At 44.7% G+C, this 140,734-nt stretch overlaps 7 protein-coding genes across 9 annotated transcripts; 2 read left to right on the forward strand and 5 right to left on the reverse strand.

Moving 5' to 3' along the window:
- The first annotated feature begins 1,155 nt into the window (after nt 1–1,155).
- LOC109257192 (olfactory receptor 10Z1) lies at nt 1,156–2,115 on the forward strand. The gene has a single exon (XM_019433155.2). The coding sequence runs from the start codon at nt 1,156–1,158 to the stop codon at nt 2,113–2,115; it is 960 nt and encodes a 319-aa protein (XP_019288700.2).
- A 4,993-nt stretch (nt 2,116–7,108) lies between these two features.
- Nucleotides 7,109–77,772, reverse strand: SPTA1 (spectrin alpha, erythrocytic 1). Of its 3 annotated transcripts, XM_019433326.2 has the most exons (52): nt 77,465–77,770; nt 76,239–76,478; nt 74,559–74,684; nt 72,516–72,656; nt 71,642–71,788; nt 69,457–69,590; nt 68,757–68,901; nt 66,449–66,603; nt 65,348–65,483; nt 65,146–65,247; nt 63,564–63,701; nt 62,861–62,971; nt 61,314–61,391; nt 61,011–61,166; nt 59,429–59,633; nt 57,784–57,965; nt 55,921–56,164; nt 54,561–54,683; nt 51,497–51,714; nt 50,628–50,720; nt 48,365–48,502; nt 47,448–47,599; nt 47,144–47,330; nt 45,481–45,582; nt 44,414–44,505; nt 43,488–43,632; nt 42,543–42,724; nt 40,453–40,552; nt 40,141–40,338; nt 39,203–39,346; nt 32,295–32,398; nt 31,526–31,688; nt 31,133–31,264; nt 30,495–30,632; nt 30,223–30,327; nt 28,718–28,926; nt 27,223–27,343; nt 26,597–26,718; nt 25,700–25,832; nt 22,471–22,569; nt 21,377–21,539; nt 20,678–20,754; nt 17,327–17,536; nt 14,560–14,856; nt 13,406–13,518; nt 12,217–12,234; nt 11,677–11,728; nt 10,497–10,684; nt 9,527–9,580; nt 8,996–9,142; nt 8,239–8,383; nt 7,111–7,719 (listed from the first exon to the last, which is right to left on the reverse strand). In XM_019433326.2, exons 2-52 carry the CDS (start codon nt 76,473–76,475, stop codon nt 7,594–7,596), a joined length of 7,227 nt encoding a protein of 2,408 aa, XP_019288871.2. In that variant the 5' UTR covers nt 76,476–76,478; nt 77,465–77,770; the 3' UTR covers nt 7,111–7,593. The 3 variants fall into 3 exon arrangements, with proteins under 3 accessions (XP_019288872.2, XP_019288871.2, XP_053764867.1); XM_019433327.2 differs by lacking the exon at nt 14,560–14,856 and having other exon boundaries at nt 7,109–7,719; nt 77,465–77,771; XM_053908892.1 differs by lacking the exons at nt 7,111–7,719; nt 8,239–8,383; nt 8,996–9,142; ... (4 more) ...; nt 13,406–13,518; nt 14,560–14,856 and adding an exon at nt 14,913–15,201 and having other exon boundaries at nt 77,465–77,772.
- A 10,307-nt stretch (nt 77,773–88,079) lies between these two features.
- On the reverse strand, nt 88,080–89,042 carry LOC109257228 (olfactory receptor 6K2). The gene has a single exon (XM_019433193.2). The coding sequence runs from the start codon at nt 89,040–89,042 to the stop codon at nt 88,080–88,082; it is 963 nt and encodes a 320-aa protein (XP_019288738.2).
- A 10,398-nt stretch (nt 89,043–99,440) lies between these two features.
- Nucleotides 99,441–100,388, reverse strand: LOC109257193 (olfactory receptor 6K3-like). The gene has a single exon (XM_019433156.2). It carries the CDS (start codon nt 100,386–100,388, stop codon nt 99,441–99,443), a length of 948 nt encoding a protein of 315 aa, XP_019288701.2.
- Nucleotides 100,389–103,787: 3,399 nt separating this feature from the next.
- LOC109257195 (olfactory receptor 6K3-like) lies at nt 103,788–107,546 on the reverse strand. Its single transcript, XM_053909516.1, has 2 exons — nt 106,568–107,546; nt 103,788–103,807 (listed from the first exon to the last, which is right to left on the reverse strand). Exons 1-2 carry the CDS (start codon nt 107,499–107,501, stop codon nt 103,788–103,790), a joined length of 954 nt encoding a protein of 317 aa, XP_053765491.1. The 5' UTR covers nt 107,502–107,546.
- Nucleotides 107,547–111,590: 4,044 nt separating this feature from the next.
- LOC109257196 (olfactory receptor 6K3-like) lies at nt 111,591–112,541 on the reverse strand. Its single transcript, XM_019433158.2, has one exon. It carries the CDS (start codon nt 112,539–112,541, stop codon nt 111,591–111,593), a length of 951 nt encoding a protein of 316 aa, XP_019288703.2.
- A 23,683-nt stretch (nt 112,542–136,224) lies between these two features.
- Nucleotides 136,225–137,223, forward strand: LOC109257213 (olfactory receptor 6K6). Its single transcript, XM_019433174.2, has one exon. The coding sequence runs from the start codon at nt 136,225–136,227 to the stop codon at nt 137,221–137,223; it is 999 nt and encodes a 332-aa protein (XP_019288719.2).
- The last annotated feature ends 3,511 nt before the right edge of the window (nt 137,224–140,734 follow it).

A 140,734-nucleotide genomic window follows, 5' to 3' on the forward strand; every position in this document is an offset into this window, starting at 1 on the left:
TGTTTGTTCACGGTTCCTCTTATGGTTTCCCCAAAAGAATACTCACAGCTAATGGCAAACGCCATTAGAGGTGCTTCCTGACACTACACCCATGGGGACAGGGGACCCTCAGAGAGAGAAGCTGTTTCCGTGGAAGCAGAGATGACTCACCTCCTGGGTCCACAGGTGTGGAAGCTGTCCTGGTATAACCTGGGAACATCGCCTTTTGCCCACGGCAGGAGTTTCTGAGATGGATCTCAGGTCTCTTCTCCTGCAGGCAGGGTGGCGGGGCGGCGCGTAGAGCACGGTCGCTGAGAAGGAGGGCTTGCCTCCCCATGAGCCTCTTCGGGTGAGGGTGAGTAGAGAGCCCCCCCTGCCCAGTCTCCCAGCGGCAGCCCCTGGCAGCTGATCGGTGTGCTGGGGACCCGCCCCTTCCCTGAGTTCTGATGCTTCCTCCAGTGCTAGGCGTGGACTCATATGGAAAAGACTTTGGGAGAGCGACACAGACAAGGGATTCTTGCTGAGCTCCGTGTTCATGGGAGTGCATGTCCCACGGTGTCTGAGAAGAGTCGTCACTAGGGGAAGGAATGTTAGATTAGGACGCACTTTTCCTCGAGTCTCGGTTCTGCTGCCTGACTCATAAAACAATGTCCATTAAGCCACCCCCCATCGCGTTCTAACAGGCGACGCGTATGTGTCCACGTGAATATTCTTATGCGGGTGTATATATGATGTCGGTATGAATATATGTGTGGTGCACACATCTGCTTATTTATGTGCTGTCTCAATAGGTGTGCATTTATAGCATGCCTGACGTATTTGTGATTTGTGGATATGGTCATTAATGGCGAACGTGCGGTGTACTGAGGAGATATGCATGATTATGTGTGAGGGCTTTGCACCTGGTGTGCATGTACACGTGTGTGTCTTTGTGTGTGCACATGTGTGCACATTGTGTGCCTTTGTGCATGCCTGTGCATGTCTATACATGCATGTGAAATGGATCCACATATCTGTGCCTCTAATGGGATAAATACCTTTCTGAGGTTTGATGGCTGTCTAAATTACGGCCATCTTTTTGAGTTCCAACAGACACAAAGGAATGAGAACCCACCTCATCCTGCCTTGTAAAGAAGCGGGGCATCTACAGACAAGGGGGAAGGGATCCACACATCTATGAGGGTACCACCGAGGATGGGGCAGACCAATGCAACCACCTGGAGGGGCTTTGTCTTCCTGGGCTTCTCCGGCTTCGGGGAGCTTCAGCTCCTGCTCTTTGCACTCTTCTTCTCTCTGTATCTGGTCACCCTGACCAGCAATGTCTTCATTATTGTGGTCATCAGGCTGGACAGCCATCTGCACACCCCCATGTACCTCCTCCTTTCCTTCCTGTCTTTCTCTGAGACCTGCTACACCTTGGGCATCATCCCTAAGATGCTCTCCAGCCTGGTCATGGGGCGCCAGGCCATCTCCTATGAGGGCTGTGCTGCCCAGATGTTCTTCTCTGCCTCGTGGGCCTGTACCAACTGCTTCCTCCTGGCCGCCATGGGCTTTGACAGGTATGTGGCCTTCTGTGCCCCATTGCACTATGCCAGCCGCATGGATCCTCCTTTCTGCGCCCGGCTGGTTGGCACCTCCTTCCTGAGTGGGTACCTCTTTGGGCTGGGAATGACACTGGTCATTTTCCACCTCCCATTCTGCGGCTCCCACGAGATCCAGCACTTTTTCTGTGACACGCCGCCAGTGCTGAGCCTGGCCTGTGGGGACACAGGCCCGAGTGAGCTGGGCATCCTCATCCTTAGCCTGCTGGTCCTCCTGGTCTCTTTCTCCTTCATCACCATCTCCTACGTCTACATTCTGGCAGCTATCCTGAGGATCCCCTCCACTGAGGGGCGGAAGAAGGCCTTCTCCACCTGTGCCTCACATCTCACAGTGGTCACCATCCACTATGGCTGTGCCTCCTTCATGTACTTGAGGCCCAAAGCCAGTTACTCTCTTGAGCGGGATCAGCTGATTGCGGTCACCTATACTGTGGTGACCCCTCTCCTCAACCCTATTGTTTATAGTCTGAGGAATCGGGCTGTGCAAACAGCCCTGAGAAGTGCCTTCCGAGGGAGGTTGTTGGGCGCAGGATGAAGGCTCTCCCGTGGCTCAGCCTCCTTTGCGTAGGCTGGACTGAGAACAGGAACCCAGGCCAACCGGCCACATACTCTGCGTCTCAGGTCAAAGCTGTCCCATCCCCAACCCTCTGGGAGAGCCCAATCCTGCAGCCTACAGTCCCGGGGTGGGGGGGGGGGGGGGGGGCGGGGAGGGCTGCTGGGGGAGCGGAGCAGGGCTTCCTGCTCTGTCCATGGTGCTTAACTCCCACTGAGCTCAGAATCTGAATTTCCACTTTCGGCCTAAGAGACGCCACCACGGAAACCCCATTCGTTAAGAATTTTCCAGCTCGGCTGAACAGAGAGCAGCTTGGCACTTCAAGTTCAAAGCAGGGCTGGCTGGGGCCCTATCAGGGATACAGTAGATATTCGTAAAATCACTGCATAATTAGACTATCCTACCTATAATGCTCTTCCAAGATCGAAATTCATTGAGAATCTATTTGACAGATTCGTTTGAATGCTCTGTTAAATGAAAAGGTAGGTTTTTTTTTCTCTCCCCCAGAGGGTGCCTTTCATCTTTTTTTATATTATTGTCCCATCTATCTCTGGCTCATTGTTTCTTTGTGCCCTGTGTTGGCCTCATGATCTCTGGTGTTAAGGACCTCCTTGCTTGGCTCACTCCCTGGCACGGACACTGTCCTGTAGAAACTGTGGAGGATACACTGTCCTGTGTATTACACTTTCCACCTGTAATATCTCGTGCACAGACATTCTTAGGGGTAAGTAAAGGTATCATGAATTCACACGGTTGTCAGGTAGGAGTTTGAATGCAGGCCCTGTAACTAACTGTGTGATGCTGGGTAAGTTACATTACCTTTCTCAGCCTCAACGTCCTCATCTGTAAAATGGTTGTAACTTGGTGGTTTTGCATGGCTTACTAAACGGAACCATGCATGTAAAGAATTTAGCACATTACTTGGATCATAGTCATCTTCCCATAAATGTCGGTTGCTATTATTGATAACGAGCTAAACAAAGTAATATCAGCTTTTAGTTTGGGGAGAGGTTAATTTCTGTGGAGAATCAGAGACTTCAAGGTTAACATCAGTGGATTTCAGAGGTTTTGTGTCTAAGGTGATACTTGAACTTGTTCTTCACAGGTAGGTAAGTTTTAATGCAGTCAGTGGGAAGGAAGAATCTGCTAAAAGGGAAAATAGGGTAACTAAAGTCTCAATGGCAAGGCAATCTAGGCCTGTGTCAGAGTTTGGCGAATTGTCCCGAGACGCTGAAATTGCGTCACCAGTGGGGCTGAGAAGTTGGTTTGGGTGAAGGCATTTTTTCGCGGAGAGCAGCTTCAATACCTTGCTTCAGGCTTGATGCCTTCGGCAGTGGGAGAGAGGACACCGTAAAACCTCTGAGCAGAGAGCTGAGTGGCGTCTGGAAACTGATTCAGGAAGATTAATCCAGCAGCAGAGAGGCTGACAGATCTCAGCAGAGAGAAAAAAGAGGCAAAGAGATCAGTAAGAAATCCATCATTATCATCATAAAGAAAGGCATGGAGACCAGAACATGGATAGTGGGGCTGGAAGCTGAAGAAAATTATGAAACATAAGAGGTTTTGAAAATGCCGAATTCACATAATTCAGCAATGAATGAGCAGTGGGGGGCAAGAGTTGAGAGAAACTCATATTGGGGGGATTTTTTTTCAAATGAGAATTCATACTTTTCTATGTTCTCAGGGAAGAAACACAGATGCCAGTTAGAACTTTGTGGAAATTAAATTTGGGAAGAAGGGAGCCAGATCCCAGAGAAGAGAACAGGTTGGGGAGAGGTAAGAGAGTTAGTCAGATGGCAGAAAGGGCCTGGGTCATTGGAGAGAAGTTGGGTACTCTCGCATCCTTTTCACTCCGGGCTGGGAGTAATCTCCCCATTGCACTGAGGCTGCCTGAGCAAATTCATTTCCCAAATCGATTCAGTCCATCTAGCACAACATTCCCTAAATGCACACCAAGCAGTGGTGGGTAAAGACGTTCCAAGAATTAGTAAGTAATACTCAAAGGTCCTACTGACTTCCAAATGTAGTAGTCTTAAGTTTGGAAGGACGTAAAAATCACATGGGGGTGGAACGATTGTTCAGAATAGGTGTTCCTGGGAGCCATCCCTACAGACAGAGCCTACAACTGACCTGGGGTGGAGCCAGCCAGAAAGAGTTTATGAAATCACTCTAGGTGATTCAAATTCCCTCCTTTGGTTAAATAAGTGACCATGTGCTTCTTACAAAGAATAAATCATCCTTCCAGGCACATCCACGCCCACACACACACACACACACACACACACACACAGCAAAACAGAGGCCCCTCCAATGTGAACACGACCACATGTGCCCAACTCATGGTCCTTAAGGAGCCCATTAAGCCACGAGGGTCTGGAATCTGACTTCCTGAGGTTAAAGCCCTGATCTGCCACATTTTGCACACGTGACCTCGGGCAAGCTTCTTCGCCTTTCTGTGCCTCCGTTTCCCAGCCATAGAATGGGATGATAGTAGGATCTGCTTTCTTTTTCTTAAATGTTTATTTATTTTTGACAGAGAGAGAGAGAGAGAGAGTGCAGGGGAGGGGCAGAGAGAGAAGGAGACACAGAATCTGAAACAGGCTCCAGGCTCCAAGCTGTCAGCACAGAGCCCGACACGGGGCTCAAACTCACAAACCATGAGACCATGACATGGACCGAAATCGACTGCTTCACCCACGGAGCCACCCAGCACTCCTAGTGGCATCTGATTTCTAGGGCTCTTTTGGAGAAGATTGTTATAAAGTTTTCAGAACAGAGCCTGCCACGCACAGAGCACTCCTTACAGCCATCTGTTATTGTTTGGAGCTTCCAGACAGCATCACTTGAGGCCGCCTGTTCATGTTGGTGGAAGCTGGGACCAGCAGTGCCCTGCATCTTGCATTCCATGATTTAACTGGACAAGCAGGAGTACAGGGCTGTTGCCTGGCACAGCATCTGACTGGAGAAAGCAGGAATCCGGACCCTGGGCCTTGAGAGGATTGCAGATTGGGAAACCGGCCTGGATACAGGAAACAGAAATCTGACAGCTTCCAGGTAAATGCCTGGTGTCAGAGAGGTGCATTAAAAGTAAAGGGGAGCATTCTTTTAGGAGTGGAAGAGTTATAGAGACACAACTGAGCAGTAGGGATCACGAAAACACCCACGGATGTAGCTGTAAGGCTGGGGCTCGGAAACAGGCTTCATTCTATATGTTGTAAAGAAAAGAATTAATAGGACTAAGTCAAGGGCTCCAGTTTAAAGTAAGTGAACAGAAAGCTAAGAAAAGATGACTATTGGGGCGCCTGGGTGGCTCGGTTGGTTAAGCATCCGACTTCGGCTCAGGTCATGATCTTGCAGTTTGTGAGGTCGAGGCCCGCATCAGGCTCTGTGCTGACAGCTCTGTCTCTCTCTCTCCCTCCCCAAAATAAATAAAATGTTAAAAAAATTGAAAAAAAAAGTAGAGTATCAGTTAGGTGAAACTTAAACCCAAATCACGAGGGACATTTGATGTGAGTTCTAATTGTTAAAAGTTGAATACTTACAGACCCAACAAAATTATGTATGCTGCTCCCTGCGTTTCCATTTTTACTTGTGTGCCTAGGTGGTCAGAATCTGACTTCAGAGGGAGCTATACGTGACTCTGACATCATCTTCTTGTGGTCTTTTGTTGATTCATCAGATACATATTATCTCCTCTGGCCTCACTATGATCCAATATCTTTCATGAAATGCTAATAGTCCTTTGCCTTAAAGAGCATTTCTTGACCCATCGTGCCTAATAATCTGATTTCGGCCTTGCAGATACTTGGGGGAGGGGGAGGCTTGGGCCGAGAATGGAGCCATACTTACCTTTGTCTTTGTTCGTTACAAGCACGTGTTTGTTAGAGTCTCCCTACTTCTTGGTAAGTGTGATATTAATGATACTATTTGTGATGGTCCATTGGGCTAGCTTCATGTCAATGGCAACCATTCTTGGTAACTCATAATCAAGTGGTTTTTTTCTTCAAATCCTTTTTGATTTTCATGTTCAGTAGTCTCCAAATGTTTAAGCAAAACTTAGTAAAAAGCTTTATACATTATTAGCAGCAAAGATAGCTTTTTGGTCTTAACCAAAGGTTCACTTAAGTGGCTCCAGGGACAGAATTTGTCCCTGGCTGAGGAAGGACTGACTTTGGTGTGAAGGATGAGTTGGGACAAGGCGATAATCAGGTAGCAATATCCAGGGGCTGGCCGCGGACACCGTGCAGGATGCTAGCACAAGGTACAAGGCCGACTGACTTAAGAATTCTCTCCAGCGAACGACACCGTCGGCTTTTACAAGTGTGGACAGAACGTCAGCTTTGGCCCGAACACCTTTTGGAGACAGCACCCCCCTCTTCCTGTTTTTCTCCCTTAATTCTTCATTTTGGAAACAGTTCTACTACTTCTTACTAATTCTCTTCTTAGAGAATTAGAATTCTCTAATGGGAGGCAGAAGGAAATCAAAACCAATAATCTCGTCATCACATTAAAATGTAAGGGCAAACAGAGTACAAAAGGAAGCCCTGTTTGGCCAGAATCTCACCATTCTGAGACTAATGACATCCTCTCTCATGGAGAAGTATGGAAAAGGGACGGATCAAGAGGAAAACAGGTGCTGGTATTTTTCTTCTTCTATAGACACAAGTATTGGGGTTCTCCAGGATGTCAAATATCTTCATTTCCAAATGTAGGAGTTTTATTTATTTATTTATTTTGAGAAAGACAGAGACGGAGTGAGCGGAGGAGGGGCAGAGAGAATCCCAAGCAGGCTCCGTGCTGTCACTGCACAGCCCGACTCCAGGCTCGAACTCACGAAACCGCGAGATCGTGACCTGAGCTGAAACCAAGAGTCGGACGCTTAACGGACGGAGCCACCCGGGCACCCCTCAAAGGTAAGAATTTAGACATGTTCCAAAACTCAAGAGAAGCTCTTTGTAACTCGTCTTGGACTTTATCCGTTCCACCCTGGCCCTTGTTCGCAGTGTAATTACCTGCCCATGTTTAGATGGCTGTGTGATTCTCAGAAATACAGAAGCTCACGTGTGTAACACGTTACTTCATATTGCCCTATTAAAAAGAAATACTTAAATATGAGGGTTTTTTTTTTTTTTACAAAAGGAAATATTTTATTCCGTAATCAGAACAAAACAAAGTAACAAAGAATGTGTAGACTCCAACAAGAAAAAATAAAGAACTTGACCCCTGAGTAGTCACCAGTTGCATAAGAAATAAGCCCGTGATGCTTCCTCTCCTCCAACTCTGTTAATGCCTTATATCCTCCAGCTTGAGATTTTTCCAGGTCCTCTAATAAGTGTAACACACACACACACACACACACACACAACTATCTCCCTCCCCCCATACTTGCCTGTCTCCTTCCCCCCCCCCCAGTACTTCCCACCACACCAAGATTTTCTACGACCCCGGGAAAGCTGTTTATCAGTTGCCAAAGTAGGAACTGGTGAAGCCCACGTAGTCATAACCAGCAAGGTGTCTTTGGCCTCGCGGGTCGACGTATTCTTGCATATGCGATGTACAGAACTGCACTTGTTCTGGGGTTAGGGCCTGAAACAAAACAGAGATACAGTCCCAGGGATGAAAAACAGCTGACTCCTTGGAGCTGGCGATAGGCCTTGGACCTTAGGGACCGCAGAGACTTAGAAGCAGCAGCCGGCCCTGTTCCCACCGCACACCTTCTCCGAAATCTGTAATGTCCCAGGAGTAAGACCAGCCCATCTTTTCAACCAGCCCCGACCCAGAGGCTCCCCTCTCACTTTGACCACACACACTTTACCCCATTCCATAAACTTTGGGATAGGAAACAGTTTTCCAAATTGAGTTTCAGGTTTGGAATGGACTGCTACAGTCATTAGAGGATGACTCTACATTTTTAGGCCGGGACAGGACAAAATGAAAGGTGAGTAAAGCAAATGACAAGTTGTGCAGTAGAGTGTCTGAGCCAAGAGGACAAAAGGTGGGTGGGGGAGGAGGGTAGCTGCGAATGGGAGGCTGCCCCGGCCCCAAGTAAGCAAGCTCTGGAATATGATGGGAGCACGGCGACCATGGACACAACTGGAATCTGACCTGCTTCATGTCGTCTTTGGTAATATAGGCCTTGCCCTCTGCCAGAGCCTGGAAGCCATTCTCTATTTCATCGCTGGACTTGATGTTCTCTGACTCCTTGTCGATCAGGAATGAGGTGTAGTCCTCCAGAGTGATGTAGCCCTTCCTGGGGGATAAATGGGCTCAGCTCTCTGAGAACATGGGCTGCGATCTCTGTTTTGGCCCTGCTTCCCACACCCTTGCAGCTAAGCCAATGCAGCTTCCACGGCCCCAGCCTCTGCTCCCGGGGGAGCCCTCTGGCCGGATGCCCCTCACAGTCTGCAAGTCTCCACCAGCCCCAGTCCCCAGGCACTTCAAGCTTTACAAATTGAATCGAAGGCCTCAATTTTTGGTCTTGTGGCATCCTTGGCATTGGAAAGAGCTAGCACCTTCATGACTGTCTCCACCCCACCCCCACCCCCCATGCACACAACCCCACCCCCGCCAGTTGGGTATCTTAGGACCTTACAGGGAAAGATGCTTCTCTCAAGAACCAGTTGAAATTCATAGATCAAAAGTGAGAAGCAGGAATGGAGCAAATTGCAGGGGCTGTGCCTGAGCTGGAATCAGTGCCATGCACTTCGGAGCCGATCCTACCGAGGCAGAAAAGGCTGCCCAACTCATGTCTATACAGTCTGTGTCTTCCTATTCCCGAGATGAGTTAACAGAGTCATGTTTTATGGATCATTTCACTCTCTGCGCTGGTCTCCAAGCCCCATTCCCTCAGTCTCCTTCCTACCTCCCTGGATCGACGACATCCAGGAACTTCTCAAACTTGGGCTCAGGTTCATCGTCCTCCACCATGGGCAGGTAGTAGTTGAGTCCTCTGAGGCAGGACCGGAAATCTTTGTGACTCAAGCGCCCCGTCAGATTCTCATCAAAATGTCTGAAGAACAAAACCATTTTATCAAGTTCCATGGAGAACCAGATAAGAACAGAAATGAACAGTTCTTGTGGGACTGGCTGAGGCTTTAACATGCCACAGGTCATCAGAGGGCTGAGTAGAGAGCTTGCCTGTGTTTCTGCACTATTTTTAACCTGGTGGATGGAGTAAAGACAGTCAAATGGGGAGCATGAGAGAAATGCATTTTCTCAAGTCCAGGAATTCTCATAGACACATTCAAAGCCGTGACTTGAGGCTCATTAACACGTCTAGATCTTCATTTAAGATCTTACCAAGCCACACTGAGGGGACAAATTTAGTTATTTGGAGATTCATTCTGAATGTGTTGGAAAGCAAAGAACGGGTCAACTATGAAGATCTACTCACTTATAGGTTGTGCTGAACTCCTTCAATGTCTCCTCACTCACACCTATGGTGTCTCTGAAAGGAAAAGCATGAATTGGCCCATGAAATGAAACAGAAAAACATCAGAAGGCTTGCCACGTGGAAGAGAGAGGGATGTCGGTGGATAATATGCTATTCAGATCATCTAGTTCAGGGCTTGGCAAACTATGACCCGTGGGCCAAATCTAGCCTGCCACTTGCTTTTGCACAGTTTAATGGGCTATGGAGGGTTTTTACCTCTTTACGTGGTTGGAAATAATTAAAAGAAGAAGTGTTTCATTCAACATTAAAGTTGCACGAAATTCAAGTTTCAGTGTCCATAAATAGAATCTTATTGAAACACGTACACGCTCATGAATTTGTGGGTTATTAATAGCCCTTTGTCTCTACAACAGCAGAGTGAGTAGTTGCAAACAGAAACGACATGGCTCTCCAAGGCTGACGCATTTACGATTGGTCTGTTTACAGGGAAAGTTTGCCAATCCCTTGTCTAGATAATAATGCTGTCATTGTTATCGACACCTAAAGCTGCTTTGACGTAATTAATTTATTTGGAAAAACAAGCGAATTTTGCTCTTCTGGCTCTCCACCTTGACTATTTCTTGCATTCTAGACATCTGAGACAGGCTTTTACAAAAGGGACTGCTTCCTGAAGAGATCGCATAAGATCAAGGGACTCTGAGAACTGAATGACGAATAGCTTCAGGGGGATGGGGCGCTGTCTCCTGTCTCAAAATAGATTCCCATATAAAAAGAAATCGTCATTCTGTGGGGCAGTGCAGAGAGAGGGAGAGAAAGAGAATATTGATTAGTCTGGAGATGGTGTGCGTACTACCTCCGAAGCAGCTCTTTTATAAACAGTACCCCAAACTCTAGCCCTTGGGGCTCACTAAGTTCCTGACACCCAGTACCGCCCACACCCTGCCCAGCCCTGGTCACGGGTCCACAGTACTTGGCTTGGATCTGTTGTTCCAGGTTGTGCTGCATCCGCGTTCCCAGCTGGTGGAGCTGGTCCCACTGCTGGGCCAGCCCGATGGTGCTGTACTTGATGTCCAGGACCAGAGCCTCTTCTAAGTTGTCTCCCAGATCCTCAGTCTTGGTCAGCTGGCGCTTCATGGCCTGAATCTCCTTCTGTTTCCGCTAGAGAAGACCGACAAAAGGAAAGAGCGGTCACACAGGGTAGCTCCGAACCAGGCGATGGTGGAGAAGATTAAGAAGCTGATGGGTTTGGGTTTCCCCTGCCTGCTCCTGAATTATTTTCAGGCATCTTCCTGTCCTCTGTGAAAAATGAACTGCTCAAGAGGTCCACTTCTGTATTCCTCATTTATGCGATGGTGGGAAGGTTAAGTGATGGGACGTCTGTCATTCTGGACATCTGCCATATAGAAGTCTAAGAGTTAGCAGTTACGTGCTGCAGGAGAGAGGAGTAGCACCTCCAGGATGCCTCGAGAGATCCTCTACATTCAATCGTATTATTTTCCCACGTCAAATGACAACAGAAATTGGGGAATGCTCCAGATCGTAGGCCCGGAGCTTCTGTATTTGTTCTCATTTTTTTTTAAGTTTATTTTAAGTTTATATCTCTCTCAAAAATAAAGAGAGAGAGAGGAAAAAGAAAGACAAAGAACATGCATGTGCACAGGCACCGGGGAGGAGCAGAGAAGATCTGAAAGATCTGATGGGGACAGAGGATCCGAGACGGGCTCCATGCCGAGAGCAGACAGCCCCACACAGGGCTCAGACCCACGAACCCTGAACCTTGAGATCATGACCTGAGCTGAAGTCACACGCTTAACTGACTGAGCCATCCGGGCACCCCAGCTCTCATTCTTAATCATCATCTTAATCATAATGATGTAGGCATTATGAGCTCCATTGTACAGATACAAAAACTCAGGTTCAGACATTGAAGTGAACCGATGTCCTTGTCCGTGAAGTGTCAGTCAATGGTTAGAATGCAAATGGCGGGCAGGGTTGGGACTAGAACCTTAAGCTCTTGACCTTCAGGCCAGGAAATTTACCTAAAAGTACTACCAGGGTTGCCTTTGGGTTCACGTAAAAGCTCTCCCAGTTTTCCTGGCACTCCTTGTAATTGTGGCAACATCCTCAGCTGATGCTCAAGCATTACTTACTTTATTTGCTTCCAACTGGGATTCCAGGGTTCCCGTCTCTTTGAGCAAAGACCTAGTTAAGAAGCAGACGAAAATGTTACTCATAAAATCAGAGGTCAAGATTTCACCCAGACGGACTGATTCTGACAGCCTACGTTTCTCCACCTCTGTATCTTATTATAATGGCCTCTTCAGAATGAATTTTCACACCAGATTTCCATGAAACCAAACCCTTCTGTCAGCTAGCAAGTTGCTGGGCAGATGAGAAGGGAAGGAAGGTCTGTCCTCATTCTTCTGTGCCTGTGAGAAGGCTGCCATAGTCCCCCTGATTCTTACTCTGGGACATACCCTTAACCTAACAAGGGCAAGTCTCCCCCTCGGGGGGTACAGGGCAGGATGATATACCCTGTACTTCTCTTTCCACCCCATGCTTCCACTTAGGTGCCATCTCAATCTGATGGTGACAATGGCAAAGATGCCCCATGCTGAGTCCTCTGTTTGGTTCCAGAATATAACAGACACATTTGTGACAAAACAAACACGGTAACACAAATTACTGACCCATCCAGAAAATAAGCCCTGGGCGTGGAGGTCGGGAGCAGCGATCAGAAGAGAGAAAAGAGAAACCACGTGTTAACATGGATGACTTCAATGATCTTCTTTCCTCAGATCTAAGAAATATTCTAAATCTTCTGTAACCAGAGAAGAGGAACCTGTTTTGCACTGTCCCCAGAGTCTCGCCCCCTCAGAGGAGCCTCTGTGCGGCTCCTCCTGTCCTGGGATGGAGAAGAGCTCAGGTGTCAGGTGACCATGTGAGGTGTCAGGCACACACTGCTGGGGGTGGGGGTGGGGGTGGGTGGGAGGGACCACACCAGAGGCAGAGGATGATGCACTTTGCTTTCTCTGCCCTCTGTCACATGAGTTTCGGCCATGACACAGGATTGCTTTCTGCTCATTGTCTGGTTTTTCCTTGCTGGGTTTGTGGGAGCAGTCGGTATATATCACGGACTGTCAAAACCACCACTCTGACCACATTTCTGACCCACCTGCTGGAGACGGCCTACAAACCTTGACATTTATGCTAATGTATTACACCTTCCGAGTCTCTTCTTTTCCAGATCATTTGCCCCGGAAGATGTGACAAATGTTATCGTCAGGTATAGGACATTCTGCATTTAATAAAAGCAGCCCACACCTATTATCTCACTGATTTTCACCACGGCTTCTTTTTAGCGATGGGGCAGCCTGAGAGCTTCATAGCAGGTGTTCACAGTAGGCTCCGCCTTTGGTCGTGCCCATAAATACACACGTGACCTGGAGCAAGTCAACTCGTCTACTGATCTTCTTCCCACACTTGGGGACAGAGGTAATCGAATCGGCTCTGTGCACATTTCAAGGTCTCTCTGAGAGTGAAGGGAGGTGACGGGTATAGAAGCACTTTGTAAAGTGCCAACATAAGGGACTGCTATGGTTTTTAGACTTTAATCACAGGCAACGGGGGAAAATGAGAGCATCAAGGAGAGAATATGGAAGGCAACACGACGGGCAGTGGCACGAGATTCTCGTTTCTTGCTTTTGCACAGACTGACTTAGAAAACCATCAATTCCAGATGAAAAACACAGACAGGATCTGGTGATTTTAGAACACCATAAATCCTGTAGGACCCCCCCCCCCCACTCTCCTCAGACACGCATTTCACCCCCGTGGTGACACAGGGATCATGGGTTTGGGGACAGCACCACCACGCACCTGGTCTCCAAGATCCACTGAAGGAAGGCACTGGCATTCTGCTCAAACTCCTGGCACATCTCAAAGTTCTTGACTTGCCTCTCCTCCTCATTTTGTAGCTCCTGCTCCCGTTCCTAAACCCGGAATCACAGAGAGAAGAGTGAACGCTGAAGACCTTTCTTTGTAGTAAAATAGCTGCTTTGTGGCTATTCTCAGCTGCACATCTTCCCCTGATCTAACCTGTCTTCCGGAAGCATGTAGTATGTGCTCCTATGTCATCCCGCCCTCTCCTCGCCCCCGAAGGAGAAGGAAGCTCCCATCACGCATCTGTAAGACCAAGCCCAGTGACAAATAAGCTAGTAATAAAGGCAAATCATCTTTCTTCTCACTTGTTTTCTGGGTGAAATTTTCATTTAAATGAACATAAAAGGAGCCTTTTAAGGGAAAGCAGCCTTCCTTTAGGGAAAGGTAGTAACAAGAGTTGCCATCTAAAATTGGTGATATTTTCATGAAATTTTTCTGCTAAGCTTTTTAATATTTTCTCCAGTCTCTATGATAAATGTCATTATCGACAAACACAAACACATAAAAAAAAGGCACTTTGGAGGTATGTATAAAATGCGTGCCTTGGATGGGGGAATTCTAGAGACTGTGGACATATATACGAACCTCGTGAACTTTCCATAGCCCATTTTTTTTAAACGTTTTTATTTATTTTTGAGACAGAGAGAGACAGAACATGAGCAGGGGAGGGGCAGAGAGAGAGGGAGACACAGAATCTGAAGCAGGCTCCAGGCTCTGAGTTGTCTGCACAGAGCCCGATGCGGGGCTCGAACTCACGGACTGTGAGCCCTGAGCTGAAGTCAGATGCTTAACCGACAGAGTCACCCAGGCGCCCCTCCATGGCCCATTTTTACAGCCACCTCCTGGAACTTGTGTTCACCTCCCTGAATCACTGCTCACCACCCGGAGGCATGAGAGTGTCTGAGCTCTGGGGCATAGGGCTATACCTTACTGTGGACATACTTCCAACATTTTCTTAGATAGATTCCGTTGCTGTCCCAACGTGGTTATTAATAGCGTCCTTTCCTTCTCAAAAGGCCCCCCAACTTGTATACTAAATTAGGTGGTCACGCTCGCCACAGCGAAAGAATGTCTCTGCCGTGTGCCGTTACCTTGGTGATGTCATGTAGGTGCTTCCAGACCTTCTCCAGCACCTCCATCGTCAACCAGGTGTAAGGGCTGGAAGGCACGTCTAAGGCCTTAATCTGCTGGTCCAGCTCCAGCAAATAGTTGAAGTCCGACTGGGCCCCCACCAAGGAGGCCAGGAAGGCCTCCTGGTCCTTCTGCAGTTTCCGTATCTCGTTCAGGGAAACGCAGTGCACAGGCTCTGACAGGTCCTCCTTGGCGTTCTCACACCAGTGGTTGAAAGCGGAAGCCTTGTGTGCAAATTCCATGAACAGCTCCTCAGCCTGCAGAAGAAAAAGTCACCTCCATCTTGCCCGATAAAACCCCTCAGCAAAAGAGAAGACTGAGGATGTAAAAAAGAAGAATGCCCATCTTCAAATATTAGGCGGGTCAGCAACTGTGGGAGGGCAGAACGGAAACCACCGAGCACCATGTGCTCAGCAGGCGGGCAGGCGAGTTCGAGGCCTGGCGCCCTGGTTGAGAGTAGCCGAGGCCTCCACCATCTGCACGTAAGGAGGCGGAAGGACTCTTAGCATTGTTTTAACTCCGAGAGTCCAAAAGAAGCGAGGGCCATTTTCAGCCATACGATTTCACAATTTGTTATTCTGAAGTCTGTGCTCCCGTTCTACCTGTCACACAGGGAACGTGCAAACATCAGTGTTACATGAATGCATGGATGAACGTTTGAATAAGCAAATCATTCATGGGCTAGGCCAGTCTATCCACCTCTCTCTGATGTCTCTTTGTCTGTACTGAGTTCTTTTCCTGCCTTCCTTCTAGAACTTGTTCAGGGCTCAGCTCGTGCTTGAAGCCCCTGCTTAAACCCAGCTCCCACCCTCTGGTCTGTACCCTTACTCCTACGTTACTGTCTGGCGTTCTCCATATGCTCTCAATGACTGAATTCTCTGAATTTCTGAACAACAGAAATAGCATGGATTGTTCCAAACACTGGTGATCAAAACCAGTTTTGGATTTAAAATGTATCACAGATTTGGGGCACCTGGGTGGCTCATTCAGTTGGCCATCCGACCCTTGATTTCGGCTCAGATCATGATCTCGCATTATGGGATCAAGCCCCATGTCCAGCTCTGTGCTGACAGAGTGGAGCCCGCTTGGGATTTTCTCTCACTCCCTCTGCCCCTCCCGCATGCTCTCTCTCTCTCTCCTTCCCTCTAAAATACCCACATACATACATACGTACTCAGAAGTTTATACTTCCCAAGAGATTTATTTTAAGCAAATATGAAAATGAGTTTTCATCCCCAAATATGGAGGTTAAAGAGGAAAACATTGGCCTAAATGGAAGGGAGATTACGAACCATTACACCATTACATCTTACCCTATACTCATTTGGGCAATGTATATGCTAAAAATAGACCAGTACAGAGAAATTGACTTGGCTCCTATACAGGAAATAAAAAAAAAAACCTATAAAGTATTTCGTATTATTTTTGTAATATTCTGGATCACCTGAGTATTTTACAAAGATTTTAAAATCAGAAAATAAAATAGCAAATCTCTTTGCAGTTCAAAAATTAAGCTAAATAGAATCAGAAGGTAAAGCATCTTTCTATCTAGAATGCATATATGTGTGTAAAGTTGCCCCCAAATTGATTTAATTTTTCACTTAAGATTTATTTCTGTAGGTTCCATACCAACAGAGTAGTTAGCTAAGCATCCAGACTGACTGATTTTTGTCCGTGCGTCTGTTTCCTAATTCCCCTGCCTGTCTTAACTTGCTGCCCGGTATAATACTTATGGCCTAGGAGTGCTCAGTAATGTCACTGACCATCCTGACTTCCTTTTATTATTGGTATTTTTTATGATCAACATCCAATACCCTAGCGGCCACCACTAGAAAGAACATTTTCATCACTTATACCTACATAGAACTTAGTGGTTTGCGCTGCATTTTCAGATCCATTATCTCTTAATAGTCATAACAGACCAGCAGGAAACAGTCGTAATATGATCCAATTTCATAGATGGCGGAATCAAGGCTCAGAGATGTTAAGGGACATATACAAGGTCTCCCAGCCAAGAAAGATCAACACAAGGTGGGAACTCAGGTTTTACTGGTTGAGTGCTCCTTGTGTCTGGGCTAGAGAAAAGCCCAAGGACAGCCTTACCTCCCACCTGTCAGTTTAGTTCTTTCAAACACTAGGACCTTTCACCCTTTGACCCACCTACTTCTTCTACTACATGTGCCTGGCTTCTCTCTCAAGTCAGCTGGACAACTGACAAGTCAGTCTTAAAAGAAACAAACAAACAAAAAACACAACCTATCAATCTAAAAAAAACCCCAGTAACTTCTTATTCAGTAAGAATGCCAGGGCGCCCAGGTGGCTCAGTCGGTTAAGTGTCCGACTTCAGCTCAGGTCATGATCTCATGGCTGGTGGGTTCGAGCCCTGCATCGGGCTCTGTGCTGATGGCTCGGAGCCTGGAGCCTGCTTTGGATTCTGTATCTCCCTCTCTCTCTCTCTCTCTCTGTCCCTTCCCTGCTCATACTCTGTCTCTCCGTCTCTTAAATAAACATTAAAAAAACTAACAAAAAATTAAAAAAATAAGAATGCCTTCCTGATACTTTCCACGCACTCACTCCAATGTCTCTAGATTACCCAAACAGGGTTTCCAGTATCTATTTCTGGATTCCATGGCTAATAGAATATACAGATAGTGGACGACTGATTATGGCTCATCTCTCTCTCTCTCTCTCTCTCTCTCTCTCTCTCTCTCTCTCTCTTTTTTTTACCTTCTTTAGGGGAAGCTGCTTTTCCAGCAAGTTCTGTCTGTGGGCTGCAGAGGCTTCCAGCAGCTCCCCCCAGCGCCTCAGCAGGGCAGCATGGCGCTCCTCAATGGCTTTGGTCTGGCTGTGCTGAGCGGCCACCAGCTGGTCCTTCAGGTCAGTTATCTCCGACAGCCTGTCTTGCTGGAAGCTCTGTAGGCTGGCGTCCAGCGTGTCCTGGGAAAGACCCAGACAGGAGCTGTGAGCGGAGATACAACCCAGATTCCCGGGGCCAGTCACACCTGGGTTCTACCAGATCTTTTATCATGGACAAGACAAGGTCTAGGAAAGGATTAGAGTGATGACCAAGCAGAAGGAGACGTAACTTCGAGACTTAAGTGAATGTCTGTGGTTGGAAGTATGGCTGAGTTTGAGTGGATGTGTGTTTTATAACCAGACCTTAGGGTAGGTGTAATATTAATATTAAGGGAATACGGGAGCATGGGACGATCTTCCGCATTTTTTGAGTCAAAACTAAATGCTTCCTCCAGCTCGCATCCTTTCTAAGACTCTTTTGCATCCTCTGTTAGGTTTTGTGTTCTGATTGGTAGCAGACAGCTCACTATCAGAGATCTTGGAGGTATACACACCGACAACAGACCTCTTGCGGGGCTCAGTTGGATCACGATTCATGGTGTGTGTGTGTGTGCGTGCGGTGTTGAAATCAACATCACAAAGTTCTGGATACTGAACTTCCAGATTTAATAGGGTGGCTTGCATATGATTAATTCTCCCTTTGAGAATAACTACAACTGCTGGATAAAAGCACAAAGCATCAGCTGTTTGAAAGAGAGCAGAATGCAACTCAGGTAACGACACCTCAAAGGATCAAAATTCTAGAGACGAGGAAACAGTATTAAGGTCAGAGTAATATTCTCTGTCACCTTTCCCTATGACGTGCAGGCTGCACAGGCCAAGAGGTTGAGGGCAACGCAGCTGCTCCGAGCTCTTGATAATCTCAGGAGGCTAAAGAGACAGTTTCTGGGGAATTGGGCAGCCAGGGTGGAAAACGAACTGCAGAAAAATAGGTTCGATATTCTGTCTGTTTTCTCCTCCAGGCGTCTACAGATTCCTAAACTGCACAGGCCAGGAGTCCTAGAAGCCCAGCAGAAACAGTAGCAAAAAGTCAAAGATGCTAAGTAGGCTCCTTGCTAATCTCACAGCGCTGAGTTGAAAACACAAAGAGGGGAAGCCCCCCTGAAAGGCGTTTACTTAAACCCTTGAAAGGCCTGAGTAAGAGCCAATGAAAAAAAGGCAAGTCCCCACCCCAAAAAATGAAATTATGTCTCATATCATTTCAGTCCCTGACCAAAAAGTAGGGGTTGGATGGGGGATGGAAGTGTTAAATCATAAACATAAGTAAATATTCATCAGTTACATTACTTTAAATGTATATAGACTCGGGGTGCCTGGGTGGCTCAGTCAGTTGGGCGTCTGATTTCGGCTCAGGTCATGATCTCATGGCTCGTGGACTCGAGCCCCGCATCAGGCCCTGTGCTGACAGCTCGGCGCCCGGAGCCTGCTTCGGATCCTGTGTCTCCCTCTCTCTCTTCCCCTCCCTCGCTCACGCTCGGTCTCTGTCTCTTTCTCAAAAATAAATAAACATGACAAAAATTTCAAGTGTAAATAGACTCACCCCTTCCAATAAAATGATCAAATTAGATAAATAAAGCAATCCTCACTGTGAAATTTATAGCAGACACATCTAAAATACAAAGATACTCTGCACTTCCATGTTTATTGCAAAATTGTTTGCATTCGCCAAGATACAGAAACAACCTGAATGTCCATCAACAAATAAACAAAGAAGATGTGATGTGATGTGATGTGTGTATAAAATGGAATATTATTCAGCCGCCAGATGGAAGGGAATCCCGCCACTTGTGACAATTTGGATGAAACTTGAGAGCGTACGTTAAGTGAAATAAGCTAGACAGAGAAAGACAAACGCCACTTGATATCACTCACAAGTGGGATACAGAAGAGCTGCACTTAGAGAAACAGAGCAGACTGGTAGTTGCCATGGGCTGGAGGGTGGGGAAGATGGGAGATACTGGTCATAGGATACAAACTTCCAACTAAATGATTGACTAGTTCTGGGCATCTCACGTAGAACACGATGATCACAGCTAATACTCCTGTGTTATACACCTAAAACTTGTTAAGAGAGTAGATCTGAAATGTTCTCAGAAGAGGCAATTATGTGATGGGAGGCAGGTGTCAGCTACAAGGGTAATCATTTTGCATTCTATACATGTATCAAATAAACAACAAAAATTATAAATATAAAGACATAAATGTAAAAAAGAAAACAACCAAAGGATAGAAATATGGACGGCAAACACTAAACAAACAAACAAACAAACAAACAAAACACTGGTACTCTAGATTGTGAAAAAGTAGACTTTAAATCAAGAAATGTTATTAGAAAGAACATTTCATAATAAAAAGGATTCAGTTCATCAAGATGACTCATAATTCTAAATGTCAACACAACCTTTAACTTAGCTTCAGAATGTATAGAAATAATGGAGCATTTAAGCAACATGATTAACAACCAAAACCTGACAGGTAACAAAAAACACTGGAAAGTACACATGCTTTTCAACTGGACATAGACTATTCACCAAAACAGACTATTTTCCGGATGTAAACGAAGCTTCTAAAATAATAGAGGGTGTGTTTTTAAAACAAAGTAGAATTAGACAAGATATAAATGTCAAAAAAGATAGTAAGAACATTTCCAAGTGTTGGGAAATTCAGCTAAATACAATAGGAGATAACCAATGGGTCAAATAAGAAATTAGACAGAAGCATTTTAACTGAGTGAAAATAACAAAAGTAACATATGAAATTGTGAGGTGCTGCTAAAACTTTACTTACAGGGAAATTCATATCCTTATATCAAAATATTAGAAAAGGAGTGGCTAAATATTTGGTAATCTAAATAAATATCCACCTTGAGAATTTTTTAAGAAAGAAGTTAATCCCAAGGAAAGAAAAAGAAAATGAGAAAGATATAAAAAGGTATGAGTGGGGTAATATCCAAAGATATAACAGAGAACAATAAAAAAAAACCCTAAAGCTGGTTCTCTGATAAAAATGATGCACACCCAGCAGCAGCAAGACTGAGGTGAGGGAGAGAAAGAAAAAAACTAGCAAGTTATGCATATGGGGAAGAAAAAGAGGAACAATATTGCAGGTCCTACAGACAGTAAAACCACAGAATTTGGGAATGGAATAATCCTAGTGTTCAGCTTCCGTGCACGTGGGCTGTGGTCACCATGGGCACCTGCCCACGAGCAGCCCTGTCCTTACCTGCTTTGCCAGGAGAGCAAGTGATGCAGCGAGGTCTGTATCATTGCCATTGGTCTTCAGACTTGCTTCCTTGTCAGCTAGAGAGCAAAGACGATTAATTAGAGGGGAAACACGGTTGCTCCTGAATCAGCTTTGGTAAGGAGAAAAGGAATATTCCCTACAAGCCATTAGACAACCTCCTGACTCCCGGAGTGAGTCATTTATTGGAATATGGGAGCAGTGGGGGGCTGATGGGTGGTCTCTCTGGACTTACGCAGTGCAGCCCTGACTGAAGCTGAGCTGGGACCAACACTTCTGGGTGGTTTGGAAAACAAAGGAAAATTGCAGATCAGGCATGAGTTAAAAACAATCAAACACGCTATTTTTTTTTAGAATGTTCTGCTATAGCTCTGCCCTTCTGAATAGCACATGCGAAATCACCAATTCCCCAAAAATGTGTTTTATGGAATTCTGGTCCTCAGTCACCCCTCAGCATGTTTGTGTGTGTGTGTGGGGGGGGGGGGGGATGAATGTGTGTGTGTGTGTGTGTGTGTGTGTGTGTATGCACATGTGAGTGTAACTATGTCCAGAAAGGGTAGGAGTGAGTGATGAGGGAGCATCTCTTTTCTCACCAGAAGCGAGAAAACCGCAGAATCTTTCTACCGATGGAATTTACCAGCATTTCTCACACCCAAGGACCTTGGCCTTCACATGCCATACCTATCCAGGCCTCCACCACATCAGCCTTCCAGCTGAACTGCTGAAAGTCATAATCATCTTCCAATTGCAACTTCCAAGCAGCCATCGCCTTAGCCAGAGAAGGGATCTTTTCGGTCAGAGTCTGTATCTTGGTGGCTACCTTCTCCGTGCGCTGACTTTTCTCCTGAGACACCAAGATGGAGAAGAGAAGGAACAGATACACATTGGTGGGTGTCCATGGCTAGAAGTTGAATTCTTCAGTCTGATAAAAAGGTGGCATCTCTCTCATTACAAATACGTAACTATTCTCCTCTGGGTCGACTGCAGTTATCGTGTTATTGTATTTTTCATCCGTGCCGGGATGGTTACTTCCACTCTAGCATTTAGGAGATCTTCTCGTGTGGGGCCACATGAGTGTGACTTTCTTAGCCGGAGTCCCCTCTGTTTAAGGATGTTTGTATAGTACTTAGATCAGTGAGAGTTTATAAAAACAAGCATTTGTACCAAAGAATGATTCTCAAATTACAAAGGGCTTTCAGTGTGGTCCTCTTCCCTAAAGGCGCACAAAGAACTTCTTTATGTTTTTACAATACTCTATAACCAAAGCACGCGATAAGATGTTTATAAATGTCTTACAGTGAGTAAGAGGGTCAACAGAGGATTTAAGGAAATCTGAGAGATATGCCTGTAAGAACTAGAAAAAAAGAATTTCCAAAAAACAGTGACTGAACAGATAATTATGTGCTCAGAACAAAAATAAGATAGCTACGAAGAGATTATTAAAATTCAATGTGTGGGGGTGCCTGGGTGGCTCAGTCGGTTGGGCGTCCGACTTGGGCTCAGGTCATGATCTCATCGTTTGGGAGTTTGAGCCCCACATCGGGCTCTGTGCTGACAGCTCGGAGCCTGGAGCCTGCTTTGGATTCTGTGTCTCCCTCTCTCTCTGTCCCTCCCCGACTTGTGCTCTGTCTCTCTCTATCAAAAATAAATAAACGTAAAAATATTAAAAAAATAAAATAAAATTCAGTGTATGGTTTTAGCACTGCTCATGATTCTGTATTTGGACCAATCCCTTTTGGAAAATGATCTTGGCCTGGAATCCCTGAAGTACTCACCTTATTTAAAATATCTTCTCCTTGAGCACACACATCTTGCAGTCGGGTCTCATGGACAGCAAAGTCATTTTCCAATGCTTCGTGCTTCTTTAGCAAGCTCTGTGGAAATGAGTCCGTGAGAATCGACAAATCCAAGCCTGGACAGTCTAACCCAACCATATTCTGACTCCCGTTGATGCAACTCACAGGAACGATTTGGCTACACTAGGGGGGCGTCCACTTTTTCCTACACAGTGCCACTAAATGCCTCCCCTAAAGCTCTCCACTTGCCATAAAGGGCAATCCTACCAGAAAAGAAAGAAGTAAAAGAAGACAGTGACACTGTTTCTAACTTACTAGGGTGAACGTAGGTTTTTCTGGACTTTGGAATGAGAGTGTTGGTCAAGGTAATACACGCGGATTCCTCCATTTTGAAATGTACATAATTCCATGAAATGTTGTATCTCACAGAAAAAGAATAAGTGTCATCCTATACTAAGAGTGGACATAAAGGCAGGTAAAGAAGGCCCTGAGCTGTTTTGAATCTCAGTCTTGAACTTCTCTGGGTCTAACTGCTGCTGGTAGGATGGGGAAAGGAGTGTGGACAAAGCCCAGAAGCAGTGAGTCTCCTCCTTCTTTGTATTCTCCCGAGTGTTTTCCAGACAAGGCAGCCCTGCCCACCACCACCCTCCATCCACGAGGGCCTGGGCTGGCTCGGCTGCCTCCTCCTGGTCCTGTCCCCAAAGCACCTGCCCACTTTTCCTTCTATACCACATACTAGGCTGGGCCAACAGGAAGAAATGGATTTTGTGTGACTAACACGCTTTTTAACTGCCACATTTTGCAAACAAAAGGTGTTCTTAGGCACGGTTATTTCTTTAAATACAAGATGCACTGCATGATATTGGATGACTGTATATTTCATCTTTATGCAGAAACTGTACATGGAGATTGGATACGGATCCACAATATAAGATAGACTGATTTAGCCGTGTTTTATGTACACACAATATATGAAATAAAGTCTCTTTAACCCCATCTCCTTCTGTTTCCAATCTCTTTTCTGTGTTTCCCCTTGGACACTCTGGACAGCTCAGGTGCCTCACATCTAATTCATGCTTCCTTTAAATAAAGTCTAGGTGTCCCTCCTTCAAATACATTCCTAAGTCCTAAGTAGCCTCCTCAATGTTGTGTTAAAAGTCGATAAGGCCAAAGCTTAAAACTTAACTTTAAATATATCTTTTATGGTTCTTGTAGTTGTAAGAAGTTGATCAGAAATATCTTCTCTTCTCCTCACATGTTAAACAAAGAGAGAATATGAGATTGGGGGCAGGAAATCTAAATCCAACGACAGGTAGGCAACTCTCTTTTCTTACATTTGCCAATCTATACGGGTCCAAGAACCCCCAAACTCAGAGGACCAATTGTTTTCTTGATAAAAGATGACACAGAAAGGCTAGGTGGATAGGCATCTTAAGGTAATGGTGAAGATTATTAGCAATAAATCCGCATAAAAATCTATTCCTGGAATTTGTATGTTACTGCAAAGACTTTTCATTAAAACGAGTCTTTGAATGTGATGGTCTAAGTGTACTTATCGAAAGATCAAGATTGGCTGAATGGCTTTAAAAATGTGACCCAGCTATATGTGGTCTACAAAAGCCGCACTTCAAATAGAACAGCATGAGTGGGCGTGAAAGTGACAGGCTGGCCGGGAGGGACACCTGCGGAACAAAGAGCCACTGGACAGTCACAGGCACAAAGATGAACCGCGCCCGATGCCTCATCTCAGACGACAGTGAACTCAAAACAGCTAATGGACCTAAGATGAACACGTAAATCTCTAAAGTTCTAGAAAAAGACATAGCGGCTTTTCATGATCTTGGGCGAGGCCAAACGTTTGCATTTTTGACACAGAAGCACAGAAGGTCAACAGTTAAAGCAAACAAACATTACGCTGAAGAAAATAAGGCAGCAAATAAGCACACAAAAAACTAGCCATCAGGGAAATGAATATTGAAACCACAAGGAGATACACCACACTCCTATCAGATTGTGTAAAATAAAAATGGTGACGGTACCAAATCTTGGCAAGAATGTGCTGGAAGGCGCCATCACTCACGCGCTGCCAGCGAGTGGGTAAGACGGTACGGCCGCTCTGGAAACAGTTGAACACTTTTATAGTTTTATGCATATATACTTTTTTTTACAGAACCAAATATGCAGTGATCCTACAGCAATTCGATTCCTGGACATTTATGCCCAAGGAAGGAAGACTCACGTTTACATGGAAGCCTCTGCATGGATATCGATAGCAGCTTTACTCGTAACAGCTCCAAAGTGGAAACGACCCAGACACCCTTCAACAGGTGACATCCACGCCATGACATGCCACCCGGCAATAGCACTGAATGAACTGTTGTCACACACAAGCTGAGCGAGTCACCAGGGAACGACGCTGTGCGAGAGGCCAACTGCCCAAAGTTACGGACTGTATGAGTTCATCTATGCAACATTCTTCATACGTCCAAAATTACAGAGGCGTAGAGTAGATTAGGGGTTGCCTGGGGTTAAGGGGGGGCAGAGGGAGGAGGGTGTTCTGCAAGATGGTGACGGTGACGTGCTGCCTCTTGACTCTGTCAGTGTCGAAGTGCCGGCAGGTGTTACCACGGGAGGAAACTGAGTAAAGTGCCCATAGGACCTCTCTGTATTACTTCTTACAACTGCACGGGTACCTACAGTTCCCCAAACGTAAGGTTTGATTTTAAAAAGCAAAGCCTTGGGAATGTTTGATACGAAAGCTTAAACCACTCATACATGTGCAGTGTGTGCACATGTCCCAGAAGACGTTTCAAACGAGAGGAGTTAGTGGTGGGGATTTCATGCCACGTGCAGGTTTTAAGTTTTCCATCGCCAGTGTGAGCCTTCCCTTATGTCATCACGTAAGAGTGAATGAATCTCCACAGAGACTTCTCGGTAAATCCCTAAGTTTTAAGGCTACTAGGCGGAGACCTCAAGGTCCCAAGAATATCATTATCTTATGATCACCTTCTCAAAAGCTCTAAAACTCCATCTTAACTCAAGATCACATGGACCACTTGGTCATTTCTTGATTGGAAAACTCAATAGTGTATTCACAAGGGTGTCTCTAAATTATAGAACTAGTCTACCTGCCAGGTCGCCCTTCTAAAATTTGATTTTCTGGAAATTGCAACCAGTGGCCAGGCATGAGAATGTTTCCACTACTCACCTGAGTAGTGGCCAGTGTGTCCCCAGAACCCCCTCGGGCAACCATAGCTTCCTTTTCACTGATCCAAGCTTCTTCCTCCTCAGCATTCTCCATGAACTTCAGGTATTCTAGGGATTCTTCCAGTCGGAGCCCTCTGCAACAGGGCAGTGAACCCCAGTGAGGATGGGGAGAAGTCAGCACGCGGGGGACTATACTGAGCAGCACAGCCGCACGAGGCAGACGCACAGGACAATCTGATCTGAGCTCCTGTGAACAGGGGGAGGCCCTGACCCCAGAGGTCCTGTTCTGTGGCATCTCCTGCTCCCTGGGAGTCTTTGCTGCTGGGAGGGAGCTTCGTCCAAACACGAGTGCCCAGCTGGAGAACAGCGCCAGTGAGCTAAGGTCTCTTTCTATTCTGTGTGCTGCCTCTTATATAGTGAAGACACCTCAAAAAGCTAGATGTTTCCTTCTACTCCCCAGCAAGACACATCTTCTTACCGCCAACAGGTATGGAATTATAGGCAGAAGTTATTTGCTTTGGCCATCTGGCTACAAGGGAGGAAATCTACCCCTCGTTCTTTGCTTCCTAGGGGCTGCACAAAGCGCCAAGCCTGGGAGCGGGGTGGGTCATACAAAGTAAAACAGACCCGGGGGCCACGGCCCGGTGAGAAGGATGGCTGGCATGTGGGGACAACCACGATAGCCGTGAGCGCAGGAGCCGGCGGGTGGCGAGGCCGTGGCGGTGGCAGCCGCCTGGCCTCTTCCCCGGGGCAAAAGGGGGCAAGCTGAGTGGAACACTGACATCTGGACAGGGACTTTGAAGATCAATAGAGACGGGGGGCTGGGGAGAGCAGCCAATGCTAAGCCCAATACCAACAATCCAGGAAGACAACGGCCTCCGTCCGATCCCCAACTCACCGAGTGCTGGCCAACTCTTTGAGCTTCTCCCATTGTTGAAAAAGATGAGTCAGGCGCTCCTGGATCTCCTCTCGCCCCACAGCAGCCTTGTCTCCCAGCCTCTCTGCCGCATCCAGAATATTCTGAAGGACACACCCCCATGTCACACTACTCCACGATCTCTCTCTCCCTCTGTCTCCATTTAGTCATCGTTCCCCCCAACAAGGTACCCAGCCCTTCCGACCCTCCACATCATTTACAATCTCCAGTGCTCGCACCAGGCTACACTCCATGACCCGCTTTCTGGATTATTCACGGTCGCAGGGTGACCCTGCTGCCGAGCCAGACACAGACTTGTCTCCTTCCCTTATGGCTCGGCTCAAGTACAGTTTTCCCAGAGGTCCCAGCCTGCATCCTAACACCAGCAACAGTGCCTGGGGTGTTGAAAGTGCCCCTTCCAGGGGAAAACATGGGTCTCCGCACAGACCCCTTCTGTCCCTAGGGGGCAACAGGCAGAGGAGGGAAGAACACCTGTGAACTCCATGCCCAGCTCTCTGTGTGCCCGCAGGCCACCTCCACGTGAGGCAGCCTCACCCCGCTTGTCTGCGGCACGAGGGAGGGCTTGAGATCGCCTCCACTCTTCCTACCTGGATGGTGGGTTCGTGTGCCTGCAGCTCCCCTGCCAGGCGCTTGTGCTTCCTCAGCAGGTTCTGAACGCCCTGCAGGTCCCTGCCGTAGTCCTGGGAGCTCACTTGTAACAGCTTCTCCCTGGGACCAAGGAAGGAAACCCCAAATGCAGTTTAGACGTGTGAGGCCATCCGAGAGCGAGGGTTTTCTAAGAGTGGGTGTGTGGCTGGGGGGTGAGGAGGTGGTAAATTCCGGTAACCACAAAGGTATTTGGTGCCAGAGGCTTTCTGCCAAGCTCCCGACTTAATCCAAACACCAAGGAAAGTAACATACTGGGGGCACCTGGGGGGCTCGGTTGGTTAAGTGTCTGACTCTCTTGATTTCGGCTCAGGTCATGATCTCATGGTTCGTGAGATCAAGCATCTGACTCTGTGCTGACAGGGCAGAGTCTGCTTGGGATCCTCTCTCTCTCTCTCTCTCTCTCTCTCTCTCTCTCTCTCTTCCCTCTCCCCGCTTGTGTGCTGTCTCTCAAAACAAGTAAATAAACATTAAAAAAATAACATACTGATCCCCACTGTACCCACAGCTGTAAGAGCCTTCCCTTTCATTCCCTTGCCTGCCTACTGGCACACCTTTTCTTCTTTGCTCAAGAACATACGCTAATGATTGGTTTTCAAAAACATTAATACACACATATCAATGAAGCCATGCACATACATGACTTTCATGGCTTTATTATTTTTGTCTACTAATATCAATAGTGAACTTAGGTAGAATGGGTGTAAAAAGTTGATACCATAGGAGTCATGGCAGTCGGGTTGCTTCCAAGTGAACAATGTTTGAACATCGCCACAAAGCACAAGACAGGGCTACGTAGACAAGATCATATTATCTCATTGCTTCTAAAGCTTTCTAAGATGTCCTCCATGCTGCCCTATATACAACACTTCCCTCTAAGTCATTGATTACTAGTGAGAATCAACAGGTTTGTACGAGAGGAGCACGAGGAGGCAGGTTAAATGGGAAGTCGGGAAAATAATTTGATTTACTAAGATTTCCCCAAGTGTACTTTTTACAACGAAAGCAGAATTAGTAACGAACCCATGGCAGGTCCTGTGTCCAGTTCAGTGGCACCTTTGAGTCACAGGATAAACGGGGAATAAGGACAAGGATGTCGCCAGCTGAGTAAGCTGTAAAGGCCCAGCTGTCTCATTCTGACATCGCACACGCTGTGAACCCTCTAGAACAAACACACAAGGTTTCTTAATTTTGTTCCCAGAGTGTACGTGAATTGCTCCCTACTTCTCCAAGCCTGCCTCCTTCTGCCTGCATCCAGTGAGGGAATTTGAGAAAAAGAAAACCAGTGTTAAATTTAGGCTAAGGCAGACACGATTAAGAAGTGCTATCAACTTTGAGAAACAATGACGCGTTTCATTTCAGCAGCAAATGGGAACCTGTTTAACAGATCATCTATTCTCCTGGATCATTCACACAGTGTGAGTTGGTAGTACATACTCTATCCACGATTCCTCATCGTCTAGATCCTGGAAGAACTGGAACAAGGCATAGGCCTCTTTCAGCGTCTCGTGGTGTGCAGCCGCTAAGTTCCGGACATTCAGGAAGCGTTCATTGACATTATCCCTTTGCTCCACAATCTGGTCAACATTGAAAGTCCCACCGGAGAGCAGACGAGTTGCTGATTCATTCAGGTCCTTGAGAGCATCCTAGAAAGTGCAGGGGTGCTCAGTGAACGGAACCCCACAGGCTTTGAGTACATTCTGGATTTCAACTACCACTGGTTCGTGTTCGAGGACTGGGTGGAACAGATTGCTTTCGAAGATAATTTGATGATACGCCCTTTTAACTCAGATGGGATAAGGGTAAAGACAGTAACAAGACTATGTTCCTTAAACCGTACGTTTTGCCTGCTGGTGTTCTGCTTTGCATTTTCCTCCTCTCCCCAACTGGAAAATGAGTGTGAGTAAGTGTGTCTCCAAAGAGGACTGTCCTCTTCACGGTAGTCCTGGATTTGGCAGATGGATCCATAGGAGTATTCAAGAACAGCTACGCGACCATAAAGTCCCTAGGCTGGCCACATTGGGAACACACCCAGCCTGTTCTGCCTGTTTTTCTGCCCTTCTAGCGATGTCGATGTCGTGGGGGAATATCATCGAGTCCTAAAGATCTGAACTTAGAAAGCATTTGACTACTTGCCCTTCCTGTGCATATCTCTGCCGCGAAATAAAATCGATAATATAAAATTCTTCAGTATGAGCAGTGTCCTGGTGGCTCAGTCGGCCAAGCTTCCGACATCGGCTCAGGTCCTGATCTCACAGTCCGTGGGTTTGAGCCCCACGTTGGGGTCTGTGCTGACAACTCAGAGCCTGAAGCCCCTTTTGGATTCAATCTCTCTCTCTCTCTCTCTCTCTCTCTCTGCCCCTCCCCCTCCACGCCCTGTCTCTCTCTCCTTCAAAAATAAATAAACATTAACAAAATTTTTTTAAATTCTTCAGTATGAAATTAATACCTGCCAACCTGTTTATCGTTGCTCCCAAGACACATATCTGCTTGATACTGGAATGCACTGGAATTCTCCATGGAAATTCCAGAGTGCATATTTAATTCAACTTCATTGCACCTGATGTCCCCTTCTCATCTTTTTGCCCTCTGTATTTATGTAAAATAAACTTGCAGTTTCTTTCCAAGACAGATCGAATATGAGCTTTGGAAGATAGTGAGTTTATATGCGTGCATCATTCAAAGGTAGACACGATAACTTTAGGCCCCTCTTTCTGGAGCCTTAGAATCTACAGTTTCATGATAATTGGTTAGCAGTGATCATTGCCACAGCTCTGCAGCTCATGAATTTGACCTGACGGTAACGACTGCTGGCTGAGGACACTAGTCAGTTTTGGTCAGGTTTGCCAAGAAAGCGTTCCCCAACGGCCTCCTGAGACGAGGGAAGAAAGCCAGAAGCATTTGCATTCAGCCAACAGGACTGAGATTCCAACACCACCTACCTCTCGGGCCGACATCTCCGTTTCCAACAGCTGATGTTTCTTGAGCAAGTTTCCGGCCGAAGCCAAATCCCTGGCCTGATCTTTCATGGCCAGCAGTGTCTCTGCCTGGAAATAAAGGGATATGCAGCAAAGCTTCCAGATGAAGCCTGTCCTTAGGGAGAACAACATTAGCAACCATGTCCCCCAACTTTCCCCAAGAGAGTCAAGTTAAATCCATTTAACTGGCAACATTTACTAAGCTCCCGTGCCCCCGCCCTTCCAGGTGCAATTACCTCTGAGAGCCAGAACTTAAAGTCCTGGATGCTTGTGTTGAACCTCTGTTGGCGACTCGCCTCATCGAGCTTCTGTCCTTTGTCAGCTGTTTTCTCAAGCAGGTAGTCCCACTGTCTCTGCACTTCCTGAAGTTGTTTCTGACCCAAAGAAATCTGGGGGTTACTATGGTCTTTAGGATCCTGAGTCCTGTGACAATGTGGAAGGCTTCGGTAGGGGGCTAGGAGTTAGGGCTTAGCCAAAGTCGGCCGGCACTGGAGGGCCATTTTAAGCCAGTCGTGCTCAATCTGGGTAAAGAACAGCAGGTGCTGGGAGGAAGTCTGAAGAAAGGGCCCTGGGTTGCTCCCACAGACTGATGCCTAAGTGGCAAAACCCTCGGCAGGAAGGATAGAAGACGCTAAGCCAGCACGATATCACTTGGGCATTAAGTCTGAGGCTTTCTCGGAGCCCTAGGTCCTGGCTTTGATGAAAGTGGTAAGGTCTGAGCCTCACGGTTTTCTCACTTCTTTTGTGTGGCAGCGGAGGGAAGACCGGTAACCACAGAACACGCTCCACATTCCTACCCACAGAAACTCTGAAGCGGGAAGAGGCTTCTCCTCATGTGCCTTTTAGCCCAAACCATCCTGAGCAGAACCCTTACCCTCACGGTTTCTTCATTGCCATCACATGCCTGCCGCTCAATCAGAGAGTTCCCCAAGGTGAGGACTCCCTTCACCTGCTCAGTTCGGCCGTTGACCTCATTTTCAAAGGCCTTGTGCTTCAGGTATTTCCTCTGAAAGGAAATCAGAAACTAAATCACCCTGGAATCTAGGGAAGTGAGATAGATACATTCTGGGTAAAAGAAAAGAGTGAATGCGCCGTCATAACTAAGGTGGTGACTTCTGAAGGACTCACCCCTTCACGGTAGACTCAGATGCCCCTGAGGGCAGGGCAGGGATCTCAACCATTAGGAAGAGTTGAGTGTTAGGGAGATACCCTGCATCCAGAAATCTGGGGATGCCAGAGTTTTCCAAGATTCCCATTTCGAACTTGCCTGAATGTTGGTGGGATCTTTGTAGGATTCATCACAGGCCGTGGGTAGCATATCACCGATCCATTCCTCCAGATCCTCGAGGTCACGGTAGAATTGTTTGAGGTCAGCATAGTCACCAAGTTTTGTCTGCTCAGCAACCAGTAGTTCTTTGAGAGCCTTCCATCTGGAGGAGGAGGCTAGGTCGCTCTCTGCCCTCGACCCTCGAGGGCAAATGCCCAAGTGATATCAAGCTTTGATGCCATACCCACTGATCTTGCCATTTGCCAAACTGTGCCTTCTCCTTTCATTATTTATAGACTGAAGGAGGAAGAGACTTCTCCTCAGGTGCCTTTTGGCCCCCACCATCCTGAGCAGAACCCTTACCTTCATGCTTTCTTCACTGCCATCACATGTCTGCCACTCCATCAGAAGAGTTCCCCAAGTTGAGGACTCCCTCCGCCTGCTCGGCTCGGCCATTGACCTCATTTTCAAAGGTCATATATTATTATATATTACCCGTTTTATTATATTGATAGGCTTAGTTGTCACAGAATCTCATTATTTTCAAATATGAGATACAGTGGTTAAATCAGGTAATTTTTTTTGTTTTAAGTTACCTTCCATGACTTTAATTCTGTGACTCTCGATCAGAAAGGCTTCCAAGTGTCAAGACAGTTTCAGGCATTTAGAAATGAGAAGGACTCAGAGTGTGACCCCCATCCTCCATGCTAGCCAAGAGGTCCCTTCGTTCCATTTTCCTTAGCTCACAAAACACTTGCTCAGGCCTGACCTGTCCAGCACCCGTTGTAACCGAGCAGCAATCTCTTCCTTGGCATAGTGGTCATCAGCAATGAGCCGCTCCGCAACATTACCTAGCTCCGTGGTCTTCTTGTCCTGGACAGAGGAGAAGGAAAAAGCCCAGATGCCTAGAGATTAGACCTCCGGGGCAATCACAGACTCCTTCCTAGAAAAGAACAGAGACACCCTCTGTGGCTTCACACGGTGGGGGGGAACCAGAGCCAGAGGGTACATGACTGCCACGAAGGTAGATTTAAACTCAACAGGAAGAGCCGGAAGATGGCGGCGTAGGAGGACGCTGGGCTCACCGCGCGTCCTGCCGATCACTTAGATTCCACCTACACCTGCCTAAAGAACCCAGAAAACCGCCAGAGGATTAGCAGAACGGAGTCTCCGGAGCCAGGCGCAGACTAGAGGCCCACGGAAGAGGGTAGGAAGGGCGGCGAGGCGGTGCGCGCTCCACGGACTGGCGGGAGGGAGCCGGGGCGGAGGGGCGGCTCGCCGGCCAAGCGGAGCCCCCGAGTCTGGCTGGCAAAAGCGGAGGGGCCGGACGGACTGTGTTCCGACAGCAAGCGCGACTTAGCGTCTGGGAGGTCATAAGTGAACAGCTCTGCTCGGAAAGCGGGAAGGCTGGAGGACAAAGGGAGGGAGAGCTGCTGAGCCCCCGGACGGCAGAGCTCAGCTTGGCGGGGAACAAAGGCGCCAGCGCCATCTCCCCCGCCCATCCCCCAGCCAAAATCCCAAAGGGAACCAGTTCCTGCCAGGGAACTTGCCCGCTCTGCGCAAACACCCAACTCTGTGCTTCTGCGGAGCCAAACCTCTGGCAGTGGATCTGACTCCCTCGCTGCCACAGGGCCCCTCCTGAAGTGGATCACCTAAGGAGAAGCGAGCTAAGCCTGCCCCTCCTGCCCCCCGTGCACCTTGCCTACCCACCCCAGCTAATACGCCAGATCCCCAGCACCACAAGCCTGGCAGTGTGCAAGTAGCCCAGACGGGCCACGCCACCCCACAGTGAATCCCGCCCCTAGGAGAGGGGAAGAGAAGGCACACACCAGTCTGACTGTGGCCCCAGCGGTGGGCTGGGGGCAGACATCGGGTCGGACTGCGGCCCCACCCACCAACTCCAGTTATACACCACAGCACAGGGGAAGTGCCCCGCAGGTCCACACCACTCCAGGGACTATCCAAAATGACCAAACGGAAGAATTCCCCTCAGAAGAATCTCCAGGAAATAACAACAGCTAATGAACTGATCAAAAAGGATTTAAAGAATATAACAGAAAGTGAATTTAGAATAATAGTCATAAAATTAATCGCTGGGCTTGAAAACAGTATACAGGACAGCAGAGAATCTCTTGCCACAGAGATCAAGGGACTAAGGAACAGTCAGGAGGAGCTGAAAAACGCTTTAAACGAAATGCAAAATAAAATGGAAATGACGACGGCTCCGATTGAAGAGGCAGAGGAGAGAATAGATGAACTAGAAGATAAAGTTATGGAAAAAGAGGAAGCTGAGAAAAAGAGAGATAAAAAAATCCAGGAGTATGAGGGGAAAATTAGAGAACTAAGTGATACACTAAAAAGAAATAATATACGCATAATTGGTATCCCAGAGGAGGAAGAGAGAGGGAAAGGTGCTGAAGGGGTACTTGAAGAAATTATAGCTGAGAACTTCCCTGAACTGGGGAAGGAAAAAGGCATTGAAATCCAAGAGGCACAGAGAACTCCCTTCAGACGTAACTTGAATCGATCTTCTGCACGACATATCATAGTGAAACTGGCAAAATACGAGGATAAAGAGAAAATTCTGAAGGCAGCAAGGGATAAACGTGCCCTCACATATAAAGGGAGACCTATAAGACTCGTGACTGATCTCTCCTTTGAAACTTGGCAGGCCAGAAAGGCTTGGCACGATATCTACAGTGTGCTAAACAGAAAAAATATGCAGCCGAGAATCCTTTATCCAGCAAGTCTGTCATTTAGAATAGAAGGAGAGATAAAGGTCTTCCCAAACAAACAAAAACTGAAGGAATTTGTCACCACGAAACCAGCCCTACAAGAGATCCTAAGGGGGATCCTGTGAGACAAAGTACCAGAGACATCACTACAAGCATAAAACATACAGACATCACAATGACTCTAAACCCGTATCTTTCTATAATAACACTGAATGTAAATGGATTAAATGCGCCAACCAAAAGACATAGGGTATCAGAATGGATAAAAAAACAAGACCCATCTATTTGCTGTCTACAAGAGACTCATTTTAGATCTGAGGACACCTTTAGATTGAGAGTGAGGGGATGGAGAACTATTTATCATGCTACTGGAAGCCAAAAGAAAGCTGGAGTAGCCATACTTATATCAGACAAACTAGACTTTAAATTAAAGGCTGTAACAAGAGATGAAGAAGGGCATTATATAATAATCACAGGGTCTATCCATCAGGAAGAGCTAACTATTATAAATGTCTATGCGCCAAATACCGGAGCCCCCAGATATATAAAACAATTACTCATAAACATAAGCAACCTTATTGATAAGAATGTGGTCATTGCAGGGGACTTTAACATCCCACTTACAGAAATGGATAGATCATCTAGACACACAGTCAATAAAGAAACAAGGGCCCTGAATGATACATTGGATCAGATGGACTTGACAGATATATTTAGAACTCTGCATCCCAAAGCAACAGAATATACTTTCTTCTCGAGTGCACATGGAACATTCTCCAAGATAGATCATATACTGGGTCACAAAACAGCCCTTCATAAGTTTACAAGAATTGAAATTATACCATGCATACTTTCAGACCACAATGCTATGAAGCTTGAAATCAACCACAGGAAAAACTCTGGAAAACCTCCAAAAGCATGGAGGTTAAAGAACACCCTACTAACGAATGAGTAGGTCAACCAGGCAATTAGAGAAGAAATTTAAAAATATATGGAAACAAACGAAAATGAAAATACAACAATCCAAACGCTTTGGGATGCAGCGAAGGCAGTCCTGAGAGGAAAATACATTGCACTCCAGGCCTATCTCAAGAAACAAGAAAAATCCCAAATACAAAATCTAACAGCACACCTAAAGGAAATAGAAGCAGAACAGCAAAGGCAGCCTAAACCCAGCAGAAGAAGAGAAATAATAAAGATCAGAGCAGAAATAAACAATATAGAATCTAAAAAAACTGTAGAGCAGATCAACGAAACCAAGAGTTGGTTTTTTGAAAAAATAAACAAAATTGACAAACCTCTAGCCAGGCTTCTCAAAAAGAAAAGGGAGATGACCCAAATAGATAAAATCATGAATGAAAATGGAATTATTACAACCAATCCCTCAGAGATACAAACAATTATCAGGGAATACTATGAAAAATTATATGCCAACAAATTGGACAACCTGGAAGAAATGGACAAATTCCTAAACACCCACACTCTTCCAAAACTCAATCAGGAGGAAATAGAAAGCTTGAACAGACCCATAACCAGCGAAGAAATTGAATCGGTTATCAAAAATCTCCCAACAAATAAGAGTCCAGGACCAGATGGCTTCCCAGGGGAGTTCTACCAGACGTTTAAAGCAGAGATAATACCTATCCTTCTCAAGCTATTCCAAGAAATAGAAAGGGAAGGAACACTTCCAGACTCATTCTATGAAGCCAGTATTACTTTGATTCCTAAACCAGACAGAGACCCAGTAAAAAAAGAGAACTACAGGCCAATATCTCTGATGAATATGGATGCAAAAATTCTCAATAAGATACTAGCAAATCGAATTCAACAGCATATAAAAAGAATTATTCACCATGATAAGTGGGATTCATTCCTGGGATGCAGGGCTGGTTCAACATTCGCAAATCGATCAACGTGATACATCACATTAACAAAAAAAAAGAGAAGAACCATATGATCCTGTCAATCGATGCAGAAAAGGCCTTTGACAAAATCCAGCACCCTTTCTTAATAAAAACCCTCGAGAAAGTCGGGATAGAAGGAACATACTTAAAGATCATAAAGGCCATTTATGAAAAGCCCACAGCTAACATCATCCTCAACGGGGAAAAACTGAGAGCTTTTTCCCTGAGATCAGGAACACGACAGGGATGCCCACTCTCACCGCTGTTGTTTAATATAGTGCTGGAAGTTCTAGCATCAGCAATCAGACAACAAAAGGAAATCAAAGGCATCAAAATTGGCAAAGATGAAGTCAAGCTTTCGCTTTTTGCAGATGACATGATATTATACATGGAAAATCCGATAGACTCCACCAAAAGTCTGCTAGAACTGATACATGAATTCAGCAAAGTTGCAGGATACAAAATCAATGTGCAGAAATCAGTTGCATTCTTATACACTAACAATGAAGCAACAGAAAGACAAATGAAGAAACTGATCCCATTCACAATTGCACCCAGAAGCATAAAATACCTAGGAGTAAATCTAACCAAAGATGTAAAAGATCTGTATGCTGAAAACTATGGAAAGCTTATGCAGGTAATTGAAGAAGATATAAAGAAATGGAAAGACATTCCCTGCTCATGGATTGGAAGAATAAATATTGTCAAAATGTCAATACTACCCAAAGCTATCTACACATTCAATGCAATCCTAATCAAAATTGCACCAGCGTTCTTCTCGAAACTAGAACAAGCAATCCAAAAATTCATATGGAACCACAAAAGGCCCCGAATAGCCAAAGTAATTTTGAAGAAGAAGACCAAAGCAGGAGGCATCACAATCCCAGACTTTAGCCTCTACTACAAAGCTGTCATCATCAAGACAGCATGGTATTGGCACAAAAACAGACACATAGACCAATGGAATAGAATAGAAACCCCAGAACTAGACCCACAAACGTATGGCCAACTCATCTTTGACAAAGCAGGAAAGAACATCCAATGGAAAAAAGACAGTCTCTTTAACAAATGGTGCTGGGAGAACTGGACAGCAACATGCAGAAGGTTGAAACTAGACCACTTTCTCACACCATTCACAAAAATAAACTCAAAATGGATAAAGGACCTGAATGTGAGACAGGAAACCATCAAAACCTTAGAGGAGAAAGCAGGAAAAGACCTCTCTGACCTCAGCCGTAGCAATCTCTTACTCGGCACATCCCCAAAGGCAAGGGAATTAAAAGCAAAAGTGAATTACTGGGACCTTATGAAGATAAAAAGCTTCTGCACAGCAAAGGAAACAACCAACAAAACTAAAAGGCAACCAACGGAATGGGAAAAGATATTTGCAAATGACACATCGGACAAAGGGCTAGTATCCAAAATCTATAAAGAGCTCATCAAACTCCACACCCGAAAAACAAATAACCCAGTGAAGAAATGGGCAGAAAACATGAATAGACACTTCTCTAAAGAAGACATCCGGATGGCCAACAGGCACATGAAAAGATGTTCAACGTCGCTCCTTATCAGGGAAATACAAATCAAAACCACACTCAGATACCACCTCACGCCAGTCAGAGTGGCCAAAATGAAGAAATCAGGAGACTATAGATGCTGGAGAGGATGTGGAGAAACGGGAACCCTCTTGCACTGTTGGTGGGAATGCAAATTGGTGCAGCCGCTCTGGAAAGCAGTGTGGAGGTTCCTCAGAAAATTAAAAATAGACCTACCCTATGACCCAGCAGTAGCACTGCTAGGAATTTATCCAAGGGATACAGGAGTACTGATGCATAGGGGCACTTGTACCCCAATGTTTATAGCAGCACTCTCAACAATAGCCAAATTATGGAAAGAGCCTAAATGTCCATCAACTGATGAATGGATAAAGAAATTGTGGTTTATATACACAATGGAATACTACATGGCAATGGGAAAAAATGAAATATGGCCTTTTGTAGCAACATGGATGGAACTGGAGAGTGTGATGCTAAGTGAAATAAGCCATACAGAGAAAGACAGATACCATATGGTTTCACTCTTATGTGGATCCTGAGAAACGTAACAGAAACCCATGGGGGAGGGGAAGGAAAAAAAAAAAAAAGAGGTTAGAGTGGGAGAGAGCCAAAGCATAAGAGACTGTTAAAAACTGAGAACAAACTGAGGGTTGATGGGGGGTGGGAGGGAGGGGAGGGTGGGTGATGGGTATTGAGGAGGGCACCTGTTGGGATGAGCACTGGGTGTTGTATGGAAACCAATTTGACAGTAAATTTCATATATTAAAAAATAAAAAAAATAAAAAAATAAATGAGAAAAAAAAAAAACTCAACAGGAAGACAAACATTACGAATGACACTAAGATGGGCTCTTTAGTACTGAGCTCCCTTAAAGAACAGACTCCTCCCATGGCCATCGTAGAGGGTGAGTCCTGCATTGGCTGAGATGTTGGGGTAAACAGTACTTAAAGTCACTTCCAATGCTAAAAGTTAGGTTTTAAAAGGCCGGGCTGGCAGTAAGACGTTCCGATGTCGTGTGTGACCTGGGTAAGACTAAGCCACGGTATCAAGTTGCCCTATCTACCTCATAGGTTTCTGTAAGAAGCAAATGGGAATTAAAATATTTAAAGAAATAAGTCATACAGAGAGAGACAGATACCATACGTTTCACCCTTATGTGGATCCCGAGAAACTTAACAGAAGACCATGGGGGAGGGGAAGGAAAAAAAAAAGTTAGAGAGGGAGGGAGTCAAATCATAAGAGACTCTTAAAAACTGAATAAACTGAGGGTTGATGGGGGAAGGGTGGGAGGGAGGGGAGGGTGGGGGATGGGCATTGAGGAAGGCATCTGCTGGGAGGAGTACTGGCTGTTGTATGGAAACCAATTGGACAATAAATTTCATAAAAAAATATTTCCAAAGCATGAAACGACATGTATGTATTGGTATTTCTGTTATTATTACTAACATTTATTATTGGAACTCTTAGATTGGTTGTTATTACCTGGGCATTGATTGCTTTCCCCAAATCATCCCGTTTCTTCATCAAGGCCTCCAGACTGTCTAAGGGGCCCGCTCCCTCTGACCTCAGGAAATTCTCTCGTGCCATCATCCAGCTCTCGGCCTGATCACAGCTCCCATGGAACAACTACGGGGAATTAAAGTAGAGGTTATATTTAATCCAGGGCACCAAGGACAGAATCTATCCCTCTCCTACGACACTGATATAAGAGATGCCGTAAGGGGTGCTTATAGTCTCCCAAGAAACATTCATACCATGAATCTTACCTATACTGGACATTTCACTCTTCCCTGAAACCACATCTTATGTTTTCAAATAAGCTATAGTGTATATTTATATAGGCTCCATTCTCAGGGTGAGGTTTCCCATATGGTGTGCCTGGTGGATGCTGGCTGGTTATTTCTTTCAGACTGTCATAAACACTACCCTCACGGTCGTCAATGACCCTCTCGTACATTCCCTCACTGGCTATAATCACTCCCTCTTCTTCAGCCTCAAAATATTCATACATTTTGTTTTATTAAGAATCATCTTACTGTGCTAGAATCGGCTGTCTACATGTCTAATTTCACTGTTTAAGAAAAGGGACGTTATCTTACTAATCTTTCTGTTTCCGGGGTTTCGCACACAGTAGCGTAAGAATAAGAATCATCAACCAAACTCTCAATCAATGAATACATTATAATAATAATCACCCCATCCCATGCCAAGAGCTGACCCCCCTTTTGTTTGGCTCTTCTAACAGGGATCAGAGCAGAGAACACCACAATGATGAGAATACAGGGGCAGATAGTCAAGGAACGTCCTTGTGCTTATGGGATGGTAAGTCCGGTGAAATGAGCATGTGGAGTAACCATGCACACTAGCATAGAAGGAATGGTCTGAGGCTCTCCTGCTAAACGGTGTGAAGTTTGCTTTACCTGCAACTCCAGACATTGATGCAGCATCTTCTTGCGTTGATCCCAAGCTTTCTCCAAGTCACCTTTCTCTTGCCTGACCGCTTCAAGCTTTTCTTGAATTTCAGGGCTGTCATGGTGCCCACTTCTTACAAGTTCTCCGCCGAATTCCTCTAAGGCCTGGAAGGTGGGAGCCTCAGCCTCCATGTCAGCATAATGCCCCTGTGTTGGAAAATGGAAGAGACTGGTGACGCCAGTGACATCTCATCAGAGTCATAAGATGAGGGAAGGTCGGGAGGTCATGTGGTCGGCGGCTATGGCTTTTGTAGCCCCTACCGAGTGTCGCTCCAGCAGGATCTCTGTGCCAGTTAAATCCTCAGCCAGCTCCTCTGATGATACCATGCCACCAATGCCACTCATCCAGTTCTCTAGGTCCCTAGAGAAACAGACATATTGGGATTGACAGGACGACCCCGCAGCTTGTTACAGGGCTATCTGTCCTTGGCTTTTTCCTCTCTAGAAAACATTTCTAGAGTAACACTTTCCATCTGTCTTTCTCTGCTTCGTGGGCCCTCTGCAAACAGCCCTTTCACTGTTTGACTTAATAATGGCAATCCCCCATGTTTGAAAACGTCTTTGCATGTATTATCTCTTTCAGGTCTTGCAATAATCCTGTACAGGATTCCGGGAACTGTTTTGTTGTCAGTTTGGAGATGAGGAGGCCAGCCTAGAGAATGTAAGTGATGTTCTTATGCAGTATGAGCGAAACAGACATCTGGACTGGAACCCAGACACTCGAATCCTGGACCAACACATATTCCATTACCCGTAATGATTCTTGTCCCTAAAAAGTGGATTCTTCAGTTTAAAGATCAATCTTTTATGGAATCTCAAGGAAGGCATGTCTTCGCTTTTACTTTATTCCTAAAAGGATCTAGTACGTGCTCTGCCAACATGCACACAGACACACACACACACACACACACACACACACACACACACACACACACTCCATGCTGTCGATGAGACCAGGGCCCATTTCTTACTCCACTAGCAGTCAAGAGGTATCACAAGGAGAGCTAAAGTCCATCACCCCAGAGAGTAATGTCAAGTAATAACGTCCTGACTAGCAACCCTGCGTGATGCCCAAATTAAGCATCACATAGAGCACGTCCTTCCTCTTGTGGGAGAAATAGCAAACATCCACTCTGAGGCAGAAGGGTCTTTTCTCTTGTAAACTCATGTATTCACTTAGTCAAACAACTAGGGTTCACTGGGTGCTCATTAAGTACCAAACATTGCAGAAGAGACATATTTGTGTCTCCAAGGAGCTCACACTGTAGACTGAAAGAAAACAAACAAACAAACAAACAAACAAACAAAACACAGAGACTAATACCTATTTTTTCAAAAACAGCCTGAAAAGCAAAAGGGTCATAAAGAAGTAGAATCAGGTCAGAGTTGTTTGGACGGGGGGATATTATTTCTGCATATTGAAGAGTAAGATTTTGTAAAGAGAAGGAGGCAGCATTTGACTTGGAATCTGAAGTCAGAGCAGAATCTGTATATACACAGAGCTATGAGTACATATGTGATTGTGGGGGGCATCTATGGATGCTATTTATTTATATTGTATGAAAAATGACAGCTTTCCAGAGAACCTGAATTGGAGAGGGGATTGCCAAGTGCAACTGCAACTATTTACCAAAACTTGCCTCCTTTTTTTTTCCCGAAAGTATTACATTGTGTCTACGACTTTCTGGATCCTCAATTCCCAACAGGAATTGATCCTCAATTCCTCCCAGGAGACTGATGAGATGGGGCAGAATGTGGAAACTGTTTCACAGATAGAGTGTATATTTGCTCAATTATGATAACGTCTAGACTCTCTAGCAAGGCGATGGAAATTCTCTAAGATTCTATCTCAACATGTCTAAGCTTATGTCTTGATACTTGTCTTGACCCCTCTGACATGCGAACCGCTGCGCCAGCTGCCCCCGCTTCATGAACATGGTACACCTTTCCTATCCTCGTGCCTTTGTTTGCTAGTTCCACGCATTTGTTAGGATGCGTGTTTGGGCTGTGTTGTGTTCTACCATGGTTATCTGTGCTCCTCTGTCCTTTCTAGTAGAAATAAAACATCCATATTCTACAGCTGCTGACATAGCTCCCTGTATACCGTCCATGCTCTAGGCTTACTTGATTTACCTAGATGGTGTCACATTCCTTCCAACTTTGGTATCCTATGGCTTGAACTACCAAGCTGGAGCTTTTTGTCTTGCCAGAGGTGTGATCTGGATGTGGACATACCCTCCAAACCAGCCGTGAAGAACACCTATACCCAGACTGCTCCTAGAAGGTCTATGTAGAGACCAAACATGGAAACCGCCCACCCCACTTGGCATAGTCTGCCTCCGGAGCTTTACCTGGCTTTGTTGAGGAATGTGTAGAATTGCCGGGCCTCATTTAAGTCATGCTTACGGTCCTCCGTGCACCCTAGAAGGTCATCCCACGTCTCCTTCAGCTCCATTCCCTGGTTCTGCAGATCACCAGCGGCATCTGGGTGGGACTCACTGAGCCGCTCTGCCGTCTCCCTCAACATGGTCACCTGAGGAGGTGCAAGGACTGAATCTCAGCAAAATAACACTTCTGAGCCCTGGCCATGTCCACTCCTCAAATAGACGTCAGTGAGGTACAAGAACATCTTACTACTTCATAAAATAATGCCAACCCTTTGGGCACACACAATAACTCCCAGAAGCAGTCAAACTCGACATTATCACCCTTCTTTTTAAGATAAGAAGGTGTCAGTTAAGTGACTCTGCTGGTCAGTGGCAACATCAGTTAGGAGCCCCCAAGGGTCCTGACTTTTAATGTGAAGGTCTTTTTAACATGGACATTTTCTGTGCTCTTTTTGTTCTGCACGATAGTACCAAGCCACATGATGCCCTGTGTTATTCCAGTGCGCATCTGGCAAGTTTCAGGGCTTTTTTTATAGTGGAGGGGGATTACGTGCTGTCAGTTCCTCACAAAGGGAACGGGAATATGATTGGCCCAGGCTATCCTGGGTGTGGCCAGTTCCCCCTCTGTCTGAGGCTGTGGGCCTTCTGTATGGTCTAGGCACCTGGAACCCACTACAGAGGTACTTGGACAGTACAGGTCATTGCAATATGCTTTTCCCTCTGTGTTCATGGTCCTGGGGATGTCCTTTTGGTGCACCTGCTGTAGGGACAGATCTAAAAGCAAGTATGGAGTAAGATAAGGAGAAGTATAAGAGTGTGGGACTGGGGAATGAAAGCAATAACGAGGGCACGGACAGGTGTAAATGAGAGGGGGGGGACGTTGGGACACCTTGGGAGCGCACACCTCACCTTCTCTTCCAGAGGCATAAGGTCTCTCTCAAAGACCTCATGCTGCCGCTGAAGGGCCTGAACGCTGAACAGGTCTGAGCCGGGATCAGCAGCCCTGAGGGCCTGGAGTTTCTTCTCAATCTGCTCCTTCGTGTCATCTGCTTCTCTGGTTCACGAGAGGAAAAGACTAGAGTGACAGTGGATTCCACAGGCAGACCAGCTGGCTCCATGGAAGTCATTTCTACCATCATCCCCGTCACCCTTTCCGATGTGCTAGAATGTAGGCTCATTGAATTGTCCCACCAATACCTGAGGCATAGGTACAATTACCATTCCCATTCTCTATAGGCAAAACTGAACCCCATGGGGGCCATTTTCTCAAGGTTATTCCACCGCCACCTGGTGGAGCCTGTCTGCACCAGCTGGCCTGGCTGCAGAGTGCACCCTTGACTGCTTCCTGGCTTTCCACCTTCAGTCCTTCTAAGCAGCCAGACCCGTCTGCATTTTCCTTTCTCTCCTCTGCATGCTCAAAAATACACGTATACACGGTCAAGGCATTCGGTCACCATTTTTTTGTTTGTTTGTTTGCTTACTCGTCTATGGATGCGTGGACAAAGATTTGGAATCAGATGTAAAAAATGGTCAAATCGATAGTCAGAGCCAATGTGATAACCTGTTGCCTACGGCTAGTTCAGAAATATAATGACTTAAACCTCTTGTGTCTACTCCCTGTTGCATTAACTATCATGCAACCTGCGAATTATGCACCAGGATCCACGAACTAGAAAATTAGAGTTCCTTGTCTGGGAGGACCCCGCGTGCCAAGAAAGGAATCCACTACTGAGACGCCCAACCCCTTCTTATCTCTGTCTCAGGGGTGCTGTGCTGACCGCTGTGCGTCCCCTGCAGTCGTCAGCCTTGGGGGCCTTTCTGGGGTACCTCCTCACCTGTGAAACATCTGGACGGCATGGGCGCTGCCCAGCAGCTGTCGCTGCTCTTCTGCAAGCCTCTGCAAGGAGTCCCAGCGATTATTCAACTCCTGAAAGAAGCAGACACACAGGAGTCCGCTGGAAAGCTAACGCAGGTCGCTCAGCGCTGTCCAAAGACCAGACGAGGCTTGCATCATGGCTGTTTCCACGTGATCTCTTCCGAAACTGCACAGGTTTCTTTCTTTCCTGGATAGTTTGAGCTTGGCCCTCATTCATGCTGTTAAGCAAGGGATGATTTTCCTTCCCCAAATGACGTTCCAGGGTGGAACCATCAACCTTAGATCAGCAACCGATGTTTGCTGCTGCAGAGACTAATTACAGTCTCCAAAAGGTGAATGGAATACGTTGCCTTGGTAGTTAGAAGTTTTTACCATATTTCTGCATCCTAGATTGACCAAGCTAAACAACCACTTAGAGCTGTACTTCTTTATAAAGAGGAAACAAGTTATTCCTATGCACACGCCTTCTCCCTCTCACCCCATGTCGACCGCCATAAAAGAGACAGAGGACACATCTTCCCTGGTTTATGACAACCCAGAGAGCTGGAGCGGACCTCCCACTCACGTTCATCAGATCTTTTATAAAATCTTTATGATTTTAGGTCCCGATCTAAATCAGGTCTAGAATGCCCCCACCTCCCATCTCTACTGACCTATAGTTTTCTCCTTCCTTCATCCGATCTCATCAGCGCTTGTCCCTTCCACTAAGCTTTCCTGACTAACCCTTTTCCACTGTCAGAGCTTCTTAACTGCATTTTCTTTGTATTCATGGGTTTGGGCATGAATTTTCCGTGTTTGTAAGAAAAGATGGAGGTATGTGCTGCGATCTATAGATTTCAGATCAGTTTAAATATATATGTGGTTAGACCGTTTGAACTATTGTCTTTGACCTTATCTGAAGCCAGCTTTAGACCTTCTGCCCGTTCTAGCTGATCTGTGGAATATGACGCTGAATGTATTTAAGTGAGACGTAGACCCCCAGACCTCAGCCTGGCGGTGAGGAGAAATGGAAGAAGCTTCACTTACCTGACGTAGCTGAGCTCCTTCTGGCGTTAGAAGCTCTTCAAAAAAAAGATCATCTGCCACCTGGTTGATATCCCTCAGCCGAGGCTCATTGGCCTTCAGATCCTGGGTGGGAACATTTGTCCAAAGCGGTATAAATCCCCTTCTCAGGAATCTTCATACCTTCCGGCTCACCTCTGCCCCAACTTGACTAGATATTAAATATACTGCTAACCTCGCCTGCGAAGCACAAGAAGATGCCCTCCGATCTGCTGCTAAGAAGAGTTACCTTTAAACTCCCTGACCCTCTGTGGCTATCAAGAACTTGGCAAGAGAGCTTCTATTTTTCTGGAGTGTGGAGCACATCCAGTTTCCTAGATTCCTTAAAATTCTCTCCTGGATTAAGTGACGCCATCAAAGGAGTCTCTCCCTGAGCCGCATACTGTGGCTTCCAACCAATACAAATTCCTTTGCCTTCTATAGAATTTCACAGACTAAGCTGCGACCTGCTTGCTTTAGGTCATGTTGTAAGAAACTTCTCTGAGGAGCTCAGCACCACACCTATGGGGACGATATTGTCCATTACATTGTACAAAGGCCTCCTCGTGGGAGGCCATGAGCTTCCTCATGGAAATGTCATTTTTGGTGTTCTTTTATAATTTTGTCCTTGCCTCCCTTCCTTTCACTATCCTCTTTTCTCTTTCCTTATGTATTCCATGTATGTGTATATATAATCCATATAATCCTTATTATCTATCTATCTATCCATCCATCATCTCTCTATTTATCTATCATCTATCTACCCATGTCTACCTATCTATCATCTATCTATCTATCTATCTATCTATCTATCGATATCTATATCTATCATCTATCTATCTATCCATCCATATGCCTGTGTATCTATCCATCTATCTACCCAGATTTCTACCTATCTGTCATCTATCTGTCCTCTATGTATCTATCATCTATCTATATGTCACCTTGAATTCTATGTAGAAGGCATCATAAGAAAAAGAAAGGAAAGGAGAGGTTTATATTTGCCACTAGATAATGTATGGAATAAATCTGTGAGAACAGAGGACAGAGGGTTTTAGGCAGGCAGAAACTTAGAAACTGTCTAGCTGTAGGGGCACCTGGGTGGCTCAGTCAGTTAAATGTCCAACTCTTGATTTTGGCTCAGGTCATGATCTCATGGTTTGTGGGATTGAGCCCCATGTCAGGCTCTGGGATGAGAGCTCTGGAGACTGTTTGGGATTGTCTCTCCATCTCTCTCTCTCTCTCTCAAAATAAATAAATAAAAACTTAAAAAAAAAAAAGAAACTGCTTAAGTGTAAAGTCAGGTTGTTTTCCCACCTTCCCACCCCAGCTTCCCCCCTCAACCTGAGCTCCCAGAACACAGCGCAGTGTGGGGCAAGTGCTGAAGAACTCAGGGAGACCAGCAGTCCCAGAAGGGTCTAGGAGCAGCAAGGACCACAGGCTGCTGAGTCAGGGACTAGTCTCCTCTGTGTTTTCCTTCTAGCTCCAATACCCAGGCAGGGATTTGAAATGTGGGACCCTCAGCAGCTCTGGGACGGATATTTAGCAAATGTGAAGTTGAACAACCGCTTAGGGGCAGGCGTGGAATAAATGGAAACAGTAGTCACTTCCAGAAAGCCGTCTAGAGGAGAAAGTCGCTCGTTCTCACCGTTTGGAACTCGTCAAACTTCTTCTGCAGCTCCCAGACATCATCCAGTTCCACCCCGGTGTTCTCTGCCTTTTTCTCTAGGATCCACTCCAGCATGTCGCCTGCCTCATAGGCCAGCAAGAACTCGTTGTAGCGTTGCAGCAGGCGACATCTGCGTTCCTCGGCCCTATCGAGGAGGGAGCGGTACCTGCGCGGAACCAGGGAGAAGGGGAAGGCGTCGTGAAACACGAAACATGAGACGCGTCTTTGCCAATAAGAAATGATTAGCCAAGTACTGTCTGGGTTGGCAGCCTCCAGAACTTACTGCTTCTCAATCTGTTCCTGGCGCTCAGTGATGCTGCCTGGTTCTTCTCGTCGCCGCTGCGGGAGCGTGGGAAACTCATCGTCAGCCAGTTTCCTGACGTAGACAGCGGGCACAAAGCCTTGGTGGTCACCAGCTTCCACCTTCCACCAGTCCTGAGGAGAGAGAGATCCCCACTCCTTCCTTAGGTCTCGGAAAAACACAGGTAGGAGAGGCTTCAACTCTCATAACGAAGCCTGTAGGCACAGGCACAGGCTGAGGGCAAGAGAAGCAAACCACTGCTTACAACTGGCGTGTGATTTTCACAGATGTTGGAGGAGGTAAATAAGGACTTGCAGGGATTGTACAAGTCAGCCTCTGAAATCAAGGATCTTGACGTGTGACATTAGACCTTTAACTACGGTGGGGGTTTTCAAAAACCTCCTTTTTCAAAAAAGTTGTTTGAGCTCTTTTGAAAAGAGCCAATATTTGGTTACTTTTCTCACAGATCTGTCTCTGCCACATTGAAGAAAACCGAGTGGACAAAAGACTTCTCTTTTTTCAGGGTCCCCCTAGCCCCGACCATTGGCGTCCCATCACTAGGGCCATTGGCACAGAAGGGAGACAAGCAAGGAGATGAGAAGAAAGGGACAGTTTAGTATCGCAGACCTGCCATTCATAGCTTATATGTCTTTGGGCTAATTACTGAAGCTTTTTGGGTCTTCATTTGGTTCACTGTAATTGGTGTTGTAACCCCAAAATATAACTACAGGATCTTACAAGATATCTGGAAGAAAGTTACGACTTAATAGATTACGGCAATTTAAGAGAGACCGCGGTAGAAAGGTGTTGGAGGCCAAAACATGGGTATCTGGCAAGGTTGGGCGAGTTGACCGTGGAAGGGCCGTCTTGCCGACGGGAAGGTCAGAAGAGAGACTCACCTTGTTGATGGAACTGAGCAGAGTTAAGACGTCATCTTTCTTCATGGTGACTTCTCGATTGCTACGGGCCTTGAAGTCATACAAAGCCACCACCCTCTGTTCTCGGGCAGCTCCCTCCACTGGTGCAGCCTGTTGTTGCTGGACAAAAGCAGGAAGCAGATCATGTCAGGCACCTGTTGGACCCAAGGGTGGGTTGCCCTGGGCTGAACGGAAGGGAGAGCCTCGGGCTGGAACCTCCCGCACGGCTGCCATAAGAGACAGATTGCAACATGTCGCTCCCAGAGATATTCTCCACCCTGATACAAGAGGGGACAGGCCGGCTGGGGAATACGAACACAGAGTGAGCAAGTGAGTTTGTAGTTTGTCAGAAACATGGCAAATGTTCTAAGCCACCAGTTCGTAAAGCAGGTAATAAGGGATTAAATGCACCAACATTTCAGAAGATTGTTTGAGAAAATGAAAGACCCACTATCTCTCATCACCTTCTCCATTTCCTGGGCCTCCACTGACAATCCTTCCAACCTCTTTTTAAAAAATATTTTTTTAACATTTATTTATTTTTGAGAGAGAGAGAGAGAGACAGAGCATGAGTGGGGGAGTGGCAGAGAGAGAGGGAGACACAGAATCCGAAGCAGGTTGCAGGCTCTGAGCTGTCAGCACAGAGCCTGATGTGGGGCTCAAACTCACGGACCGTGAGATCATGACCTGAGCCAAAGTTGGATGCTTAACCGACTGAGTCATGCAGGTGCCCCAATCCTTCCAACCTCTTAACCCTTAAATTATCATGTCAAGGAAATGTGGGCCTTTGTTTTTATGTTTTATTTATTTTTGAGAGCAAGAGAGACAGAGCATGAGCAGGGGAGGGGCAAAGAGAGAGAGGGAGACACAGAATCCAAAACAGGCTCCAGGCTCCGAGCTGTCAGCACAGAGCCTGACGCGGGGCTCGAACCCACAGACTGCAAGATCATGACCTGAGCCGAAGTCGGACACTCAACCGACTGAGCCACCCAGGTGTCCCCTGGCCTTTGCTTTTAGAGATGGGTGACCTACAGCACAGGAAAGGCCACAGAATTTCATAAATTGAGACCATAAACTGAGATCAAAGACCTTGTATCTCTCTTTAGCAAGCAACCTGCTCTCCAAGGTATTTGATTTCCTACCGATATACTTTCTGCCAACATCACATCTCTGAGAGAAGGAACAAATTACGATCCCCCCTTTGTAAGCAATGGCTCACCCCTTCTTCAGATCAGAGCGGAGGGTGTATACCTCCCCTCACAGGCCCCTCTGGTTTTCTATCCCTCGAGTACCGCGTGTCCTCCACACACACAGACGCACACCCGTCTGCTCGTTTAGGCTCCACCGCGCCAGCCAAGGACGGCGGGCATGCAGGCTCTGTGCACACATGGTTACTGGGCATACACCGCCTGTCTGTTGTCTACTCCTGGCATGTGAGTCCACAGCCTCTCCTTAGAAAGGCTGTTCTTGGTGTTTCTGTTGTTCCTTCCACTACCCCAAAGAGGCGCCCTCATCCTCTTCGGAAGAAGCCTCCACTGCTGGCTCTGGCACCGGGCCAGCCTCACATTCTCCACCATTCACATGCGCCATATCCCAAATGCACCTGGCCATTCTGTGCCCTGGTGCTTCTTGCCTAGAGAAGCCCTTCCTGTCCTCGTCTGCACAGTGAACCACCTTAAAAAAATAACTCAGATAAAGCGGTTTGCCTCAGCTGTGAGGATCTTCCTAGCCTCCAACACTCTTATTTCAGGAGAGGGGAACACTCTTTTCTTTGAGACCCTTTCTCCTGTTCATGTATCTATCATATGCACTTATTTGCTGAAATCTCTGATCTCCTAATAGACTGGAACTGTCCTGCTGTCGGGATTATTTTTTATTCCGGTTCGCATCGGGTAGACATCTAATAAATGTATAAAAACAACTAAGAAGGAAGACAAGGAATCAGGAAGGACTGTAAGAATGAGATATAAATAAAGGATAGGAGTGGGAATATAAAAGGAAGGAAAACAGAAAACAAGAGTACATCAATGAGAACGTGATCGCTCTTACGAGGAGAACCCCTTCCGGATTAAATCTCTACAAATGCTATGAAGAGGCTACAATTTCTGCTGAAAAGGACCCTAGAATTTAGCATTTTCTTTGCAATTGTTTCTGAGTTATTGGAAGTAAAAGCCAGTCATAAAAAGAGTCCTGTGTCCTCTGGTGGGGATTGTGGCTTCTGGCATCTCAAAGCCAGAATTCTCACCTGGCAGGCCTCTGCCTGGTCCCTCAGGGCTTGCATACTGTTCCCAAAGGCACTCAGGTCCACCAGGAAGGCCTCGTGCTTCTTTAGAAGAGCCTGGATTTGTTGAGGAGGGATCGTTAGAATCGAATACAGGAAGAACGCTATGCATTCCTGGGGGTGGTGGGGCTATAGTCTCGGGTTATATCAGTTGTCCTCATTCTCGGTAAGAGACACTTTCCATCTATAATAAAGAGGTCTTTTGTTAACTATAAATTGACAAGGAGTAGGAAAACAGGAGTTCGAAGGTCAACAATTTCGATATATTTGCTTAATCAAAACGAACTCAAAATAGCACGAGTGTTTTATCAACACACATCACAGCTAGTGACGTTACTGTGTAGGATTCGACATTAGCATACTTTAGATGCCCACTGCAATTATCCCCAGCGCTGAAGGTTTGCTAAATATGATACTGGCTTACCATAAGGCAATGAGCAAGACCTAGAAGATAATTATGACCCTTAGGGTACATGTCTGCCCGGTTTTATTTCAATAAAGTAATTACAGCGCATATATGTTAGAACCATGGTTGGTTTGCGAAATTCCAAGGCTAGCCTTAGAAGGTTAGGATGGGACCAAGACAGGGATGGCTCTCTGGTCATGCCTTTGCGGGTTTAGATAATCTTTAAGGAATCTACAGATCTCTGTGGGATCGGGAAAATGTAGTGTACCTCTTAGGACCTGTGTCCACTCCAAGGTTATCCCAGCTGGTGAAGGCCAAATGTGTTTACTCTGGAAGCCCCAAAGAATCTAACAGAGCGTGCGGCTGTCCCGCAGTCTCGTGCCATTTGGTACGTACTAGACGATGTCCACCCCCATGCCCCCCTTACCCCAGCTGCTTCTTCATCGGCCCCATAGTTAGTGTTGTCTACAATAGGCGCCTTCTCTTGGATCCACGCTTCGGCTTCATGCAGGTCAGCCAGGTACTGCTGGAACTGGACATTGGCCTCAAGATCGTTCTGCCGTCTAGCTGCTCGAGCCTGGAGAGACTCCATGTTGTCATTCAAAGCCTTGACCTTGGAGGCCACATCTTCTGCAGCAAAGTGTCCTGTGGAGTAGTTAGTTAAAAGAAGGGTGAGTACTCCCTTCCTTAACATCACCATACCTCACTCCTTTTGGTGACCTGGGAGAGACAGAGAGGGAGGTAGGAGGACGCTACCGTGGGCAGTCCGTGTGGTGATGATAGAGGATGGGTGGACGTGCGTGGCGGTGAGTGGGGTGGTGTGGTCTGTAACACGTGGACCTGAAACAGAATACCCAGGTGTGGGTCCTGCTCAGAGTTCCAAAAACATATACCGTCTAGAGTAAACAGAAAATCCAACCGATCGTTGCTGCTGCCCGGAAGGTGCTTAGTACACAGGAACAACTAGAAAACTGGGCAGATCGCAAGATCCGATGATGTTCAGGCAACAGGCAGAGGATCGTGACTCATGAGAGAAGGGGCAGAAATGACATGTGCCCCCCATGCACGGGGCAGTCTCTAGGCTGTGCCGGAGGGTGAAGCCGGCTATCACACTGAGCTCGGCAGGCGGACCAGAGCTGGGGCAGGTGGGACAGCCGGAGCCCACGGAGCGGAGGGCCGAAGAAGGGTGCCGCACAGAGATGGGGCTTCGGAGGTGTGTGCCGAGGTCCCCTCGCAGGTGAGACTGGTGCCCCCTTGCGCACGTGTGTAAGAAGACCCCTCCAGGTGAGGACAAGGTGGCTGCAAAGCAGGAGGCCCCACTTCCCTGGGGCCCACACAGGGCTGCAGATAAAGTCAGCGCCCAGCAAAGTGCACTGGGATTACAACACATGAGCTGAGTTCTGGCAGAATTGCACCCCAGTAGTGGCCCCGTCTCTAAACCAGCTCCAGGATGCAGTCTTCCTTGGGGGTTCCGAGAGGCTCAGCGATTGCCATACCCAACAAACGAAGAACAGCACACCAGGTTATACTGTAATCAAGTTTCTGAAAATCAGCGATGAAAAGCATAAAAGGGTAAGAGAGAAAAGAGACACATTCCACACGGGGGAGCAGAGATTGTGGCGAGAGCGGACTTTACATCAGAAACCCCGCAAAGTCAGAAGACAATTCAGCAGTGTCTTTAACGTACGGAAAGACAGAGGCTGTCTCTCAAGAATTTTATGTCTCCTGAAAATGGGTTTCAAAAAGAAGGCAAGGGGCGCCTGGGCGGCTCAGTCTGGTTAAGCGTCTGACTCTTGGTTTTGGCTCAGGTCACGATCTCAAGTTTCGTGAGTTTGAGCCCCACGTGGGCTTTGCTCTGACCGTGCAGAGCCTGCATGGGATTCTCTCTCTCTCTGCCCCTCTCCTGCTCTCTCTCTCTCTCTCTGTCTCAAAATAAATAAATAAACTTAAAACATTATTTAACGGTCACCCTTTCAGATACTGAAACGGAAAATTTTAAAACAAAAGAATAGACAAGTGTATATTCTATTCACCGTTAGAACAAAAGGGCATTATCACACATCATGCAGGGAACCTCACTGTGCATTTATGAAAGAAAGCCTATGAAAAAGGCAAGTAATGTGTTAGCATTATTATGAAACCCACAAAACCACAAGTGGAGAATCACTACTCTAAACTAAACACACATACACACAACTCCCCTAGACACATACCCCACAGAACTATCGCTACTAAACACATATGGAGAGAAAAATGGAATCACAAAAAAATACATGATAACCCAAAGACCGTGGAAACTGGTAAGGAGAAGTAAATAACAAGATGCTAGATTTAATTGTAACCATATTGATAATTGCATTAACTGCAAATGGTCTAAACAATCCCAATAAAAGGGAGAGATTATCAGATTGTGTAACATAAATTCAAAGCTTAACTGCATGCTGTCTACAAGAAATCTGCTTTAAACGTAAAGAAACAGAGTACGAGCAGAGATAGAGAAATATATATTGTGCAAAGATGAATCAAAGACAGCTGGTGTGACTGTATTAGAGTCGTGCTAAGTAGGCTTCAGGGTATGACCAGGGATACGGAGAGCTATACCATAATGTTAAGGATTTAAATTCATCCAGAAGGCACAACAAGCCTAAATATATCCGCACACAATTAACATAGCTTCAAAATACATGAAACGGAAACTGATAGAACTGAAAGAAATAGACAAAATCCACAATTACAATTGGAGATTTCAAGGAAAAAAAAATAAGGTGAATCACTATAATAACATAGCAACCACAAATGAATCACTGTTGAGATCTGAATTTTTGCAGAGCCATGTGAATTTTAAACTATACTTTCGATAACTGGATCCTGGCTGGCAACGATTTATTCTTTTTCTGGCCCCAATTTATTCTTGAATCAAGGGAGAAACAATCCCAGCGTAATCTACTGTTGCTTGGAATTTGATGCTTGGTTTTGAGCATCATATTTAAGCAGTAGGGGTTTCTGAAGACGGGAGGCCAGGAGGGAAGAGACATATCAAGACTATATAAAGTAAGGGATTTAAATAAATGGTGCTATTTACCATCAAGACTATAAGACATTGGGAACCTAAGGCAAGTCTTCACAGATCTGGAAGCTCCCAAGTGGGGAAAGGGTGTGATCTGTTTTATGGGGCTTTAGAACTTCAATTCTAAATTCTGCAACTCCTAGAGAATATATTGGTTATTGGCATAAAATCTTTTCTTTATTGGCTTAATTGGAAAATAGAAATGACTGGTTTGTGAGGTAGGAGGGTTCCTATTATTGGAATATATAAGCAACATTGTGTCATCATTGCACCTGTCAGAAATGCCCAAGGGGAATTTCTGCATTGAGGGGGAAGGTGGATCATTTGTATCTTTCAATTCCCATGAAGCCCTAAAACGGAACAAACTTCTTCCCTTAAGTTTAACATAGTGATGATTGGCCAGTTCAACCAGAACTGATCGTACCTTCCTCTACCATTTTGTTTCCCCTCTCCGTTATCGTTCGGACGTGTGGCTCATGATTGGCGATGTCATCCTGGATGACCTGGTGTCTGTTCAGAAGTTTCTTGGAGGCAATCAGGTCCTTGCCTACAAAGAAAAATAATTTCAGGGCTTGGTGTGGTTCTAGTGTAGAGAATAAGAAGAGGCTAAGTCTATTTCTTTGTAACTCTTCGACCTACAAGTTCTTCTTTTGAGGTTGTGATCTCTGAGTGCACTTCCCGAAATTTATATTATTTGTCTGAATTAACTTTGCTCAGCGTTGTTCTTCCCCTTGCCTCTTTGTGCTGAGAAGGTTCAATTCCTCATTTTACAAAAGACGATAAATAAATCACTGTTCTCTTCCGAAGATAGGTAGAGAGGCGAGTAACTCCTCAGCTAAAACTTCCAATATCTTGCAACCAATGGTCTTTCATCAGATTACTTTCTAAAAGGTAGGCTCTTGCACTGACTAATACCCACGGGTGTCAGAAAGTTATTAAATCTTCCAACTTAGGTTGTTTCACCAAGAAAATGGTGTGTTATCTGTCTTGAAGTTTTCTTTGTTAAGATTAGAAATGACATATAAATGCCTCCCTTGCTGTTAACATTCACAAGCACCTCCTAAGTGGTATGCATGCTTAATTTTCCTCCACCTTCTTGGCTCCCGAGTTCCAGGTGTTGACTTTACCCTCCCCTGTCTCCTGTCCACGGGTTCCTCCCTCTTCCTTCAACATTCCCTTCCTTATACTTCCCACTAAATGACTTTCCAGAAACTGTGCCCATGGACTCTTCAAAGAGGTCTTTTCTCTTCTAGAAGTTTTCCCAGACTGTCGTCATCATCGGCTTCTCATAGACGTGGCCACTGAGTTCTCCTTCCACCTGTGGCCTCCCACTGATGAACTGACAGCTCCTTAAATACAGGAAGTCTGTACTTTCTCTGCTGTTCTGCCCCCTTTTACCCTTTCAGAAGCGCAGATCATTACGAAAGGGAGGCACTGACGCTACGGACAAAATCACTTGGTACCTTAAACACTAACCATGGCTGCTCAGCCAATGACCTTGGCAATACGTTAGAGTAAGTAGCAAAAAGCTGAGCACTCCAGCTCTTCCCAGAGGTCTTCCATTCACGACACTGTTTGTGACTTATTCTAGGAGGTAAAGTTTTCAGTATGAATTTTTTTTAAAAACCTCCTATGGAAGACTGGAAAATATTTTCCCGAGTGTGCAGGGAGAAAGCTGAGAGTAAACCCTGAAAGCACCCCCACCATTGCGTCCCAGCTCTCTCAAAAGGTCTGCACACCTGGACCTCCCCCGTGGCTCTGCCCACTCATGGTCAAGGACTCACCAAGGTAGGTGGAAGCCACGGAAGGCTCTGTCTCTTCTATCCAGGCTTCCTCATCCTCTGTGTCCCTGAACAGCTGCAGCAGGTGCAGAAAGTCAATGAGCTTCTTTTTCCGGGTGGCCAGTGGCTCCTTCAGGGCTTCAAACCGGGACACCAGGGACTCCCGCCTTGCTTGTATGTCACCAGCATTGGGATGGCCTATTCCTTCAAAATATGCTGCCAGGTCTGTGAGGCTGTCCACCTGATACTGAGGGAGAGACGGAATAGGTGTCAGGAAATCCCATCATTTAAATGTTTTTTTGTTTTAGATTTATTTATTTCTGAGAGACAGAGAGAGACAGAGCGCAAGCAGGGGAGGGGCAGAGAGAGGGAGACAACAGAATCCAAAGCAGGCTCCAGGCTCTGAGCTGCCAGCACAGAGCCCGACGCGGGGCTTGAACCCACGAACTGTGAGATCATGACTTGAGCCGAAGTCCGACGCTCAACTGACTGAGCCACCCAGGCGCCCCAGGAAATCCCATCATTTAGTAGAAAGGGGTGTGGGGGGATGGCATGGGGAGGTCGTGGGGAGAATCAACTCCCATTGGTACCGCGTGACGACTTCTAATCACATCCGTGAGACAGTGTGGCAGGGGTTGCTAGATTGAGGACCCCTTCTTCACCTAAGAGCTATTTATAGGAAAGTAATTCTTAAGCCACTTTGCAGAAAGACTGAATATGTATAGAGCGTGCCAAGGGAATCAGGGAAACCACAATAATCAGAGCCTTAACTGTCGGGGAGTGTTAATAAATCGTGGCCCTGAGCAAAACAGAGGGAGCCTTTCTCTCTCAGCTCCCCTTCTGCTCCTTTTCTCCCCTTAACCTGAGCTGCAGCTGTAACTAACATGGGAAATTCCCAGGCTGAACTTGGTTGTGTAGCAGGAACAATGCCCAGGGGATGAAATGTGAGGCTTCCAAAAGGAATGTCGCTGTTTTTGTTACCTCATTTCAACCTCCATCAACCGCCCCCCCACACACACCTGCCACCATGGGGGGCAACCGAAGAGTCTGGGTTTGTTTCAAGTTTTCTTTTCCTGTAGATTACTCTGTCTGTCCCAGTTAACCCAAAGAGCGGACATCATAAAAGTGTATTTTAATAAGACAGATCAGTAGGACTTTCTAGGGAACAACAGTCATTTTTAAATACAAGCTAGGACCCCGGGGGATGAGAAAGTGAGTCAGCTAGAAGCGGGCTCTCCGGAACATCACACACAGTGTCTACACTCTAACCGCTCCGTGGATGAGCTTAAGTCACAGTCTGGTGGGATGTCAGGGGGATAACCCCGAAACTAAGAGTCTAACGTATCTGCATCATAGTCCTCGCCCTGCTGGCAACGTTCTCCGTGACCTCGTGGAAGTCGCGTCACCGCTGTGGGCTTCAGTGTTCTTAACTAAAACATAAAAGAAGTGGGATTCGAGATATTTCCAAGCTTTGCATCCCGGGGTGCCGGAACAGGAGGAGGCAATGTTGTCCAAACCTTCTCGTACAGGTGAGAATCGGGTGAAAACACACACCGGAGGTGACCTAACTAGTGAGTGACGAGCCGGAATACGAAGCCCAAGTTTCTGGCAGGGAGGGTGTGATGCCAAAGGTAGGAGAGCCCACAAAGCCCCACGAGCCACGGGGTTCTGACAGAGGCCACGGGCACCCAGCGCCACGGCCACGTTAGAGAAGATCTGAGGAAGGGGCAGCTGACCAGCTAAAACTCGGGCGGTTTTACCTTTGGTGCCTCGCTCTCTTTTTCTTTCGAGAGTTACTTATCACGAGGGTGCTCGGAGCACGTAGGGGTGCCCCGGCCTACCGCGGCCAAAGGGCTGGCGACCCACCTGGCGGGTGGCCACAGCGGACTCCAGGAGGCCGTGTTTCCGGAGCAGGCTTTGGATGTCTGCCAGGCCTTTCCCATAGTCCTCGGAGGCAGCCTCCTCTTCTGCCTTGTCCAGCCAGTGTTCTAGGTCCTCCGCATTGTTCTTGAACTGTAGTTCCTGGTTAGCGTCATGCAACTGCGTCCCTGGAAGAAGGCGTTCGGATTGAGACAGGGGCCATCGCTTTCTCGTTACACAATGGCACACCTTCCATCCACGTAAGGAGGAATACAGTATGTTGATGTTCTGATGAGAAAAAAATATAGATACCCATCCCGGACGTGGTTATACAAAAAAAAAAAAAAAATATCACCTTGAATTTGTAGAACTCGGATGGCATTTGTTTTTAAATAGGGTAGCGTCCATTCTCAAAACAAAGGTACACAATCAGTTTATTCCCTGGTGACTTACAGTCCCCCTGTATTAGATTTTAACCATCCTGGGTATTTTCCTACGACGTTTATTACTCTCTAATGAGGCCTCCTTTTCAAAGGAATCCAAACCCAAGTACCGCATTTCTCCAGGGAAGGATAAAATCGGGATTGGCTCCATTTGAAATTTCGAGGTGTCTTTTTTATAAATGTCTTTCTCAGAACATTGCCAGTCCTTCTTAGTCCCCATCATGAGCCACGCCTCATGATTATCTCTTCCAGAAAATACCTTGATTATCCACACTGTTCTCAACAAAACTCTTCATTCTTTGACCTTACAGCAATTATTTGCATTATATCTGTGAGGCAATTTATGTGTCCCCTGATGGGGGGGGAGTAGCAGTGACGTCTTACTGTTACTGTCAGGTTAGATTTTCCCCTAAACCCAAAATTAGAATGCTATCCAACAGAATGAGCCTGGTACATCTCTCCTATAACTAGGGCAGAGTCATGTCTATAGATGGAGTCTGCATCTAACAAGGAGATTATTGATGGGAAAACCTCCTTGTTTGTGTCAATTTACTACAACTGATTTTCTTTTTTTTTTTTTCCAATATATGAAGCTTATTGTCAAATTGGTTTCCATACAACACCCAGTGCTCACAACTGATTTTCTAGAGAAAGGAAGTTAAAGGTGCCTAGAGATTATTCAAGTAGACATACGGCGATTTGTTTTTAAGAGCTTACAGCAGAGCCTGAACACTCTCAAGGAGGCAAAAAAAGCAAGTCGTCAAGCCCTATTTATAAGAATAAATTTAGCAGGAGCATCACATGTGGTGCTGACAGCCTTAATGTCTAAGTTAATAACCCGGGTCATAATATCTCATCTATAGAACCCAAATATGTGAAACTTGAGTTAAGGAGTCTAGTTCTAGGTGCGTAGCCAATGTTGGATTCGTGGCTCCAGAATGTTTATTCGGGAGAAAGAAAAAAAAAAGTGGGAGCAAAGTGAAGAAAACAAAAGTAATTTCGCTTAAACCTACATACGTGAAGAGAACATAAAATTGTCCATATCTAATGCTGTGATAAATTCGGGTTGGATTGTAAAAACCCCTTGATCAATACAGGAAGAGACGAACGGCATTCCTTCTCACGGTGGTCATTCAAGGTAGCAAAGGTGAAAAGGGTAGGTTCCAGAATTTAGGAAGTAGCCTTTGACCAAAACCTTTGCTCCTCACCTTTCTGCTCCATGGCTGCCAGCAGCTCCTTCCAGAGACTGACAACCTCAGCCACACGAGCCATCACCTTGTCCGAGGCGTAGTGATTAGCCTCAATCATTTCCTGGCCAGTTTTCTCCAGCGTGTTGAGCAGGCGTTGATTATCTTGCAACTCCTTTTTGAAGTCTTCTTGCTTTTTAACCCGGCTCTTCAAGTTCTGAGTATCCTGAGACAAGACCGAAGACAAGGAAACTATTAATCTAAAGAATGGGGAGCAGGAATTTTGAGGATAGGGGTCACTTTTCCCTGTAAACACAACGGCATTAAGGAAAGGAAACAAGGCAACAGTCGTGGTCCGAGTACTGAGCCAGAGAAGGTTAGCAAACTCATGTGGCCATCCCCTCCATCTATCCACACAGCACATGTGGCTAATCGATTCTTACACGTATTTCTACAGAGCCTAGATAACTCCTGAAGATTAATTTTGAATAAGGCACGCCATGCAAGTATAAACATTCAGAGAACCGTCATGAAAGGTGACAAGTTTTCCTCATTCCTGTCCTGATACTTGAACCATTCACCCCTTTGCCCCATCTGGAGAAGATCTGTTTACCCTCCATTCCCTGGAGGCACAGCTCCTCTGAAGAATGCAAACACAGGTTATGGAGTTTTACAAAATGAAAGGTACAGATAAGATGCTCAGGATCAAGGTATACACTGAAGACCGAATGAAGTCAAGAAAAGTAAATATTGTGAATAGATATTGGCCTAGAAATTAAGAGACTAATTCCAGCCTTGACTGTAAATGTGGAAGTTTATGAGTATGTATACGTGTATGTAATAGTTTATATTACATAACACCAATGAGTGAAAAATACGCATGTTACACAACCCCAAGGTAGAGAAATCTATGGGTCAGAGGTAACTCAAGAATTTGCCTAAGTCGCATAACCTGAGACAGAACAGGGAGAGAATTCAAGCCCAGGTTCACCTTCTCCAGAATTCATGCTTCAGACGCTTCTGTTAAACTGCCTTTTAAATAACTGTGTAACTTTGGGCAATTCGCTTTCCAATTCAAATCCAAATTCCCTTTCCAATTCAAATCCAAATTCCCTTTCCAATTCAAATTTTATTGGTTTCTCATCAGTAAAAATAAGGAGCCATTCCCTTCTAGATAGGAAACTGTGTAACTCTGTATTACGTCAAACCTTGAGGTTACATTTAGGTTCCTAGTAGCTTTCAGTAAACGTGAACATCCACCAGGATCGGACACAGAGTGTTCCTATTCTACAGGTGCCCAGGAGAGCAGCAGAGGGGGCCAAGGGACAAGAAGCAGCCTAATAAAAAACAGTCCCTCCCTTTCCCCGTTACATTACAGGACATTAGAAGTTGTGCCAGGGAAGAGGTGAGAGGCAGCAGGGCACGGGAAATCCAGAAGCCAGACTCTTGGCTTTCAGCTTGATATTGCGTCTTGAGGGATTCATGACGCTCCTCTGTAAAGGAGGCTCGCCTGCTGAACACTACTGTCCTTTCCACGCTAAGACTTTCGTCCCCCGAAACTCAGTCCTGCTGAGTGTGCCCAGGAGCTGAAAACCCCGCTTACCTTGTAGTCTTCATCATCGGCCAACTTTTTCTTCTTGTTGACCCAGTTCTTTAGGTCATCTGAGTCCTCATACAGTTTCTGCAGAAGCCACGAATCCTTCAGCAGTCTGCGCCGCATGGCAGCCCGGGCACGTAGGGCATCCCGCCGGGACAAGAGCTGCAAAAGCCGTGACCACACTCATGGTCAGCACAGCCAAATATGGACACCTGAGATTCACTGCCCACCTCAGTGCCCATGCCCCCAGCGCCTCCCCTGGCCCCTCGGCACAAGCAGGCAGACGTGCGTCTGTGGCCTCGGACGTACGCTATCCCGGAGAGCAGCGATCTTCTCGGAGTCATAATGGTCGTTATCGATCAGCTTGGTGGCATTGTTGTCTAAGGTCTGAAAAACAGAAGCGATAAAAACTGGAGTGGTTTTTCTACTGGGGCCCCTGAGTCAGTGGCCAGCATTTGGCCAACTGTAGACAGGAAGCCTGGAAGTGTGAGAAGAGTACAAGTTTTGGGATCGGAGATCTGGGTACTAGTTCCGACCTCTGTCACAACTTCTGTTTCAAAAATGTATACCTGACAAATTAATTACCCATTTATTCCATAATATTTTTAAAATCTAGTTTATAGTATATGAATTTTGGTGTCACTTGAAGGTGAATATTTGATCTATTCTGAAGTTTTCAGGAGGATGCACTGTGGATATAGTCATGTCCAGTAGCCAGCACCTTCTCTCTCTCTCTCTCTCTCTCCTCTCTCCCCCTATCTGTTATACATCTGTATCTCCAGCTGCATGGGAACAAGTATCCAAAATGTTTACTCATATTCATTCATCAACTTCTCAGATTTTTAGAGCTCAGAATGGGTTAAGGGATCAGGAATAGGAAAGTAATCTTAAAATAAATGAAGCATGGGGGCAGCTGAGTGGCTCCCTCGGTTAAGCGTCCAACTTCAGCTCCGATCGTGATCTCACGGTGTGTGGGTTCAAGCCCTGTGTCAGGCTCTGCACTGGCAGCTCAGAGCCTGCTTGGGATTCTCTCTCTTTCACCCAAAAATAAATCAATAAACGTTTATAAATGATATCATTTTTAAAAGAATAAATTATTTTAGCTTTCACCCGTGACAATCGACAGAGTGATCACATGGACTGATAAGAGACCATAGTAATCTCCATGTTGACTGAAGATTGACAGACAGGGCTTAGAATTTTATTGTTAGGGTTGTTGCTGCTGGTTGTGGTCCTATATGCAGACGTGTGTGAGTTAAAAGCCAGCACCAGCCTAGGAGACAGCCAAAGACATAGAAGACCAATAAAATCTTCCTGCACTTGTCTGAGCCCTGCTTATACGTTGACCAGTTTCTGGGACATGGTAACGTAGGCTTCACAGGAAGACCGTGGTTGCATTAGATGGGAGACACAAAGCTGAGGATATACAGGAATGCACAGATGTTACTTAGGCATCTAGATTATACCAGAGAAAACTAAATGGAGACATTCCTGGAGAAGATAAAGCTAAATAAGTAATACGTTATAAGTAAAATACCTTTCAAACTTCTAAGTAATGGTTCTCTATCAGATGTGGATCCAATAACAACCATCCACACTGTAGAAAAAATAAGGCAGTCCTGCAATTCATCGGAAAATGCGAATGGCCAAAATCTTTAAAAACTTGCGAAATAACGCTTTGTGGAACAAGAAATGTGACGGCAAGATGGGTATGAATACTTTTCTGGATGTTTCCTCTTTTAAAAATAATCCTCACGTTACGTCTGGCAGTGACACGTGGTCCTCTCTGAGGACGGGAGTTGTCTCATGACGCAAACAAACATGGAGGCGGCGCCCACACCGGGGGCGCTTCTTACTGTGATCTTCTCCTCCTGGGCATTGAAGGCCTCCTCAAAGTCATCATGCTTCTGCAGAAGGGCTTCCACGCTGCCCAGGGAGTTCCCCAGGTCCTCATCTTCCAGGAAGGCCTGTAGGAGACAGAGAGACACATCTCCGTTCTCCTCACTGGTGAGAATCATTGCTTTTGGAACACCTCTGACACAGGGACTAAGGATGGAAGGGAGGTGGTGGGAGAGCAAGGTGGGATTAGCACATGGCGGGGTGGTGTGTGGGGACCAACCTCAAACAGCAGGAACTTCAGATGCCTTCCTAATCCTCCCGCACACTTTACCACCTCTGTCTCTGGGTCTGTCCACATAGAATCCGCCCGGCCAATCCAGGCACCGTTCTGAGCCCCCAGCGCTGCCTCAAGAGGACCCCTCACCTCCTTCAGGACATCTCTGCTTAACCCTGACTCATCACCACTTTCTATCCCTGATCCCTTAGCACTTTGATACACATTTGGCCTCCTGTTGGCTTGCGGTTAAAGTCTCTCTGCTGTGTATTTGGGTATTTTTCTAGGCTTCTGTTCATGAGGGAATTCTAAGAGCCTCATGGAAAGGGCTGCTCTCTTCTTCTCCCCACGGATCACCCTCCAGGACCTGGGACAAGCCCCAGCCTTCAGCAGCAGCTGTGAGGGTACCGATGGCAGTCCCGTGGTAAAGGGTCCCCTCCCGTTACCTCCTGTCGGCTCATCCAGCTGTCCACCTGCTCACTGTCACGATAGAAGAGGTGTAAATACAAGCACTGTTCGTACTGATGATTCCGCTGGTCCCACAGCCCTCGCAGGGCAGCCCAGTCACTGGCGAGTGTGGTCATCTTTGGAAAGGAGGAGACAACGTGAGCGTCCAGTCAATGCCAGGCCTTTGGAAGGACACGCAAATGAACAAGAAGCGGGCTTTTCTCCGCAGACGTCAATGTCTAGGTGAACAACGTGGCAGGGAAATGAGGGTAAATGCCACAACAGAGGCACAACGATACGCTTAATACGTAGAAATGACGGAGAAGAGATGAATTCCGATGGAAAGAAGCGGGGAGGAGAGTGTGGCAGGTGTTGCACCGAACAGGGATTTAAAGGGTGGGGATGGGGACCGGGATCATAGGAGGGCACGGGGATGGGGACTGGGATCATAGGAGGGCACACCATGACAGCATCATCACTCCAAGTGATTGTTAGATAATACAAGTGTCCCAGAGCAAAGTGCAGTGTCTAAAAAAGATGGACGCTGGAGGAAGGTGACGTTTATACAGCACGTAAATGATCGTTCTGAGAAGTTTGCATTCCCTTCTGAAAGCCAATAAGAACCCCCAAGGAAAGAGAACGGTGACATTCTCAAACCCATATGAGCCTTTTTCTCCTGCTCACACGTCTGCCCAAGGAATCCCAGTCTATCGGCAATGCTGCCGTGCTAAGTCCAGCAAAAAGGCAGCACAGATTTCTCACGCTCCCAGGATAATAGGTGCATTTGCAAGGATCTCGGTTTCCTTTGGCAGAAAATTGTTAAGAAAACGAAAATCCCTATTTTTTATTTTTCCCAGAGAGTTCGGGGTGAATTCAAACTATGGCCATCTCAACCTCACCCACCCCCAGCACTGGAGGCTGTGATTGGAATCGGATGAAAGGCAAAGAGGCTGCAAATCTTATTTTATTTATCATCCCAAGGAGTTTCGGTGACTCTGCGTCTGAAGCGAAATCTCTCAGGGGTCAGGGGGATGAGGTGAGTCCTTGCGATTCAGGAGGAGACGATCATGGCCAACCTGATTATTCAGCGGGTGGGATTCAGACTGTGTAAAGCTTTCCTGTTATTTAATGTAGATTTGAGAAACACAGGTATAGAAAAATCAGTGCGATTTGAGGTTGTCGAGAGGGGAGAAGAAAGCCAGCCGTGGGCCAGGCACCTTAGGGAATCCAAAGATGCGTAGGTAGTGTCCTCAAAGAACTTACAGTTTAAGGCAAGTATGGAAAAGCGATAAAACAGCACAGGTATGACAAGGCAAATGGAGGTTTTCAATTAGGTAGAAGGCGGGTCGATGAAACTTGGTGGGTTTGGGAAATAAAGGCTCGGAGGTGAGGAAGCACGCCTCACGTCCTGAGAATTTCAGATGACTCAGTTCAGCTGAAGCAATATGTGAAGGGAGCATCTCCATATTGAGAGGTCGATACGACTTCTACCCTCGTCCTGTTCGGAGATGATCATGTTATCATGAGATTCAGTGGGGCTAAATGTGTATCATAATTTCGCACACTGTTAAACTGGATTACCTTTTCCAGAACTTCATCAGAGGCTTCATGACCGACGCCCAGCAGATCCTGACCAGTCTCCTCAGCAGATTGGAATCGGTCATCATAAGAGTCAATCTCGTGCTAGGGTCACAAGACGGAATGTCTTAAAATTCAGCAAGAAACCTTCTGGGGGGCTTGGCGCCACCCTCTTCCTCCTCCTGGGGAGGCTCTTCTTCTCTACCTTGTGCTGCCTATGCCTGTCCAGCAGGGCCTCCCCACCAGCCACATCTGTGGGCAGCTCATCAGCATTGATCAGAGCAGACTTCTCTTTCATCCACCCTGAGAGCTCCTCGTAGTCAGATAAGAAGCGCTGATACCTGCAGGGAAGTTAAGGTAAAGGGCCGGAAGGAGAAACCAGGTAGGTGTGAGCGGACTTGGGAGCCTGGAGTTAGGGTTGGGTTGAGCTGAGATGTCCAACGTGCTCCTCACCCTTATCCCCGCCCCCCTCCCACTGCCCTGATGCACTGCCTGTTCCTTTAATGGTGCGGGCTGTCCCTCACTCCGGGCCGCAGACTCCCCGGACGGGTGCGTCAACGTGTGATGAGGCGCAGGGGCCCTGCTTCTCCAACATCACAAGGTCACCCCTTCCCCAGAAGCACTCGAACTGGAGTAAAGCACTTTGGCCAACGAGGCCAAAGTATAAGCCCTGACACGTAAATAACAGGAAGCAGCTGGTAGGAAAGGGGACCAGAGCCGGGGTTAGGAGCCCTCATGCACCTTAGCTCACCCTTGACCCTATTCATAAAAACAAAACCACGAAAACGGTTACTTAGTCAAACATTTAAATGCTCACCAGTTACTTTGGGATCGTAAAAGTAGGATAAACACTGTCTTCTGGGGTTTTAACGATTAACCATAAACATTAACTACTGAAATGGTACCCGGCTTTTTGGCAAGCCAGCCCACACGGCATTCGGGAAATAATTCCAGATTTATTTTTACGCCCTTCAGCCTGGAAGTTTATTTCGGTGCCTAAACTGGGGCCAGGATTTTGGCGTTTCTTTAGCTGCTTTTCCGGGTCCCCGGGCAGCTTCCTAGCATCCTACAACTGTGCAAGTGGAAGAAGACGGACGGGGTGCAGTGAGTGGAGGTGCCATTCTGACCGTCACATCAACCTGCAGAGGGCTCCTCTTAACAAATGAAGCTTCTTTTTGCCTCGACCATTGAGGAGGCGGGAGGGCTGGGTCCCTCCTCATGTCTTCGCTTTCACTCTTAATTTCTGCTTTTGACGTTTTACCCGAACCCTATAGAGAGAGAGCAAGAGGGAGGAGGGGGTTCCCACCAATAAGAAGCCTGCAGCTTCTCATATCTGCTGGCCGCCAAGGCGCGGATGTGCTCCCAGTTGGAGACCAGCTCCTCCTTCATTTGCTGGATCTGAGATGCATCTGAAGGGTGGGAAAGCATCAGCCTGTCTGCTTTGGCACTCAACTCCTTTACCTTTGGGTAAAGAGAAGGAGAGAAAGGGGATGAGAAAGAAACGCGATGGGAATTCCAAGCACTCTGATTCTCCCTGACAAAGTTTGGCGGGAGAGATCCGAGAAAGCAGCCGTATGAATACTAATAACTTAATACACGTACACTGAGGCTTTTATGTTAATATGCGGACGTGCTATTTCAGCATTAATAATTTACTGACCGTGTTTGTTTCTTACGGTGCTTAGCACTTCACACGTGTTTGCTTGTTTTCCAGTCTTTTGAAAATAGTACTCAGAGGTAGAAACTATTCTTATTCCCCTTTTATGCGAAAGCTGGGATGGTATTTATTAGTGCAAGGGCATTTAGCGACTAAGTACCAGGAGCAAGGTTTAGACCTCAGGCTGTCGCTCACCACCCTCTACACTGTCTCCATAAATATTGTTGTGGGAATCATTATATTCAACTATCATCAGGTGTCGTCTAGGATTTGAGGTTTTGTTATCCGGAGAAAACAGTAAGACAAAATGCAAAACTGCTCCAGGGACAGAGCTACGGTCAGGGCACAGCACACGGGGCCCTTCAGTGGGCTGACTGCTGTGCATACTCCATGAGTTGGTTGAACTCATGGGTGATGTTGTGAGGGGGAGGAAGCAAAGAAGGAAGGCAGTCTGGAGTCGGGGCTTCTACTAAGTTCCGTCATGCCTGTGTCTACTCCTCTAGGGATAGGGACCCGTGTCTTCCAGCTTTCAGGTAAAGGGTTAGTACCCAAAATCTATAAAGAACTCATCAAAAAACAAAGAATCCAGCGAAGAAAGGGGCGGAAGACACGAATGGACACTTGTCCAAAGAAGACATCCAGATGGCCAACCGCCACACGAAAAAATGCTCCACATCACTCATCATCAGGGAGACACAAATCGAAACCCCAATGAGATACCACCTCCCACCTGTCAGAATGACTAACATTAACAATGCGGGAAACAATAGATGTTGGAGAGGATGTGGAGAAAGAGGGACACTTTTGCACTGTTGGTGAGAATGCGACCTGGTGAAGCCACTCTGGAAAACGGTATGGAGGTTCCTCAAAAAGTTAAGAGTAGAACTACCTTGCAACCCAGCAATTGCACTACTAGGTACTTATCCAAAGGATACAGGGGTGCTGATTTGAAGGGGTACATGCATCCCAAGGTTTACAGCCGTGCTACTGACAACAGCCGAAGTATGGAAAGCTCCCAAACATCGACTGACGAGTGGATAAAGAAGATGTGGTATATATAAACAATGGAGTATTACTCGGCAATCAAAAAGAAGGAAAGCTTGCCATTTGCAATGTGGATGGGACTAGTATACTATGCTAAACAAAACAAGTCCGCCAGAGAAAGACAAATATCATATGATTTCACTCATATATGGAATTTAAGAAACAAAACAGATGAACGTGGAGGAAAAGAAGGAAAAATAAGAAAAACAGGGAGGGAGGCAAACCATAAGAGACCCTTCGATACAGAGAACAACCTGAGGGTTGCTGGAGGGGAGGTGGGTGGGGGGATGGGCTAAATGGGGGATGGGCATTGAGGAAGGCACCTGTTGGGAAGAGCACTGGGTGTTCTATGTAAGTGATGAATCAGCGGATTCTACCCCTAAAACCAAGACTATACTGTATGTTAACTAACTTAAATTTAAATAAATAAAATTTTTAAAAAAAGAGAAGAAAACCCAAAGGTGGACCTAGTAACGTGCCCTAGGTGTCTCTGAGTTTCTTATAGAAGAGCAAGAAGAAATGTCTTCCTTTATCTACCGAGTGCAGGAAAAAAACCAAGCAAGATTGAGCTGGAAATGACGAGTGCGTTTTGACCAAAGAAAAGATTCCCTAGCTGCAGGTACAGAGTGAGATTAGGAGGCCATTCTGGGAGGTAGCTTTTTTTCTGTTTTTAAATCACGAAATTCATTGCAAAAAAACACAGGACTATATAAAAATCTGTGTATCTTTAAAGAAAACTAAAGGATATCCAATGGCCATGTATAAGTTACGAACTAGAACAAGAAGAATATTCAGGGCCGAGGAATTTCTCCCTCATTGGAATAATGAACTTACTGCGTCCTCTGGAGGCAAGATGGCCAGCAAATACCTCTTCTAGCCCAGGACGCTGGCCGTTCTTCCAGCAGTGGCTTACCTTGTCCTGCATGACTGCGAGGTTCCTCTCAAGACCTTTGTGACTGTGGAACAGCGCCTCAGAGCTAATGAGATCTTTGCCGTAGTCCTCAGAGGTGAGTTGAGGCTCCTTCTCTTTGATCCACTGGACGGCCTCCGTCACATCCCTGCCAGACAGCCACATGAGCTCCAACAAAGAAGATGTCAGGAATTACAGGGCAAACAACACACACGGCAAAGACCGCCCTGGTCCACTCGGCTAGCAATTACCTGGAATTCCCACTCACTATCGAAGAGTAATGCAAAGAGTTCTTGCTTTTAATGGCTTCCATTGACATGTAGGGGCCTGGGCATCTCCCTGGTCATTGGGCCTCTGCATATACGTCCCATATCTGGGTCAGCTCTTAATGAGTCTTTCTTCTACCCAACTCAACCTTCCACTCCCATCCAGTTCGTAATATGCTTTCCTTGCCTCTGCAGCCTTTCTATCACTAATTCACCTGTGCTACTTTTACAGCTTTAGTCTCCAGTCATCACATGCTTGGCCACGGGGTGGGTCACAGTTGTCATAACTACGCTCTCCCTTGCTGCCTTAAATGCAAGCACATGATTTCCTTTGGTTTGAGGGATTGGCCAGTAATTGCCAGCAGCAGACAGAGGCTGGCACAATCAGATGGGGCGCTGTCGTAGACTTTCCCATAACGTGTGGGCCAGATTCGTACCTTTTGAATCGCTGGAGGTCTGCAGCATTGGCCAGTGTTTCCTGTCGCTGCCCAGCCAGGCTGAGGAGACGCTTCCAGGCGGTGTTCACCTCATCCTGCTTTAGCTTAATCAAGGGCAGGTCAGGATGTTTCTCCTGTGGGAGGGGACCAGTGCGGGAGTGAGGCAAAGGTGAGATTATTCCAAAAATCATTTGACGTTTCTCATCTCACGCTAGTTTGCACTTTGCCAGGCATGGAGAACGACCTTTTGGCCAGATCCCAGTCTTTGCCTTAGCCCTGCGCCCTAGCTTTAACTCGATCCACATTGCCAAAATCTAGAGGCCAAGCACCCAGATACGGTCTCTTTCACTCGCAGCCCTGGGGCACCCTATTAACACACATTGCTCAGCCATGGTGTTATTTTCAGAATTCCACCTTGTTGGTGCCTGCTAATCCCCTGAAAATCCTGAAAACCAAGGAAGAAAAAGCCCCGTCTGTGAAATATGACTTTATTTTCCAAAACTCTGCTACTGTGGTTCTTAACGTCTCTGGGGTCCTGACGCCTTCGAGAATCTACTGAGAGATTATACAGAATTATACACACATGTATCCACATTTAATTTTGGAGAAAAACTTCATGGATTGTTGCAAAACATCTGAAGCACTGAGATTAATGAATACTAGGTTAAGTTAACAGCATAAGCCTATGTTGACACTTGGCACTTTTGAGTAGTTCCCACGTGTCTGTCTTTCTGCTCCTCCCGTCCCTGTCTCTTCACATTTCCATTCCCAATTCTGAAGCTGCTCCAGACGGGATTTTCGAGACTCTCCTTCCTGGATAGATGGTCCTTTCTGTTTGGCGCTGTGTGGGTCCCGGTCCCAAAGAGCAGAGGACGCGCTCTAAGCTGTGTTGATCCTTCCCGTGGTAGGTTAGATAAATGGCCCTGCTATTTTACCAGGAAGCCTTCCTTTCGAGACGTGAAGTCCGTTTCCTCACGCTTTGGATCTGGGTTGGCCTATGGCTCGCTTACCATAGGATGTGCCAGAAATGATACGAGCTCCTGTACTTTCAGCTTCTGTTCTAACCTTTGGAACGCTGACACATAAACAAACGTGAAAGACCGTGTGGAGAAACCCCTCATTATCCTCGCCAAGGCCGCAGACGTGGGGGCAAGGCCATTTTAGACCCTCCGCCCCAACTGAGCCACCAAATAACTGCAGCCACTTAAGAAACCCAGGTGGGACCAGGAGCATCGTCTAGCGGAACAGCTGAACCACTGAATCGGGAAGAAGTAAAACGTTTGTTGTTTTCAGTTTTGTGACGGTTTGTGAGATAGCACCGAATAACTAAACAACTTCCACAACAAGACACAGCTGGCGGAGAGAAAAAATTTAGAGACTGTTGGAAACGTGGCCTGGAAAAAAACTGAGAGTCAGTTACTTTCCCCCCTCAGGTACCCATTCGTCCTGAGATCTCGGTTCTGTTAGTACAGAAAGATCGTTGCCCTTCTGGAGATGCAGTGAGGAGGAGACCACATGGCAAAGCACAATAGCCAACGCTTGGAGTTTCGAATTCCTTTATAGCCACATAAAATTTCCTTTATAGCCACATAAAATTTCCTTTATATACAAACAAAACCAGGCCGGCTTCCCGGTTTTCTTGCCACATCCTACAGTTACGTAGCCCCACACTGAATTGTTTGTCTGCTACAGATATTGAAAGCTTATTTAAACATTTTCTTAAGTAAAGGAAGGTAAATCTGCCTCCCTCCTCCTTCCCCCACCCACAAACATCATGTATAATAACATTGTCCATATTACAATAGCCCACCATTATTTTACATTCTTTGCTGCTTTATTCGGGTTCTCCTTCACGAAAAGGGTGCTGCATAAAACTGAGTGGTTGACCGATTGGTGTTCCGCACAGGAGTTACCCGGTTGTGGGTCTCATTCCTCCGCGCATGTGCACAGGCACACCCACAGGTGTGAACACATACGCTCTCCCTCCCAGTCACGCCTCTATTTGCACAGACTGGCAAGGGATGGACCCGGACAGGAGAGGAAGTTGCCCCGGACCTGTCACGACAAGGACATGCAGCCTTGTTTTCTCCCGATGCCCGTGTCCCTCACGTCCCACCTGCTGATGGCGGAAGGCTTTGGCTATCGGGAGCCCTTCCCTGCATTGACCCTCTGCTCCCCACCTCACCTCGGCACACTGGTTGGCATACTGGTTCATTCCATCCAGTTTTCTTTTCTGAGTTTCCAGGTCCGCCTGGAACTCCTCAAACTTCTTATGCAGGACCTCTGTGCGTTCCCAGTCCTCACCCAGCTCTGCTGACGTCACTATAGCCTCCTGTGGACCAGGAAAGTCTGTTGAGCCACCGGCAAACGCTTCAGAATTCCTGCAGTTCAAATGCCCCAAACCATTGCCCACACTCCCCGGAAATCTCAGAAGGAGGGGCTGGTGGGGCCTGGGAGAGACCTTGAGGAAAGAGCCAGAAGCAGGAGCGGGTGTCCGGAGGGAGCACTCTGGCCCAGGGCATGGCACTCTTTGAGGTAATCTTCCAGAAAGACCAGGGACATGGTTGGCCAAGGCTCCCGGAAGCACCCTTTGTACTTTGGAACATGAGAAATAAATTCATCCTGGTTCTACTCAGGTCGACACACTGAGAATCCGCAAAAGGGCTGTGCTACGCACTTACTTGCTTACTTGTTATCTTCAGCCCTAACTACGGGATCATTCTTTCAGTGTCTAGAAAAATAGTTACAAGTACTGAGAGGCAGCCCTTAGGGAAGGAGCAGGCAACACCGTCAGCCTGGACCCAGAGTCAGAGCAAAAATTCAGGAGAAGGAGCCGAGGGGCACGGAAAGTAGCCGGGGACAGGCCGGGAGCTCTTTCCCCCCACATTGCAATGTCAGTGGTCTCCAGGATACCCCCACATCTCTGCCAAAATTCCTACTTTCCGGGAACAGAGTCCAGGAACAGGCACCCAGACTGGTCTACGAATTGCCTGCGTTCAGCTGCCGCGGGGTGCCTGGGACGCGAACGGGAAGTCCTCTGTGTCCTGCGCGGTCCCCACCTTGTCTCCGACCCACTCCAAGGTGTCGGCGCACTCCTGCAGGTACTGCTGTAGACGCAGGGCCCGCAGCAACAGGGCGCCCCTCTCCCGGGTCAGCTCCAGAAGGAGGTCCCACAGCGTGCGCAGCTGCTCCAGATGGGCCTTTGGGAAGAGAGGCGAAACCGCTCAGACACCGCACCTGCCTAGGGCAGCTGGGGCAGGTGCACACTCCCCCGGGGGGCAGGGGGGCTGGATAAAAATGTCATCCGCTCGTGCATTGACGGCTCCACAAGCATTTACAGGAAGAAATCGACATGCACGGGAGTAGCTGCTAAACCAGGCCGGATGTGATCTGCCACGAGAGAAAAAAATGTAAATGTGCAGGGTGAAACGATTGCCGACCACAAGACAGGAGGCCACAGAGATTCCTGGAAGAGGGCTCATGTGAACTGAACCTTGAGGAACAGATAGGATTTGGAAAGGTCCATGATAGGCAGGGGGCGTTCTAAGTACTGGCCAAGGCGTAGAAGAAACTTAGCACGAACTGTTTGCCAGAAGGAGTGAGAGTTACAGTTTTGCTAACTTGTAGTGGAAATTAGTGGCACCAAAACCATAAGAGAATTTTTGGACTATGCAGTCAAGGCTTTGACGCCAGGTTAGCTTAGAAGATCATGTATTACATAACTTGAAAAACTGAAGGCATCGTCTGTGTTATGTCCACAAGAATCTTCTATTTTCCAACTGGTCCACTGCATAAGGTAGCACACAGACCACACTTCTCTCCGAATCCTATAGCGGTGCAGTCTGATAGTTGTGAAAAGGTTTCGAACGTGGCTCAAATATTGTAATTGATGTAGGGGATCAGTGGCACACAAAGCTGGGAATAACACAAAAACGATTTCAATTGTGCACCAATAGGTACATTTTGAGATTTTTCTTGTTACAGACTCTTCTTTCCAATAAGGTTCTCTTCTGGTTAAAGTCTGTGTTCTCTGGCCATATTTTGTTGACAGTAAAATGGACCAGAATTTGTATGCCAAATGTGGAAAGACTAGACCCAATTTTTAAATATGTAACGTAAATCTGGGCTGACGCTTCCAAAACAAAACAAAAGAACTCAGTGAAAAAAAGAAAAAAGAAAGAAAGAAAGAAAGAAAGAAAGAAAGAAAGAAAGAAAGAAAGAAAGATTTCACTCATGCAGAAGAGATCCTGAAGTGACTTTATCAACACAAGCATGTTGGAAGTGTGTGTGAATGAAGTCAGAAAAGAGTTGATCCGTTAGTAATGGATTCCAAAGGGGTGATGGTCTTCAGTCTTCAGTGTTCAGGGGGGACTTTCTGAAGACGGGATTTGGGGAGCAGATGTACAGAACTACGATAGTAGTCACAGCATATGGGCTGTGAAGAGAGGGAGGCATCACAGACAGACAGGTATTTCAGAGAAGATTCAAATGGCAGAGCATCCCTTGTTTGCAGAGTCTAAGGAACATGGACCCTGAGGTCAGAAGAAATAATCAGAAATGACATTTGGGAGGGGCCCCCGGGTGGCTCAGTTGGTTGAACGTCTGACTCTTGATTTTGGCTCAGGTCATGACCCCAGGGTCATGGGATCAAGCCCCGCGTTGGGCTCCACAATGAGCATGGAGCCTGCTTGGGATTCTCTCTCCCTTTGTCCCTCCCCCACTCACACCCTGTCTCTGTAAAAAAAGAAAAATTAAAAAAAAATTTTTTTAAAAAATGAAATGACATTTGGGAAAGCCAATTCATCTGGGACACGTGGAACTAGATTGAAAGGGACTTGATCTTCAGCGAAGTTATCCTGCGGTGGTCAAGGAGGAGTGTGATGCTACCCCAGGATAGCTTTTGTGTCATACCTCTTTTCCCACCCCAGGAACAGGAGGACGTCCCGTCATTTTTCCTGCCCCAGCCCAGTAGAAGATCAGAGGCAGGAACCCCGGTTCCAAGCCAGCTGCATCTAGCTGCATACCTGGCATAATCAATGAAAACTCTGATAACATAATAAAAAGTTGGACTCATCTCTTCCAGAGTCAGGTGGTATAGTTACCTTGGTGTCCTCATGGGCAAAATGCCCCTCGGCAAACCGGGTTTCCCTGATCTCTTCCAGTTCAGGAATGACCCTGGACTTTGCTTGCACTTCTGCTTCCAAGGATTCATGCTTCCGATACTTGCCCTGAAGTTTAGAAATCAGAGGACAAAGTTACAGACAAAGAAGGAGGCAAACCGTAAGAGACTCTTGAAACCTGAGAATAAACTGGAGGTTGATGGGGGGTGGGGGGAGGGGAAAGTGGGTGAGGGGCATGGAGGAGGGCACCTGTGGGGATGAGCACTGGGAGTTGTCTGGAAACCAACTGGATGGTAAATTTCATATTTAAAAAAATAAATAAAATAAAAACGTGTAAAAAATAAAAAGTGAATTAAAACTCTAAAAGTAAAAATAAAACAAATAAAGTATGGATATACTTAAAAAAAAAAAGAAATCAGAGGACATGGCTAATGAAGCCTAGCGTCCCTGGGTCCTAAAAATGTTCTTCTGTTCCTTTTTTTACTTTCGGGCGGAACTACTTGCTTCACAATCTAGATTAAGTGGTAACCCGTGCTCAGGGCTGGAGGAGTCACATCCTACAAGAAATGGTCACTCCTGGCCCCCCCAGGCTCAAAGTCAAGGGCCACAGAGAAATGTTTTGTCCTGTTCCCATCGCCTTTGGGGAGTTTCCAGTAAATACCCTCCATCGCCATCGGTGGAAATGAGAAGATGCCCCACATTTGTTCCTCTTCAGAAAAGAGGAAGTAAGTGCTATGGAAAGTTGAACACAATGAGGAAAGTGATTATTACAATAATGGCTTTTTTGTGATTGAGATGTTTTCGTTTCTCAGATTATGCTGTTATTGGCCTATATAAATGGATGCACTTAATCCATATCACTTTGTTCTTGACCCAGTGCTTCCTCTCCAACATCAAGTACCCTTCTTAGGCAGGTTACCTTTTCTCCTGGTCGTGACTCTGTCACATGCTGTAGGACAAGGAGGAGAGGAGCTTCCATCAAAGCTCTCCTCCTGACACCTGTCAAGTGGACTTATGAAGGGCATGGATAGCCCCTTGGGAGAAACCCAGGAAAAATTCCACTTTATTCCTATCCTTCTGAGCAGGGTGGAGGGCAACTGATTCTGAGGCACTGACGTTTCTTCACCTCAAAATATTAAAATCACAGAGTGTGTCATAAATTCTTTGAACTCTCAGTCACTGTTTTGCTCATGGCTTAATTTCAGATTCAGAATACATTCATAGAGGAGCGCCTGGGTGGCTCATCAGTTAAGTGCCCAACTCCTGGTTTCAGCTCAGGTCATGATCTCATGGTTTGTGAGATCGAGCCCTACATTGGGCTCTGAGCTGACAGGGCAGAGCCCGCTTGGGATTCTCTCTCTCTCCCTCTGTCTCTGACCCTCCCATTCTCTCTCTCTCTGTCTCTCTCTCAAAAATAAATAAACGAACTTAAAAAAAAAGAATACATTCATAGAGCGAGTTTCCCTTGTAAATAAGGCACTGAGGCTTGAGAAGTTAAAGACATGGGCCATTTAGAAACAGAATTATGGTCCCTAATGGGTAGTCTGATCTTTCTGTGACATTATCGCCTGACAGTTAACTAACTAGGCACTTACATTACAAGAATGTTACCCTCCGTGGAGATCTCAGGGTCTGCTCTGGGGAAGTCAAACGACTGACTACCTGTATGTTAGTTAGATCTTCGTAGCTCTTATCATCTGCAATCTTGAGTTTCTCCAAGACCCACTTCTCTAGGTCATCTGCATCCCGTCTGAAAACCTGGTAATGATAGGACTCTTCGAGCTTCTGACCCCTCTCCGCAACCAGCTCCTTGAACCTCTGGTACCGAGTCAGCACCTCCCGACGTCTCTCCTGGATCGCCTCCGCAGTTTCCAGCACCTTTGGGCCACTAGTCTCCATAGCCTGAAAGTTAAAAATCTTCTCTTACTGGTGCTCAAATCTCTATGATGTCCCTTTTGTATGTCCTAAGGCCTTTACTCATGTGGGACTTAGATTCAGATGTCTTGAAGCCTGTTGTTATTAGGGGTCCAGTGTATCTACATAATTTCAACCTTATCTAGCTACCCTTTTGGCTAATAATTCTTTAGCACTCAGAACATTCTTCCAACTTTTCACATAAATGTGGGCCAACATCTATTACATTCTATAAGTTAGTTAAGATACATATAAACACAAATATATATATAAATTAATTAAGATATGTAATATATACATTCTGTAGATAAATTAAGTCAAAATTAATCTTCTCTACTTTTTTATTTGCTTTATATTTACAAACACTACAAACAAAAAGTTCAGCACATCTTGTATCCAATTATCATACATTTCAACTTATTAGCATCTCAGTAATTGGCTTCCGCAACATAAAACATTATACTGTTAAACACCATAAGTGGGACCAACCTGTTTAGGGCAATAACTTGAAAAATCTCCATAGGATTACCTTCATTCACCTGGATGTGGGCACAGTTTCCCCTAGCTTACCTCCGCCAGGACACTGACTATCAAGTTCGCATTTTAATCTTCCTCTGAAATATAATTGCTACTCTGTATATTGCTTTTACTACTTGGGCTACAGAATCAACTCATCGTCTACAGACCCAGATCTTTCTTGTGTACTATTTTGCTGCAAGTTCTCTGCTTGTTCCATATACGGACCCGTGTAAATGGGTCATCGCTAGATTTTCATGCTATAAAGCCCCAAGCTTAAGGTCGTGGTTTAAAAGGGGATACTCACAAGAAGAGAGTCAAAATCAATCTTCTCTACTTCTCAAAAGCCAAGAAACAACGCTTACGGATTCTGTCCAAGACGGTACAGAAAGGTCAAACGAGACTGCTTTCCTCATTATATCAATGACAAACTGTACCATAAAGAATTCCATACTCACGGTTTCCTTTGGAAAGCGTTTCACTTTTCATAAAGGTCAAGAACCTGGCAAGACAAAATGTTTCCAGAAGAGGGAGGAATAGAGAGAAAGAGAGGGAGAATTCACACGGAATTGTTTAGGCTTCCTCCCATAAAGATGAAAGAAATGGTACACATGTGGAAGAGTCAAAAAGAAAAAAAAAAGAAAGAAAAGAAAAGCCCTGGGCCCAGACTCCCGCCAGCTAGAGTCTCTGTTATCTTCAGAAGGCAGGAGACACGTTCAGCAGAGGCAGCTGTTAACTTGTGCAGTTGCTGGGTGACTCAGCGGTTCAGAGACTGTATGTAGCTCTAAAAGTTTCTCAGGAGGACTTCATAGGAAATAAAAGGAGGGTTTTTTCTTTAAATGAAAAATTAGAAAGCAAAAACCATTACAGATAGACGTAAGATAAAGAAGCCGTGTTATAATTCTGTGTTGTTTCTTTGACTCGTCTTTGACTCGTCTTAGATGCTATGTCTGCGAATGGCAAATCATGAAGGAATTCTGGGTCATCCGCTCTCTGGACTCTGCAGAATTACAAGAACTGCAGAATTACAAGACTCTGCAGAATTACAAGGCACACATAGGTTCTTGTTCCAACCCATCTCTAGGAAATACAACTCAACCACTTCATGAAAACACAGAAGCTGATTTTTAACAGCCCTGAAATCAGTAAGATATGCTAATTCTTGCCGTAGAGCCTTTGTGAAAATAGGAAGAAAATTGTATTCCTGGTCTTCCAGACTGGGTTTTTAAAAATCTCATTCAGCCGTTCCCTTAACCATTTAAAGGGAAGGGATGGAGGAAGGAAGACATGTGTGTGTTTATTCGTATTTCATGAAGCAAAAATGAGCATACCTCATTTGACAAACGAATAAAATATCTGAGAATGGGACAGAGTTCTAAAATGTGGGATAAAAGTCATCGTGTTTTATGAATTGTTTTTAATGGAGTGTAAAGGAAGCAGAAACAGTTCTCCAAAGGCATAGTTCTTTTTGGCCACGTTACAAAAATGAAACAAACAAAGAGAAATACCGGGATGGTTTCAGATCCTCCTACAAAGCAGGGGACTGCCCAAGCCAAGTATGTGACCCACACTTCATTCCAGGTTGGATCCACCTTGAATAACCAAGCGTTCATAGTCTATTAAGGTAGAACAAGGTTCTGTACCTCTGATTTCCCTCTTCCCTCTTCTTCACCCAAAACAACTGAGAGAGCTTCAAATTCTCTTCTTGAACGTCTAGTCTTACTTTACTTTTCCATACAGTTTCATTCTATTCAAATCAAACAGGGTACTCAACGCAGCAACACAAATCTTAGTGGATGTGTTATATCACATGCACCAAGGAACCTGTGACTGGAGTTGAGGTGGGCAGGACATTTAAAAACTTTTATCTAAGATGTAAGGACCACCATCAATTATCCTATCTTCAGGTACATATAATTTATATGTTGGCATGATCAATTCACATTGATTTCCAATCTTTAGAGGATTCTGGGAAGCAGGGATTATCATCCCCATTTTTATATGAGAACAGAGGTGGTGTCTGAGAGGGATCCCATCCCGTGGCTTTCAGTTTGGGTGCATGTAAACAAAGAGTCAAGTCCCCATGAGGAACACCGTTATGTCACCCTGCCCTCCATCTGTTGTAGCCAAGCACCTCTTAATCCATCAACATTGCTGGTTGTCCCATTCCAGAATCTTCCCGGCGACAACCATGTGATAACCTTGGGACCAAGGAAACAACAGGGCCCCATCAGCACGACTGGTCACCATGAAATAATGAAATAAAAGTGGGTGAGAACAATAGCCTTGAGAGCAGGTAGAGATGTGCAAACGCACAAGAGTCAGGAAAGAGGTTTCATGCATCAAAACCCAGCGTCGCGTGACTTTTCCACCATGGCGGCCAGAAGGGCTCCTGGTGCAAGCTTCTCTGTCAGCAGTCTGGCTGCCCGTGTGGCAGCTACCAGCTAAGTCCCTCCCCAGCCCATCTTCTCAGGCCCTCCAGGTTGACGGAGCCACTGCTGTCCCAGAGCGCCACCCTTGTTGGGTGCCCTTGGGATGGATGGAGAGTCATGACAAGAAAATCTCAGATCCTGGTGGCTTCACCCTTGGAGCCCTGAGCCCTCTTGCCACTTTCATAGTTTTCCAAGAATGCTCATCGGCTCTGATGGTAGACAGACTCTGATTCCAGACACTCAGGTAAAGAACGCGAATAGGGTGGAGGTTTAGAATCGTGTACTGTCTTTAAAATTGCGTGTTGCTCTGTATGTGAGCGAGGGCTGAGCGGCTGCAGACGAAGGTGGAGGGCGTCCCCGACAGCTTCATCAGAGACCAGTCTCGAGTTCAGTGGTACAAGGGCAGGGTGATTGGCAGGGCCCTTGCATGGGTCGTGGGTATCGGCTCTGGGCAGATCTGTACTCCACACGGTGGTTAATCAGCCCTGCCCAGCTTCCCCGGGGCCCCTTTTGGCTATCGGATCTTTTCCTGGGCCCTGAACTCCCAGAGGTGCTCCACACCCCAAAGTCTGAAGCAGCCCCAAGCCGCAGCACGAACACCCCTATCGTGTTGACTGTGGATTTTCTGGAGTCCCACTTTCTCAGCTCATCTGCCAACAAGGAAAACTATGTTACTTTTAGTGTCAGACTAATCTTTTCTTCCATGGGATAAAGGTCATTATTAGTTTATTTTTTAAACATTTTTATTATTATTTTTTTGTTTCTCCAGAATTAGTTCTCATTTTAAAATGTCTCTACTTTTATTTTTTTTTTGTCTCTTCTAGGGGTTAGAATATGAGATAGTATAATTCAAAAACATAAAACGATCTCTTTGCAGTTAACTGTCCCCACGCTGATTGTTATCACTGCCTATCCTCTAAAGTTATTTGGGATATATATTATTCAAGTCTGCAATCCTACAATAAAAGAAATATGATTCTTTTCCCCCTACTACAGTCTTCTCTCGCTCTCCCTTACGTATTTTATTATTATTATGTTTTACTTGGTATCCCTGCATGGAATAAGGAAAAACAAAACCCATGACATGCGCTTTCTGCAACGAACCATGTGACTGAGGCAGGAAGGAAACTTTGGGGATAATGGCAAGACCCCTGGATCTCAAACCGAAACATCTAACTTGAAAGCTTGATCCTTCCACTTAATAACCTGATGAGCATAGGAAATTCGCTTAAATTGTGTTAAGTATATAATGGGGACAGTCATGACTAATCTACCTATTTCAGGGTGTTGTTATATGACTCACTTTATGTTTTAGTTACAGCTCATACATTTTATTCTGAATCATTAATTCTGAAAATCAGAATATAAAGGGCAGGGATGGGCTGTGGGATAATCCCCCATAAAGCTAAGGGCTTATCTTTTCAAGGATGATTTGCGATGCATCATTTAAAAGTCTTACATAAAACTGGTTGATGTTCCCAGCCACTAATAATTTTCTTTGAGTACAGCAGCACTAAAGGAAACTGTATAAACCTAAGTCCTCATAAACCTTGTAAAGATAGCAGGATCAGTGCCATGGCCCCACTCGGGGCAAAGAAGAGCTCAACTAAAAAATATTATTTCTCATTAAAATAAAGGGAAGTAGGAGCCAAGTGCCAACACTGAACATATTATTTCCTTCACAGCCCTGATTAAACCATGAAGTTTAGTTCTTATATTTAACGGACTAGAGCCCCCATGATATCAGTGAAAGTTCTATTTAGCATCTAAATATATGCCAGTCATAGAAATTTTAGTGGACTGTCTGTGACATGGCTCCATTTCATTCTTTAAAAAGTGCTGTATGTGTATATATCACATACCTTGCCTTCACCCATTGCTTGCCCTCCCCTGCCATACCCTGGAGAGTGTGGGAACCGTCTGAGTTTTTTCTATACGTTAACTTTTTTATAACGTCTAATTTGTCAAGAAGCATAGACTATCTCTCTTCTAAAACTTTACACTTTCAGGGATGCCTGGGTGGCCCAGTCGGTTAAGCATCTGACCGGCTCAGGTCACGATCTCACAGTTCATGGGTTCGAGCCCCGCGTCGGGCTCTGTGCTGACAGCTCAGAGCTTGGAATCTGCTTCGGATTCGGTGTCTCCCTCTGTCTCTCTGCCCCCTCCCCTCAAAAATGAATAAACATTTAAAGAAATAAAAAAAAAACCTTTACACTTTCAGCAAACTATTATTGAGCCTTTTCATGGACACCGAGTTCTAACAGGCAGAGGGAACATAGAGGTGACCGAAGCAAGATGCCTGCTCTCGAGGAGTTTACAAACCAGAGGCTGCACTTTCACACTGCATGTGTAAGATTATGCTAATGGTCCTGCACTGAGAGCTGTCTGCGTGCAAAATACATGTGCTACAGCAAAGTGATGTCAGTAACACTGGATTTTCTACAAAAAGACGTAAGCATAGTTCGTAATTGCAAATATAAGCCGCTTGAACGGGGACGTTTGTAAATCGGTCACTGAAAGGGAAGTTTTCATGTCTACGCCAAAGTTTCCATTATGGCCTCTCTTCCCCGTTTCTGAAACAAATTAAAAGATAATGTGGCACTCTGATCAGTTGGTGTCGAAGGGTTCAGAGGAATTTCAGTGAAAAGAATGTCAGAGCTACTTTTGAGGTGACTTTGGAGAAAACTTAGTACCGCTTTATGGTCTTTCGAAAATCTGGTCCAGAGATGAGCCTCCTCATTGCCAATGTCATGTGAACGGAGACGAGAGTAAGCCACCTGGGGCATTCAGAGAAAGGTGATGATAGCCAGAGACTCCAAAAGAAAAGGAAGCGGTCTCTGATTTCTTGAACTGCCATGTGTTCCCACCAAGAGGACAACACCCTGGTAAGACATGCGATAAATATCTACCTTCGAGGTGCAAGAAACAATCCTTGTTTAAAAGACAATAGACACTTGATAAATTTTTTCTAAAAGAATGAATGAATGAATGAATGAATGAATGAATAAGTAAAGATAACTTTATCTAAGTGTCAAAAGTTCAATCGGAACCAATGTTTAAAACACATTTACCCCAAATACATTCGGGGTGTGTCAGCTCTTGGTTTTACTTGGAATAAGAGAGGACACTGCCTAGAAAGCAGCTTCCATTCCTCCCAGAGAAAGTTCTATGCCACCATTATTGGGGATGAAATAGAGCAAGGTACACCCTAAAAGCAGTCCCTTGTCTGTCCTTGGTTTGCGTCAAGAACTTTTCCTAAATTAAATGTGGATGGAGATCTAAAGGTAAATAAACAAACATAAAGAAACAGTAAAGGTTCTGCACGTCTCAGAAGAAATAGGATTTCTCTTTGAAGTTTTTCTTGATTTTGCAAGCATAGTTTCTATTTCCTTTTTTTTAACGTTTTCGTTTATTATTTTTGAGAGACAGAGGGAGACAAAGCACGAGCTGGGGAGGTGCAGAGAGAGAAAGAGGGAGACACAAAATCGGAAGCAGGCTCCAGGCTCTGAGCTGCCAGCACAGAGCCCGAAGCGGGACTCGAACTCATGGACTGTGCGGTCATGACCTGAGTCAAAGTCAGACGCTCAATCTACTGAGCCACCCAGGCACCCCGCCTAGTTACTACTTGCTATGATTCTATGAATTTTGTTATTACTTCTTTTTATTGTACCTTTACAGGCCTCTCTCCAGGGCTTCAGTGGAAACTCTTTTATTCAGAAACTATCAATGCCTCATGTGTAAGAACTGGTCAGTAATGAATTGTTCAGTAAATCCATGCAGATGAGATGTCTGAGATTAAAAAAAAAATGACGGGGGCTCCTGGGTGGCTCAGTCGGTTGAGCGTCCGACTTCAGCTCAGGTCATGATCTCACGGTTTGTGAGTTCAAGCCCCGCATCAGGCTCTGTGCTGACAGCTCAGAGCCTGGAGCCTGCTTCGGATTCTGTCTCCCTCTCTCTCTGCCCCTCCCCTGCCCACGCTCTGTCTCTGTCTGTGTCTCAATAAATAAACATTAAAAAATTTTTTTAATTAAAAAAAATGTGGGACAACATTAACAGTGAACATAATGACCTTCAAATTACATGCTGAATTACTTATGAGGGTTTTTCAGTATATAATTATATATAATAAACATAGTAAACTCTAATAAGCACACTGATGAGGTGGGAAGCAGGAGGAGGGCTCGTGGCTCACCCTCGCAATGTGGATGCAGGGTCACTGCAGGGAGGCACGGAGGTCCCCTCTAAGTAACCCTCCCCTTTGCCCCCAGCACTGACTCGAGATGGGAGCAAAGCCCCAGGAGATACTTTGGATTCGATCCCAACATTCAACTCGGGCCACAAGGTGGTAGGCTGGTTAGCAATTATGTATGATCAATTCCCAGAAGTAGCAGCCGCGGTTTGAAACTTTGGGGGCAGCCCAGCCAGGATGGGGGAGGTGACAGGTGGCCTTCGCGCTCAGTGCAGCCTCTTCCGAGATTCCAAGTGTTGGAGGACAAGTACCTTTTCAGGATAAAGTCGACAGCATCTCTGTGCTGGTTTGCAAGCCCCCACCCCACCGCAGGGAGTTCTGCAGGTGTAATCTGAGACCAGTCCCCATATGTGGAGGACAAGGAGAGACCCAGAAAGAGGTGGGCCACTCCAGGTCGGTAGGTGGCGGGTATAATAAGCAAAGGGAACTTACATCCCGGGCTTGTCTTGGGCGGCCACACGTTCCTGTACCCACTCGCCAGGGTCTTAAGAGTTTATAGTGAGACATTAACAGGGTTCAGCTGCATATACTGGGCAGCAGCCGTGAGCTTCTGGGTCCTTGGCCGGCCTCCAAGAGGGGGAAGGGCCAACGGAACCCACATCCCAAGGACAGGGGAGGGGGTTTGGACCTCCCATCCCCGGATCCGGCTCATGGGTCCCGTCCTCTTGATGAGCTTCCCTAACTCTCTGTGGTTCTTTTTCATCATCGGTTGTAGCAGTTTCTGTTGTGCTTCAGTGTGGACAACATCTCTGATTTCTTGTAGCAGCTTTCCAAGAGTGACACAGCACCGGGTCAAAGGTGCACGGGCTGAGCAGGCAGAGGTTAAGTATCAAAACGATGCAAGTCGTTAGATTTGCAGTAGCGACTAATAGTGCAAAGTTACTGAGAATTAGCATCCTGTGTTCTGTTCTCCGGCACCTTAATAATATCCTCCTGAATACAAACGGGTTTTTATTCTTACCTTGTTTTGTGATTAAGGAGTAGTCCCACAGCTGAACTCCACCATGCAAACGATGAGAACAAATGTGAAGCCAGCTCCATATTTTAATAACGGTAATTTATTAATTACAGTAATAATTAATAACAGTAAATTAATAACAGTAACTTATTCTATCCCACCACTTACGGAAGACCCTTGCTAACCCTATGCATGCTGATTTTTTTTTTAATGTGGACGAAGTTTAATGGTTGCTTACTGGATGAGGAAAAGCAAAGTAAATATTTCAGCTCCTTGCATTTGTTCAACTCGGATCCCGGACCGTGAGCTTCCAGACATCAGAGAATGTGCCTCGTCCTGGCATTATTCCAACACACATCACTCTCCCCTGCATATGGTAGATAATCTTTAGACGTTTCTTGAAGAAATAGGTAAAGTATTTCAATAGCACCTACGGGAACCTCAGGGATGGTCTCTGCTGAGTAGCTTCTGAGAAGCGAGTCCTCTGCATTTCACTGTTTTCTCAGGAACATCGACACAATATTAGGAATATAACATGGTGGTTAAGAGCAAGGCTTTAAAAATTTTTTTTAATGTTTATTTATGTTTGAGAGACAGAGAGAGACACAGTGTGAGCGGGTGAGGGACAGAGAGAGAGGGAGACACAGAATCTGAAGCAGGTTCTGGGCTCCAAGTTGTCAGCACAGAGCCTGATGTGGGGCTCAAACTCATGAACTGGGAGATCATGACCTGAGCCGAAGTCAGAGGCTTAACCGACTGAGCCACCCAGGCACCCCTAGAGCAAGGCTTTTGAAATAATAGAATGGGGTGCAAATCACAGTCCGGCCTCTTACTAAATGTGTGTCCTTAGACAAATCACTTAAACCCTATGAGCCACAGTTTTCTCACTTATATACTAAGAATGATAGTAATTAATACCCATCGCTTAGGATTGTTATCAAGTAACATATATACAGGAGACATTTATTACAATGTCTTGTATATAATGCACGCCCAATAAGTAGAAAATTGTATTATTGTTATTATTAATATAATATTGTTATTATTGATATATTTACAGCTGTGAAGATATAAAATGTTATTTTATTATTAGAAGTGAAAGTAAGGTTAATAAATGCAGCACACTTGTTGGGAAAAGAAATATATTTAAAATTAACAAGAATGAGCTGGCTGTTCCTGTGCTGACCAAGTCAGAAGCCACTTGACCCCAAGATTTACTAAGAGCAGTGTTACAAAGTAACACATGAATATCAACACACCCCATGAGCCTTCTTTTCCTGTTTCTTTTGCTTTTATTTTTCCCTCCTCTTGGAATTTTCTTTATTCAACACACACACACACACACACACACACACACACACACAGACATTACTTACTAAAATTCCACTCACAATCTGGAGTAGGGTGGGTCTAATCACAGGATTTCAAACAAAGTAATGAAGTGGTCAGATCTAAGTTTTAAGAAATAACTTAGCCTCACTTTGGAGAGCAGCTTGTGGGTGGAAAAGTATAGATGTAAGTGAGAGAGTTTTAAGCTATATTAATATTTAGGGACATTGATAATATCTAGGAAAGGTTTATATAATATAAAATTGAAAAGTGGAAAAAACAGATAAGAAAATCGTGTAAACCTTTCCCATGTTGGAGATTTATGTGGATCGATTCTCTAACAAACAATGTTGTACTTGGGAAAATTCAGTTAAAATAAGTAGTCAGTCAGTCAGTGAAGTAATTCCATCCCTGATTTCTCTGGAAGAATGTGAGACATAGATACATTACGTGAACCCAGCAACGCTAATGATCTCCCTTTTTCTCTTTTCCCTCATTTTTTTTATGCCAAACATTCCCTGAAGACTTCCCTTGTCAAGACATCTCCACCCACAACCTATGGCTTTTGCTTTTCTCTCATTTACCTTTTCTTCTCCGTCTGAGCTCTTTATGAGATAGTATTAGCCTTTTCTCAGAAGCCCTTTCCCCTTTCTCCTGCCCACAGAGCCCGACACAAGGCTCGAACTCATGAACCGCGAGGTCGTGACTTGAGCTGAAACCAAGAGTTAGACGCTTAACCAACTGGGCCACCCAAGCAACACTTCATCACATTCTAACTGAGGGGTGAGCCTTGGAGAAAATCACCCTTTATGAAACGTGTAAGAAAAGTCAGAAAGACAGAGCCCTCAAACAAAGGAGGACAAGGAGAGCCCACCATCCTCAAAGCCAGGGGAAAAGAGATTGAAAAGGGAAGAGTTTCTCAATACCAGTGATCGGTGGGCTGGATCATTCAGCATGGCCATACTGGTTTATCCATTCAATAAGTATTTATCGATGTTGTTGCTTAATTAATACAATACCCTTTATGACATTGAAAACAAAGATTAAGTTTTTCAATTTACTATGAAAAAAATACTGATTCATTAATGAATAGATTAGTTATATTTGTTCACTTTTTTGAAGGCCAAGTTTTGTTTGTTTGTGTTGTTTCGTTTTGTTTTTGCTTTTAAAGTATTATTTAGTGATCGTCTTGCTCTAAGATTCTTTGTCATCGTCTTGAACCACCACACAACTGCAGCCAACTACTTTTTTGGGTCTCATCCCCTGTCAATTCTACAGAGGCCTACCCATTCTCCTAGTTTCTCATGGTCACCAATGTACCTGAAGTTGATTTACTGTTGACTACAATGGCCTCCACTAGCTTCACACATTACAGTTGGCCGCAAGCACACGAAGATGGCCTTGACTCATTATTGACCCAGAATGGAACTCACCTTGCACAACATTGTTAAGGTACAAAAGGAGCAGGGGAGTCATAATAGGACCTGCTGAAGTATGTCTATATGGCTATTTATCAATAATAAATATTCAAGTTAGGAATTAGGGTTATTTTTCAACTATATCCATTGGTAGTACCATGGAGAAAACTTAGTCTTATGAAGATAATTTTTCCATTACCATATCTTACAAACAAATACTTTGACAATGCTAAAATTAAATGTTTACCCAGATCATTTCCAAAAAATCAACTTATCTTGACTAAAGTGAGTGGCAGAAAGCTTAATTACCATAGTCAGATCCAAAGATATGTCAGGCGCCCTCCTTAATGCACTTGACATATTTGTTTTTATCTGACTAAGGAAGGCACTTGTCGAGATGAGATTGGTGTTGTATGTAAGAGATGAATCGCTGGGTTCTATCCCTGAGACCAATACTACACTGTGTGCTACCTAACTTTAATTTAAATAAATCAATTATGTACTCTAAAAAAATGTGCCAAGTTGGGTACAGAGCAAAAGAAACTATTGAATTCAGTTATTAGGGAATTCTGTTTCTTGGTGACCTCTGTAAGACCAGTCTCGGTGAACAGCTGATGGGAAAGGACAGATCACAGAGCTGAGAGTGAAAAGGCCCCAGTGGCCATATAGACGTCCAATAATTAGATCTTACTTGAGGTCCTCGGTCTTATGAAAAAAGATTTTAGCTTGACCCAAGTGTTTTTTTATAGCTTCCTTCATCTCTTTGTTCCTCAGACTGTAGATTATGGGGTTGAAGAAGGGGGACAAGACTGCAAAGGCCAGAGCAATGGCTGTGTCCCAGAATAAGGAGTAGGTGGCCGAGAAGCGTAGGTACATGAGGGCCACACTGCCAAAGAAAAGCAAAAAGACAGTGATGTGGGAGACGCACGTGGAAAAGGCCTTGCGGCGGCCTTCAGCTGACCGAATACGTAGAATTACAGCCACGATGCCAACATAGGACATGAAAATGAGCATTACGGCTGTGATAATCTCCACTGCGTGGACAGTATCCACCACCCGAATCATGACGATGGCTTGTGTGTCTGTGCAGGCCAGGCGTAGCACGGGGAGGAAGTCACAGAAGATATGCTCCAGGCGATTAGAGCCACAAAATGGCAGTGTCGAGATCCAGGCAATCTCAGGGAGGGGTGTGATAAAGCCACAAACACAGCAACCTAAAGTCAGTTGGGCACACAGCCTGGGGGTCATGATAGTGGGATAATGAAGAGGGCTGCAGATGGCCAGGTAGCGGTCAAAGGCCATGGCTGTCAAGAGACAAACCTCGCTGATGCCAGTGGAATGGAAGAAATACATCTGCAGGAGGCAACCATTTAAGGAAATGGTCTTCTCACCGAGCAGGCTGGCAAGCATCTTTGGAATGGTCGCTGTGGTGTACCAGATCTCCAGAAAGGAAAGGGTGCCGATGAAGAAGTACATGGATGTGTGGAGGGGAGCATTCAGCTGGACCACTGTGATGATGACAAGGTTTCCAATGACAATGAAGGTGTAAATGAAGAGCAGTGGAATAAAACAGGTGACAGAACTTCCCCAGGAATAAGGGAAGGCAGAGAAGATGAACTCCTGAGCGGCACTTTGATTGGGGCTCTCCATTTTCTAGTTGAAAACAAGGACTTCCAACTCCCAGTTCACTCAAGCCTTGTAGGAGGTGCCTACTATTATTGGCCAGGAAGTAAACATGCCTACCGAATGCCAGCACTGTGTAGATCCCTGTACTGGGGATGCAGAGGAAGACAAAGGAAGAAAGAAATAGTCCATGTTCCATATGCTTACAACTAAGGCTGTAGAATGGAAAAATATCCAGGCAGAAAGCAGAGTCAACATTTTAGACCAGTGATTCTCAAATTTTAGCATGCATCAGAGCCATATGGAGGGCTTGTTAAAACACAGATTGCTGGTCCATATCCTGAAGGTTACTAACTCAATCGATATGGGATAAGGCCAAAGAATTTGCATGCCTAACATTTCTAGGTGATGCTAATCCTACTGGTCAGGTGTGTTTAGACAAAGAAAGAATTAGACAAGGCAGTGAGGGAACAGCTAGGTGATGTTTCTTCTGTATTCAAGTCTTACTGGTTCCCCAACGATCTCCCCAAAATGGTTTCAAAATTCTTTCCTCAAACTCCCAATTCCTCATCTAATTCTTGGCATATGATTTCATTGAATATTCTAATGCCAAAGACAAACCATCACTGGTGAATTTCACCCTCTTCCTTCCCTTTCTGCCTCTAAATAAGACATCCTCTGTCTCTCTCTTTCTCTCTCTCTCCCTTCATCCCTCCATGTATATATGCATAATATACATAATATGTATTTAACAACTATTCAGAGAATATTCAGAAAAGAAAAACCACCGTTCATCTTTTTTTTTAAGAAACGATGGGTCATTCTACAATCTCCCATTCCTTCCCTTCCCCCTCTTCTAGAAAAATGGATCTCAAGTGTGTTTTGTGACAGAAGGCTTTGGTCAAATGATGTAGTTCATGGAAAGTGGCTAATTGAAGCCATAAATGCAGAGCTGCTCCAGGGGGATTGTATGGGGAGCGGAGGTGGACAGGGGGGCTGGAGGCTCTGTGAAATGCAATTTAAACTCAAGGCATTGCAGGATATGGTCCTATTAATTTATTCCATTTTGGGAAACATTTGTTTTATTTTCTTCATTGATTCTCTCTTTTCTGCTATCAAATGGGCACAAATCTTATCCTGGGAAAAAGTGCTATCTCTACACAGACTATTTATTTCCTTTGTATCAACATCATTTTTCCCTAATACATTAATATGTATTTATCGACTTCATTCGCTCCTGAAACCCTCTGAATCAATGATCTGCTCTCAATGCTCCACATCTCTTTTCTTAAAGTGTATCAGTGGCTTTCTGATTAAAAATTCAGTGGCCCCCCATCTCCTCATTGCCACTAACGTCCAAAGGTGAATCACCTGATCGTTGAAAGTCTTTCCTTTTTTGCCTTTTTGACATCATGCTATCCTGATTTCCCTCATTGGCTATTCTGTCTTCCACCTCCCAGATTTCTATCTTTGTTTATTTTTTCTATCTTTGTTTATTATTTCTTACTCCATATTTTTTCTCACACAGAGACTTTATTTATTCAAGATTGCTTATCAACTTCTTTTGGCCTTCTACTCTCATTCACTACAGTGGCTCCAGAATTCCTTATTTGTGGGTCTCTCTCCAGTGATCCACATTTTCTTCAGAACCCTCCCACTTAGAGGTCTCACGTGGACACAAACCTGCTCTCTCCACCTGTTACAAGTTGAATTCCGTCATCCCAAAGTTCACATGTTGACATTCTAACCCCTGGGACCTCAGAATGTGACTCTATTTGGAGAAAGGGTCTTTAAGGAGATAATTAAATCAAAATGAGGTCACTCGGGTGGGTCCTAATCCAATATGACTGATGAACATCCAAGAAGAGTAGATGTGGACACAGACAGTTTCAGTGGGAGGACCACAGGAAGACTCAGGGGGAAGACAGCCATCTACAAACCACAAAGACCTCATGAGGAAGCAACTCTGCCCAAACCTGGATCTCAGACTTCTAGTTCTCAGCATTGTAAGAAAATAAATTCCTGATGTTGAAGCCACTGAGCCCACATCTATCTTCATCCAAAAGTTAGTAATCCTAAGTCTAGTGCAAATGTTAATGATGGTAACGCCAAACAGCTAACTGGAAATCTCATTTGATTCCTGAAGCATTGATACCTGAAACATTTCAGAAATCAATCACTATGCTCACTTGTTTTAAAGCAAAAATCACGTAAGCTTTGGCCCCATTTACATCCCACACGTTTCCTGGGAAATTTTAATATTTTGATATTTAATCCTGGGAAACTTTTATGCTTTGTACGAACTTGCCTTATAACATTTTCTCCTAATTTCTCCTTGCTCCAAATAATCTCAACAGATATTCACAGTATCTGCGTGCACTTTAAGGTTATCTATTCTTATGCAGGTGGGTTATTCTTTTCCTAGGTAGCTCCAATTCCAATTAGTTAAGTCACTGACCTTCCTGCTGTTGGACTCCAAAGTTGGACAAACATTGAGAAGACTCCATCTTTCTCTACCCTGATGTTGCCAGCCATATAGAGTCACTAAGATCAACTGCCTTTGCCCTTCTGCTGTGTTTCTACCCTGAGTCTTCCAACTGACCTTCGTTTCCTTCACCAGGTAGGGATTTATAGATCTGATGCTTCCTGTAGAACTCTCTCTCTCTGCCCCAGCCCCATATGTATGTATGTGTGTATCTTTTTCTGAGCATAACCAGCATGGGAAGACAGACTCTCCTGGGGATTTTACATAGGCTAATGAAGATAACTAAGAAAACAATCATTCCCATAATAGCTCCAATTAAGTGAAACAGTTCAGCCTGGTAATTAGGAGAACCCAGTCACAGAGAACTCCCAGAGAACTCCAGTCCAGGACAAATGAGATAGTCTGGAAGCCTGAAGCATTGGAATAAATGTACTTTTCTAAGTTTGTCTGTCTGTCTGTTTGTTTGTTTGTTTGTTTGTTTGTTCTAGAGAGAGAATAGGGAAGGGAGAGAGAGAGGGTGAGGGAGAATCCCAAGTAGGTTCCACACTCAGCGCAGAACCTGACCTGGGGCTCGATCCCACAACCCTGAGGTAACAGCCCGTGCCGATATCAAGAGTTGGACACCCAACCAACTGAGCCACGCAGGAGCCCCAGAATGAATGTATTTTTAAAAACTTCCTTTTCTGTGGTACTTTTGGTTGGCTTGGCTTTTAAATGAATCAAACTACTGAAAATCCAACACTTGGATTTGAAGGAAGTTGATTCAGCAGAGAGGAGCGGATTGGTGGAACAATGAAAAGCGAGATCCAGACTTCCATCCTGATTGCTTATTTCCAGCCATGAAGCCAAATTTAGGAAAAAGCAAATTTGCTTTTAAGCTATAAGACATTCCATTCTCTCTTTGAATTTCTCCTTCTCTGTGTTATGGGCTAAACTCCTCTGTAAAAAGTTCTGGTTCCGTTATTAAAAACAGCTGTTAGGAACCCAAATCTGAATTTTAGGAAATGACATTTTTCTTTTAGTATATTTGACATGGGAATTGACAGTCAAGAACACATTCTCCTCAAAATTTTGTGTTCTCATTGACAAGTTCAACTGGATGCTAACATGGTACTTCAAAAAATGACTGCTTATTAATTCTTACCCTATAATTAAACTACTCTTTATACTTGTATCAGTTAGGACTGCTCCTTGCTTATTTGATCCCGAATAGATGAGTCACTCTCTTGGACTTTTCCTTAAGGTTGCAAAATAGATCTCTAAGTGCCAGGCATCGTTTCCACACTCACGGCAAAAAAAGTTGTGCGGCTGGGACCCCACCAGCAATAGCTCTCCCAGAAATCCTAGCAAATTGTTGCCAACATCTCCATACTCGGAACCCCTTCAGAGACATGGGCAAAATAGGTTTAGGTATGGGTCCTGGATTAGACAACCGAGCCAACAGGATCTGCTATATCCCTGTTCACCTTAAAATACTAATTTGGAAATTAAATCAAATTTTAAAATTCTGTATAATTTTAAGCATCGTGTTTGCTTTAGGAGACTCTATAAAAGGTATTGGTTATTTACATGGAAACAAATTTACTTGACAACCCGTGATGACATTTAATTCTGTATCATCGATTCCAAACTCAGGCAATGGTTCCCTTCAAGTAGTACATGAAGTCATGTCTAAGAAATTTATATAGTTGCAGCCATTTTAGACTTATTGGAACAATCCACTATTTTCATAAATGACATTAAATTACAATATGAAAGTATAAATTATTTTTTAACGTTTTGAAGCATGATAAAAACAATGAAATACATATCCATTTATTCAATGAATGAAATTTTATGAAACAAAAGTCTCAGTATTAAAGTCATCAACATGTAGGGGCATCTGGGGGGCTCAGTCAGTTAAGTAACCGACCCTTGGTTTCCGACTTTTGTATCATGACTCAGGTCATAGTCTCACGGTTCATGAGTTTGAGGCCTGTGTCAGACTCTGCACTGACAGTGTAGAGCCTGCTTGGGATTCTCTCTCTCTCTCTCTCTCTCTCTCTCTCTGTCCCTCTCTCTCTCTTTCAAAAATAAATAAATAAACTTTATTTATTTTTTTTAACGTGTATTTATTTTTGAGACAGAGGGACAGAGCATGAACGGGGGAGGGACAGAGAGAGAGAGGGAGACACAGAATCAGAAGCAGGCTCTAGGCTCTGAGCCATCAGCCCAGAGCCTGATGCGGGGCTCGAACTCACGGACCACGAGATCGTGACCTGAGCTGAAGTCGGACGCTTAACCGACCGAGCCACCCGGGCGCCCCAATAAATAAACTTTAAAATTAAATTAAGATGCTTATTTATTTTGAGAGAGAGAGAGTGAACGCAGGTGGGTGGGTGAGGAACAGATAAGAGAGGGAGACGTAGAATCCGAAGCAGCCTCCAGACTCTGAGCTGTCAGCACAGAGCCTCACACAGGACTCAAACTCATGAACTGTGAGATCATGACCTGAGTGAAGTCGGATGCTTAAGTGACTGAGCCACCTAGGCGCCCCATCAAAATAAATCACCAAACTTAAAAAAAAAGCATATTTAAAAAAAAGAAAAAGAAAAATTGTCAACACATAACAATTAAGAGTTAAAAGGGAAAACAGAAAAGATCTGCACTGGTTATTAAATATATGCGATATTATACCAGTGATTCTCAAATAAACGTGTTTGCATTCCTTTTGTTTTGTCTCAGATTGACGAAGAATATGCCAAGGGATACATGCTACACGAGGTAATGTGTTGAAATGTAAACTCTCAATGTTGCTGACTATACACATTTTTAGGATATTGGGAATCGTGATTTGGCACTATTTCATTTTTAAATCCTGAATATTATTGAATATTGCAGCTGTATTTCTAGGAATTAATCTTGCGACAAGATCGCAGTCTACACACGTACATGCCGTTTTTCACTGTGACATGATTTCACTGTGACACGTTTATGCTTAGATGTGATTGAAATAAACTTCAATCTGCAGCCATAGGGATAAGGGATACAACCATAATACAACATATTATGCTGCAATTGTTTGATATGGAAATACTAGACCTCTGTGCTGTGACTTGGAAAGACATAAACAAATGTGTTGTTAACTCTGATGGCATGCGATCGATCTGCTTTTGTTTTTAGAGTTTATTTACTTATTTATTTATTTAGAGAGTGAAACAGTGTGGGGGAGGGGCGGAGAGACAGGGGAGAGAAAATTCCAAGCGGGCTCCGTGCCATCAGCGCAGAGCCTGATGCAAGGCTTGATCTCACGAACTGTGAGATCATGGCTTGAGCCAAAATCAAGAGTCGGACACTTAACCAACTGAGCCAACCAGGGGCGTCAATGATCTGCTTTTGTAAAAAAAAAAAAAAAAAAAAAAAATAGAGAGAGAGAGACAGAGACAGAGAAATGTACATGGAAATATGTTTTTATTTATTTTCCTTAATTTTCATACTTCCTCTTATTTTCTCCATAGACAGCTATTTAAATTACTTAACTGTAATCGTAAGATATCTTCCGCAGGTATGTTTCCTTGCGAAACAAGCATTTGTGTTTTGTGTACATGTGCTTTTTGTTCACATCAATTGTATCAGATTGATTTCGTTGCATTGTTGATTTTTTTTTCCACTCAACATTATTTTTTAGTTATTTAGGTTTCTTTGTGTTCATTGAGTTCACACCATCTAGCCCCTATATGATCCTCTGAAATATTCACTGATCTTAGTTAAAGCAACTCTTCCCCATCATAGGTCACAGATTGCTTCCAACTTCCCCACACCCAACTAACATCTTCACGCATGTTGATTTATTAACACGTGTGAAAATATGTTTGGGACACATTCCTAGGAGCAAGATTACTAGGAGAGAGGATACACTCGAGTTTAAGTTCTACCAGAATTTTCTCCAGAATGGCTACACTAGTTTATATTACCTGCTGGGTATGTGTGTTTCTTTGTCTCTACATCCCCTCCAACACTGAGCCTTAATAAAGAGTTTAAGCATGTCTTTTTCTTTCTTTCTTTCTTTCTTTCTTTCTTCCCTTTCTTTCTCTTTCTTTCTTTCTTCTTTCTTTCTTTCTTTTTTTTTTGAGTGAGAGAGATAAAGAGAGAGAGAGAGAGAGAGAGAGCGCACATGAGCAGGGGAGGGGCAGAAAGAGGGAGAGAATCCACACTGACAGCATGGAGCCGGATGCGGGGCTCAAACCCATGAACTGTGACATAATGACTCGAGCCAAATCAAAGACTAGGGCACTTAACTGACTGAGCTTCAGGTGCCCCAGAGTTTAAGCATCTCTTTATGTGATTATGAGCCTTTTGCATTTATCTTATTTTAAATTACTTGTCTATATTTGTTGCTGATTTTCTTCCAAGTTTCTTTTCTTTGTTCTTCTTTTAAAGAAATCTTTTACTTTAAGGAAAATGATTTTTTTCTCACCCCAAATAAACTAAACAAATATGCAACAAGAAATGGTATTATGGTTTCAGAAAAAGACACGCTCACCAATTTACCTAACACAGCAGTTTCTAATTAGAGACCACTATAGACAATTCATACGAACTTTATGCTATGTTTGGACAAACACAAAACATTTTGCTTATGTACGTTTAACAAGCGATAAGAATACAAAAGTAGGGGGTGCCTGGGTGGCTCAGTCGGTTAAGCGTCCAGCTTCAACCCAGGTCGTGATCTCATGGTTCATGAGTTCAAGCCCCGCATCGGGCTCTGTGCTGACAGCTCGGAGCCTCCAGCCTGCTTCCGATTCTGTGTCTCCCTCTCTCTCTCTGCCCCTATCCTGCTCATGCTCTATCCCTCAAAAATAAAGTTTAAAATATTTTTTTTTAATTTTTTTTTAAATTTTTTTTTCAACATTTTTTATTTATTTTTGGGACAGAGAGAGACAGAGCATGAACGGGGGAGGGGCAGAGAGAGAGGGAGACACAGAATCGGAAACAGGCTCCAGGCTCCGAGCCATCAGCCCAGAGCCTGACGCGGGGCTCGAACTCATGGACCGCGAGATCGTGACCTGGCTGAAGTCGGACGCTTAACCGACTGCGCCACCCAGGCGCCCCTAAAATATTTTTTTAAAAAAGAATACAAAAGTAGAATCTCTACAATTCTTCAATATGGCGTGCATATGTTTTTTTTAATTTTCACATTGTTTTAAAAGCTTTTGTATTTAACTATTATTCCACCTTAAAAAATCTTTAATGCTGTAACATTATTTCCAAATACTGATCAAGTGCAAGAGGACTAAAAACCACAAAAACGGTGAGGAAAATGGTAGAGAAAAAAGAATGGTCTTTCCAAAGAATGGCCCACCTGCATATCCCCCCCCCCCAAACCCCACTGCAGGTCTCCAGCACCTTCTCTGTTTCTAAATGATAAAAAAAAATCTATTAATTTTTTTAATGTTTATTTATTTTTGAGAGAGAAAGAGAGAGACAGAGCGCAAGCAGGGGAGGGACAGAGAGAGAGAGAGAGAGAGAGAGAGACAGAATCCGAAGCAGGCTCCAGGCTCTGAGCTGTCAGCACAGAGCCCGACACGGGGCTCGAACTCACGAGCTATGAGATCATGACCTGAGCTGAAGTCTGGCGCTTAACCGACTGAGCCACCCAGGCGTCCCCCGCAAAAATCCATTTAATGTGTAAAATATCTTTCCCACGCATGCACACACACACACACACACACACACATGCACACACACAACCAGGTGGCATGGTTAAATAATTACACATTTGATGCAGATAATGTTTCTGAAAATTATAGAATTATTAAGAAATAATTAACAATACGATTCTAAAATACTCACAACCCAAAAGACAATCTTAAGATTCAGACAGTAAGGACTAGTTATTCAATTTCGACAATTCCGGGCTGGTACGGTGCCAGACAAAGCCCACGCACAGCAGAACGCAGTAACTTATGAAGTGTTTCACACGTGGATATTAAAACAATAATCATTTAGCCTCCTACTGATGAGTCTGCTCGTCAGCTGCAAGAAGGTGACTTAGGCTGGACTCCTGGCTTTGGGTTCTGGTTCTGGACTCCAGGCACCAGGCTTTGGGCAGATCAGCCCCCCGATGTCTCTAATTCTCTGAACCAGGGGCTCCCAGGCACACGGCCTCATGAGTCCAATCCTGCCCGAAAAGCAGCCACCAGAACGAACCCAACCACAAAGGCATGGATTCAACCCCTGTAATGTCCACTGACATCCCAATAGTCAAAAAAAAAAAAAAAAAAAGAAAGAAAGAAAAGAAAAAGAAAGAAAAAAAAAGAAAGAAAGAAAGAAAAGAAAAAGAAAAAAGCCAATCCAAAGTTATGGGGCAGAAAAGTATACGCCACCCACCCTGAAGATTTGTGAACTTGTAATTCCGTTATGGGGATGTGAAGAATCGGGACCGATAACTCAGTTTATCACTGCAACTTATCACTACCCTTTATGACAGCCGTGCTACAATTTCGCCTTGTCCGTGATAGAATTGGCAGCTTTGCAGAGCAGCTCGACTTCTTACTTAATCCATGTAATCAAAGTTGTACTGAAAGTGCCCCACCGATGCACTAGTGCAACCATTTGCAAAAATAATATTTTTACCAACAGCTATAAACATAGCAGCGCATGTTACTTGAGTGAGTCAACTTCTTGAAATTTATCTTGAGACAGAAGTTTTTGAAAATGGAAAGAACTTTATGCAAAAAAAAAAAAAAAGATAATTGCCATATTTATAAGAATGGTGATAACCAGGGGCACCTGGGTGGCTCAGTCGGTTGAGCGTCCGACTTTGGCTCAGGTCATGATCTCAGGGTGCATGGGTTTGAGCCCCGCGTCAGGCTCTGTGCTGACAGCTGGGAGCCTGGAGCCTGCTTCGGATTCTGTGTCTCCCTCTCTCTCTCTGCCCCTCCCCTGCTCACATTCTGTCTCTCTCTCTCTCTCTCTCTTAAAAAATAAAATAAATATTAAAAAAAAAAAGAATGGTGATAGCCAGGAAACAATATAAAGGTTCAAAAGAGAGAACTAATTTGCATATCCAATCCAATTTTTGCCATAATTAAACTGATGGCCCTAAGTACTTTGTAGAAACATGAATAAGTTTTAGTATATAATTTTGAATTAAACATTTTTTATTACCAAGTCACATAGGTATTAGAGGAAAACTGCTACACGAAATATATATTTTAGCACTGATATCGGAAAAGAGACAATTTCTTAGAGGGGTGGAGTAAATCATCAATAAATTTCATTGCCTATAGATGTAAACATATGCATTTATTATGTCAACATTTTCTCACACTGATCCTACGTGAGATGCTAAGTTCCCACGGGGAGGGGTCTGATCTACTCAGTTGCTTTTCACAGTTGCAGGGTTAACATAACTGCACATCATCCGTGACGCCCCTGTTCACGACAGCGTCACATACAGAGCACCCCAGTATGTAGATCTTAAAAATACCGGCAAGAATGACTGGAAAGGAAGAAAAGATGGGGGATCCAGTCTGTGGTCTGGGTGCCAGAAGCTCTTGCTTCTGCTTAATGTCCAGTAGCTTCCAGAAAGAACTTGGACCCGTCACCTCAGTGTCATGGGGAGTGGGCTCCATGGGCTCCATCAGGTCACTGGGAGCTTTGTAAAGAGATTCGATACCAAAGAAAGGTAATACCTATGAGTATTATTAATATTTATACAATTAACCGCCTTGAAGTAAAAGAGCAAATTAAAATCAAATGCACAAAATGAGAGATACAGAAAAGAAAACGGTGTTTTTGCCGTCTCTGTAAGTCCTCATAGGACTTTCTCTGTCAGTCTTCTCACCAACTCATGGAGAAGAAATTCGGGCTAATTGCATAATTCTTTTCAGTTCTCGTGTCTGTGGGGTCGGTATTTTGCGAAGAAGTTCCATCCGTATAGAAGGCTGCTTCCTAAGTTACCTACCACGTACATGAAACACATTTTGAGGGCAAAGGAGCTTCTTAATAGCATCTTTCATATCATTATTTCTCAGGCTGTATATCATGGGATTGAAAAGGGGAGAAAGGACAGAGAATGTTAGAGCAATGGCTGTGTCCCAGAACGGCGTATACATGGCAGAGAATCTGAGGTACATGAGGGCCACGCTGCCAAAAAACATCAGGAAGACGGCAATGTGGGCGACGCAGGTGGAGAAGGCCTTTTTACGACCCTCCGCTGAAGGGATGCCCAGGATAACAACCACAATTCTGATGTACGAAAGGGAAATAATCAGACTCGTTATCAGAATGGCCGAAGCATGAATCACGTCTTGCACTAGGATCACAGAGGCATCCGTACAGGCTAAATTTAATAATGGACCGAAATCACAGAAGATCTGATGGATTTGGTTGGGGCCACAGAAAGGTAGGGTAGAAATCCACACAACCTCAGGTAGAAGGATGAGGAAACCAAAGACACAAGAGCCTGCAGAAAGCTGAGCGCATAGTCGGGGGGTCATGATGGTCAGGTAGTGAAGAGGGTTGCAGATGGCAACGTACCTGTCGATGGCCATGATGGTCAGCAAGGCTCCTTCAGTGTTTCCGAGTGAATGGAAGAAGTACATCTGCAAGAGGCAGCCAGTAAAGGAGATGGTCTTTTGGCTGCTGATCAGATTGGAGAGCATCTTGGGGATGGTGGCCGTGGTGTACCAGATCTCCAGAAATGAGAAGATACTGATGAAATTGTACATGGGGTTGTGGAGACGGGTGTCCAGCCGGACAGCAAAGAAGACCATCAGGTTCCCGACGACAATAAAGGTGTAGACGAAAAGTAGGGGGAAGAAGTACAGGAGGCCGCCATCTTGGAGCTGCGGGAAGCCAGTGAAGATGAATTCAGTCACGGCTGATAGATTTTCACTCTCCATTATCCCCAGAAGAGCTTCCTGTGAATAAGGGAGAGGTTACACCCAAGTAACAGAGAAGGAAATCGACGCAGTGTAAACATAAACAGTATTTTGGTTACGTGGCGTTTTTTTTTGCGTGTGTTTTGACACTTCCTCAGTTCAAAATGACCAGTGGCTTGCCTGTATCTGGAATCTTTATTTGGGAGACAGTATAGCTAATGATTAGTACAGCCAGGGTTCAAATCGAACATATCGAACATACTGAGCCTGAATTCTCATCCTGCTGCTTATTAGTTGGGTGATAATGGGCAAGTCCCACAATCTCTCTGAGATTCAGCATCTTCTTCTGTAGGTGAAAACCTATTTGTCCAATCGGAGTTGTATTACATGAGTTAATGTATCAACGCCCCTGACATTCATGATCAATATCTGTTCTCATTTCTTTCCGAGATCGGCTTTCTGAAACAGTAATATTAACAGTATCTCATTCAGATCTTGTTCACTCCTCCACCATTTGCTGTGTGAATTCTTTCTTTACTGCCACTTACAGAAGACATTTTGTCCTATGTGTCAGTGACATGATAACCGCAAAGCAACATAAATGTTTCAGTTATTATATTATGACTACCCTTTTGCGCCAGAAACTCCTGATTACCGCTACTTGAAGATTTTCCTCCCTTGGCTCTCATGCAACCCCACTCCAGGTTTGCCCTGTTCCTATATGGAGGCTTCTTCTCGTGTGTTCGCTATATCATTGTTTCCTTCTATGTGTTATGGACCCATCTTCTTTACCCACTCGGTACATGGCTGTGTATGGCATGTTTCTGCTGTGGCCCCTGAAGTCCTGTCTTTCCTCACTGTCTGTGGATGAACAATACATAGGCATCAAGCCTCTGTCTCCAGCACAGGTGTGTTTCCAGACTTCAGATCCGCACACCCAGCATATCCCCACCCGCCACTCCCTCCTCCTGCACGATGGCAGATTTCAGGGTCTACCTCCAATTCCCCGAGATCATTGCCTTGTGAAGGCCAACACTCTTTTGGGAAGGCATTCAGACTCGCTTTTCTTCACCAGGATGCTTCTGGCTCCCTTTGGGTTTCAGCTCAGCCTCTGCCTCCTGTCAGAAGTGCGCTCATGTCCTTCCCCACATTCACATACGCACACACACACATGTACACATACACCTCTGGGTTTATTCTCATCTCTGTGTCTTCGGCAGGGCCTCTACCATTAACTTGATTAAGTTTCACTGCAATTCTTGTTCTCTGCTTAACTTCACTAGACTGTGAGCTTCCATTTGGGCAGGATGAGCCTTTGTCTTTCACGACCCCTAGTATATATTAAGCACTTGAAAGTAGCTTCTTTTGTAATGACTAGGTTTGGATCTGACTTGCAAACATCATTAAAGCCAGAAAAATCCAGAAGCAAGGCAGGTAGAGAAGAGAGGATGAGCATTCATGTCTTGGACCATCACATGGTCTGAATAACTGGATATAATTTCTGATTGAAAATATGCAGAGCCCAGAATTCCAAAGATGGAACTTCCTCAGAAGCCCTAGTCCAATGCCCAAATTCAAGCCTCCCCAGATCTTCACTGAGTCTTTAGAATGTGTTTCATCCTTAGCAAAGAAAATGGATAATTTCTCCCCAGCCCTCAGTGACCCTAAACTCACCTCTGCAAAATACCAGAGGGCTCTTCCTTTTCCCTGGGTCTCTGCATTGCCGAATGTTCTTTCACTGTCTCTGGAAGTGTTGTTATAGCCATCCTACAAAAGACACCAAAGGGAAAATGAACTCCACTGAGGTTTTATCCCTCGGTAATAAGTAGAAAGCAATCTATTCCCTCATGGGGTCAATTATCAGACACCCCTGCCCTGTCTTCTCATTAGATCTTCAGGTCAGAGGAGAATCAGTGTCCCAAGGAAGACTCACAGATCCTGGTGACCATTGTTACCACCATTTTCTTGTTACTGGTTACGATTTAACCAGTCACTTCCCATCTCGGTATGGAATTGAGAGGGTTCCATACAAAGAACAGCTTTGATAGGACTCTACCCTCACAAAACACACAAGAAATAGAACAGTGTTAGAGTGCCTCGGTGGCTCAGTCAGTTAAGCATCCAAATTTGGCTCACGTCATGATCTTGTGGGTCACGAGTTCGAGCCCCACATCGGGCTCTGTGCTGACAGCTCAGAGCCTGGAGCCTGCTTTGGATTCTGTGTCTTCCTCTCTCTCTGCTCCTCCCTGCTCATGCTCCATCTCTCTCCCTCTCAAAAATAAATAAAAACATTTTTAAAAAATTAAAAAAGGAACAGCATTGAAGGTGATTCACTGGCATGTTAAGTATCATGGATAAAGTAGTGAAGAAAAAAGAAAACAATTTCTGGGAAAACATGTCATTTGGAAAAGTGAGCCAGTACTAAAGAAGACGATGGAAACCCCCCCACCTTTTTCCTTCCAGCAACATATACGGGGCTCTCCTTCAAATTATTCCTATGGAGTCTGATGAATTCCTTAAATTTTCTATTTTTCCCCACAAATATATGAAAGATTGGTCTTGTATACCACTTCGTTCACAGTGTGTTGCAAACATCGCCAAATGCAACGACACATATATTAATTCGTTTTCTATTCACCATTCTTACGGAAAATATCTTAGAAGTTTCCTGATATGGTAGCAAAGCGATGGGGTCACGTCTTTCGTGTGAATGTGGTTACGGAGCCTGGCTCAAGAATACACAATGTTAGGAAGAAGGACTTCTCATCTCTAATCATGGAATTTGGTGATTTAGAATACTTTATAAAAATAAATTCATATTAACGACGACTGTGTAAGATATGTTTATTTTTAACCACTGAAAATTATCAGGGAAGATTTTTTTCCCTTCATGTTTCTCTCGAGTGTAATACCAAAACCTTATCGCTAAGAAATATTTATATGCTCCCTTGAATATGAAATTTTATCTAGATTGTCTATCCCCCCCCCACGCCCATGAAAACTAACCTGATTTTTAGTATCAGCAACATTTGGCAAGTTTGCTTTACAGATATAATCTGTGGTTCATCTGTTTCTAGAAATAAAATTATTTCTATGAGAAAATGCATAAATTAACAAGAATGGAAAGTGACTCACTTTACTTTAAGAAAAAGAAATGTTGGGATGCCTGGGTGGCTGAATTGGTTAAGAGTCTTACTCTCGGTTTCAGCTCAGGTCATGATCTCACAGTTTGTGAGTTTGAGCCCCGCGTTGGTCTCTGTGCTGATAGCACAGAGCCTGCTTGGGATTCTCTCTCTCTCTCCCTATCTCCTCTTATGCTCTCCGTCTCTCTCTCTCTCTGTCTCTCTCTCTCTCTCAGAATAAATAAATAAAACTTTTAAATAAAGAGAAAAGAAATGTTTAATTTGTCTGTATTTGCCCTTATCCAGGTGTTAGGAAATCTGGAAATGGAAATAGTTGAATGACCATAGTGCCCCCTTTTTAACCTAACAGACCAGCCTTCACCGTGGACTTGAATTGTCAAGAGTTGCCCCACTGCAACCCAAGTGAACGTCCAGTTGGCAAACGGGCACCGATGGTAGCAACGTGCAGAAACACACTTGCACAGTCTCTTTATTCTCTGATTCTCTGATTTGTTGCTTTCTGAATAAATAAATAAATAAATAAATAAATAAATAAATAAATAAAATTCTTCTCCCTGCTCTTTTTCAAATGTACCACATGAAAAATATAAACAGTTGGGTATATGAAGCCCTTTGTGACACTTAGAGGAATAAGTTCACTTTTAGATTGGCAGAGGCATTTTTAAACCTTTATATTTATTTTCCTTCAGGATGGAAAGTTATCCGATACTTAATTGACAATAGCAAGCTTTTGTATGTGGGAGTGCCGCTGGGATGCGTCACACGTCCTCCACTTCTGTGGGTCCTCCTGCCCTCGTGGTGCATTTGTCTTTCCAATGCCTGTTCCTGCAAACTCAGGAATGCGAATGTGACCGTTTGAATTCTGGCTGCCCACGGAACAGGAATGCAAATTTTCTGGCGAGGCTACAGTGAAGCCGTGAAGTGCGATCCTAAGTCGAGAACAGGTGTTGTTGGATAATTTCTTGTTTCCTTATCTGCTTTTGTTTGCATCCGTTATTTACGATTAGCGTGGCCCAAGTTCAAAATCACGGGGTTTGGCTTCGGAGGCCGAGTAGGACTGAAGTTTGTATGTGACTGCATCCCAGGCCTCCTCTCCATTTCCAGCTGCTTTTGTCAGCGGCCCTTTAATTTAAATGGTTTCCTCGATGGGACTCGAACCAAGTGGATGACACACGGCCACTAATGTGCCTCTTCTCTGTTGGTTGTGGAATCCTAAACTCAGACTTTTGAGGCAAAGATGTCCCAACTTCACTTCATGTGCCATCCACCAAAGGAAACCCAGGAGTTGAAGAGGTAAAGTCCCCACTTGATAAACAGAAATATGCCAGATACTCATTCATGAGCCCCCATCCCAATGCATTATCTATCAAAATCCAACTTCTGTTTGGAATTTTCAACACTTGAAAAAAATTTTTTTAATGTTTATTTTTTGAGAGACAGAGAGAGACAGAACGTGAGCAGGGGAGGGGCAGAGAGAGAGGGAGACACAGATTCCGAAGCAGGCTCCAGGTTCCTGAGCTGTCAGCACAGAGCCTGACGCGGGGCTTGAACTCACAAACCACGAGATCGTGACCTGAGCTGAAGCTGGACGCTTAGCCAACTGAGCCACCCAGGCGCCCCTGGAATTTCCAACACTTTTATCAAAAAAGATTCCTGCAAAATATTTCCCAGATAGGGCCTTCTCTTGCCTGTACTGAATTCCCTTAAATTTTGTGTCGTATATACTATGACTTTAAGAGATTATTTACATTTTGTCTATTGACTTCACCTTTCTTTGTTTTTCAGGACTTACAGAGGTTTTTTTCTTCCCCCCCCTCTGGAAGGATGCTTGTGATGTAAGCTAGGTGGGGTTGCTTCGTGTTTTGTGCGCCTTTTGGGTCTCTAAAGAAATTAATATCCACGTGGTTTGGGCTGTTTTATTGGACTGTCGGGGAAGGAAATTTCAGTACACAGGATAAAATTGCTATTTTTATACCAAAATTATTGTACGTGTGTTTTGTGAAGATAATTATAAGAGCTGTGCATGAATTATGATAGAAACTTCAGGCAACAGCACTGGATATGGCAAGGAGAGGAAAGTTTCTTTAGAGCTGTTCGGTTAGAAAGTCAAAGGAATCATGTTATTTGAAGCGGCCATTCCATACATGCAAAGTAGACTTTTGTGTTGAAGAAAATGAAGATGCTTAGCCCCGGGAAGACCAGCAATAACTAACGTTCCTCTCTGTGTGTATCTGTGTGTACTGAAGTGTATATGTGTCAACAGTATCCTACACGGTAGGTTTCTTATGAACATGTCTGGCAACAGGAATCATTTAGTCTTACTAAATGTATACGCTTATTATTCTAATGAAAAACTAATTACACAACTAAAAAGGAAAGTATGCTTGACTTCCTTAAGTATTATTATTATTATTATTATCATTATTTTAAGATATCTGCTTCCCGGCGCTCCTGGATGGTTCACTCAGTTAAGCATCTGACTCTTGGTTTTGGCTCAGGTCATGATCTCGCCATGACCTGAGCTTTGAGTTTGAGCTCCATATCAAGCTCCGTGCTAACAGTGCAGGGAGTGCTTGGGATACAGTCTCTCTCTCTCTCTGTGCCTCCCCCCTGCTTGTGCTCTCTTTCTCTCTCAAAATACATAAATTAATTTCAAAAACTTAAAAAAAAAAAAGATATCTACTCCCAACAAACCTAATCAGGTAATCCATTATCCATAATGAAATAGAGAACTTTCCCAAGATCTATTGCCTGAAGCACACGGCCAGCTTCTGGAGTGATGAGCGAGCTTTCCTTTAATTACAACCGTTCAGAAGAAAGCAAGCAAATCAACCCCATAATAAGGTTCTTGACCGTATGTACATCATTGTTAATAGCTATGACCTAGAGTATAAATGTGTTTTCCTAGATATCAGGGAAAATAATGAGGAGAACAGACAGAAAGTTCAGTGTGATAAAGAACTATGTATAGAGTGGTTTCATTTTTTTTTTTAAATCTGTTACAGAAAACAGTAAGACGGGGGGAGGAGATTTGTGGCTCAGAATTAACCTCCAAACGTGTCGAACGTTTTCCGAAGGTGAACAGTGTTCTAATCGCGTTCTTCATGTCCTTGTTTCTCAGACTATAGATGACGGGATTGAAGAAGGGGGCAAGGATAGTAAACATCAGTGCAGTTGTGGTGTCCAGGACTGGGAGGTAGGTGGCATTGAATCGTGAGTACATGAGGGACACGTGGCCAAAGAAAATCAGGGACACAGCGAGATGGCCTGCACAGGTAGAAAAGGCCTTTTGCCGAGCCTCAGCAGAGGGGATCCTCAGGACCACAGTGACCATCCTGATAGAGAACAGGGCAATGATTAGGACGGTAGCGGTGATGGCCACAGCATGGATCACATCTCCAACCAGAGTCGTGGACGTGTCTGTACAGGCCAGGCTCAGCACGAGGACCAAGTCACAGAAGATTTGACAGATTTGGTCGGGCCCACAGAGAAGCGGTGTGGAAATCATCACAATCTCAGGAAGCAGGATGAGGAGACCCAAGATGCAGGAGCCTGCAGAGAACCGAGCACACAGCCGGGGGGTCATGATCATCTGGCAGCGGAGAGGGTTGCAGATGGCCACGGACCTGTCGATGGCCATGGTGGTCGACAGCATCCCCTCGGGATTTCCCAGTGAATGCAAGAAGTACATCTGCAGGAGGCAGCCAGTAATGGAGATGGTCTTCTTCTCGCAGATGAGGTTGGAGAGCATCTTGGGGATGGTGGCTGTCATGTACCGGATCCCCAGGAAGGGGAAGATGCTGATGAAATTGTACATGGGGTTGTGAGGATGGGTGTCCAGCTGGACAGCAAAGAAGACCATCAGGTTCCCAATGACAATAAAGGTGTAGACGAAAAGTAGGGGGAAGAAGTACAGGAGGCCGCCATCTTGGAGCTGTGGGAAGCCAGTGAAGATGAATTCAGTCACGGCTGACAGGTTTCCCCTCTCCATATGCACCGCAGAGCTCCCTGCGAATGAAGGAGAGGGCACACACTAGCTCACAAGGAGGCAGAGAAGAACGGGTGGTGAACAGCTAAGTAACTTGGATGAATAACAGGAAATAACTTGCAAGTTTTCTTCTTTCCTAATTTCACACTCTTGTGCACATTGACTAGTATTTGACTTTTTCTCCCCGCTCCTTCAGAGGCACGATCACAGAAACAGTGGTCCCCAAATGTTTTTAAGTGTTTTCTTTATTATTTATTTTTGAGAAAGACGGAGAGAGTGGGAGCAGGGGCGGGGCAGAGAGAAAGGGAGAATCTCAAGCAGGCTCCGCGCTGTCAGGGAAGAGCCCGATGGGGGGCTCAGACCCATGAAACCGTGAGTGAGATCATGACCCGAGCCGAAGGCAGACGGGAGGAAATATTAATACTAGCATGGAAGGCTTTGAGAATGGCCAAACACTTTACAATAGCAAGAACCGCATTGCATAGTGTGCTGGGTATGGAGTCAGTCACTGTGGCAAGCACCGCCCCAAGCACAGGCTGTATTTTTTTCCCTAATGCTCCAGATGCTCTAGGGAGGCAAGATCATCCTCTTTTTACAGAGGAGAACACTTAGACACAGACAGGTGAAACCCTTTTCCGAGGGATTCTCGCCTGAAGTCAGAATGTAAATCCGTGCACTGTATCTCTAAGGACGCGCTCGAACCCACTGCCCCTGCCCGTATGTGTAAACACACTTTCAGGGCTTAGAGCAGCGTCAGGAAGATAGTCAACACTCCAGAATATCGGGCACTGTTACACTGGGGTTTCTGGATTATATTTGTCATGTTTCATCATCCACTACTAGCTTTTCCTTCCTTATTTTTTTAAATGTTTATTCGTTTATTTTGGGAGAGAGAGAGCAAGAGTGAGTGGGGAGGGAGTCAGAGAGAGAGACAGAGAGACAGAGAGAGAGAGAAAGAGAATCCTGAACAGGGTTCACACTGTCAACGCCGAGCCCAACTCAGGGCTCAATCTCATGACCTTGAGATCATGACCTGAGCCCAAACCAAGGGTTGGACTCTTAACCAACTGAGCCACTCAGGTGCCCCTGTTTTTCCTTCTTTAGACTGGGCTCTTCCTTCAGGGAAGTAACCTAGAACAGGATTGGCCTGTAAAAAAAAAATGGTTGGTGTCAAATAAATTAACTTGGAAGCCATACTCTTGATGCAATTAGAATTAAACCCACAAGACAGCCATGGACAAGTGAGAAAAGAAAATTGGAGACTGTTTGGAAAGGGAAGTATGACAATTCACACACACATGTATATATATATGTATATACACATATGTATACATATGTATACATATGTATACATATGTGTATATACATATATATATGTATGTACACATATGTATACATATATATATATGAAGTTTATTGTCAGATTGGTTTCCATACAACACCCAGTGCTCATCCCAACAGGTGCCCTCCTCAATGCCCATCACCCACCCTCCCCTCCCTCCCATCCCCCATCAACCTCAGTTTGTTCTCAGTTTTTAAGACTCTCTTATGGTTTGGCTCCCTCCCCCTCTAACTTTTTTTTCCCGACAATTCACTTTTAATGAGAGTCCTAAGCAAGTCTGGAAAAACTGGCCTCTCAAAGGATCCATCATAATGGAGTATCCTGTTTTATTTATGCCTGTGCCCAGTAACTTTCCCGCTATACTTGCCTTTATGTGCTACCAACATTTGAAGTTTCTGAGTCCTCAGGCTTTTTTTTTAATGTTTGTTTATTTATTTAGAGAGAGAGAGAGAGGGAGAGAGAATCCCAAGAAGGCTCCGCTCTGTTAACAAAGAGCCCGATACGGGGCTTGGACACACGAACCATGAGATCATGATCTGAGAGGAAATCAAGAGTTAGACACTAACCCACTGATCCACCCAGGAACCCCTATGACTTTCTTGTGCATGGTGAGTGAATTCTTTCTCAAGCCTTAGCCTCCTGCACTCACCTCTACCCAAGACTGCAGGGGCTCCCCTGTCTGTGTGGATCTCTGCATCCTTGACACTCCTCCGGCCCCTCCAAAAGGCATCTCACGGTTATTTTCACAGGCATCCCAGGGAATAGCAAGAAGGGTAAGCGGGCTCCATTGGGGATTCCCTCCCTGCCCCCCAGCGCAGAACATCGCTTTCCCTCACGGGGTTAACTAGCAGAAAGGTCCCCATTGTACGCTCGTCTCATTAGATTTCGGGATCAGAGTCGTCATGAAGTATTTTTTCCTGATTGAACTCATATCTCTGGACATGGCAAACTACTTTCCCCACCACTGTGGTTATCGCCCCGGGTGTTCGTAAGTCTACCCGGTGCCCTGCAAAGAGCGCTTTGTGTTGGTCCTCCTCTTCTTACATGAACACACTTGTGTGGAAAGTCTTGAAGGAAACATACTTGAAAGAAAAACTTGAAAAATAGTTAATAGAAAATAAGACCATTTCCCAACAGACATGTCATTGGGATTTTGTGCCAATAGTGAAGTGAGGGGGCCATGTTATTTTTTTTTTCTCATGCCACAAATGCATGTGAATCTCTCTTCCCCTAAACAATCCACGTGGGTCCTGCTGACCTCTCTAGTGACAGTCAGTGTCTCACCACTTTTCACAGGATTATTCTGTATTCCAAGTGCTCAATCCACTGCTCTGTTGAAAACTCAGAGTTGTTGTTGTTATTTTCCTCTTCCTCCTCCTCCTCTCCTTCTCCTTCTCTTCCTTCTCCTTCTCCTTCTCCTCCTTCCCCTTCTCCTCCTCTTCCTCCTCCTCCTTCTTCTTCTTCTTCTTCTTCTTCTTCTTCTTCTTCTTCTTCTTTTTATTTAATTTTTTTTAACGTTTATTTATTTTTGAGACAGAGAGAGACAGAGCATGAACGGGGGAGGGACAGACAGAGAGGGAGACACAGAATCGAAGCAGGCTCCAGGCTCCGAGCTGTCAGCCCAGAGCCCGACGCGGGGCTCGAACTCATGGACCGCGAGATCGTGACCTGAGCTGAAGTCGGACGCCCAACCGACTGAGCCACCCAGGCGCCCCTTCTTCTTCTTCTTCTTCTTCTTCTTCTTCTTCTTCTTCTTCTTCTTCTTCTTCTTCTTCTTCTTCAAATCTAGTTGCTTTTATCATGTAATCCCCTTTGGAATTATGTGTCAAATTTTGGATGGGAAGATGTGCTTTCTTTCTCTCTTGAGTTTTGTCTAACATTTCTTCCTGTGACATAGGGACGTAGTTTCCTTGTCTAACGTCTTATAATATTTTTTCTTGAAATTCCAAAATAATAGTAAGCCATTGGAATAAAAGGTCCAGCATAGGGAACATAGCACTGCATGATGACAGATGGTGACTACAGTCGTGGGGAGCATGACGTACAGTATAGAGGTGTTGAATCACTATGTTGTACACCTGGGACTAATTAGCATTATGGGTCAACTATACGCAAACTAAAGAAAAAAATCACATGAGAAGATCTGGAAAAAATGTTAATGGGAAAAAATGTCCTTTCTAATGGTTTACCGTGGCATGAAATGGTCTATTTTATTTTTAACAACTTTATTGAGGTATACTTTGTATACAAAGAAAATATTTAACATGTGCAATAGATGAGTGTGAACATATGCAAACACCACATATAAGCACCACAGTCAAGGCAACAGATGTATCCAACACCTCTCAGACCTACTTCATGTTTAAGGTCACAAAGCTTGTATGTAGTCCAGTAAAATATGAGCCTCTCTTCTACAGATCTTATGCTCTTAACCACTGTATCTTGTAATCTGCAGTTGTTACTAATGTTTATGGAATAATAAGAATAATACTTACGTAATAGAAATAAAATTAATGTTTACAGCATATATTTTAATGGCTTAAACGTCATATTTCCTCCCTATTATCTATCCACCTACGCATGTCTGAACAGGTAGTCTGTGATACATTAGACATGTATAAATAGAACAAACATGGGAAGAAATGGAATAAGTAGAAACTATCAGTGTGACAACGAATGACCTATGTGCTCGTTTTGTGGTTTAGTATCTTAGAGTAACATCCAAAGTGAGAGGCGCCTATGGGGTAACATCAACTTGCAGGTGCATTAAACACCTTCTGAAGGCGGAGAAGCTTCTTAATCGCAATCTTCATGTCCTTGTTTCTCAAGCTATAGATGATAGGGTTGAAAAAGGGAGCAAGAACGGCAAACATCAGTGCAATGACTGTGTCCAAAGTTGGTGGGAAAGTGGTGGAGAAGCGCAGGTACATGAGGGACACGCTGCCATAGAACATCAAAAAGACACCAAGATGAGACGCGCAGGTAGAGAAGGCCTTCCGGCGGCCTTCGGCAGACGGGATCCTCAGGGTCACGGTGATGATTCTGACATAAGAGACAGCGATAACCAGGACAGAGAAGATGATGGCCGCAGCATGGATCACATCCTCAAGCAGGATCATGGACGTGTCTGTACAAGCCAAGCGCAGTACAGGTTCAAAGTCACAAAATATCTGATGGATTTGGTTGGGCCCGCAGAAAGGCAGTGTGGAAATCCAAACAATCTCTGGGAGCAACACAAGAAAGCCAAAGATGCAGGAGCCTGCAGAGAGCTGAGCACACAGCTGGGGGGTCATAATTGTCGGGTAGCGGAGAGGGTTGCAGATGGCAATGTACCTGTCAATGGCCATGGTGGTCAACAAAAGCCCCTCGGAATTTCCCAGTGAATGGAAGAAGTACATCTGCAGGAGGCAGCCAGTAATGGAGATGGTCTTCTTCTCGCAGATGAGGTTGAAGAGCATCTTGGGGATGGTGGCTGTCGTGTACCAGATCTCCAGGAAGGAGAAGATGCTGATGAAATTGTACATGGGGTTGTGGAGACGGGTGTCCATCCTGACTGCAAAAAATACAATGAGATTTCCAATCACAATGAAGATGTAGATGATGAACAAAGGAATGAAGAGGAGGAGGCTGCCATCTTCAAACTGGGGGAATCCAGAGAAGAGAAACTCCGTCACTGTCGAAGTTCGGTTATTTCTTACCATGGGCTCAACAGCCTTAAGTGTTTTGGGTAGAAAGACACAGCTCACTCCCTAGATGAAATATAAAGAGTTAGATCTCTTGGTTCAAATAAGATTCAAAGGAAGAAATGCTTTAGTTAGATGATTTATCCCTATCATTCTTGGGTTAATGAAACATGTCCATTTAGTATCTACTATGTGCTAAACACAACTGTAGGCTTGTTGAATTCAATAGTGAAGAAAACACCCCATTTTCATGGAGCTTATATTCCAATGAAGGAGACAAATAAAAATAAGTAAGATTGTATAAGGTCATCTTTATAAGCTATGCTAACTAAAGCAAAGTAAGATATTAGGGGGACTACTAATAATCACTTTTTATACGAATTCCCAAAATCATTTTGAATCACATACCGGATACATTCTCTAATGTTGCTTGGCTATAGATTAGACGATCAAGACTTTTAGTTATTTTCCTGTCTACACAGTTATTGTCAAGTTGTATTCTGCATTTTCTGGAAAATCCCCAGTTTTTGGTATTCAGTTCCTTTATCAGACCACAGAGGAATTCTGAGTGTAGTTAGAGAAAGGGTGAGGTTTTTAGGGAAATATTTCAAGGTGAAGCTATGGTAGGAACCTATTCCCAGCAGCAGAAGAGATAAAGCTAGTGGAAACTGGCCAGCACAGAGGGAAGAGAAATTCCAGAAACTGAGCTTTAGAGGGTTCTGGAAGAACAAAGAGGGCCCAGTCTGTGAACAGGGAGTTCTCTCTTGAGAAACCTGTTCTTGAAATCTTTCCATCACGCTTCTAAATGTCAGTCCACCAGAGATATTAAAAAGAAGCAGAGAATGTTTCTGAGCTAGCTAAGTCTCCCTGCATGGATTGTTTATAGTCTGACAAAGACCATCAAGGAATTAGAAGGTGAGAGCCAAAATGTGACATTCTAGCACAATTTGGGTCCCTTGAAATTGCATGAAGTATGAAGAGATCTCTAAAAGCAGTTCAAGGAATCTCATCAGGTGTACTGGGTACTATTCCCCAGCAATTCAGAAACCTGAATCGAAAATGAGCCAAAGAGAAATATTGAGAACACAAAGGAATTTGAAAGATAAGTTCTCTTTTGAGATCGTGTAGAACCTTTTAAAAATGAACTCCTCACGGGGTGCCTGAGTGGCTCAGTCAGTTGAGCGTCTGACTCTTGATTTCAACTTGGGTCATTATCCCAGGCTTTTGAGATCAAACCCCGATCCAGCCTCTGTGCTGAGCATAGAGAGTCTTTAAGATTCTATCTCTTTCTCCCCCTACCCTTCTCCTCTGCTCTCTCTCTCACACAAAAATAATAAATTAAACAAACAAACTCCTCATACAATGAAATTAGGACACTTGATTATGCTGTATGCCAATATTCCCTAGGAAGGCAGGGATATTTCCCCTGAATTAACACTACTTGAAAAATTACTTATAAGCAGAATCAATGTAAAGCTTACAACTTTATTAAAAAATACCATTTGAAATTCCAAATTAAAATGAAGCATTTGAAACATAGATGGAGCCAATGGAAAATATTTGGCTCATTCTGAGATTTTTCAGAGATCTCATTACAAAACTAAGTATATATCTTGAAAATGTTCTTTTAAGAACTGTGTTATTTATATAGACTAAATCTGACAAATATCACTTCGGCAACTTCTGGAAAATCAAGTGCCCACAGAGAATTAGGAAATGTTTATTATTCTTATACATGCAAATCCCTCACATTTTCATAAAATAAGAGGATTATAAATATTCTAAAGATATTAATTGCCATTCATTTTTCTGCCATTTATAGAACATATGCCATTATAGGACATCTGGCATATGAATATGCATATAGAATGTATACACACATACAATGATTGTATATGTAATATAATGTATACATTCATTCAATGTAACCTCCGTTAAAACTCAGGTGGGTTTTTAAAATAGATATCAAGAAGCCGATTCTAAACTATAAATGAAAAATCGAGGGACAAAGCAAAACATCTTGATAAAAGAGAACAAATTTGGAGGACCCAGAACTGCTGATATACATTTCCAGACTCACTGTAATGCTAAAGAAATCAAGACAATGTAATATTGTCAGGAGAACAGACACCCAGATCAATGGAGCCAAGGAGAGTACAAAAATAGACATTCACATATATGGTCAAGAATTCAACAGAGGAAAGAAGGTATTTTTGGCAAATGGCACTGGGAAAACTGGGCATACATGTGCTAAAATAAATCTTGCATCACACCCAAGAATGAACACAACATGGGTCACAGATCTAAATGTAAAACCAAAACCATAAAGTGTCTCCCAGAAAACGGAAGAGAACATCCTTATGACCTTTGGCACAACAAAAGTGTGGATGCTCTAACATCAAAAGCTCAATATGTAAAAGAAGAAACTGACAAACTGAACCTCATCAAAACTGATGGCCCTCAGGAATGAAAAAAAAAAAAAAAAGCCACCCTGGGAGAAAGTATTTGTGAGATATGCATCTGCCTAAAGACATTTCCAGAAAACAGGAAAACTCAAAACTCTTAAAACCGCAACGAGATACATCACCGTCACACATTTATAAGAACAATTAACCTATTTTTTGTTTTAACAAAACAGCTGGTGATGCCAAGTGCTGGGAGGGTGTGGAGTAATTATCTTTCCTGCAGGTGCTGCTGGGAACACAGAATGCTGCAGCCTCTGTGGAAGAGAGTTTAGCAGTATCTTGTAAAATCAGACACGGATGTCTATCACCTAGCATCCCCACTCCTAAGTATTTAGCCCAAAGAAAGTCTATGGCCACACCAAAACCTGTAAACAAATATTCATAGTGGCTTTATTTATAAAACTGTAAACAACCCAAATGACCACCAACTGGCAAAGGGATAAACGAACTTGGTACCCGTATAATACTATTCAGCCATGAAAATGAATGACAGACACACAATGTGGATTCATCTCAAATGCACTGTGTTAAAGGAAAGAGGTCAAAGGCTACACGTTGTATGATTCCACTGCTAGGACGATTGTGGGACGAATGTTTTTGCTCTCTGCCGCTCAGATTCACACGTTGGAACTACCTCCCAATGTGATGGTGTTAGGAGAGGGACTTTGGGGACGTAATAAGGATTAGATGAGGTCATGAGCACGAGAGGCATTAGTACCCTTCTAAGAGTCTCGAGAAAAGTAGCTTCTCTGTGTCAGCTGCCATGTGAAGATTCAGAGAGGAGCAGTCATCTACAAACCAGACCCCAGATCTTCCTGACCTGGGCCTCAGTCTTCCAGGCTGCAGAGGTGCTCGATAGAAATGTGTGTTGTTTAAGCCTTCCGGTCTGTGACACGTCTGTCACAGCAGGCTGGATGAACTAAGACAGAAACTGATACTGAGAAATAGGGATGGTCCTCTAATGAATACCTGAAAATATGGAACTAGCCTGGGAGCTGGCCAACAGGCAGAGGCCAGAAGAGTTTACAAGAAAGTATTTTTTGCCTAAGAAAATCTCAGTTCCGGGGGGATGGACTGGTGCAGTGACCCACATCTGTAGGGAAATCATCAGCAGTAACTTTGACTCGTCACTCTTGATAAAGCCAAGGTCAAATAGAGAAGAAGAATGGTATGAGCCTGGGGAAGTCCATTGGAACAGACTTGCCCTTCTCGGTCCTCTGGACTCTGAGAAGCTTAAAAGAGGTAAGTGGAGGGGCTTGGAGAAACCCAGAAAGGTTGGAAGAACAGGGCTGAACTGAAAGTCCCAGAAAGGTTAGGCTGGCCCAAGACCCAAGCGGATGGAATCAGCTTTGCTTGAGAAAGGGAAAAGATTTAAGTTACGCAAACGTTTCAAATAAAGGGCTTAAAAGTCCAAGGCATAGGGATAAGAATAAGGAAACAGATCTCTCCCACTCTCGTCTCCGCCTCAAAATTACATATGCACTGAGGAGTCTGGCCCCTGGCAGAAAACCTGTATGATTTCCAGCCGTAACTGCAGGCGATTGCAAAAGCTTTCCCAGGCAGGACGCCCAGGGCAAGCCGCCCCATTGACACCAGACTTGGTCCTGGCCTGTGCACCACAGACTCTAAGGGGATGGCAGCGAGGACTGTGGCTCCTCTGGCCGGTCATGCCCTTTGTGTGTTTCCAGTCAGCCCAGCAAGCGTACTCTTACGTCTGTATCTGTAGCCTTGGACCAAGGTCCTCTTCAGGCACCTCTACTGATGCCTCTGCAGGGGACAAGGGAGAGGAGTGGACTTAGCTGACTTAGTCCACGTTGTATCTTCTCCTTCTCAGGGTTCCTAAAACTTCTGGATCCTTTTGTTCGGGGGTCCCACAACACTGAAATGACCCTCGGGCTTGCGCCGCTGCTCCTGACCCCTGATCAGTGCTCAGTTTCACAGGGGATAAGAAATGGGCTGCAGGAAAGTGCTTTCTTTGTCTTCAGCCTTCTGCTCATGCTATCATAGTAAGTGACTAACACGGTAAGGGATCAAGAGCTTGGCGGTTACTTTCATCCGGCCTCAATGTTGTTTCAATCTGCTGCTCTCTCTTAGCTCAGCTGAACCCCTGGCACACATGTAGATTGTCCGGGAAGAGGCAAAGAAGGTTCATACTTCTCTCCATTGGCAAATCAGTACAAAGGTGAGCACGACCACCGTCTTCAAACCGAGACATCTTGGACCCTCCCAAGCAGACACAGTTATTGTCTCACTGTGTTTCTGGCATCTCAATTTATTTCTCCGAAGTGAGTGATGATCACCTCTTTAATAGAATCTGGGTCCTTATGTTTTGGCAAAAGCAATGTTCTACTCTACAGAAATCAATGTGCCAATTCGAAGTTTATCTGTTGGAGACTGGAAGGAGACAAAATGAGCTCACCTAATCCTACCAGGCGAAAGGAAGGTGGGTAGAAAACATTAGTCAGGGGGTGGGGGGGGTCCAGACTGTGTTCAGTCTGACTCACTTCCCTGATACAAGATTTTCAGGAATCTGAAACTCAGGTATGTCTGCACTCTTTATTCATGACCTTATTTGGTTTATAGTCCTCTGACTGGGAACAGAGACCAGTATGTAAAATGGTGTCCTCCTGGATCAGAATTAATTTTGAAAAAATCTGAGGATGTGCAAAGAGAGGAACAATATCATTAGGGGAAAAGTCTTATTCAGCCATCATGCCCCAGACGTATGACATCATCACTATTTTTTTCCCTTTTTGAGGGACAGAGAGCAAGAGAGAGAGCAAATATGAGCAGGGGAGGGGCAGAGAGGGGGAAGGGGAAGAGAGAGAGGGAGAGCGAGAGAATCCCAATCAGGATCCACACTGTAAGTGCAGAGCCCGATGTGGGGCTCAAACTCAAAAATCATGAGATCATGACCTGAGTGGAATCCAACGTCCAAAGTTTAACTGACTGAAACACCCTGGCACCCCCATCACCACCAATTTTAAATCCTATAAATATATCTCCTCCTGCCTGAGCCCAATTGCTTTCTGCCATTCATGCAATCTCAGATATGTCCCCAGATTTTGCTAGTGAAGTCAACATAAGGAGCACAGGCTAAGTGTCCTTTTCTTCTACCCACTAGGCAATTCACTTTCTCCTTGACTCAGGACAAACCCGCACCTTGGACCCACATGCCTTTTTCTCTTACCCCCTGGCAGAGACGAAGGAGGTCCTTTCCTGGGTTTATGCGGCTGAAGTCCCTTCAGTTCATCAGGTGGACTGTTGTAACCTGTTTCTAAAATACTCTTGGGAAGATTTCTCTACCGGAGATTTCCCCCGATAACCAGAGAAAAAACATCCACCCCATTTCCCCACAGATTAATTAGTGAGACCTCCTCCTCTGATCTTTTCTCATCAGTTCTCCTGAGTAAGAGGAACTCCAAGAGTCTTTTTAAAATATGAGCCTTCTTTGATATATTTGCTCAGAATTAATAGATTATATAAATACATATTTTTTCCAGTTTTATTGAGAAAAATTGACATCCATTACTGTATAAGTTTCAGGCACAGCATGACAGTTTGATTTACATCTGCTGTGAAATGTCCAGCTAACATCCATCTTCCCATGTAGATACAACGCAAAGAAAAGAAGAAAAAAAGGAAGAAAATTTTCTCCTTGTGATGAGAGGTCTTAGAATTTCCTCTCTTAAGAACTTTTCTATATACCATAGAGCAGTGTTAGCTCTAGTTATCACGCTGTACATTATATGCCTAGGATTTATCTATGTCATAACTGGAAGTTTGTACCTTTTGACCACCTTACCTCTCCCTTCCCCTCCCCCTCTACCAGAGTCTGATCTCTTTTCTGAGATGTTTTTTTTTAAGATTCCACATATAAGTGAGATATAGTACTTGTCTTTCTAGGTTTGGCTTATATCATTTAGCATAGTGTCCTTAAGTTACATCTATGTGTGGCAAATGATAGGATTTCCTCTTTTTCATGACTAAGTGATATTCCACTATATATATGCATATATATATATCACATTTCTAATATATATATGTATATATATGTGTGTATATATATATTAGAAATGTGATATATGTATATATATATATGACATAGGTTGTGATATATATATATATATATCACATTTTCTTTATCCACTCATCCATTGATGAATACTTAAGTTGTTTCCATGTCTTGGTTACTGTAAACAATGATTCCATGATCATGAGAGTGCGAATATCTTTTCAAGTTGGTGTTTTCATTTCCTTTGGGTATATTCTCAGAAATGGAGTTGCTGGAACATATGGTAGTTGCATTTTTAATTTTTTGAGGACCCTCCATATTGTTTTCCAGAGTGGCTGCACCAGTTTGCGTTCCCACCAACGGTTCAGCAGTGCGGGGGGTTCCCTCTTCTCCACATCTTCACCTGCACTTGGTATCTCTGGTCTTTCTGGAGATGATCATTCTACCAGGTGTGAGGTGATATCTCATTGGTTTTAGTTTGCATTTTCCCAATGACTAGTGATGTTGAGCCCCCTTTCATGTACCTGTTGCCCTTCCATTTATCTTCTGTGGAGAAATATCTATCTAGGTCCTTTATCCATTTTTTTAATTGGGTTGGGTTTTTGTTTTTTAGTTGAATGAATTCTTTATAGATTTTGGATATTAACACCTTAACAGATACATGGTTTGCGAATGTTTTTTTCTCATTCTATAGGTTGTCTTTTCACTTTGTTGATGGCTTCTTTTGATGGTTGTGTGCCACCCCCTTCTGGTTCTCCTTTCCCACTAGAGGAACCTAAGGCTCAGGGAAACTGCTCCATGTGCTGGCCTGCAAGGAAGGGTGATGGGTCAATTTATAGACACTTCTCTTCCCCTTCGACCGCAGTCTGTCACGGTCTTTGTGGTGAAGGGCTGCTTCAGACCCACCCCTGAACTCTAGGGTTCTCTCAGGGGTGTCCTATTTTTGAATAGTTGTTATTTGTTCTTGTGTAGAGGAGTGAAGTCAGGGACAACCTATGTCATCATCTTGGTGATGTCACTCCTGAAGCCACATTTTAATGAAGAATTGCTTTCAACTGGATTAGGGATTTGTTCCCCCTCTTTACTCTCTGAAAGAGTAGTAGCATTTTCCAAGGTCTGTTGCGTTTCCCCAGCACACAATTTCCATGGCAATAGCATTGTTGACTATGTGATAGGCAATGTCATAAGAAGTTTTTTAGCAGCCGCTGCGTGAACATCACACACTAGCCTGTGGAAGGTGAAAGAACACAGGGAAAAGAGTACAACTGTCTTAGCTAATGCCAGCCTGTTCAGCCCGGGGTTCCTGGCCAGCCGCTGACCCTGGATACATGAGTGAACCAGGACAAGTAGAACCACCTATTTGATTCCAGGCCAAATTGTCAACCCATAAATTAACAGACAAATAGTTTCTGTCTTAAGTCACTAATTTTGGGGACGTTTCCTTTCTGTAGTGAAAGACAATGGATACGGTTTCTTAAACCAACCTTTCCACCTGTACCTCGGCTCCACTCTGATCGACTATCGATACAATAGAAATGTGATTCTAAGAATGTAATTGCTTACTTAAATCCTTCCAGGGTCCTCACTTGGCAATTGAGATACATTCCAGTATCTTACAACATGACCTCCAAGGTTCTGCATATTTTGCCTCTAGCCTTCACTTCGTGACTCTTCCTCTGTCCCATCTGCACATCTGCATTTGGTTCCTATAGTGCACTCAGCTGTTTAATCACCTCAGGGCATTTGCACAAATGATTTCCCTTACGCACTTTCCTGGCTGATTCCTTCTCAGTCTTCAAGTGTCAACCTACATGGTACTTCATCAAAGAAGCCTTCTCTGGCATTACTTCCGAATAGATGTCGATGTTTATTAATTCTTTCGACACATTTTGTTAAATCACTCTAGAAAAGATTGTGCCATTTTGACATCTCATCAGTACTGTTGGAGAGTGTATATTTTCTTCATCACATTTAAACTATCATTTTTAAGGTAAAACGTGGCTTTTAATAACGTGCAATACTCTCTTATAAATAAATTAGAAACTATAATTAAATACAAAAGTGAACATAGAAACAACCTGTGAAATATGTATACAAAGGTAATTAGAGTTGCCTGAGTTCTCCTCTCAGATTTTGATGGTTTCCTGTCTCACATTTAGTCTTTCATCCATTTTGAATTTACTTGTGTTTATGGTAAAAGAAAGTGGCCCACTTCCATTCGTCTGCATGTTGCTGTCCAGTTTGCCCAATACCATTTGCTGAAAAGACTATCTTTTTTCCCATTAGATACTCTTCCCTGATTTTTCAAAGATCTGTTGACCATATAGTTGTGGGTCCATTGCTGGGTTTTCTATTCTGTTCCATTGATCTATGTGTCTGTTTTTGTGCCAATACCATACTGTCTTGATGACTGCAGCTTTGTGATATAGCTTGAACTCCAGAATCATGATTTCTCCAGTTTTGTTTTTCCTTTTCAGGATTGCTTTGGCTATTCGGGGTCTTTTGTGGCTCTATATCAGTTTTAGGATTGTTTGTTCTAGCTCTGTGAAATGCCGGTGGTATTTTGCTAGGGATTGCATTAACTGTGTAGATTAAATGTGCTTTGCAGGTGTTGATGAAAATGCAGAGAAAGGGGAACCCTCTTGCACTGTTGGTGGGAATGCAAACTGGTGCAGCCACTCCGGAGAACAGTATGCAGGTTCCTCAAAAAACTAAAAAGAGAACTACCCTATGACCCAGCAATTGAACTATTAGGTATTTACCCAAAGGATACAAAAATACATATTTGAAGGGGCAGGTGCACCCCAGTGTGTATAGCAGCATTATCAACAGTAGCCAAATTATGGAGAGAGTCCAAATATCCATCCACTGGTGAATGAGTAAAGAAGATGTGGTGTATACACAAAGGAATATTACTAAACCATCAAAAATAATGAAATCTTGCCATTTGCAATGATGTGGATGGAGCTAGAATGTATTATGCTAAGTGAAGTAAGTAAATCAGAGAAAGACAAATACCATATGATTTCATCAATATATGGAATTTAAGAAACAAAACAGATGAACATATGGGAAAGGGGGGGAAGAGGAGAGAAGGAAGCATACCACAAGAGACTCTTAACGATAGGGAACAAACGGAGGGTTGATAGAGGAAAGAGGGGGGATGGGCTAGATGGGTGGTGGGCATGAAGGAGGGCACTTGTGATGAGCACTGAGTGTTGTATGTAAGTGATGAATCATTCAATTCTACTCCTGAAACCAGTATTGCACTCTATGTTAACCAAATAAAATTAAAACAAATAAACAGAAACACACACATAAACAAGTGTAATTAGAGTTAAAGACTCCTTACGTTAAAGTTCTTCTTGTTTTCATACTAAGGGTTGCGACCTGTTAATAGGTGGTGAAATCAGTTCCAATGTTAATGGAATAGAATAAGGAGAAAAAAAAGAATACAAAAGACAAGAAACACTGAATGGAGTAAGTGTAAGTACTGTTTTATAAAGTGTTTTTGTTACAAATATGGAAATGAATATGTATGTATGTGGATCTTATATTGTGATTTAAAATATGTTCTTTATTGTGAATCACAGTTAAAATATTTCAGTGATCCCACTTGTTCCTTAATACCTTACTTCTCTGCTTTCATCAGCAGTTAAACTCCATGAAAGAATTATCTGTACTTGAAGTTTCCAATTTGTTTTTGATTCTTTTCTATGGCATTACTCAATTCGGGTTTTTCCCTGCAACATTTCATGCACGCTTCTCTCATTGAGTTCAAGAGTGGCCTCCAGGTGACTACGTCCATGGCCAATTTTCAGTCTTCATTTTACTTGACTATTGCAGGATTTGGCAAAGTCAATCACTTCTTCCTCCTTTATTTTGTTCATTTGGCTTTGGGAACACTTGTTTTTTTCTTCCTATTGGGCACTCTTTCTGAGTCACATTTTCTGATTCTCCCTATTCCCCCAAATCTGTAACAGTGGAGTGCCCCCAAACTCATACCCTGGGTGGTTTCCTTCAGTCTCACGGCGTTAGATACATGATATACACTAATGATTGCCACATATGTCTTCATCCTGGCCTTCACTCCCAAGTGTGAAGGCCCACCTATCCAGTGTTTTTAGTAGATTTTCAAAAGTCCACTTATGCTTAAACTAAACTTATGATTTCTCTCCTCCCAACATCCCCTTCTGGTTTCAGTTAATGGCATCTCTGCTATCCCAGTTGGTCATCCTTGACTCTTCCCTTTCCCACTTCATTTTCAATCCATCAGAAAACCTGTTAGCTCTGTTGTCAAATTATATCTAGAATTCAGCCACATTTCTTCACCTCCATTGCTGCCATCTTGACCTAGGCCACCATCATCTCTCACAGGATTGTAGCAATATCCTCCCCAGGACTCCAGCTTTCTCCGTGTCTCCCTTCATTGTCTTCTCAACGGGAAGCAGCCATGTTTGTTTTTTGTTTTTTGTTTTTGTTTTTTTAATTCTAAATCAGGATAACTCTCCTGTGTTCCAAACTCTCACTGGCTCCCATTCTCAGAATAAATTAGGAAACTATAAATACATACAATAGCCTTTGAGGCCCTCGAGGTTCCATCTTTTTTATTTCCCTGCACTTGCCCTGCAGTGGTCTCCCTCCACCTCTACTCCATTCCAACCACAGTGGTCTCCTTGAATCCTTGAACAGGCCAGTGCTTGCCCACCTTGGGGCTCTCTCACCAGGTTTACCTGCTGCCTGGATTATTCTCCCTCCACATAACCATACGACTAACTTCTTGTCCAAATCCTTGTCCAAATGTGACCTACTAAATGAGGTCCAACGTGACCACTCTGCTTAAAATTATGATCTCCTTACCCATACCAGACCCTCTTGTCCTGCAACATTTTCTTTTCTTTTTCCCACAGGACATAGTTTCATATAATTTGCCAATTTTCTGGTTTACTATTAATATGTATTTTAAATTTTTTTTTCAACGTTTTTTATTTATTTTGGGGACAGAGAGAGAGAGACAGAGCATGAACGGGGGAGGGGCAGAGAGAGAGGGAGACACAGAATCGGAAACAGGCTCCAGGCTCCGAGCCATCAGCCCAGAGCCTGACGCGGGGCTCGAACTCACGGACCGCGAGATCGTGACCTGGCTGAAGTCGGACGCTTAACCGACTGCGCCACCCAGGCGCCCCTATTAATATGTATTTTAAAAAACATCTCCCCTCACCACAGTGTTAGCTATGTAAAGGCAGGAAATTGTTCTCAACTGTATCCCAAGCACCTGAAACAGTTCTTGGCATAGTAGCCTCAGTAAATAATTGTTGCAGGAATAAAGAAATGGGTCATATAATAATTTCTGTAGTGGGTTAGCATCTTTTAAGCCCAGAAAGATTTTAGAGCCAACTGTAGAAACAGGTAATAGAATCAAAACCTATCATTTCTCTTTTGCCCTAAGAAAAGTCTATGCATTTAGTATTTTGTGTATTTGCATTATTTAATTTAATTTATAATTTAATTTAATTTAATTAAATAATTTAATTATTTAACAGTTTGACCTATTAGAATACCAAATCGAACTTCTAATTCGAATTTTAAATTTGTAATAGAGCCAGTAATTTATACTTTTTAAAAATCAACTCTATTGAGGTAAAATTTATAGTTAATAAAATTCAAAATATTACGCTTGTTATTTAAAATTGGGATCTCACCATGTTGATCACAGGATGGAAACACTCAAAAGAATTTAGGATTAGGGGTGCCTGGGTGGTTCAGTCGGTTAAGCTCCTGGTTCACAGGTTTGAGCCCCGCGTCCGGCTCTGTGCTGACAGCTCAGAGCCTGGAGTCTGCTTAGGATTCTGTGTCTTCCTCTTTCTCTATCCCCCCCATCCCCCCTTCATGCTCTCTCTCTCTGGTCTCTCTCGAAAGTAAATAAACATTTTTAAAAAAGGATATCGCAGTAGCCGTATTTTTTATTTCTTTATTATAAAGGTTATTTTTAGAAACTGTAGAGGCTTTGTTATTTAAGTTAGAATATTGAGGTTCTTAAAAACAAAATAATGTATATCATTGAAATGTTTAAAAGGATTTAATCGCCAAGCTTATCAATCAGATGAAATAGTTGTCAAACATCTTTAATAGTGAGGGATAAAATCTATTAGATTTATAAATAGAATGCTAAGATTTTTAAAAATGTTTTTTAATGTTTATTTTTGAGAGAGAGAGACAGAGAGCAAGTGGTGGGGGGGGGGGGAGTGCAGAGTGAAAGGGAGACACAGATCTGAAGCAGGCTCCAGGCTCTGAGCTCTCAGCACAGAGCCTGACGCGGGGCCTGAACCCACAAACCAAGAGATCATGACCTGAGCCGAAGTCGGACGCTTAGCTGACTGAGCCACCCAGGCGCTCCTGGAATACTAAGATTTTTAAGCAGTAATTCAAATATCAAAGAACTAGATTCTTAAATATTTACTTCAAATAAATGTAGTTTGATTTTATAACCAGAGAAACTTCTGTACAATTTTCTTCACACAGAAAACTTTTTTCTTGAGTTTCAAAAAGCTCACAATAATATAGGAAAGGATTTACATTTCCAAGGGTTGAGGGGTTAAGGTAAGCTCTTCTTCTTCCAGGTCGGCACCCCCAAATGGGCCCGAGAGTTTATCCAGCTACCTGGATGGAGGTGACTGAGATCTGCTTCTTGTGTCCTATGCTACTGACATTTCCATTCTTTTTTTTAATTTTTTTTTTTTTTAACGTTTATTTATTTTTGAGACAGAGAGAGACAGAGCATGAATGGGGGAGGGTCAGAGAGAGGGAGACACAGAATCTGAAACAGGCTCCGGGCTCTGGCTGTCAGCACAGGGGCCCGATGCGGGGCTCGAACTCACGGACCGCGAGATCGTGACCTGAGCTGAAGTCGGCGCTCAACCGACTGAGCCACCCAGGCGCCCCTGACATTTCCATTCTTGACACGTCTCTCTTCTTCCCCCAGCTGCTGGCTGCCTTCCTTCTCTTCACGAAACCCCTGACAATTGCCCTGTGTCCTTGGTCTGTTTCCCACAGCAGCTGGGCCAACACTTACTTTTCTAGAGACATTTACCTCAGTCCCTAAAATTACTAGTGTCGTTTGGGGAGAAGGCAGAGACCTTTATCCCAGGGGACAAAATGTGTGTGGCCTTTGTAATGGTGAGTATAAATTCCACGGCAGACAGAGAGGCAGGGAGAAACAATCCGGGGCAAATAAACAGTAAGGAAAAAAGACACTGAGGTGAGACTGGTGTGAAATTTTAATACAGCCTGACACAACACAGAGCATTTTAATATAGTGCTGTTAATTTTAAAAATGGACACATACATGTGTTTACATGATGTGTACATTTTTTGTTTTGGTCCCAAACCTATGTAGGTCACCTACTTAACCTTCAAGCTTCCAAGAGGACCTACCTACTCTGGAATTTTTCAGACAATGTGAACCATAAGCACAATGGGGTTGATGATGACAAGATGACAGAGACGTCACAAAGTCAGTGCCGACATGTGTCTGTGAGTGGCTCTTCAAGCTATAAGGTGATCCTGTCTAACTTGCAAATACTTAGCAGTAATTATGACACCATATGTGACCAACTATTCTGTTAACTAGGCAAGTGATTTTGCTGTTCGGACACTTAAGTTGGTACAGACTCTTCTCAATGGCATTTTGGCAATTTTTATTGAGACTCTTGAGACTGTTTTGAGCCTCCGTTTCACCAAAATAGCACGAGAAAAATATTCTGAAGAGTAAAATATTGTATACGAAGACTCATTGGAGTATTTGTTATACTAGTAAATTAGAAACAACTTAAGTCGGTAGACATCTTTATTGTTTGGAGATGAAATGTTGGAGACACAAAATGAGTTGTGACAGAATGATCCCCTCTGTGGGTAAGAATAAGATCATTTAAAGTGGGTAGCTTAGGGGCACCTGGGTGGCTCAGTCAGTTGAGCATCTGACTTCAGCTCATGTCACGATCTCAGGGGTTGTGGGTTTGAGCCCCACGTTGGGCTCTGTGCTGACAGCTCAGAGCCTGGAGCCTGCTTCAGATTCTGTGCCTCCCTCTCTCTCTCTGCCTCCCCCCCCCTCCCCGCCCCTCACTCTCTCTCTCTCTTTCTGAAAAATAAACATTAAAAAAATGTTTTTAAAAGAAGTCTAATCGGCAGTCCACACTGAACAGGTTTTGTAAGAGCGTCAAATATCCACGTCTGTATCCACACCATAGGGTTCATTAATTAGCATAGAGCAGATCTCCTCAACTGACATTTCGGACCAGATAGTTCTTTGCTGGAGGTGAAAGGCTGGAAGCTTCCCTGACCATTGTAGGACGATTGGCAGCAACGCTGACCTCTACCTCCTGGGTGTCCGTGGCATGGACCCCTCCCCAAGTCATGATCACCAAAATGTCTCTGGACATTGCCAAGTGTCCCTGCAGGGGAGAAGAGGGAGTAAATTCGCCCCAGTTGAGAATCCGTGGCATACGGAATGTTAGAATTGGAGGGGGAGGTAGCAAAAAAACCAGGTGACCAAGATATGTAGATTGGCTGGAAATATACCTACCCCCTCATCTGAAATGATAAAATAACACAACAAGCCAAGCAGCCTCTGAGGCTGGAGGGGAGGGGATAGCAATAGGACCGTGACACATACATTTCTGTGCCCCTCCCTTAACAGACGGTCCATCACCTGATCTCACCAGGTTAGCTTTTCTGCCAGAGAGAATTCTGATAATTTTGTCTTTAATTTGTCTGATTAATTTTGTCTTTGATTTTTTCTTTCTTCTCATAATCAGAGATCCTGAAGAACAGAGATTTGGATGAAGGGCATTAAGAGGCACTAACACGCAGTTATCAAATAAGTCATGGGAAAGACAAGTAGAGCATAGGGAATACAATCAGTGTCGTAATGACAGTGTATGGCGACAGGAGGTGGCTGCAGATACCGCGGTGAACACTGCGTGACGCATACAGGTGTCAGATCACGATGTCGCACACCCCGAACTAACCTAAGACTGGATGTCGATTATATTTCAGTAATAAAAAAGAAAAAAAAAAAGAATAAAGTTGGGACTTCCATGAACTTCGAAGAACAGGTGTGATAATGTGCCTGTTTGCCCTTAAATGCTTGTATGTGTGGCGGAACTCTGAGACGTGCCTTCGCTGTATTAAACCACCTCGGGGTGAAATTGTCAGAGATGGGGACTCCACAGTCGCATGACGGGGGAGCGATGTTAATCGAGCTGCGGCGGGAATCACACCGCAGTCTATAAATGCATCACGCCGCCACGCACACCTTGAACTTACACGATGTTAAGTGCCAGTCATATCTCAAAACTTTTAAATTAAAATCAATACCTCGAAGGAGAAAACAACTGATATCAATCCCAAAGAGTCAAGGCAATTGTGAGCTGACAATAGATACAAAAAATAGATAAAGTTATTCTGAAAGCAGAATTCCAGAGGATTTAAACAAACGGAGAGTCAGCATGGTGTATGGCAGCCAAATATTTTTAATTGTTTTCGTTCTTCCTTTTTGTAAATACAGCAGAATATTAAACCTATGTTGAAACAGGAGAAATACGAAAGGCAAAACTTCCCTTTGTTTTTCTTTAAGAAAACGTCTACTTAAGAAAAAACAGAAGTTCACAAGCAAAAGCAGTGTAGGCTCTGATGGTCTCTTGCCTTAATTACTCTTATCTAGACTCATTGTTTTCAGACTTGATTTGTCCCAGTTTACCGTCCACTCAGATTCTGGAATAATCTTTCTTAAATGCAAAGCTGTCAATACTGTGTCTGAAAACAGACGTGGAGGTGAATCGTAGAGGCTGCCGAATAAAGCCTAAACTTCTTAGCATGATAAATAATGTGAATGTACATGAGACTTTTAAATCATTTTGACATCCCAAGATCTCTCAGTTCTATTATTCCCTGTATAAATTCCTCATGACAGAAGTTAACACTGTTATAATGTTCTGGATTCTTCTTTCAGAGGCAGCGGGGAGATCAATAGGGAAACTAACATTTTGCTCTGTGGCCAATACATTTTGGAATTAGGAAATCGAAACGTGGAAAAGAGGAAAATTGGCAGGTCTTCAGAAACTTGAGTCTTTAGGAAAGGAGATGCATATAGGAAGGCAATATTGGGCCTTCCAATCATATCTAATTGGACTTGTGTATTTTCTGGAAGAGTGGAGCTCCCTTTTAGAATCTCAACGACTAGTCTCCTCTGGCTGCCACGGCATTGCTTTATCTTGAGGGCATTTTCTGATTCCACTAAATAAAACGCAAGCTTCCTACATCAGAAGTTAACCCGGAAATCATGGAGGCTAAGAAAGTCATACAGCTAGTGGCCCAGACAAAATTCAATGATGTTTGTTATGACCATTGGTAGTCCTGGGAAATCCACCAACCCCTTCATCCCTGAGCTATGGGCCTTTCCCCCTACCTCACTCATGCTGCTAAGCCTAGACCAAGCTTCCACAGGTCTGCACTGAAAACGAACAGAAAAAATAAAATTCCCCAATACACAGCCCCAAATGCCACCCATGCACACACCAAAGTACAGAGCCCACCCCTCATCCCAAAGCCACCTCTTCCAGAACCCAGGGGCCACCTCTGTCTGACGAATGTCCTCATCTCCATGGTTGTGCAGTCTACAAACAGGAGAGTTATGACTCCAAGCACAGCCCCGGGCGTCTCAGGGGATCGTCCAGTGGGAGAAGGGCTCTCTTCAGAAAGGTTCTCTCTGGTCCCAGAGAAAGCAACTCCATGTCCCCTGTGGTTAATTAGGAGAACGCTGGCTGCCATGCTCCCCTTTCGTGAAGTTACCACACCTTTGGGAAGCCAGGTCTTTGAGTCTGGCTAGACGCCACATGGCAAGGGATACTTGGTTTTCTTTCTTGTCCAAAGGGTGAGAGGACAGTTTATATAGAAATTATCTGCCGAGACAGAAGAAGGATGAGGAACAAGAGGAGTGAAGCTAACAAAATGTGGTTCAAAGGCAGAAGGTTTTCTCCACTTTGCACCGAAGAAGCTTCAGAGTAGTTCAGCGACACACAGCAACCCTGTAGAACAACATAGAAGATTCTGCCAGCAGCTGCCCAGCGAGGCTCAGCAGAACTTTTCAGAGGCATCCCGGGGATCACAGAGCCATTAGCAGTAGCGGCAGGAGTGAGAACGAGGGGGTCCCACGGAGGGTATGTGGCATGCCTCGATGGTCTCAGTGGCAGGTGCCTTTCCTGCCACTGGAAAGAGGTATTGACGAGCTAGCCCTTGGAGAGACCTGGGGTTCGACAAGTTCCCCCACATAATGAGTGGGGAATACAACCAGAAGGATACTTTCATTCTTTCTTTTTCTCTTTTTTTAAACTAAAACGTGAGTCTAACATTTACCTCCAGGTGAGCAAAGCCAGAGGAAGAAAAAACGTACACCACAAGATGATTTTTATTCTTTTACAAAAAGACATAGAAAACAGGCATGAAGTGTTAAAAAACTAATGGACTGGCAGCAGTACATATAGAAAGGAAATAGAATTTGAAAATGGATTTGAGTTAAAAACAAAAACAAAAGCAAAAACAACAGCAACCCTGATAATGAAAGGAATATACATGGTAGAGTAAGGGTGACACTGTTGACTCAGTGACTAGTTTTTAAAAAGGTAGTATTTTATTTTACTTTACTTTATTTTATTTTATTTTATTTTATTTTATCTTATTTCATTTCACTTCACTTCACTTCACTTCACTTCACTTCACTTCATTCCATGTCATTTCATTTCATTTCATTTCATTTCATTTCATTTCATTTCATTTCATTTCATACAATGGAGCTTTAATTAAACATTTGTAGTACATGCTGTTTGCGATATAAATCACCTTATGAAGGTGGCGCCTGGGTGGCTCAATTGGTTAAGCATCCAACTTCAACTCAGGTCATGGTCTCATGGTTCGTGGGTTCGAGAATCTGTTTCAGATTCTGCGTCTCCCTCTTTCTCTGCCCCTCCGTTGCTCGCACTCTGTCTCTCTTTCTTTCTCTTACAAATAAAATAAACATTAAGATAATTTTAAAGAATCACCTTATTAAGGTGGCATCCATCAATTATAGCAAAATTATTTATTCATTCAACAAATATTTGCATGTAAGAAGGTGGTATTTTAAAACAGACCCCTGATAAGCACTTGATGAATGGATACATTGTTAAAAAAAAATAAGTAATTGGATGAATGAGTGAATTCACTAATTTTAAGAATCTTCTCACTGCTCCCTCTCTATGTTGTCTGCTCCTTCTGCTTATAAATCTGTTCAAATGCATTCATCTTAAAATACATACTCACTCTCTATTTATAGTTGCTTTTGGGCTACCACACGGCCTTCATTTCCCCCTTCTTGCTTTTCTTTAGAGAGTAGATTACCTTTTTATGTCCATCTTGCTTTACATTTTTACCTCTCATTCACACGAACCCATGACCCCAGGTAAGAAAGAACATTATTAATAACTTTGAAGTCCACTAAACGCTCCTCCTCAATCCGAACCTTGCCCCCAAACCCTCAAATGCTGCATATCACCGTTAACCTGGATGTTGTGTTCATTACCCTGTAAGCGTGTGGATATTCAGTCAAAGAAACACAGTGTTTAGTTTTGTCTATTTAACTCTGTGTAAATTGAATGATAGTTTAGGTGTTGTTGCGCAACTTGCTTATTCACTCAGCATATTTCTGAGAGTCATTCATATCAACCTACGTGGCTGCAGCTCTAAATACATACTTCCATCTCGTGTTAATGGGACACAAATTAATCATTCGCTAGGCGTGAACATTTTGTGTTGTCGAGCATTCACGCCTTCAGCTCTGTGAGAGACGACCAAATTGTTTTTCAACGTCTGTATTCCATCAACGAAGCATGAATTTCTACTACTGTTCATCATTGTGTGTGGTCACATTTGTTGCTGTTCAGTTGTACGTATAAATAATGCACTATTTTTTCGATTTGCATTTCCCTGCTTATCAGTGAGGCTGAGTGTATATGTGTGCATCTGTGTGTATATTATATGCATGTATTCACCTGGTTTTTAAAATCGTTTTCTTTTTAGGGGCGCCTGGGTGGCTCAGTCGGTTGAGCGACCTGACTCTGGGTCGGGTCATGATCTTGCCATTCTTGGGTTCCAGCCCTGCGACCGGCTCTGTGCTGACAGCTTGGAGCCTGGATCCTGCTTCGGATTCTGTGTCTCCCTCTCTCTCTGCCCCTCCCTGGCTTACACTATGTCTCTCTCTCCCTCTCAAAAACAAATAAACATTAAAAAAACTTAAAAAAACATCATTTTCTTTTTAATTTGCAGGAGCTATTTACAAATACTTTTGTCAGTTATATCATTTACAAATACAGCTTCCTAACGGGCACTTTGTCTTTTTATTTTCTCAATGGTACCATTTGGTAAATGGAAATACTAATATACCTGAATTTAATGATCTTTTCCTTTGTAATTTATATTTCTATTGACTTAAGATATTTTCCCTATGTGAAGTGATAAAATAGTCTCTCAAATTTTATTTTAAGTATTAAAGTTTTAAAACTAAAAAAAAATTTTTTTCAAAGGGAAGCACCTGGCTGGCTCAGTCAGTAGAGCATGTGACTCTTGATCGCAAGGTTGTGAGTTCAAGCCCCATGTTGGGTGTAGAGATTACTTAAAAATAAAATCTTTAAAAAAAAAGCATTAAAGTTGATTTCTCATATTAGACCTTCATTCTATCTGTAGCTGTATGGGAATGTAATGTCAGGACAAGTTTTATTTTATGTCTCTCGTATGTTTAAATCGAGATTCCCGCACCACTTAGTAATAATCAGCCCTTACTCTGTAGACCCACTGTGCGTCTCTGCCCATCCTCCCCCCCGTACTCTGCTCTGTGGTTTCTGTTCCGCCATATGTCAAAGCTCCACACTGTGTCGGTCTATTCCCTGGCTTCCATTTGCTTGTTATGTCGCTGTTATAACCTTTGATCCATAGTAGGACAGGCCTTACCATTTTAATCTTCTCCTTTGAAATATCTTAGTCTTGTCCCTCCTCCTGACGTTCCCCACTCCACCTACCCAAATGGAATTTTGGTGGAAATTGCATTGAAGGAATGGACTCATTTGTGTAGAATTGCCGTGCTTCTGTAATCAAGACGTTCTATTCATTAATACATCATATCAATCCATTTATTTGGGTGTTTGATATCTTCCAACATAGTTTTATAAAGCACTGCATCTTTGTGTGACACATTCTTTACAGGTCCTTATTTTTGTTGATGTCCCAAGTGATTTATCATTAGTATTATCGTCATTGTTCTGAGAGCAGCAGAGGGAATGGACAGCATGGTGAAAGCTGAGAGAGCGTTTCCAGAGAAGCAGGGCCCCGACTGGTCAGTTCTGACGCCCACCACTACTCCAGCCCCAGGGCCCAGCTCTGTACTCCCCTGTGCGACACAAGGTGATTTGGCCACAAGGAGGCCTTTGAGACCTGACCCTGGGGAATCTCTAATTATTATGTGACACTTTCCCCTTAATTTATCCCTCAGAGGGGGAGAATCAAATACACCACTTGCCTTCGGATCTTGCATCATCTAAAGCGAAAGTCCCAGGAGAGGATTTTTTCTCTAGAAATTCCCCGAAGGGCCTTCTAAGACATCAATACCCCTGCTGACAATCGTCAGGGGCTGGTAGCTGCAGAGACTCTGAAGAACGTCATTGTGGTCTCAGGCAAGGTGAGTGCAACAGACTGTTGAAAGCAAGTTTTCCAATCTAACTGCTAACCCGCCTCCACTCCTTCCGCGCCTGCCTACTGCTTTCTTCGTATCCTTAACTCCTCCGGACTCGGATTTGCCCTCGTTTTCCAAGGTAAAGTTTCCTCAATGTCTGGGGTAAAACTTCAATTTTTAGAACTGTGTTACATGAGCGAAACGGTCAAAAGAATGAAGCGCGGAATCTAGGAGAGCGGTTTTATTCACCCGCAGCTAGCTCTCGAACCGACGGCAGTGACCGGCACTTAGCAGAAGGTCAGTCAATACGTGAGGGTTAACTGAATAAATGTTTGAACGGTGACCAATGGTGCAGCCTTCCTAGTGAGAAGGGCCTCACTCAGGGCGGCAAAGCGGCCACTCTATTTGCCCGCTATGAGTCACTTAGTGCTGAACTTGCTTCCCTTTTCTCCTAACACCGTAGCCTCCTGCTGTGTCCATCTACGTTCTCCATAAAGACCACTCAGCATGGCCATTGTCTGGCTGCTTCTGGCTGAGAAAGGACAGAGAAGTAAGCGGCTGCTTCAGTCAGAGAGCATTCAGACCTCACAGCTCTCCCAATGCAGGCTCCGCCCTTCTGCTAAGCACTGAAGCTTCCTCCCTTCCAAAGCCTTCTTCGAGGCTTGAGGCTGAAGGCGAGAGGCATTTTATATAAATTGCTTTTCCTAACCTGCAATGCATTTATTTTCATCTGCTTTTGGCCTGAAAGAACAAAACCCAACAACGCTCTCATCTCACACTCAGGACAGTCCTGAGGATAGAGAGGTACTCAGGGTACGAAGCAGACAGAATGAACGACTGGTGACTTCGGACCTAAATCCCCCACTGTGGAACAAAAAAATAATCGTGGAATTTTAAGGCCTACAGACCAGGCTCCTAGCAACTGTTTGGGATCCCCGAAAAGTGTATTTGAACAAGTTATTTCTCCCCTCTCAGTTCTCAGCTTTTCTACTTATAAAACAATAATAATCTCTCTGTCACAGGTAGAAATAAATGAAATGAAATAATGTAGGGGCACCTGGGTGGCTCAGTCGGTTGAGCGTCCGACTTCAGCTCAGGTCATGATCTCACGATTCCTGGGTTCAAGCCCCACATCAGGCTCTGTGCTGACAGCTCAGAGCCTGGAGCCTGCTTCAGATTCTCTCTTTCTCTCTCTCTCTCTCTCTGTCCCGCCCCTGCTCATGCTCTGTCTCTCAAAAAGGAATAAACATTAAAAATTAAAAAAAAAAATAAACAAAATCAAATAGTCCAGGCGAGAGGTAATGCACCCTGCTCTCACGAACATTAAATAGCCTTACAAAAAGTCTAGTTGGCCCTTCTCCCTAACAGGTAGATGCTGGCCTGATTTCTATTGCAGCTGGGTTTTGTGGCAGGCGTAGTTACGTTAGAAGTGATTTTTTATTTGGAATGATTCCCTTCCTGTTGGCTCTTTGATGTGGCTTAGGAGGTGTGCGGTGTGTGGAGTGGAGTTATATGCCTGCCCAAAATTCAGTGACAAATAGTCAGGCGCAAGGTGGTTCTGGAGAGACTCTTGGTCTGAGGAACTGTCAGGATCAAGCGCTGAGAAAGGCAGAGAAGGGGGAGAAGGAGAGGGATGTGAGCAGGGGTATTTCCTGGCATCTGGGCACTTGGCATCTAATGAGAAACAGATGTCACCGTGAAACAAAACAGAAACAAAGCAGAAGTGGAGATGACCAGCCCGCCAACCTCACGTTAGGGATCAGGGTCAGAAAAAATGGGAGAGCAGCGTGATGAATTATTGAAACAAGGGCTCCTGACAGTGTCTTTGTATTTTTTTTAACTCGCTATGAAGAACAGGAGTGGAGAATAGTTGGAAAGAAAGGTACACATTTTAAAGCTAAACACACAGAGGCAGAGAGTGAGGGGGAGAACCAAGGAATTAAAAAAGTGAGCCCCCAGCAAGTATTTCTGGAGAATTCATTTGTGTGTCGCTTTGTGTTTTCTTTGCATCCGCTGAAGATGTTTACAAAAGATGTGTTGAGGGGCACCTCGGTGGCTCAATTGGTTGAGCGTCCGACTTCGGCTCAGGTCATGATCTCGCGGTTCGTGAGTTCGAGCCCCGCGTCGGGCTCTGTGCTGACAGCTCGGAGCCTGGAACCTGCTTCGGATTCCGTGTCTCCCTCTTTCTGCCCCTCCCCGACTCGCACTTTGTCCATCTCTCCCTCAAAAATAAAGAAACGTTGCAAAAAATTTTTTAAAAGATGCACTGAGGGGTCCCAAAGCCAAGATTACGATATTTCTAGCAGGTTAGAGATCTCTACAGCTGAGAGATATTTCTAACTATCCTGTCTAGGGTCCCAGAGTCAACTTAGGTAACTTGATCACGGAAAGGAGCGGAGCTGTTTCCGGTGTGTGATCGCCATGCCAATTTCAGGAGTTTCTCTGTCTCTTTTCTTCCGGTGGCAGATGACGGAGTTGGTGACCAGTGGGAATTTGACTACGGTGACTGAGTTCCTCTTCTCTGTGTTCCCACATCTGCCTGAAGGTGGCGTCCTCTTCTTCATTCTTCTGCTTCTCACCTACGGATTTATCGTAACTGGGAACCTAATGATATTCATCGTCGTCCAGCTGGACAGGGCCCTGCACACCCCCATGTATTTCTTCATCAGCATCTTCTCTTTCCTGGAGATCTGGTACACCACGACCACCATCCCCAAGATGCTCTCCAGCCTGATCAGTGAGCACAAGACCATCTCTGTGGCTGGCTGCCTCCTACAGATGTATTTCTTCCACTCCCTGGGCATCACCGAAGGCTGCGTCCTGACGGCCATGGCCATTGACAGGTACGTCGCTATCTGCAGGCCTCTCCGGTACGCGACCATCATGACTCCCAGGCTGTGCACCCAGCTGGCCGCTGGGTCCTGCGTCTGTGGCTTCCTCCTTGTGCTTCCCGAGATCGTGTGGATTGCCACCCTGCCTTTCTGTGGCTCCAACCAGATCCGGCAGATATTCTGCGACTTTACGCCCGTGCTGAGCTTGGCCTGCACGGACACGTCCCTGGCGGTCATTGTGGACGCCATCCATGCAGGGGAGATTGTGGCCTCCTTCCTGGCCATCGCCCTATCCTACATCCGGATCATCGTGGTGATTCTGGGGATGCCCTCAGCCGAGGGCCGCCGCAAGGCCTTTTCTACCTGCGCTGCCCACCTGGCTGTGTTCTTGCTGTTTTTCGGCAGTGTCGCTGTCATGTACCTGCGATTCTCAGCCACCTACTCCGTATTTTGGGACACAGCAATTGCTATCACCTTTGTCATCCTTGCCCCCTTCCTGAACCCCATTATCTACAGCCTCAGAAACAAGGACATGAAAGATGCTCTTGGAAGGCTTTTCTGCCGTCGGAGGAGGGCGAGTGGGGTCGGGGATAGATCCAGGGGCTGGATCCACCGTTTCTTGACTTGTTCGTGAGTATGCTCTGTTTCTATTGGCACAACCACTCACTCTGTTATTACAAACAAGAACAGAAAACTGCTGTGTCTAGGGCATTGGTGGCGATGTCACAGCCTGTTCGCATCCGTGCCCCTGCCGTGTTTGTGGTCTCCGAGGCAGCCCCAATAGACTTTGCGGCAGCACGGCACAGGCTAGCTTCCTCTTCGCCCCTCCAGCTGGGCTCCTGGCCTTCTCCTCTGTGGCCCCACATGCAGAAAAGGCCAGACAGCAGGACAGAAGAGACATGAAAGACACTGTGGTTCTGAAAATTGCCACCATCAACTCGCCCCCAGCCCTCTCTCCATTCGTGAATCCCTCTGATGCTCAGCACCCCACATTGATAAACCATTTCCCGACACTAAAATCGTCTCCATTTTCAGCTTATTTAACCCACAAACTCGATTCGACATCCGTGCACTGATCACATACACCAGGCACGATGGAATTCGAGGCTCGTTGGAGTGACATAAAAATGAATAGGGGTGGGACCCCTGGGTGGCTCAGTGGGTTAAGCATCGACTTCAGCTCAGGTCATGATCTCAGGTTCGAGCCCCTCATCGGGCTCTGTGCTGACAGCTTGGAGCTGGAGCCTGCTTCGGATTCTGTGTCTCCCTCTCTCCCTGCCCCTCCGCTGCTCGTGCTCTGACTCTCTCTGTCCCTCAGCAACAAATAAATGTTAAAATTTTCTTTTTAATGAATTGTGGCAATAGTCTACTTCTCTAGCAATTTCCCATTTGAAATACCTTCACATGTATGAATCCTCTTTAAATTTAAAATGTCCTAAAGCAATTAGGTCAGAAATCACCATTATTTACATGTTGGAACGGAAGCCTAGAGAAATGTACTGACTTGCCTGACGTCACATAGGTACTTAGTGACAGAGCGGGTCTTGACCTCAGGGCTCTACTTGGTGCTACGTCCTTAGTAAATGCTTGGTTTTGATCCGTTTGATCCATTTGGTGTTCAAGAAATGAAATTACTTTCCCCCAAAGTTTCAGGAAACCTACCAGTCTCTGATGAGTCATAGGAGTCATTGACTCTGCCCTCCATGAGCGTCCAGCCCTCACTCTGGTCACAGTGGCCTCCCAGAAACACTATCGTTCAGACCAGATTTTACACCTTGTTCTGCCACTAAACAGTACCGTGTCTGTAAAGGCTTTGGTTGGATCAGATCAGCGGTTCCCCAAACCAATGGATCATTGGAACTTAGGATTTAGCAAATCTGAAAGTGAAGCCCATGCATCTGCATTTCTGAAGAGCTGACCCGAAAATTCTGAGGGCGGGTTGGGGTTGAAAGCAGCTGCATGAGATGATCGCTAAGATCGCCTCCAGCCCTGGGGCCCTTTGGTATTTAGAAGAGCTAACATGTTTTAATAACATCTGGGCTTGCGGTAAGTACCTTACATGTACTATCCCTTTTATCCGCACGACAATCCTGTAGAAACAATATCAACCCTGAGTTTTCCAAAGGAGAAAAGTGAAGCACAGAATTTCAGTAACTGGTCTGGGTGCCCCGGGTTAATGATGAGGAAATCAGGACAGAAACCCAATGACTCGAGCGCCCGCAGCGAGGGCCGATCGCCGTGCTCTGGGTCCCTTTCATACAGCTTGCCTCCCAAGACAGATCGCTAAACCCAGGAAGAAATCCGGAGGAAATGTGGCCTTTCGGTGAGGCAGTGGGATCACTAATTAGTATACAGGACGTGCTAGAGGGTTTGCTTCTCCAGATTCCAAGATTGATTTCTTAACAACTATTTGCCTGGCAATTCTATTTCAGGGACTGTGTCGGGGGCAGTGGATTCACTTAGTGACCGTCACACCCGCAGCTTGGCCTTGGAGGCCTCAGAGCCTAATAATTCATTAGCTGCTCTTACTAAGAATGCCACTGGCCATCCAATTTGCCAGCTTTCTTGGCATGAGATGCGGTGGTCCCTGTGCCTTCATTGCTCCCAGCCATTTTATTTTCTTTCCTTCAGACCTTCCAAAATGTGCTATTTGTGTCCCAACTCTCTTTGAATGCGCGCCCCTTTTGGTCCTTCCCTCTCTCGACTCTGTGCCTTGATTTTTTTCTTTTCACAAGAACATCCCAACCTTTGCGATCAAGGCTCGGGAGTGATTCTTTTTTATGCCACTGCTGTTCCCTATTTCTCCACGTTACTCCAACTTGCTGGAATGTTCAAGAAAGATTCCTCACGCTGCTGTTGCTACCACTGGTTTCAGGACCACTGTGGGCCCTGGTTTTGACATGACTCGCTTTCTGTCTTTCTGCTTTTCTGTGGTTTCCTGTTCGCCCCACACAAACAAGATGTTTGGATGAAAGGCCCACAGACCACAAGGAGAAGATTTCCTTCTGAACACCACACGTCAGCACAGGGTTCTGCTGACTGCCTGTCTACTAGCCGGACTTTGTTCTTGACTTGTGGACCCACTGATCGACATGCCGGGCTGGCTGACAGGACAGCCAGACGGATGCAAAGGTAGATGTAAGAGGTAGATGTAAGGGCAAAGGCAACAAAGAGAAGAGCCTTGATGATGATGACAGACGGTCCCCACATCTGCCCAAGGCAGCAAAAGGAGAAGAAATACGGGAGGGAGGGTCTATCATCTGTGGGGAGGCAGGAGCCAAAGGATCCAGGCTAAGCTAATAATTCCATGTCCTCAATTGCTTTGTTTCCTTGACCGCTTCCTAGTCCCAGCCCCGGTCCAATACGGGAGCATCTCTTATGCATAATTACAGCCTTGCTTTTTGCTTAAGTTCATCAGTTTTAGAGAATGTCTATTTTCCCCACTTGTTCTGAACTTGAAGCTGCCTTGGGAGACATCCAGCTATCTCTGGATAGAGGAGCAGGAACTCCTCCTCAACATATCTGAAAAAAAGGTAATCTAGGCTCCATTTGAACACTCTGTCAAGACGGTCTCCTACCAAGTTAGGTAGTTATCAGATAACCCCTCCTTACTGGACTGAATTGAACGTGGTCACCAAGACGGAGGGCTCTGAGGTCATACTGTCTAAACATGAATCTGGATTTTGTACTTTTTCCAACAGTACAACTTGGAGAACTAGCTAAGGTGTCCTGAGCCTCGGTGTTCCTATCTGTCGTTTAGGAGCTTTGAGGACTTTAAAGATCAAAGGCCACAAGGTGTATAACATGCTGAGCACAGTGGCTATAATATTCGTCAAACATTGCTTATTATTTAATGCTTTTGTTCCTCTTACTATCGTCCTGAGCTGAAAATCACTTCCAGGGCCCTCGTGTTGTATCACTCCAGGGGATGCCATTCAGTCTTTCCTTTTTGCTTTCCGGGATCTCGGTAGCAGAGGCTGGATCACCTCTATTTCACAAAGTAGGTGTCACAGGGCCCAGAATTAAAATGGCTGTATGATTTTTGGCACAGAACAAAAGAGCACCTTGCACGTGCAGATGACAGAGTCCTGTTTAGGATGTGTGATGCTTCCCCGCGTTGGAAATTTATTATCTCACATAAGCCA

Source organism: Panthera pardus, unplaced genomic scaffold (genome assembly GCF_024362965.1).
Source record: "Panthera pardus isolate Hobbes unplaced genomic scaffold, ASM2436296v1 HiC_scaffold_21, whole genome shotgun sequence".
In the NCBI taxonomy this organism is placed as follows: Eukaryota; Metazoa; Chordata; class Mammalia; order Carnivora; family Felidae; genus Panthera; species Panthera pardus.

Coding starts and splice junctions, on each gene's coding strand:
- LOC109257192 (XM_019433155.2), top strand. CDS start 1,156: ATGAGGGTACCACCGAGGATGGGGCAGACCAATGCAACCACCTGGAGG.
- LOC109257195 (XM_053909516.1), bottom strand. CDS start 107,501: ATGGAGAGGGGAAACCTGTCAGCCGTGACTGAATTCATCTTCACTGGC. Junction 103,808..106,567: donor CTTCGGAAAACGTTCGACAC/GTTTGGAGGTTA, acceptor TTCCATTTCCAG/ATTTCCTAACACCTGGATAA.
- LOC109257213 (XM_019433174.2), top strand. CDS start 136,225: ATGACGGAGTTGGTGACCAGTGGGAATTTGACTACGGTGACTGAGTTC.
- SPTA1 (XM_019433326.2), bottom strand. CDS start 76,475: ATGGAGACTAGTGGCCCAAAGGTGCTGGAAACTGCGGAGGCGATCCAG. Junction 42,725..43,487: donor TTATGCCTCTGGAAGAGAAG/GTGAGGTGTGCG, acceptor GCACCTCCTCAG/GTGACCATGTTGAGGGAGAC. Junction 10,685..11,676: donor CCCAGTTGGAAGCAAATAAA/GTAAGTAATGCT, acceptor GGTCTTCTCTAG/CGGAAACAGAAGGAGATTCA.
- LOC109257228 (XM_019433193.2), bottom strand. CDS start 89,042: ATGGAGAGCCCCAATCAAAGTGCCGCTCAGGAGTTCATCTTCTCTGCC.
- LOC109257193 (XM_019433156.2), bottom strand. CDS start 100,388: ATGGAGAGTGAAAATCTATCAGCCGTGACTGAATTCATCTTCACTGGC.
- LOC109257196 (XM_019433158.2), bottom strand. CDS start 112,541: ATGGTAAGAAATAACCGAACTTCGACAGTGACGGAGTTTCTCTTCTCT.